Below are 144179 nucleotides of genomic sequence, written 5' to 3' on the forward strand. Positions count from 1 at the left end.
CCCAACCCAGGGATCAAACTTGAGTCTCTTGCATCTCCTACATTAACAGGCAGATTCTTTACCACTGTACCACCTGGGAAGACCAAAGATTTGTCATATATAGCCTTTATCATGTTGAGGTGGACTCCTTCTATGTGCCTACTTTCTGGAGAGTTTTTATCATAAATCGATGTTGAATTTTCTCAAAAGTATTTTTCTACACCTATTGAGATAATCACATGGTTTTTAAATTTGATAAGGTAGTGCATCACATTGATTTGAGTATATTGAAGAATCCTTGCATCCCTGGGATAATTCTCACTTGATCATGGAGTATGATCCTTTAATGTTGGACTAGGATTACCAGTATTTTGCTGAGGATGGCCGCACCTATATTCATCAGTGATATTGACCTGTATTTATTTTTTTTTTTAAATATCCGGGTCTGGTTTTCATATCTGGGTGAGGTAGCCTCATAGAATGAGCTTGGGGGGTGTTCCTTTTTCTGCAATTATTTGGAAGAGTTTCAGAAGGGTTGGAGTTAGTCCTTCTCTAAATGTTTGATAGAATTCACTTGTGAAGCCATCTACTCCTGGACTTTTGTTAGTTGGAAGCTTTTTCTTCACACTTTCAATTTCAGTGCTTGTGAATGGTCTGTTTTATATATTCAATTTTTTCTGGTTCAGTCTTGGAAGTTTGTACCTTTCTAAGAATTTCTCCATTTCTTCTAGGTTGTTTGGCCTATAGTTGCTTGTAGTAGTCTTGTGATCCTTTGATTTCTGTGGTGTCAGCTGTAACTTTTTCATTTTAATTTTACTCATTTGAGTTTTCTCCCTTTTTTTCTTGATGAGTCTGGCTGAAGGTTTATCAATTTTGTTTAACTTCTCACAGAGTCAGCTTTTAGTTTCATCGATCTTAGCTTTTGTTCTGTCTCTGCTTTCTTTGTTTCTGCTCTGATATGTATGTTTTCTTTTCTTCTACTAACTTTGGGTTTGTTTGTTTCTCTATATCCAGTTGCTTTAGGTGTAAAGTTAGCTTTTTTATTTGAGATTTTTCTTTTTTTCCTGAGGTAAGATTGTATTGCTATAAACTTCTCTCTTAAAATTGCTTTTGTTGTTTCCCATGTTTTGGATCATAATGTTTTGGTTGCCATATGTCTCTAAGTATTTTTAGATTTCCTCTTTGATTTCTTCAGTGATCCACTGGTTGTTCAATAACCTATTGTTTAGCCTCCTTGAACTTTTTTTTACCTCTTTTTTTTCCTGTAATTGATTACTAATCCCAGAAGACACCACTCAGAAAAAAATGCTTGATATGATTCCAATTTCCTAACATTTACCAGTGCTTCAACTTCCCTGTTGGTTCAGTGGTTAAGAATCCACCTGCCAATGCAGGGGATACAGGTTTGTTCCCTGGTCCATGAAGATCCCACATGCCATGGAGCAACTAAACCCATGCACCACCAAAATTACTAAGTCTGCTTGCCTAGAACTTGTGCTCTGCGATAAGAGAAGTCACTGCAACGAGAAGCCCGCACACTGAAACTAGAGGACCTGCTGCTTGCCACAACTAGAGCAAACCCATGCACAGCAAAGAAGCCCTAGCACAGCCAAAAGTAAATTAATTAATTAACTTACAAAGGCATGATATGTTACCCAAGATGAGACCTATCCTGGAGAATGTTCCATGTGCACTTTCGTGGAGAAGTGTATTCTGCTGCTTTCAGATGGAATGTCTCTCCAGTCTAATGTGTCATATAAGGCTGTATTTCCTTATTAATTTTCTGTCTGAATGATCTGTTCATTGGTGTCAGTGGGGTGTTAAAATGCCCCATTATTGTTGTATTACTGCCAATTTCCCCTATTATGGCTGCTAGGATTTGCCTTATATAGGTGCTCCTATGTTGGATATATACTTATAATTCTTATGCCTTCTTCTTTTATTGATATCTTGATCACTACATACTTTCTTTGTCTCTTGTAACAGTCTTTATCTTAAAGTCTATTTTGTCTGATATGAATATTGCTACTCCAGCTTTCTTTTGATTTCTATTTGCACAGGATATCTTTTCTCATTCTTTCACTTTCAGAGTGTATGTGTTCCTAGATCTGAAGTGGGTGTCTTGTGGACACCATATATACAGGTCTTGTTTTTTATATATATTCTGCCAGTCTGTGTCTTTTTTGGAGCATGAGATTCATTTAAATTTAGCATAAATATCAATATGTGTGTTAATTTCAAATCAATATCTATTTTCATTTCCTTAACTGTTTAGGGTTTGTTTTTGTAGGTCATTTTTTCTTCTCTTCCTGTTTTGTTCTCTTTTGGCTCATCTTTGGTGTTGTATTTGTGTTACTTTTCTTCTATGCATGTGTATCTATTGTAGTCTTTGGGGAGGTTCCATTTCCTATGAAGTTTTGATATAGCAGTCTCTTTATATATATACACATATATACAGTTTATATATATATTTATATATATATATATATATATATATATATATATATATATATATACAGTTGCTTTGAGTTGCTGGTCTCGTCATTTCAAATGCAGTTCCTATTTCCTGTGTTTGTACTCTCCTCCTCACATGGTTCCTGGTTTTGGTATCATATTCATGTATGGATGCTTTCCATCTTTTACTGTATGCTTGTTTTAATTGGGTTTCATTGAGCTTAAGAGTTAGCAGGACTGTGTTCCTTCTGGAGGTTCTGGGAGGGGGGAGAATCTGCTTCCTTGCCTTTCCCAGTTTTTAGAGGCCACCTGTATTCCTTGGTTTGTGTCCTCTTCATCTGCAAAGCCATCAACATTGCATCTTCAATTGTTTCTCTGACCCTCTTTGACCTTTTAAAGACCCTTGTAATTACATTGGGCCTACCTGGATAATCTAAAATCATCTCCCAAACTTAAACTCCTTAACTTAATCACATCACTATCCCCAAGTCCCTTTTTGCCACATAAGATAATATATTCACCTTTGCAAGGGGCCATTATCTTGCCTGCCACATCCATCTTCCTGGAAGCATAAGACCACTTGTCTCCCACATTTGCACATATACAGCCCGACATACACAGCATACAGAAATGGGCACCCTCTGGTTGAAGCTGGAGGGGACCTAGGACTCCTTAACTCCCTAAGGTAACAACATTTGTGAATATCATTAGCAGTTATACCTAAAGCCCCTTACCACACTGATGTTTTAGGGCCCTAGAATTCTATTTGCTGCCTTAGAACTGAAGCTGTGCAAGTACAGTCATCCCTCAGTATCCACAGGGGATTGGTTACAAGTACCTTGTAGATATCAAAACCAGTTCATGCTCAAGTCCCTCTTATAAAATGGTGCAGTATTTGCATATAATCTACACACATCCTCCTGTATACTTTAAATTATCTCTAGATTATTTGTAATGCTTAATACAGTGTAAATGCTATGTAAATAGTTGCCAGGATGCAGCAAATTCAAGGTTAGCTTTTTGGAACTTTCAGAATTTTTTCAAATATTTTCGATCCATAGTTGATTGAATCAGAGGATGTAGACTCCATAGATACAGAAAATCAAATGTATTTCCTCTTCCCATTGCATGTGTGTCCTCCCTCAGGCCCCTGGTGGAAATAGCAGGGAAAAAATATAGTGCAGTGATTAAGAGCACAGGTTCATGAACTAGATTGCCTATGTTCATATCCTGGCTCTATTACGTCTATCTGCAACCTTGTAGAAATTAACTCATGTTATTGGGCCTCCATTTCTTTATCTGTAAAACAGGATAAAACAGTATATTCTCAGAGCATTGGTTCCCAAATTTGTCTGTATTTTGGAATAATCAAATATATAGATGTCTGTGTTCCATTACTAGAGATTATAATTTGATCTGAGGAAGTGGTCTAGGCTTTGAAATCTTTAAGATTCTAATATGCAAACAAGTATGAGAGCCACTGCCTCAAAGGGTTGTTGTAAGGATTTAAAACTCACAGAATACATAACTTGCTTTTCCTTGTACATGTTGGCTCACCAAGAAGGGAGCTGGTAAGTGAGAGTATGCCAGGTCCAAGACAACCTAGAAGGCATATCTGAGTCTCAGTTTCCTCATCTGTAAAACTGGGACAACCATAGCAAGGCTACAAAATTGACAAGTTTTATAAACCATAAAGTACTGCCCAACAGCTTTTGTACATACATATATTCTCCACTCTCACTTCATACTCCACTTCCCACTATCTTCTGCAACAGGGTTCTACTCAAGGTGATTTCTCTGACCTTCACTGACACTACAAGAAGTAAGGGTAGTAGGAGGTGAGCAAGCTTGGAGGCATTCCTGACAAGGAGACAGGAAACGGCCTGACCATCCCAGGAGGAGTCCAGAGATATAAACCACTCCTTACAAGCAGACCCAGAGCCAAACAAACCCAGGAGCATTACATGGTCAATGCAGGGCCCATCTATATCGGAAAAATTGGCCTAGGACTATGGAAAGGGCACAGGCTACTAATTAATACAGTCCTGTGTCTTTGGGCAGTTATTCTACTCTTCTATTTTTTCAAGTTCATTCCTTCCTCTATAAAACGAGGATGGATAGTCATATCCACTCCCAATAGGACTGAAGTGAGAATGAAGAGACCAGTGATAGAAAAGTGGTTCACAGAGTGGAAATTACATTAAAGTATCTTATAGTCATCCACTGATGCCACGAAGAAAGATTAAGTCATAGTGAAGTCTTCCTAAATTTTATTGGCACTGAAATAGAACATGGGTTAAGCATAAACCCCTCCAAAAACAAATTTAAAAAACCCCCAAAAGATGCACACAAAAAACCTGAATATAAAATCTAATCTTTCTCCCCAGCTTCCCCTGGCGGGGAGTGGGGTGGTGGTGGGGTGGATACTACCTTTAAGGCAGCTGGATTGCCCCATAATTCCAGGTTTGAATTTAGCAAATATAGGGCACATCACCAACAGAGTGTCAATATAATACACAGCAATGCACATAAGACTTCCCAAGGTCAAGCAGAAGGCAAGGGGATGGAGGGATCAAAGCCACGGGCTCTGGGCTAGGGGCACTGCATGGAAGGACAGTAGGGCCCCTCTGTGGAATGAACTTTGAGAATAAGGCAGGAAAAAAAGGGGGAACAATAAAACCAAATACCAAGTACTTTAAAAAAGGACTGTATGACCTACAGTGACAGATGATATCACTAATACTGAAAGCTTCTTACATTAATTTTTCTGGCAAAATATGCTTCCTAGGTGTAGGGGTGGTAAAGGAATGAGGCCAAAATGATCCTGTCCCAAGACTAGTATCTTCTAAGGGTGCATTAGCAAGAAATGCAGAAATCAATGTTGAGTTAGATGCTGCTAAAATATATAACACTGGTAGAAAGAAAAAGAGCACACATGAGACAGAGAGGAAGAGGATGCTGCTCCTGGGTTGAGAGAAAGAGGTGGGGGCGTGAAAGGGACCAGACCAGAACCCCTAAAAGCTCTCTGGTTTACAGCTCCAAGGGATAGCATATTTGGTGGCAAGATCTGGGTTAAAGGTTTATTAAACAGAGGCAGGACCCAATCATCACCTTAGAGAGGGGTGATGGGAAGGGGCTGTTAGGCACCTTGTAGGGTTCAAAGTAAACTGTAGGGTCTGGGCCACGAGCTTCTCTCACCACACTTGGCTTCTTCCACACACTCACCGATTGAGCCAACTGACATCAAGATCCAGGACTCACCAAACCAAGGCCTTAATGACCCTAAAGCAGAAGTTGTGGCCCAACTAGCCCTGAAGGGAGAAGTGGTTTGGGACCCCTAGAGGTGAAAATACTGAAGCCACATGTGAATATTTCCTCCTCTTGGCAAGAGTCCTAGATGTGGCTGGCTGGGTTTGGGAATAACCATCCCTATTCTTCTACCTGAGGGGATTTGTGGATTGGAGTGGGGAAGGGCAGGTCCCAAGAAGGGAAGAGGAACACAGAATAATAAGTAAGAGATATTTCTGCCCATAGAGCTCACCTAATATAAGCCTAGGCTCCCATAAAACATAGAGGCATATTCTCTACCCAATCATGTCTGACAGAAGGGCTAACAGTCTTCCAGGATGTTTGGGAAGCCTCTTGAAGGCATATTCTCCCCCATATCATGCTGAAGAGAAGAATGAGTGTCTGAACTCAGGGACAAGGCTTATTGGGACTGAGTTTGTAACAGGCCCAATCTGGGAGGTAGAGAGAAGAATGACTGCACATCTTTTTAGCCTCCAATCATTAAAAAGCCTAAGTAACTCTAGAAGGAATGGACATTGGGAGGCCTAATCCTAGGGCAGTTGACATTCTAGAGCATGTAGCCAGGGCCCTGCCTTCATCTCTAAACCTGTGATGCTTCAGTTCTGCAAATCACAAGACCATGATGATGAAGGCTGTGGTAGGGCAGGGGTGAGGGCCAGTTTTCAACCTACTCCACACCTGACTCCTGCAGAGCAGCATTAAATGTGAGGGTATTTCCCAAACCAAGCGGGAAGTGCCTCTGAGCTGAGAAAGTGTTCTCTTCTAGCAAGCCAGATCATCCAGGACAGAGGAAAAAGAGGATCTCATTGGCACCATAGTGACCATCTCTCTGCCTAGGGAAGTGAGTAAGGATTGAGGGGCTAGGTTTGGTCCCATGGCTGCACTGAATGCTTGGCGTGACTTCAGGGCTGCTCTAGTTAATGGCTCCAGCACAGTGTGAGTTAGGCAAGAGTATAAGAGTGTGAGAGCAAGGAAGAAGGGAGGAGGGGTCCCTAGGGGCTAGGTGCCCTTTACATAGACTCAAACTCATCAATGCGCTGCTTAGTATTGCCCTGCCGGATCTGGCGCAGGGTCTTGTATTTGTCTCGACCCAGTCGCATGTTCTCAGCATGAATCATGTCATTAGCAGTCTTCTTGGACTCATCACGGGCATTGGCCAGCTCTGAACTGAGGGCCTGTGAAGGTACAAGGGGATAAAGGGTTAATGGCTTCCTCTAATTTTACCTCCCCTTATTAACCAAATGTATTTCCTGATTTATCCCATCCCACCCCTCTCCCTCAGCTTTCTCTCTCCCCTCCCACTCCACTTCTGCTGGCCCCACCCTTTATACACACAAACACACACACACATATTTTTTGAGAGCCATTTCCAGCCCTGTTAGAATTGCAGTGGGGCAAGAATAAAACAAAAGACACCAACTGAGTGGATCAATTGATGACAGGTATTCTCTGTGAGCAGAGCAATACATCAAAAATTCAGATAGGAATTGTGTCAACTAAATATTTTCCGAATATAAGAGGTAAATGGAATATGGATGGAGGACAGAGCAAAAAAAAAAAAAAAGAGGGGGAAGAGGTAGTTCAGAGTCTGATTTATAAGTGAGAGATCCCTCCATTAAAGCCCTCACACAGCACTGAGACAGGTTCTTCTCCTTCTCCCCTACCCCAATGATCTAGTGAAGGCCATGGCTACTAAGTCAATACACATGGTCTCCATGACCCCTTGGGTCTGCCTGGATACCTTCAGGTGCTTCTGCACACGCTCATTCTTTTCCGCCTCAGTGGTGCGTTCCTCTTCACTGCGATCCTTGGCCATGGCATCAGCTCGCAGTTCGGCACTGGCCTCTGCCCCATTCTCATCCTGCTCATCCTGCTCATTTTCAGCAGGCTCTGCCACATGAGGCGTGCTCATGGCAGTCTTCAGCTCTGCACGGGTCTTCTCCAAGTCTTCTTGTACCATCTGAGCCTGTTCAGTAACAGAGGAAGAGAAAGGATGGCAGCCAAACCAGGTTAACCTGCAGCATCCCTACATGTGCCTAGAATGGCCCAGAAGAAAGCAGGCACCAGGTAGTTCAAGCCACTTTGCCTGACTGATCCTGAGTTTCTTCAGCTGTATAACAGGAGTAATTGTACCAAATTCCCTGGGGGTACTGGAGAATTCTGGGAAGTATTTGAGAGAGCCTTGAGTTCCTCCCATGATACACACTGTCAAAGAAGGATGGAAAAGTGAAGAAACCCAAACCTAAGGAATCCAAGAACTTAGGCATGATATCCCATCCCACACCACTTAGTCCTAGGCACTATGTCTTACCTTCTGCTGCCATTCCACAGCCTCGCTCTCCTTCTTTTGTCGGGCCATCTCCAGTTGGGAGATCCGAGCTGTCAGCTCTGCCATTTCCAAGGCCTATGGATCAATTGTAAGCTTATGAGAAGTGGGCCTTTCAGTCCCTAGGGCCCAAGTGTCTTCAACCCCAGATACTCTGAGAACTAACAGGGACCTTCCTGTTTCACTTGCATGCTGCTCTGAAGACTCTTTTTACCACATCTCCTCCAGGAAGCCCAGAGGGAACATTCTCATTCTCAGATCTACTACAGCACCCTATTAACTCCCTGCCTAGACTAGACTATAAACTTGAAGGCAAACAATGTGTCACCTCTGGTTCTTCTTTATGTCACTCTTTTCCCTCTTTTCTCTCTCCCACTGCAGAGTTAGGGCCTCAGTAAAGCTTTGGAAATCACTGTGTCACTGCCTGAACTGGCAGACCCTTTCCTGTTCTCCTACAATGCTCAGGCCTCCACTAAGATCTTCTCAGGACAAGTACAGGAACAACACTCAAGTGTCACAGAGTTATATGACCAAGGAAATAAAGCTTATGCATACCCTCACATCTTGGACAAATCTCCTGGAGGACAGTTTCCCCTGAAAATTAGGTTTTAGTTTCCTGTACTCCAAACAGTACAGGATAAGATCATATGTTAAGGAATTTGGGCCACAGGTTCTTAAATTCTGAGTTATAGAACCCTTGGAAATTGTGATGAAAATATAGATGCTCACCCTCCTCCCCTATAAATAATGTATAGACATACAACTTTACACATGATTTTAGGGAGCAAACCCTTAAAAGAGAAGCAGAAATGACTTCTCATTCTTAGTCACAATTGTGTGACCTATGCAAGTCTCTTCAACCTCTCTGAGCCCTAATTTCATTACCTGTGCATATTATCCCACATGACTTAATCCCATAGGATTATTTGGAAGAGGAAATAAGAAAGTAAGGAAAAGTGAAAAGTTGCTCATATAGTTTGTAACACACATAGCTAGTCAATCAGATGTGAATCCCTTTACTTCTTTCCTCCCTCTCTACTTTGTCAGGTCATCAGCTCAAGCCCCCACTTGCTAAGAAAAGAATAAAAGTAAAGGTTAAGGAAGACTATTTGCAAAGTTAATTCTCAGCTTGCTTCTGAAGGAGCTATCTATTGGAAGCCTGCAGAGAGGTACTCTGCTAAAAAGAGCCAGATGTGCAAACAGAGGTAGCTGTGAATAGGTACGTAGACAGAGAGAAAATTCAGATCCCATAACCCCATTCCATTTTGTAGCTTTACCAATTGTTCCTGGGTCTTCTTCTGGTCCTGGGAGGCCTGCAACAGGGCCTCCTTGGCCTCTTCAGCTTCTTGACGCTCTTTGGCCAGTTTTTCAGCCTCACTCTGGGCACGCTTTCGCTCCTGTTCAAGTTCCAGAGCCCTGCGGGTCTGTTCTTCCAGTTCTGGGAAGAGAAGGAAGGGGAAAGGTGGTAAAGAGTGCAGAGATTAAGAAGGGACACCTAACTTCCTTCCTGGAAATGCTTTACCCCAGGCACAGATGGCAAAAAGCTCTAGGCACTCTACCCTTTGCCTCATCATTCCTCTATTCTTTTAGCCACATCTCGAATATATGTCCCGAGTCTACAGCTCAGACAGAAGGCTTTCCAGCTCACAGAGTCAGACTGTGGGAAAATCCAGTCTCCAAGATGACGCCAAGCCTCACCTTGTTGAGCCTTCTTAGTCTGTTCCTCGATTTGCTTCAGCTTCTCCATCAGTTCCTCCTTTTCCCGTTCAATCTTCTCTTTCTCCTTTTCTGCCATCTCACGTTTCTTCTTTTCATTTTCCAGCAGAGCACTAGAAAAGGAGAAAGAAGGAATGGAACAGGATAGCAAGGCCACATGGAAGCCTTGGGATCCCCAAGACCTTCTGGCCCTGATCCCTCAGTCCCCACCCATCTAACACACTCTGGGCTTGTGAGGCAAGATCACTCTCCCTTCTCCCTATACTCTTGTCCTCACATCATAGCCCCACATGGGCTGGTATGCTCAGAGCCCTGCCAGTTTGTCCCAGTATCAGGAGATCCAACTTGGACTTCAGCTCATCCACTACCCAGTGAGTAACCAGAGGGTGACCTTAGCTGCATCATTTCTTTGCTCTCGTTCTTAGTAATCCTATGTGTAAGATGGCCAAATAAGTCTTGCCCTGTCTACCTTATGGAGTTACAGAGAAAAAAGTTTTGACTCTTTGCTGATACACTGTGCTTCAAGTCTGGTGATCTCTATGGCTAGGGCATTACTCCTCTGCCCTGTGAAGTTCAGCTTTAGGCTCCTTTCTCTCAAAATTTGCTGTAAATCTAAAATAAGTATTGACTTTTTCTTGCCCCAGCACCTCTCCCAGTGGTCCTTCTTTTCTCCCTTTGTTAGATGTCTTTTCTCTCAAAATAGTTGGCCCTATCCTCCATATCCCTCCACCCTGTTATTTTTCTCCATAGTACTTATCATGTCACAGACTATATAATATGCTTATTTGATCTGCCTGTCTTGTCCCACAAGAATGACAGCTTCATGGGAGCAGAGCAGAGATTTTTGTCTTTTGTTCACTGCTCAATAAATATATATTGAGTGAATGAATGACACAGCATTGTGCCCTGAATAGTTATGCATATACTGTTTTTCCCCTTTCTTCTACTAGACTGTGAGCTCCTGGAGGGCAGGTTCCTGCCAAAACCAGTTCTGTAAACTGCCCCTCATACCACCTTTTTTTTTTTTTCAGAATAAATGTGAATCTTGGTGTCTAACCTCTCATACATGGAGTCATTTTCCAGTCTACTAGATTAGAAGTTTCCTGAGGTTCCAAACTCTTTACGATAGAGTATCTATTAGAGCAGTACTATCAAATCTTAATGTGTACAGGAATCACCTGGGGTCTTATTTTTTTAACAAATTACTGAGGTGATAATCATATTAATAACATAAAATTAATCATTTAAAGCAAATAATCCAGTGGCATTTAATACATGCACAATATTTCATCATGCCAAAGTAAAACCTCATACCTGGTGTTAAGAAGTTTCTCCACATCTCCCTTCCCTCCAGCCCTTGACAATCATCAATCTGTCATATGTCTCAGTAGGTTTATCTATTCTGTATATTTCATATAAATGGAATAATACAATATAGGACCTTTTGTGTCTGGTTTCTTTCACTTAGCATAATGTTTTAGAGATTCATCCACATTATAGTATGTATCAGTATTTTGTTCTTCTTAATGACTGAATAATATTTCGTTGGATAGTTGAATAATTTGTTTATCCATTCATTCAGTGATGGACATTTGGGCTGTTTTCACCTTTTGGCTACTATGAATTTCACAGCTACGAACATGTGTGTGCATATACATGTTTGAACATCTGTTTTCAATTTTTGTTTTTCAGTGTATACCTAGGAAGGGAATTGTGGAGTTATACGGTAATTCTACATTTAACTTTTTGAGGAACCATCAATTGTTTTCTACAGCAGTTGAACCATTTTACATTCCCAATAGTGAAGAACATGAGTTTCAATCTCTCCACACCCTTGCCAACAGCTGTTATTTTCTGTTTTCATTTATTATATCCCTATTTGTGAGTATGAAGTAGTACCTCACTGATGTTTCAATTTGCATTTCCCTAATAACTAAGGGTATTTTCATGTGCCTGCTGGCCATTTGCACATCTTCTTTGAAGAAATGGTTAACTAGGATCTTAAAAAGCAGATTTTGAATCAGCACATTTGGGGTAGGTCTCAGATATTGCCTTCCTAAACAGTTTCAAGTTGATGCTGATGCTGCTAAGCCTTGATGCACTTTGAGTAGGAAAGGGGCCATAGTGCAAAAGAGCTTTGGAAGGAAAAATCTGGTAGCTCTAATTCCACTCAAAAGATCCTATAGAGTCCAGGTTTAAATGTGCATGGAGCCTTTTGCTACTACCACTATACTGGTCAGATAGCCCAGAGCAACCCAAAGTCCACCTAGAAGAGCAATGACATGAGGGTCATAGATAATGGGGAACTATAAAATGCCCCTCTCTCCTATGAACCTCTGAAATCCTAGGGTTCTAAATACCTGATTCCTGGGGATGAGGATGTCTGAGACTTAAAGGAAGAGGTGTCATCCCTTTACAGCTCCCTTTCCCCCAGTACCAGGATAACTTCATGTCCTGACTTTAGCAGGCTTGGCACCTTTGAAAAGCTTCCTTGTCATAGCCCCAGCCCCCATTTCAGTGCCACACCACCTACCGCTCCATCTGCTTCTGGTGCTTCTCCTCCCGAGCCTGTGCCTTCATCTGCTGTACTTCAATGGTGTCGGGCTTGCGACGGCGCATGTATAGCTCATGGTTCCCCATGCACAGAGCCAAGATCCGTTTGTTAATCCGCAGCCGGGGAGCATAGAAAACAAAGTCCTGGTAGAAAACCAGCAGTCAGAAAGAGTGTGGAGGGAAAGATGAAGGTGGGCTTCTGCCTTCTGAAAAGCTAAGTTAAAAAGCACTGAAACAATCATATTACAGATGGGAAGACCAATTACCAGAGTGGTGAAGTGACTTGCCCAGGGTCAGATGGCAAGTTAGTGACAGACCCAGGTCTAGAACCCAGGCTTCTTGACTCCAACTAGTGCTCTTCCTACCAAGCCACAATTTCTTTCAACATTTGGTTATGAAAATCATCTTAAGATACCCTCAATCCAGTTGAAAGATAGAAACTGACTTCATCTGCTAATTAAATATCCTGCTGGGTCTCAGGAACCTCTCTTAGAGGTACAATAATCTTTAGATAATACCCTGGTGAGTGTAGTATGAGTGGGCTGGACTTGTTCTATATCTTCTAAAAGCGTATCTTAGAGTCAGTCCCTTCAATCCTATTTGGAATAAGGCAGTGTATTTATAAATACATACATGAATATGTAAGTCTCCTGAACATCAATTATCCTGGTTGTTGTGTTTTAAGTAAGCCCTTGGTCTCAGCTGACTTTGTTACTTACCTTTTTCTGACGAAAGCTGAGCACAACAGCAGTTAAAAAAACACACACATGCAAGAAAACCCAGTGAGCTGGAGTTTGTTGCTACAAATACCACTGGACCAAGGTCACCAGCTAATGGGCTAACCACCAGCTCTTCTGCCAGTGAATGCAAACTGCTACCATCTCATATAGCTTGGGGTACAATAGAAGGAGCACAGGCTCTAGAGGTCAAACAACCTAGGTATAAATCCCAGCTCTACCATTTTAGCTGTATGATCTTGGGCAAATCACTCCATCCCTCTGAAACTCAATTTCATCACTTATAAAATAGGAAGGACATTACCTACCCGACAATACCCTTGAGGGTTTAAGGAGACAACATATATAAAGTTCTTAGCAGGGAAAGTTCAGAAACCTCAAAGCTAGAAGAAGGTTGAGACCTCATGAGAAGGGTCTGGTTCAGCATGGCCACTGGCCCTTGCTGGACATGAGGCACATCAAAGAGGAGACTCTCATCACAGTTTTCTATCTTATTCCCAATGCCCAGTTTTTTAGTCTTGTCAGCCACAGGCAACTGCAGGTGACAGGTATGGCAATCATGTTAGAGGAATGACTGGACTCAAAGCATTCTTTTGTATTTGGATTGCTCTGGAGAGAAGTCTTAAGAAGACAGCAGCAAAGTTATAACAAAAAGAACAACATTTGGATTGGGACTTCTTCTGGCTCTCTCCTTTCTCCACATATTAGAGATAAATCAAATATATGAACAATTTCCACTTTTTAAGCCTAGAGGCTTTAAAAGATAGGATGTACTCTGTTTCTACCCCAGAGCCTTGGGGAAGTAAAAACAAGTGGCTAACAAGCAGAACTTAGACTGCCTGTGGTTCTCCCTAATCCATGCTTCTCCTGAGACACAGTTAGCAGGGTAGCACCAGTTACAGGATGCCTCCTGACCATTTACTGGCATCAGCATCCTTTTTCATTGTCACTTTTTGTGCCTCCTATACCCATCCACATACACAAAAAGACAGAGAAAGGAGAGAAATATGTGATGACATGATTGCTTCTAGCATTACGTAGGCCTTGGCCAGTGTGACCATTACCTAGGTCTTGGCCAATGGGAGGAGTCACTTACCGGGGCTTTTTTGTCAATGGGCTTGATGACAAATTTCTTGTCGTTGAAAGAGATGTTCCTGATTTCACTCCAGGGGAAGCCTATCTTGGGAGTCAGCCTGTAAAAATGAATACCAAGAGCATTAGGACAAATGCAAGGCAAGAAGGACACAGAGGGTTGGTGCCTTGCCTTCCCCACCACCAACTTCTCCCTTAAGGAGATAGATTCATTGCCAGCTCAGCCAGTATCATCACATGCCACCAGGTCAGCTGCCAGCACTGAGAGTTCACAAAGGACTTTCTGATACTACAATCAACATATCCCTTGTCCCAACAACTAAGATTTGCTTTATTTTTTGTTGAGGCATGGACCTTGTAACAATCTCTCAAAGAATCACCAGCCTTACTTCACTGGATCTCTTCTACTCAAGGTTGTAAAATCTGAGAGGACAGTAAATAATGAGTTCCAAGACTCAGAAGTTACACAAAACAATAATATATTGACCTTAATACTCATCAAGAGCAAACTAAGGGAAAAAATAAGCTAGTGAGATAAGGCTGTAGCAAGAGGGATTATAGGTCAAAAAATACTGAATCATCATATGAAGTGAGATTAATTACAAATCCTGACAAGGTGGGTTTTAAACCAGTGCTATACAACAGAAATATAAATTATCACACATGCAATTTAAAATTTTCTAGTAGCCGCATATAAGTAAAAAGAAACAGGGTGGAATTAACTATAACAACAGTTCACTTAACCCAGTATATGCAAAATACTATCATGTATTTTGAACATGTAAATGTTCATGAAGATGCAAATGAATATTTAAAATACATTAATGAGACATTTTATATTGCTTTTCACACAAAGTCTTCAGTGTAGTTTATACTTGTAGCACATCTCAATTCAGACCAGCCACATTTCAAGTGCTCAACAGCAACATGTGGCCAGAAGCTACCACAGTGGACAGTGAAAGTCTAGTCAATGCAAGATTTAGAGGCCTGAGAGAGGTAGTGTGATCATCTGGGCTGGTCTAATCTAGGTAGGAAAAGAATGATACAGGTGGGACCCAGGAAGTATAATCATACTTTGTCAAGTCCTAGGTGTCAAAGTAGCCCCAAAAAGTAAGCAAGCTGAGCAATATCATATGATATCTTTTATATGTGGAATCTAAAGAGAAATGATACAAATGAACTTACTTACAAAACAGAAACAGATTCACAGACTTAGAAAAGGAACTTATGGTTCTTAGAGGGGAAGGACAGGGGGAGGGATAGGGAGTTTGGCATGAACATATACATGCTGCTATGTTTGAAATGGATAACCAACAAGGACCTACTGTATAGAACACGGAACTCTGCTCAATGTTATGTAGCATCCTGGATAGGAAAGGAGTTTGGGGGAGAATAAATATATGTATATATATGGCTGAGTCCCTTCACTGCTCACCTGAAAGTATCACAACATTGTTTGTTAATTGGTTATACCCTAATACAAAATAATAAGTTAAAAAGCGAGCTCTGAACTATACCTGTCATTCTGCTCATAGATGTTGAGACCCAGGGCATCCACCCCCAGCCACAGCTCTGAGCCTTTCTTGTTCTTGATGTTGAAGTAGTTCACACCATACATCTCCAGATCCTGGGCAATCTTCAGATACTCCAGGACAGCATCCTCCCTAAACAACAGAGTGGAGGTCAGTGGTAGGGGGAGGGTGGAAGGGGCAAGTAATAAAGGGGAGGGAGCCTATGAATCAGACCCAGGGAGACAGAAAGCCTACTTGCTCTCCACTTCTGACAAGAATCTTGCCATAATGGGTTGGAAAAAGGATGGAAAGCAAGCAGATGATGGTTAACACAGCAAAACATGACTTTTGCCAAAACATGCTCACAGGAGCCTAAGGTCTGAGATTCCCAAGGGGAATAAAGGTGGGCTGACTCTTGCTGACCTCTGGCATATTAGCTATCACAGAAGCCTCTTACACAGGCACATTATTAGCAGAGCCCAAATGAGATGGTGATGACAAAATGAAAAGATTAGTTCTTCAATTAGACATCTCCTAAATTGTATGCCATGTTCATAAAGATCCTTCCTCATTTCATTCTTGGAGAGGGGCCCCTGGTGGCTCAGAAACTCCCTAGGGGAAGGAATCTCAGGATCCCCTGATCTGGGCTATCAGCTCCCATCATCCACAAAAAGCACAGCTTTATAATGGTGCTGATTTGCCTTCCATTTCTAATTTCCTCTTCTAAACTCTATTTCTGTCTCTCTCCAACATCCTCCAGTGTTCCTAGCCTCTGCCTCTTCTTCCCTGCTGAACCAACTCTCATTCTCCTTGTAAGGGCATAGAGTCCACAGTTCCTAGGGTAGGCTTACCTGAGCATGCCCCGGTGCTCCTCATGCCACACCTGGATCCTTTCCTCCCACTGGTCCTTGTTAAGCTTGTGCTGCTCCAGGACCCTGGAAAGATGATGTGGGGTCAGTTACACCAGAAGCAGACTGAAATTACAGCAGGAAGTAGTAACTAGACACAGGGGCCTGAAGGGTATGAGACATACAGAATGGGTGACCAAGAAAGACAATGGGAACACTTTCCTTTGTACCTTTAACCAGAAAATCTAATAATGTGCTGTGGTCACCAAGCAAAGCAGTAACATATTAACAGTCTGTGATGATTTGTGAGACTAAGAGGAGGAATGGGCCTCATGGAGGCATGCATACTCTCTCCTAGATCTCTGTGGGGCCAATAGTTTGCATTTGTGAGACTACTGCTCAGGGATAAGATTATATAGCCTGTGGCAATGGAAGAGAGAACTGAGTCCAAATGGTTTAGGGAAAAAACTAACAGGTTCAACTGTTATTATCTGTAAAATGGGCCCAGTTGTAATTATATCATAACAATAACTACCAGATCTACTAGATCATAAACAAGGCTTGCTTTAAATATGCTATTTCAGACATTATAGCAGTGACTGACTCATGTAGAGTCCCAGGGCACAACCACTATCCCTAATACCTTCAGGTGAGCTGTACATTTGTCTTAGCTCCACTGGGACTGAGGTTACTAGAATGAAGCATAATTTTCCTTCTAATTTAAAAGCCTGTATAAAATAGTGACTGGATGCAGTGGGGTTAAAAAAAAATCAAGAGACTAGGGTTCCAGGTTGCCACAAATGAGCTGTGGGAGATTCAGCAGGTCAGAGTGAGTACCTCTGCATCTCTATTTCCTTAGCCAGGAAATAAGGATTATGCCTGCCTTATTCATTCTGTGTGTTGTCACGATGCTAAAATAAAAATAATTAGAGTTTGAGAATGTTCAGTTTTGAAGTTTACAAAAGGAGAAATCTCTGTATACTGGGTATCAATATTAAAAGACTGTTTTGAGTTTCCCATGTCCCTGGTTTAAGTATTTCTCACTCCAATGAACCTCTGATATAAGAGGTCTAAATCAGTGAAAAGGATCAAGAAAATGGAACTAGGCCAAGGAGAAGCAATCCATCTCTGGTTCTCAATATAAGCACCTGTTTCCACGGTAATGAAGTTCTGTAATAGGCAAACAGAGGAGGGGAAAAAAGTGTTTTATTTTGAGAACCAGAGAAATAAGAACAGAGTATGGTGCCATACGCAAGTATGTCTGTCTGAGCACCATAACATAGTCTTCAGACAGACCCTAGTGGAGAGGGACAGATCTGGCAACCCCCGTATAACAGGAATCAATCAGCTTTGGGCCACAGCTCACTCTGACCAGGGCAGATCGCCAGGACACCACCTCACCTCTGTGGCAGCAACTTGTCCCCAGCCAAGTAGCCAGACTTGTGGACTTCCTTATTGAAGTCCCCATACTTGGACTGGACAGCATAGGAGGCCAGCAACACAGCAGTCTCAGGTGGGCAGTAAATATCATCATTGAGAATGCCCTCCTTCACTTGCAGGAAGAATAGTCGCTGTGTGATATCCTGGATCAACTCTTCAGATACATCCTCAGGGTAGAACTTGGCCCGGAACTTGAAAAGCAGAGGGCTTTCCTTCCGCACATCCTGGGCAGTCACCTAGGAGGAGCAAGGGGTTATGCGCTCTCAAAAAATAGATTTTAGGGGTAGGGAAGTGGCTGTAGGGTGGGGAGAAGACACTGGAAAGTCATCAATTTGGATAATCCCAAAGAGTTGGGTAACAATTCTGGTAATTCAGAAAAGAGACATATTACTTTCATTGGGGACCCAAGCCCACATCCATAATTGCCTCCTATTGGGAATTTCTTCTTAAAATAACCTATCACCTACTGATAGTCATGAGCCCTTAAGCCATCATCAGACAATATATCCAACTGCCCCTACATGCTGAGGGTAGGTTTAAGAAACTCCTCATTTAAGACTCTCCCCCAACTCCATAAATCAATAAAGTAAAGACTAGGATGTATGACTGAGGTCTGGGAATTGACTAGACAAGAGCACAAATCAGATTGTCTTTTGAAGCCTGAAATTGGCTACTAATGGCTCCACATTTTCCCAGCAAAAGTCTCCACTCTTTGGGAAAAGAAGACTCTGCCAGCAAAAGGTGGGGCACTCACCCCCTAGACACAATCGGGAAAATAAGCCATAGGACTGTATGGAGATCTCCAAGGACAAAGTCAGACAGTTTGAGGATGATGAGATGGAGAACTGCCATGTTCCTGCAGAGATGCTGCTGGGATGTGGAGAGTTTGAATGGACCTATACTTAAACCATCTCACTTGGGGTTCAACTGAGAAAATTAAGAAAGAAGGACACATCTTTATGGAGTGCAGGCATAAGGTGATAGGCAAGAAAATAGACAAGATAAGATTATGAGACTTTCAAGATTCTTTCCAGTTCAACAGTCTGTGACTCTCTGTTTAACAAATGTCCTAAAGCCCTTGAGTTTGGAAAGGAAAAAAGGATACCAATCTCCTCTAGAAGAACTACTAATAGCTATGGTCCATAAGTGGGTCCCATCCTCCTTGGACACTGGCCATTCTTGCTGTTACAAATCCAAATGGAGACAGAGCAAGAGCTCTGCCCTTATTCTGATCTAGTAGTTGAGAGACCACCCAGTGAAAAATGGAGCCCTACATGCCCTAGATTTGCCAGCTTGCACATTTTACACTCCTGAGCAAAGTCTAGTAGAAGAGTGAATTCCAAATGTGGCAGTGGAGCAAGCAATTACCTTCTTATTGAGTTTCAACCAAGTAGAGAAACCTTTAGTGTCCTGGTACTGCAGACCAAAAAACCAAACTTCCCTCAGGCCGATAGTTTTCACCACCTGAAAAGCAAAACAGAAAACAACCATTGATTGAATGCCTACCCTGTGCCAGGCATAGAGGATACAAATGTGGAGCCCATGTGGTCCCTGAACTTAAAGGATATAAGGCACCCAGGTCTGGAAATAAAATACACTTGGGCAGTAGCTAAGAAATAATGTCAACATCTCTCTGCACCAAATACTTCTGCTGAGGTAGGGACTAGATCGATTATAAGCACTACCACACACCAATAACTTGATAACCATTATCTCCTTGAATTTTCACAATAGCCCTATGATATAATTACAACTAGGCCCATTTTACAGATAATAAAAGCAAGGTTCAGTTAGTGAGTAGCAGAGTCAGGACTGTTTGACTCCAAACCCATTCAAATTCAGTGCCTTCTGCCACCACCATCCCACTCAGTTATACCATGCAGCTCCATATTCCCAGGATAGAGTAAAGGCTGAAGGTAGAAACTGTTGGTTTAACTCCTGAATCTTGTTTTCCTGGACTCCTTCTTTATGTTTAGCAACTAGGAATAATGCCCATACCCTTCAGGCTAAGTCCTACTTAAAATGCCCAAATAAAAAATGTACTGTGGTATCTATAGACCCCGAACCTGTGTTGTGCTTAGAGGCTAAGATGCTTATTTTCAGCCCTGATTAGAGCTCAGTCATGATTCTCCTTTACCACTCACACAGGTTGACAGTGGGAATGAGTATAGTAGCTGCAGGGCCCCATGGTGTTCAGCTACTGGGCATTTTGGCTGAGCAGTGGGCAGGAAAGGAAAGACAGCCAGGAAAAGATAGACAGGGTCTGTTTTCCAGTCCCTGATATTAGCATGTAAATAGTTCTGGCTGGTGGCTCAACCCTAGCATGCCCACCACTGGGGATAGAGGTAATAAACCCATATCCTAATGAGGTCATGGTGGCGTCAGGGAGTCTTCTTTATATTTTCTTCTACTGGAGTGGGAGAGGGGATTTGAGGTGAAGAAATTTACCTGGAGTTAGAAACAGGTAGCAGGGACCCAGCATTGCTAATGTCTTTCCCTGTAGATGAATCATTATCTCCCCTTCAAAACACACATACATGTGCATGCACAAACACACTGCACTGTATCCACAAAGTTTCTACTATGCATCCAAGGCCAGGCCAGACCCATAGTCACTCCCAGAGCTTACAATCTAGAGCTTCAGAAGCCTCAAGGAAAAAGTAGACCATGTTTATTAAGTACCTATTATGTGCCAGGTACCAAACACTGAACAATCATGAGATAGTTATAATCTCCATTTTATAAATGAGGAAAATAGGGCTTAGAGAGCAATCTGTCTAAAACCATAGAGTCTAGACTAGAATCCTAATTATATGACTCTAAAACCTATACCCTTTTTCTCATTTGCTATCTCCTAAGGCCAAGGGTTCAAAGGAGCTTAGAAGCTCTGGGGTTCCCAAGTGACTAACTGCCTTGTCTCCTTTTTGGCCCAGATATCCCAGCCAGACAATGAACTTTGACTACCTCTGCATCTACATATAGCTCCTGACTTTCCCACTAGGTTCAGTCAACAATCACTTTGGAGAGAAGCCATATTGCCAAGTCATTAACCTTCATTGCTCACCAGGGCGTTAATGATGATTACCCTCCGCTTTCATAGCTTGAATCAGGTATCAAGAAACCTGACTGGAAGTCTCACTTCTGTCTCCCACTTGCTGTGTGATGTTAAGGCAATACATTTCCTTCTCTGGGCCTCAGTTACCTCATCCATCCAGCTTCCCCATTTACTATGAGTGGTATGGCTTAAATGACTTCTTTATGCTCTCAAGTTTTACCAATCTACTAATGAGGTTATTTGTAAATGACCAAGAAATACAGCCCCATTTCCCACATACCTCTTGATAACTTGGGTAACTAGGAACATGCTTAGAAAAAAATAAATGAGGGAAGGTATACTATATGAGGACAGATCAAGACTTCCAGGATTTGATGGAAAGGTGAGTCTCTGAGTCTAAGTCAATAGGCATTACCATCAAGTTTTAGATGGAGAATGCAAAGTAGTCATATTGAAATGTTATAGTGACTTTTTGTTTTGCAGAGGATAAAGGGAGAGGTTGTGGATAGGAAAGATTTTTTTAAGCTCCTCTTAAATCCTTTATCTAAGATAGGGCCTAATTAATGGTTTTCCACAAGGCTACGGAACATAGTGTGTACAGGTGCAACTGGTGTAAAGAAATAAGTTCCAAGAAACAATGCAGCCCCAGGATAGAAAAAGACCCACTGAAGATGTTGAAAATGGACCATTGGACGATTAGGACAGGATGCTAGGTCATGGCAAGGCAGACTGGGAACAGAACTAGTAGGGTAGCAACTGGCTTTTGCCTGTACCAACGGCCCAGGTGTAGAAACTCAAGAGACACCAGAATTAAAAGGAAGTGAGGCAGGCACAGTCTACACAGTCAGTTCCACAGGTCCCAGGAGTGAGTTCCTTAGCCTCTATTTACATCATGCTGTCTGCTTCACTAGTGGTATGGCTAGGAGTATGATGAGAGGAGGATCATGGGAGCTAAAATAATTCCAGGATCTACAGTATCTCTGAGGATAAAGTAATAGCTAAAGTGATATTAAAAAAAGAAGATATCAGGATCAGCAGAGCATTTTAATCTCTGAGCACTGCCTCTTCCCTATGAACACAAAGAAATCAGATGCATGTAAATGCTCTACTTCCTTAGACTGTAGGCTTGGAGAGAGAGAGCGATGTCTCTTAGCCTCCATTGAAGTACCAAAGTAAGGAAGTGAATGTGTTGGGTGAAGGAAATATGGTCTGAAGTCAGAACTGAGACTGAAAAAGAACAAAGGATAAAACAGATGACTCGTGGACCCCAGGCTGTAAGGAAATCTCCAATTAAGGTCCACAGGGTGCTGGGAATCATTTGACCAGGCAACTCTTGGCCCCATTTTCAAATCCTGAAATATGGAATGAGGCCAAGCTTAGCTTGCTTCAAGCTTTGCCTCCAGCTGAGAACTTACTTTAGAGGAAAGAGAAACCTCATTTTCTAGTGGGAAAGAGTATCTAGGTACCAGTTCCAGGAAAACATCTGTGGCTCCAACAAGCAGGTTCTTTACCATTCCACTCTGAGAAGTGGCTGCCTCTCTAAGAAAAAAAAAAAATTGTTTCTTTGCTCCCTTTGTTTTCAGACAGCAAGTTCATCTGGCCTGAGCTAGTATTTCTCAAAGCTGCCATGGATGACATTTTTAAGCTACAGAAGATAATTGATGCATATCCCCAGGGGATGGGGGTGGGGGTGTGGGGTTGGAAGTGTCAGAATACAAGGAGATGGCTGGCTGTAAGTCATAATTTCTTTGAAGCCTGAAGGTTTAATCTTAACCATTTGTGCAAAATTTACTGTTTACTCCTTAAATATCTATATTTTAATAATAAAATAGATATCTACAAGTACAACTGATGCTCCAAGATACTAAAGCACATCCAGCCCACAGGTCTGTGAACCTCTTGGAACCTGGCACATTCACCTAGAGGGGGCTAGGACTTCAGTTTGCAAAACACTGGCTGTGGATGCTATTCAGCCACATAATACTAACCCCCCAAACAGACTGGAGCATTACAGGATCCAAGCAGCATAAACTAGAAAACTGGGGTCCAGTGAGGGAAAGAGACTTGCCTCTCAGAAAATTGTCACTAATTACCAGGAGCATCGTAAGTAAGAAAGAACTCCTGTTTGCCTCTTTTTGCATGTGAAGGCTATTTATATCTGAGATCTGGGGAGGGCAGAGGAGATTAGGCCAATTCCAGGACCCAAAGCCCCCTCCCCATATCCTCTATGCATCTATCTGAATAAATAAACTAGTGACATAATCAATCACTTCAGAAGCCAAGAGCAGGATTGGGAAGCAAGGCTTGAGCCTTAAGTGCATGAGAAATTATGTGCAAAACTGCACCAATGCCCAAATACTCGAGGCCATTATAGGCTTGGCAGCAGTTGCATCAATCACCTACCTGAAAGCAATCAGTGCACAACTGGAAAGTTCCAGGAGGGGCTGTCACCATCTCTGCTTCTGTTACCCTACACTGACTATGCCCAAGTGGCCACCTACTCTATAACACAGAGCACATTCATCTAGGGTTCTAAGTATAGGGACCAAACTTTGCTTTTAGAATGGAAACAGGCAAAGAAAGGGGAAGTCACAGAGGACACAGCTGACATAAGGTACTGAGAAAACTGCAAATGCTGTGTGCCTTGATTCAAACCACTATACTATGTTCTAGCTATCTGACCTTAAACAGGTCTGTTCCTCTGTCCAAGCCTCAGTTCCTCATCTGTAAGATGGAGCTACAACTATTACAATAACGGATATTAGGTATTTTATAAAATAAAAATGGAAAAAGGAAAAGGATTGCTGTCTTCAATGCAGAGTCTACAAATCCTAAGAACTTCACTGAGCCAGAAAAGCCTCTTGATTTCATGGCTCCATTATCTCAACTCCCAGGGGAAATTCCACCCACTTATTTAGCTCTTAATAAGAACAAGCAACATTAGAATGCCTGCTATGCACCAGGCACTTTATTTACTCAAGGATTAAATGAGACTACAAAATCTTGAAAATTGTGTGATTACTATTTTACTGAGAAAAGTAAATTCCTAAGAGGCTAAATGAGCCATCCAAGGCCACACGGCTAAACAGCCAGAGAGAATTTGAACTCAAGGCTGACTCTAAATCCCATGCTTTATATACCACCTCTATGTACAACTTGAGTCTCAAGGATGTTTTTTCATTCAACGTGAGAGGAGAGTTGCATGTATTTTTCTCTGTTTCCAAAGGTGAGTAACTCCAAGTTCCTTAAGGACAGAGATGGTGTCTGATAGGTCTAGAGATCCTTCTCAAGACACAGTAGACCTTCAGTCAATACTGAATCAGTCAATGAATAGATGAATGAATGGATGGATGCTCTGAGATTTCACCTCTTTTCCACAGCTCAAAACCTTAAGTGGAGGGGACAGAGGGTAGAGCGAGACTAGAGCTAGAGCTTAGAGACCATGGCTGAGGAGGAGACAAGTAGAGGGTTCTTAAAGTGGAACTTATGGCACCTAAGTAATCACAAGACCTTGGAAGAACCTCAGGTTTTAGAAGTGGGGCTAAGTGACAAAAATTGCTATAGAAAAATGTTCTCTCTCTCCTCCCTAGCTGTTCTTACTCCTCCATACTCACAAGAGACAAAGGCAAGTGGGAAGAACTATGGGCCCCATTTCCCTTTACCACCATGCCTTGGGCCTCTTCAAGCTATGGAGTCCCATTGTTGCCTGTTATTTATCGCTGGTACCAAGGAGGGTGCTTCCTCTCCAGTCAGCTTCCTCTCTGGTCATCAGCCAGACAACTGCTGGATTCCAGGATGGCCCCAAAGCTTTTGTCAGTCCCTCCCAAGGAGTCCAGCTCCTTCCTCCTAGGTCCCTGATCTCCCTGAAAGAAGGTCAAACATAATGGACTTCCTCCTTTATGCCTCATCAAGTTGAAGAGAGGGAAAAGATCACACACCCCAGTGGCCTGTGAACATGCACTGGTCTGAGGATTCCCATCCAGACTTGCCTTGGCCCTGAGAGTGCCAGATGCTCAATTCTGTGTCAGAGTTCAAATCTTTTTGTCCTGTACTTTTCACCTATGGGGTCCCAGCTCTGTTCCTTCTTACATCACAGAACATTATTGCCTCTTCCTTCCAATGATAGCCCCTCAGTGACCTCAAGACGGCGAATACATATCCTCTTGAGTCTTCTCTGAGCCAAACAGGCTCATTCACCCCAGAGTAGCACAGCAGGGAAAAGTATTGTTTTATTTACAGTCAGAGCTATAATTTAAACTCCATATCATTATTTACTAACTATATAACCTAGAGTGTGTTCTTTTACTACTTATAGGCAGGGTCACTGCAAGGTTTAAAACACTGAGCCAAAGTTAGTCCATAGTAGGTACTCACTAAATGATTTTTCTCAAAACACTGATCTTCCTGGTTGGGAAATCATGAACTTCACAGTTTCCTCCCTTTCCTCTCTCCAACCATACGAAAGATTCAAGTTTCTCAAGGGCTTTTCTGGGGAAGCAATAGCTTTCAGAACTAGCACACCAATCCAGCCAAGGATCCCTACCATATGGGCTTCCCTCAGAACCACATCCACAGTACGCAAACCAAACAAACACTAACAAAGAATTATCTGGCCTTGTGGCTTTTTGAAGTTAATAAACTTCTTTGTTCAAGGATTTTTCTGCCCTAGTCTCTAAATTATACCTTCTTCACCCTCCACAGTTACCCCATCCAATGCAAATGGACAAAGCCCCCAGTGTTGAAGGCAGGGGATAGTGTCATTTACTTGAGAGAGATTAGGCATAGAACCAGAGCTCTGGGAATGAGTCTAGGCAGAGATCAAGGGAACCTCTGGTTCCCAGCTGGACTATAAAATTCACATTGGCTCATACTCTCCTCTCTACAGCTGCTGCCCAGAATGATATTGCTGTCTGAAGAAAAGGGCCCAACAGCCTACATATGGAATGGACACCTTCTCCTTTTTGTCCCAGGGACAGTAAGAAGCCTATACAGGAAGAGTTGTCCCTGCTGTCAGGTAGCTCTGCCCTCCCCACTCCCTGGTATATGCCAACTGCAAATTATACTCAAGTGAAGCATTTCCCTCCTTTTTACAGAAAGGGGTCATCCAAAATCCAAATAGTGTGGTTAGGAATGGGAAAGAACAAATATGGAGTACAGAAATAAGTGCCATAAATTTCTGAGAGATAACCAGATTTGAGGTATCAGTTAGACACTGTAAAGATGGGGAAACTGAGGCCCAAAGAGGGTAAAGGTTTGTGTAAAGTATCAGGAGAGTTAGTGGTAGAGTCAGCCATAATGCCCAAAATTTCTAACTTTCTATCTAGTGCCCTTTCTAGTTTACTAGGCTATCCCTTTATAGGCTTTCCAACATAAAACCTGCATGCAAAGGAAGAAGGCAAAACCTTAATGTAATCAAAATGCAATGTCACATTCAAGATTAGCATTGTAATCACTTGTGAACTATATGAATGCTAGCACAGTAATTGTAGCAAATGTGTGTTTAAATGTTCCTCTAATTTGTACTTTCTCAAATTAAATATCAGTGACTACCTTTCAACATTAGATACAAAACAAACTCCAGAGAAGAAGGAAATTCCAGCTAAATCCAAAGTTACATACGCTGAGGATCTTCAAGCCGATCTCTCAACTCTATCTGATTAATGAGACAAGAAGTGTCATGGCGTTTGAGAGCTATCATTTATTACATCTTTACTATATGCCATATACTTCACATAACACTCAATTCTCTATATGCATATATATCCTTTTGAATTTTACGTATCCTTACAAGCCACTGGGTAGCCACTGGGTACCATGTGAGATACAAATAATAGACCCTATCATAATCTCACAAAAAGCCTGTGAGGTAGACATTAGATGCACTTTGGGGGCGGGGGCAGTGGCGGGGTGGAAATGAGACTACTAACCCAAAACCGTTCAATAATTTTCCCAAGGCCTAGCTAAGAATATGAAGATTTTTGTTTCCTCATCTGTAAAATGGGGCCAATACTAATCCCCACACTCATAGGGCCTTGTGATAGTCAAGTGATATGGTATACAAAATGCCTGGCATAGTACCTGACATACAGTAAGCCCTGGACAAAATGTTAACTTTCATCTGTATTAGCCATAGACAGCAATTTGCCTACTCTACCACATGACATCAAGGAGACATGCCCAAACTGTCTCACATTTCTAGCCATACTTTCCTTCTTTTTACATAGAGATCTGAATGGAAAACAGCCCTGTACCATCCCCATCTCCATCCTCTCCCCTCACCAGTCAGAAGTATTCATAGTAATAGAATGGTCTTATCTGAATATAATCTCTTTCCTCCTTTCCCTTTCCAAGTATGGATAAACTCTCAGACAGCAGAAGTACACAGAGAGCAAAGGAGAAAGGGAAGCAGGAGGGCATGGAAAATCCATTAAGGGGACATGTGGTCCCAACGTCCAGGACAATGGCAGACTCTCACCTTACCAGAGGCTGGTGTGGAAATAGGAAAATGGCCTGTCTGGAGGGATTCCAGTCTCTGAAAATGAGAGCCCCACTTTTACTCCTGGAAGTCTGGTCACAGAAGGCACATTCCTTTGGCCCCTGGAGAGACTTTGAATGCTGACAGATCCTATGGCCCCCACCTGGCTGCTATATAGCACATACTTTCTAACAATGGTGATTCACAATGAAGGGACATTCTTTGGATTGTAGATGGGGATGACTACTTCAGTATTATCTCCATGTCAGGATTATAGGAGCTGAGGTATCCTCTTATTGCATTCCTCACCCACTGTGGTATCTTAAGTCCCAATATTCCTTGAGGGAAATGTACATAGAGAACACTACTACAGGGAGAATATGTTGCTTTCCTTCTCCTGGGAAGAAAAACCAAGTGACACAGGCCATGTTGTACAGTGGCAAGAATGTGGGGTTCAAATTCCAGCCAGATACCAGCTGAGTGCAATAAAATTATTTCATTTCTGAGCCTCATCATTAAAACAGAGAAGAGATCACTTATATCTTTCAGAGTTGAGAGAAGGGCTCTGCTTGCTGACATTTTTAAAGTATCTAGCACAGTCATACCCCACTCGCTTCTCTTTTCTCCCATATTTAGCTCCAAGGATAGGACTGATCAGGGCCATCCAAGATATAGGCTGCCAGAGTTAAAATTTGCCTACTTCATTAAGGCTGAGGTCAGCCTTTGTTTTGACCTCTCCTGGAGGAGTGAGTAGGAGGAGATTCCTCAAAGGTGGGCATTATAGTGGAAGCCATTGGGAGAAGTGGGAGGCTAAGAAGCAATAAGTCCTCCCTTACCTGGTCAAACAGCTGCTTGCCGGTGGTGTTGGGCTGGATGGCAAACTCCAGCTCAGCGTCCATGGTGGTCACACGCACATTGATCTAGGATGAGATCAAAGGAGATAAGTTAGTTGTTTGGCTCGATGCTCAACAGAGCCTGGGATAAATCTCTGTCCAACTAGAAGAGAAGAAACTAAGGTGCAGGAACCTATGGAATTTAGATACTGGTGTGAAGGAAGGGAGACTGTTGAAACAAACAGTAACCTAGCCCTCTGCTCCCAACCAGTTTACTGAAGACAACCTCCCCCCCACAGCTACAAGGCAGTGATTATAAAGGGGTAAACAAATGAATGCAAATAAACCTACTATCAAAAGGAAACAAATGTTGCCTATACTTCCAGGAAGTCTTCTCCACCTACATCAGCCAGCTCCAAGCCCACAGCATTCTCTCCCCACCTCTGATCTATAGCCTGGATTATCTAAAGCACTGGTCTTCATAGAGGCAAGTTAAGGGCAGGATGAAGAACACTGGATTCCAAACCTAGCACCATAACTAGCTTACTCTACAACCTTGAATAAATCTATCCCGTTATCCCGTTCCTGAGCCTTAGTTCCCTTCACCTGTGCAAGGGCAGGAGTGCGGGAGATGGAGTTTGTCAATTATACTAGACAATCTCCAACAGCTGTTTCAGTGTTGATGTCTATGGTTCTATATACTTGCATCGTTAACACTTCCTGTATTTATGTCTCATTGGTCTCCCAAGGCACAAGAGAGGAAAGGGCCCTCAACAGAGATAGGTGTGAGCAGGACAGAGGTGCTACCAAAGCCAAGTAAGCAGAGGGAAAAGGGACAGGGATAGGCCCAGATGGAAACATAGTATTTCATAGGTACTAGAAAAATTACCCTCTACTCTTAGGAATATATAACCTAGCCAAAGTCAATGATAGCTGATATTTCATCAGTAGAGATAGGATTCTTTGGCTGAAAAGTTGGTAGCAGTGGTAATAGTATTAACAGCATCATTAAGCAGCAGCTTTCATGTATGAAGACTTACTACTCACTAGGCAATTTATATGTACTATCCCAATAATTACAATCATCCTGTGAAGCAGGATTATCTCCACCTTGGGCATGAAGACTTAGATATTTGTCTAAAGTTACATTGCTAGTAAGTGGGGAAGACAGGGTTTGAATTCAGATGTAAGTCCAAGTCTCACAATTTAAGCCAACATGTCAAACCTCTCTTACATCAAAGCGTAAAATGTCTCTATTAAAAGAAACCAAAGATTAAGTTTTTTTATTTATTTATTTTTTAACTGAAGGATAATTGCTTTACAGAATTTTGTTGTTTTCTGTCAAACCTCAACATGAATCAGCCATAGGTATACATATATCCCCTCCCTTTCAAATCTCCAAAGATTAAGTTTTTTATTTGTTGGAAATTTTGCTTAGGTAACCTATATGATATAGCCACATGATGGCTTGTTACATGGTCAAATAAAATATTCATAATGACTATTTCATGTCCACATAAAACATTAATATTAAGAAAGAGTAAGCAACAAGATTTCATGAGCTCAATTTTGTAAAAAGTATTCAAAGAGAGGTTATTGGAACCACACCCAAGTGTTAGTCAGTCTTGGTTTTTGGGTAGTGATCTTATGAGTGCATTCTCCCTTCTTTAAATTAAAAAGAAAACTAATCTACATTTCTAGGATGCTCACATATTACTTATTCTATTTGAGGGGGGGTATAAAAGTTGAATTGTCAAAGATACAAATCCCCATGGAGTAGCTAAAACATTAAGCCTTATCAGTCTTTAATACCTATGGGTTTTTCCTGAGCATAGGGGTCAGCTAGTGGGGAAGAGGGGGCCAGACAGCAATTTTGCCAGCTAAACAATTCTGATGAGGACCAGGCCTGGGGAACAATTTTGTAAATAAATCTCACCAGGGAGCCAAGGAGGAAATCTATTTCAGGAATGACAATGGGACAGGAAAGGCCATGAAGGCAGGAACAAGTAAGCCAAGTACCCCAGTGGGAGACAGCAGGCAAGATTAGCCATTGTGACTCAGTGTTACCTAGGCTCCCTGACAATCCAGTGACCTCCATAGAATGGGCCCTCATAAGGCAGGGAGAATGAGGCCCAATGGACTAGAATTTAGCTTCAGTTCAGTTCAGTTCAGTTCGGTCAGTTGTGTCCAACTCTTTGCATCCCCATAAACCGCAGCACGCCAGGCCTCCCTGTCCATCACCAACTCCTGGAATCTACCCAAACTCATGCCCATTGAGTCGGTGATGCCATCTAACCATCTCATCCTCTGTCGTCCCCTTCTCCTCCTGCCTTCAATCTTTCCCAACATCAGGGTCTTTTCAAATGAGTCAGCTCTTCACATTAGGTGGCCAAAATATTGGAGTTTCAGCTTCAACATCGGTCCTTCCAATGAACACCCAGGATTGATTTCCTTTAGGATGGACTGGTTGGATCTCCTTGCAGTCCAAGGGACTCTCAAGAGTCTTCTCCAACATCACAGTTCAAAAGCATTAATTCTTCTGCGCTCAGCTTTCTTTATAGTCCAACTCTCACATCCATACATCCATACTCTCACATCCATATTGGCTTCAATATCTAGCCTTAAATCACACTTGAGCTGAGTCAGGGAAGCCCTCAAAACACCAATGACTTGGCAGATAAGAAATAGAAAAGGGACAATAGCCCTTTTAGTATATTGAGAAATTTCATTTTCACTTTGAGGCTTCTGTCTTAATTAGAGTTACCTCTCTAGTATCTAAGACTCAGTGGGTACTCACATGATATTGGCTAAATGAACAGTACTAAGCAAGGAGATACAAGAGATAGATATAGCATAGTATACAGACTCAGAGGTAGGAACATTTTACATCTTGACTTTTTTGTGCCACGGACCTTTCTGAGCAGTATGGTGAGGTCTATGGATTGCCTTCTCAGAAATTTGTAAATGCATGAAACAGATATAAAGAGATCAATTATATTGAAATAGTTATCAAAATTTAATATGTACTTCTTCACTATTATATAATTATCTAACACTGGGTCTTATTAGTTATTACTACTGTAATTTCAACTTTGTTTTCAGCATAAATGATATTCTGAAAAATCTATAGTAACTAAACTGTAATGTAAAAGTATCTTAGATTTCCAATGGTGACAAAGTCACAGGTACTGCCTTTTTTTGGCCTAAATTCATAACTGAAAGAAGGCTTAAATTTTAGTGAGAAGTCAGTGAAAACAAATATGTAAATTTTCCTCCATCCATCTTCATAGATCCTTCCCACTTCAAATTACACCCATGGATTTCATGGAGGCCCAAGGACTCCAGGTTAAGGAGCTTTCTATAAATTTATTTCAGTTTACCCAATATTAATGGAATACTATGTTTAGGGAACTATGGTTGCAGTAGAGCTGTAGAGCCAGTACCCCAAGGTACTTACTTAATAACAGGAAAATTATAACATACAAGGGAAACCCTGAGAATTACCATACCAGAACAGAAGAAAGTTTTTTGTGGAAATACAGAATCACAGTTCAAAGCGGTATTTGCAGGGTCTCTAAAGATAGGATTTTGAAAAACGGAGAATATGGGAGTTGGGGGGAAGAGCACCCAAATGTCCCAGGTAAAGGGAGAGACACAATGCGATGGCCCAAAAGGAGACAGAGATGCAAGGATGCAGAGTTCCTCCAGGGTAAATGAGGCCTGCAAGGTGAAGAGTAGGCAAAGAGAACAGGAAGGTAGGTAGAAAGGAGTCATACCAATCTACCATCTTCAGGGGCTGGCCCATAACTCCAAATATTTAACTGAAATATTTGTTTATAAATGTTTCTTAAATAAATCAACTGGTAGAAAAGAACTCAGTCTGGGTTAGGAATAAGTATGTCAGAGAGGCTAGAACTGTTCATGCTTCCTGTATCATATACAGAGCATTGCCCCAGAACAAGAAAGAGCTCTCCTTCAATCTGAAGCTGTCCAGCTGAAACTAAACTGGAACCTATGTCTCCAGAATCCCTGTTCAGAGTTTCTGTCATTCCACTGGGGCTGCATCTCAAGGGAAAGCAGCCTGTGGTTCCCTGAACTTCACTGTGGAGACAAATAATCTTAGGTTTAAAAAATTAGGAAGAAAAGCAAACACAACACAAAGGGACTTCTATTCTTTCCACCACTCAACTCAGAATAAAATGTGAGTCTTGAAGACAGGGTCATGGGTCTGTGTTCTTTTGATTTTCAGTGTGTTGGCGGTAGGGGTAGCAAGGATAATAGCATGACCAAGGCTGAAGATGATAAGTATAGGGCAGGAGTGGTGATCAAAGAAAATCTCTCATTTTCCTTAACAGCAATCTGGGACCCAAAGGTGTACAAGGAGCTGCAGGCCCAGATCCACTGCCACACAGGATGCTCACCCAAGTGGGCACCCACTGCCTTCCTTTTGGGCCTGGCCTCTTCAATGTCAGTGAAGGGATGAGGATAGTCTAGTTTGAAAGGCAAGAACATGAAAATAAAGCCTCCAAAGTCAGCAGACAGTTCCCAGGCAGCCCCACAGCTCAGCGGGAACGAAGGAGCTGGCCTGGGTGAGATAGCATTTCAAGATGTGGTCCCCAGCAAAGAACTAAAGCCCTGTCTAAGCCTGTCCTTGAAAAACGTGTCTCTAGAAAACATCTAGGGTTTAAGGAACAAAAAGAGTTTGGATGTGGTGGGTGGGGGGGGGTGTCACTCATATACACTAGCCCATCCATTCCTAGCCCAAGAACAATAAATCCACTGTTATTTATTGAAAAACGGAATACAGACAATTCCCAAGCAAGCCCTAAATTGGTCTATAGCCCATCTCAGTAGTCTGTCATCCAAAGCCCTCAACAAACTGGATCTCTCCTGTGTCCCCAGTTGGCTGGCCTAAAAAAGAAAATAACTACCTACTTCTGCCTTGACAGCAACAGCTTGGGGAACTTTGCCTTCTAGACCTGGCCAACTTCAAATAAGGGACTCTCTCATTTCCAAGACAGGCCCAGATGAGCAGTAGCTGGTCCACAGAGAGGAGATAGGGGCAAAGTTTCCTCTCATTTGTCCCATGTTACTGAGCTACAATATGGCTCTTTATTGGAGAGGAATTTGGAGGATGGCTTCCCAGGTGGTGCAGTGGTAAAGAATCTGCCTACCAATGCAGGAGATGCAACAGATGTGGGTTCAATTCCTGGGTCGGGAAGATCCTCTGAAGGAGGAAATGGCAACCCACTCCAATATTCTTACCTGGAAAATTCCATGGACAATGGAGCCTGGTGGGCTACAGTCCATGGGGTTGCAATGAGTCAAAACACAACTGAGCATGCACACATGCAGAGGACAAAGCAGAGACAGAGTCAAATAATCACAACTGACTTATCTGAACCATGGACCTATATGCCAGAAGGAACTGGCATTACCAGCCCCACATCATGAATAAGGAAACTGATGAGCAAAGAGGCAGGTAACATAAAGATGGAAATGAACAAACTGTGTTAACAACAATGTGCCAAGCCCCTTCACTCAGTCTCACTTAACATCACTGAAACCACATTTACTCAGCCAGCAAGTGGTGAAGACAGGTCTTCTGGACATTCCAGAGCACCATCCTTGGCTCCACCTACCTCTCTGGTCATGCTGATTTCACTGCTGACTTCAGACAATGCCTTGGCAACTATTTTGGCTAAGGCCCAAACACTCTGGTATAAGGGCACCTGGGCACATCAGGGAAGCATTACTTGGGAAGGCCCCCTTGCCAGGGCAGAGCTTGTGAGTCAGCCCAATTGGGTCTGAGTTCAGTGACATCACCTCTCACCTGCCACCTCCCCATTCTTCAAAGGCCCAAGTCCTCTGGGCTTTCAGTGGCACTGCTGCTATGGAGAAGGCAAAGGTAAGTGCATAAGGGTGGCCAGAGGAAGGATGAGCCCTACTAGGGAAACATCAGAACTTCAGTCTCTTCCAAGGACAGAGGGCAGTCACTACATTGTCACTCAGACTGCCTTTCCCCATTATTTAGGCTCTGCTGCTAAGTGCTGCTAAGTCACTTCAGTCATGTCCGACTGTGTGCGACCCCATAGATGGCAGCCCACCAGGCTCCCCCGTCTCTGGGATTCTCCAGGCAAGAACACTGGAGTGGGTTGCCATTTCCTTCTCCAATATGTGAAAGTGAAAAGTGAAAGTGAAGTCACCCAGTCATGTCCAACTCTTCACAACCCCATGGACTGCAGCCCACCAGGCTCCTCTGCCCATGGGATTTTCCAGGCAAGAGTACTGGATTGGGTGCCATTGCCTTCTCCTATTTAAGTTCTAGCATCCACCATTTCCCACTGCTAGAACTAGAGCCAGAGCAGGGCATGGCCTGGTCTGTCTTGGCTCTTGAGATGACAGCACTGACTCAAGCAGCTGTTTTCCATAAGGGGTAAAACAAGGGTTGCTTTGAATCTCTAGCCTAGGAGGCATTCTCCCCCTCTCCCTTCCCCTCCTCCTTCTCCACTGACTCACTCACTTCCCAGCAACTCAGCCTCTTCCGTGGACTTGTAAGTGGGACCTGGTACAGTTATCTGTTCTGACCTCTTCTTGCCCATTTCCAGACCCTTACTTAACACAGACAACAAGACCTGCCTAGATTTAACCCTTCCTATGTCGTGCTTTTCCCCAGTAGGTTCTAGAAAGGAGACCACCTGGACCCCATGCACACCCATACCTTTAATGGGTCAGCAGTAATTCTTTAGTCACTCCAACTGCTGCAAAGGGCATGGGAGACAATGGTCCCCTTTAACTTGCTTTGACCCAGTAGCCTTCCCTAAGAATCACTTCAACTGGGAGACAAGGGCATATTGGAGCCTGGGTGTTACTTGCCCAGTTATATTTGGGGGAGTAACCTCAAACAAAACTAACCTTTGTTAATAATGAGAAAATAATTACATTGTCACTATGTGAGGAGAGCTCAGGACAGAGACCAAAGCTGAAAAGGAGAGAAACAATCAGAAACCTTAGCAAGCTACAGCTTTCCCATTAATCCAGCCTTAATTGCACAGTTTTTTGCTTAACCTGAGACTGAGGTAGAGTCCCCCTCTGCCTCTCAACACATTACGATCAGGAAGGAAACTAGCTCCTCACCATTTATACCTAACTCCAGGACTTATTTTCAAAATCAGCTCAGCCAAACCATACCCCAGGAGCAAACACCACCCATTCCCCTGCCCCCTACCCTAACTCATCTCTCCTCCTACGCACAGGGTTCTACCCCATAAGCTCCTTAGCATGGCCATTCCTCTTTAAATTTCCTCAAGATTTCAATCTACTCACCCTAGAACCTCATCTGACTCATTCAGAATAAACCCTTCTGAACTTCTCATCCCTATTCTCCAAGAGAATAAATAATCCAGAATCCCCAACTATCAGACCTGAAAGGGAGCTCAGAGATCACTTGATTCAAATTCTATAATATACAGCTGGGGAAACTGAGGTCCAAGGAAGGGGAAGCATTGGCCTAGGGTCACACAGCTGCTGGACAGTGTGAGAGCAAGGATTAAAAGCCTTGCTCTTGATCCACTGGCCATAATAAGCAATAGAAACACCCTAGCACTTAGAAAACAGTAGACAAATCAGGATGTTGAGCTGAAAAGACTATGTGGATAAGGCAAAACCAGCTTGCTTCCATTAAAAACGCTAAGCGGACACTGAATGGAAGTCTAGTTTATGACAGAGGGCAAGCCTAACTTTTAGGCTCTGATACATCCACCATCACTCATTCTAGGGAGACTAAACCTTTTATAACCACAAGGAAGGAAACTAAAAGGTCTCCTGTTTTAGGACAGTTTCTTTTCAAAACTTAAATAGCAACTAATTGGGAAGGTTTCTGGCAGCAGATACAGCCAAGACCCAAGCTGGAGGTGGGGACAGAGCAGGGAGGTAAAGAGGGTGAAGACAGCACAGCAGGAAAAGAGGCAGGGAATTTGAGGAATGGATTTATATCCAGTTAGCCAAGAACAACAGATTCTTCAATTCTCATGAAACTTTGAAGCCACTGAATTAAAAGGAAAGAGGGCCTATCATTAATAAAATAAGTCTCTCACATGGATTAAGCCTCTCTCTGGGGCCACACCCAGCAGGGCTTCAGTCACTAGCATCAGTTTCCTGCTTGACCCAGCTTCCTGCCTACAAGTTTCACAAGAAGTATTTATAGACTGGAAACACAGACCGTTTACAGCTGCCTGGAGACACTAGTTACGCAGAGCACCAGAAGAGGGCTCTATTCTCTCTGCTCAGAAACACACCACAGCAACCTCCAGCATCCCAGCTCTGAAGGGCACTGGAGCTGACCTAAGCATCAGCTTGGATTCCATCCATTACTCATGGGATTTCTGCCCTGTCCTGTGTTAAAACTGCTGAAGCCAGGATCAGTCAACTATGTAGGGGCAAGAGGAGATTTCCAGCTAAATAAAAAAACTCTATTTTCCAAATTCATGGTTATTAGGAAGGGGTAGAGATAAATTGAGAGATTGGAATTAACATATATACATTACTTATATGGGCTTCCCAGGTGGTGCAGTGGTAAAGAATCCACCAGCCAATGCAGGAGATGCAGGAGACTCGGGTTCAATCCCTGGGTTGGGAAGATCCCTTGGAGGAGAGCATGGCAACCTACTCCAGTATTCTTCCCTGAAGAATTCTATGGACAGAGGAGCCTGGCGGGCTACAGTCCATGGGGTCACAAAGCGACACAATTGAGTGCACGTGCACATACTCACACTACTATATTTAAAATAGATAATAAATAAGGACCTACTGTATAGCACTCAATACTCTGTAACAATTTATACGGGGAAATAATCTAAAAGAGTCGATATAAGTGATTCACTTTGCTGTACACCTGAAACTAGCACACTTATCTATTTTATATATAGTAGTCAACTATACTCCAATATTAAAAAAAAAAAAAAAAAAGCTCTGTTTTTGGTCCCAGAGTTAAGCTACAGTTGACTTCCTGTCAACCTTGCTGGCATGCCAAGAGTCAAATCTGGCATCTAGGGCACTCACAAAATTGGAGTCCTCATCCTAGAAATAATGATCTCAGTTCTTTGAGAAATAAATCTTGGTATAGCTGAAAGATGTTTTAGAGTCTCTCTTACCTTCCTGTTTCTAAAACTCAGTTTTCTAATATATAAAATGAACCTAAAAATATCAACCTCACAACAGGGTTATTGGGAGATTTAAGTTAAAATAACAGACAAGAAAGTACTTGGCATATCATAAGTAGAATGTGATGATTACTAGCCCCTCCATTTTTAGCCATGTTATTGCAAATATTCAATCTCTCCAGAATAATTTGAACTAAAACCCGGTCTGACTACACCGAAGGGCTACGGGTTGCCAAGAAGACCTGCAGAGGGCCCTTCTAGCCTAAGGGCCCTTTAATTTTGGGGGAAACTCTAAAATATGATTAGATTTCTACTTGGTTAGACAATTTGAAGCCATGCATATAAGGCAGAAACATATACATCCTTGCATTATTTTAAATGTTTTCTCTCTTGGGAGGGATAGAGATTTCCCCCCAAGAAGCAGAGCCCTGAAGTGAGGCAGAATACAACAGAGCACCTAGGCTACCTTGTCCTTTTAAAGGACACCTGCTCTTCTTTCCTCATCCTAGGCTCTGCCTTGCCATTTTCTCTAGTTGTGTCCCATTAATATACACAGGTTCCCAGCCCTCCAGCACAACCCACCAAAACGTTCCAACTCCTTCAGCTGGTATCCAGAAAAATCACAAACTGGGTCTGTAGATAGGCTAATCAGCAACAATTGGGAAAAAAATTAAAGACAGATTTCCTGGCCTCACCCACAGAGATCATGATTTATTATTACATAAGAAGCAGGGCCCAGGCATCAGAATTTAAGAGCTTCAGATAATTCTAAGGCCCAGCCAAATTTGGGAACCTCTGGCATGGAATACAGCCTCTCAAGGGCTGGTGTCAACAGTCAATATCGGCAGAGGGATGCTCGACTGAAGGGAAACAAAGCCAAGTAGATAGCAGTAACCACAGGGTCATGTAGGCCAGTGGGACTAGTGAATGGTTCTCCAGATTTAAAAGCAGCTTACCTCCACAAAAGATCAGGGGCTAAAGTAATTTTTCTACATACTAAAGCAATTTCTCTATATACTAAAGTAATTCCTCTCTTGTAGAAGGAACATAGCTATGTACTCTAAAAACCTGAGGGCAGGATTGAGCTCTGCCAAAAACAAGCCATGATCTCTTAATCTTCCTACCTGTAAAATGGACAAAATGACACCCACGTGGCAGAGGATTGTGCAGTGGCAATGTGGTATTTCCCAAACTTAACTGTTGGGAATCATTAGGGATACTAGTTTAAAAACCTAGATTCCTGAACCCCACTCCAAGCTTACTGAAAAAGACACTTCAGAGGAGGAGCTTGGAAAGCAGTAGTTTTGTCCCAGGTGATTCTTATCCTCTGGGAAGTTTAAAGAAACATCACTTGGCATAGATGCGATTGAGATAAGATGAGAGGTCAGACCAGGTCTCTGGTCCTCCAAAATACTTTCTAGCCCAGAGATCCTCATAGTTGGGATCTTCAGGTTAGAACCCAGCAAGCAGGCTCTACAAGCAGGAGAGGGAGGAGAGGCTTTGGAATTTCAAACAGAAAGCTAAGTGCTTTCTGGAATGATCAAACCCTCAGGCCATTTTCCAGAGCCTTCCGCTATCTTCCCATCTAGTTAAGAATTAGACAGTGGAAGGAAAAAACAGGTACAAATACCTCAGCAGCCCAACAACACTGATCAAAAATACTTTTAATTAGAGCCTCAATCATAATCTTCTCAAGTTCTATGCCCCTTTAAGCACTCTCTCAGTAGAACTTTCAGGCAAGGAGCAGACCTTAAATGATACTCTCCCTTTCCTAGATGCTCTGGGAACTAGGGAGCAAGCCTTTATTTGCATACAGATGTGAACAGGTTGAAGTTGGGGACAGGCTGGGGACTCTAAGATAGGTGCAGTCAATAACAGTGCACTGGAACCAACTTACACTAGAGCTGATCTCTGTACAACTCCTTCAAGGACCCTGTGTTGGTAGTTTGAAATTGGCCATGGTCAGAGTTGGACATGACTAAGTGACTGAACAACAACAATGGTGAGAGTATTTATACCATTGGGATTGGTAAACAATACAAATCGTGGCTTCACCAGACAGTTTGTTGTGAAACATTTATCAGCACATATAAAGGAAGCATCTTTAGGCACATTTTAAAAATGAGAAAACTGAGTCTCAATGAAGGGAAGCAACTACCATCTTTTAGTTGCATGACCTTGGACAAGAGCCAGTTCTAATTAGCAACACATCCTAGGCCCTTCCTACCAGCTCCCCAGGGGAGTAAGAAGCCCCTCTTGTCAACAAAAAGGTTGCTGACCCAAAGGGCTCCTCCATCAACTAACGGCCAAACAAGGGTGCCTAAGTACACTAAGTGTATCACCAAGGAAAGCAAGGAATACAGAGCCCAGGGCTGTGACATGAAGCCAACAAGAGAGGAGAGACACTGGAGTAGAGCAGGGAATGGGTTGGAAAGTCACAAAGGAAACCACAACACTTTCTTAAGATCTCTTTACAAATATATGACAGACAAGTGTGGGCTCTAGAGGGAGTCCCTTGGTGCACTGCAAGTCCCTCAAACTCTTGAAGCATCAATTTTCCTCCAAGTAAAATGGGAGTAACAATGCCTACCTCACAAGATAGTTGTGAGGAACAGCATTATCTCCTTTTATTTATACAAAACAACCTGGCTTGGCACCTAGCATGTATTAGATATTTGATACATTTTGGTACCTTTCTCCTGCAACCTCATTATCAAATGCAGGACTTCTGACTCACCCTTATACAATAAAAATCCTAACCCCATGTGCATAGTGCTTTACAGTTTAAAAGACACTCATGGCCCAAGATGGCAGCCACCATGAAGAAGGCGGTTGCAGATGTCAGTCTTACAATACACAAATCAGCATGGAATACAAGTAGAATCACAGAACTAAAGGAAGAAATAGAGGTAAAAAAGAAATAACTCCAAAATTTAGAAGATGTTTGTGAGGATATCATGCTTGCAGATGACTGTTTAATGATACCTTATCAGACTGGTAATGTTTTCATTAGCCATGCTCAAGAAGAAATACAAGAAATGTTAGCAGAAGCAAAGAAAAATTTGCAAGAAGAAACTGACACCTTAGAATCCCGAGTGGAATCAATTCAGTAGGCGTTGCTGCTGCTGCTGCTGCTAAGTCACTTCAGTCGTGTCCGACTCTGTGTGACCCCATAGACAGCAGCCCACCAGGCTCCCCCGTCTCTGGGATTCTCCAGGCAAGAACACTGGAGTGGGTTTCAGTAGGTGTTAGCAGATTTGAAAAGTTCAGTTATATGCAAAATTTGGGAGTAACATAAACCTTGAAGGTGATAAAAGTTAAACATTTTATAAAACTTTTAAATGTCTGTTTAATAAACTTGAATATTGTTTAAATAAAATGATAATTTCCCTCTTCAAATGATATGGAAAGCAAAACTTTTTTAAAAATTTTCATTCATTTAATGGAAACTTGCCTATTTTCACGTCTTACTTATTTATTTTGTATTTTTAAAAGAAGACAGTATTCATCTATGTATTTTGCATAACAATTATATCAAGTGTAAGGGCTTTATGTCATGTTATTAAAATCAGTTAAGTAATAAAAAAAAGACATTTGTCCACATGCATTCTCTTGCTGAACTCAAGTCTGTACAAAAGGCAGAGTACAGATCAGCACTATTTTATAGACAGGAGAAATCGAGGTTCAGTGAGGTAAATGGCAGTTTGTCCAAGTGTGAAGGAGACAGAACTAGAACCCAGGTCCCCCGAACTTGGAACTTTGCCCTCCCAATTTTCTCTTATTTTAAGGTTGCAAGAAGGTCCTTCTAAAGGCTTACTTGCTATCATTTATTTCATCCAATAAATTTAATGGCCTCTAGCTCTTGCCTCAGGGTGCTACAAGAGGGGCTCTCTTTGGGATGGGAGAAGATCAAGACAACACAGGGTGGGAACAATCTTTCCTATAGTCAAGGGAACCACACTATTAGCTAGAATTAATCAGCCAAGAACAGTGGACCAGTGACCTTGAGACAGTCCCTTCCTCTTAGGTCAGAGTGTGCCCAATTGTACTGGGTAGGTCTTGATCAGTTGTTTTCAACTTTATTGCTTTTTTCAGCAGCTTCCTGCCTCTTCACTTTCCCAAACAGAATATCACACGAAATTTCAAGATATAATGTACATAAAAGTAGAACTGTTCTGGTCAAAGGAAGGCTACCCCAAGCAGCTTGGCCAAATACAGTTTGCCAACCACTGGACCAGCAGCTTGGGGGAGGGAGGGAGCTTCAGTTCTAACCTTGTAAAATTCTACTCAACTCTGCCACTGATTCCTTAGAGGACTTAAGACTCCCTGGGGCTCAGTTTCCCTATCTGTGGTATGAGATGGTTAGACCAGTTGGTGCCTAAAAGTACTTTTCTGCCTTGTGGTTCTAGGAGAAGGGAGCCCAGCAATCCCTGTTGGTGGAGAACTGTAAAGAGAGACCAAGAAGAACCAAGCCTCATCCTTATGCCCCAGAGAGCCCCCATGCCTCTGATGACTCTGAACTTAACTCTACAGTCAGTTCCTCAAGCACTGGCAGCTGGGAGGGTGGGCAGACAGGCAGGAAGGCGGGCGCCCCACCCTCCCTTGCACAGGAAGCTAGCTACATCCTCTTTTCCCCACCCCAGGCAGCACATCTCCAAAGGTCCCCAGCAGAAGTAGTGGGGGCAGGGAAAAGAAGAGGACGGGGCCAAAAGGAAACTGAACATTCAAATCACCTCAGTGTGCTAGGGAGCCATCTGTAGGGAGGGGACTGACCAGGGCCTGGGAAGAAGCAACAAAGCAACCACATTCTCTACTGGAGCCCAGCTCCCTCGACAAACCCTTGCCCAAATGGCCTATGGCTACAGAGTCACAAGGCATGGGCTGGTACAGCAGGCGCCTGAGCCCACCCACTCCTTGCCACTGGGTTTCTCCAGCCTGAAGAGCTGGTCCTCACTCATAGGTGTTTACAGTTCTTTCTTAGAGTAAGAACACGGACATGTCATGGGTGGGTGGGTGGGTGGGTGTACACATGAATTAACACTTGAGAACAGAAGGGCTCTTCATGCCTCTCAAAGCCAAGGAGGCAGGCATCAACCCACATGGCCACACTACCAGCCCACTTTCCCGCGCCCACCCCCATACCCTGTGACTGGGGCCCAGCCCTCCCCACATCCTGTTCTCAGAGAACATGTGGCTGCCTGGGGAAAGATAATGTCATTACCACACTTCCCCTCCCTGGAGGAGGCTTTGGTTGACTAGGGAGGGAGCTGGAGTAATCTGCTTGATCAAGCTGAAAAATCTGCCATAACCTCCCACTTTCACAGAAAAGGACAGGAAGGGTGACCAGCTAACCATGGGGGCATCTTCCACAATGGAGGATCCATGTGTACAGAAAGATGGTGATGGTCCAAAGTACTTCTGGAAAAATGAATTTTCTGAAGAAACACAAATTGGCAACTTCTATATTTGGAAACAAAGAAAACATGCCAATGTTCTTCCTTGATCAATGAACCAGGAGGTGCAAAACTACAGTAAATTTTTTAAAAGGCTCCCAAATATCACTGAAGTTTCACTACACATGGATTTTAGATGCCAGTATCAACATTTCCGCTAAAGCAACGTGATTTGCACAGGGTCTTAATGGGCCTAGAGTGCTTTGGCCACTGGGTAAAAGAAAATGACTTCAGGCCAATAGTAACAGCTCTCCCAAAAAGATCAGAGGAAGAAATGGAGAGAGGATGCCAGTCTGAGCCCACTCATTGTCCAATTTCCCTTCACTCCTTTCTAACCAGCTGACACCCTGACTCCTCCTTGTCTTCCCTTCCCAGACTATAAGTAGCAAGGAATGTGGCTGAACATTCCATCTGAATGTTCAGGGAGGGCCTCCTCATTCATACAGGGTGAGAAATCAGAAGGCAGATGCCATTCCACAGCAATGCGCCTCACTAAGTGCAGACCTTCAGTGAGTATAATCCTAGACTTAGGTTTATATGGGAGAACTTGGTCAATTACCCCTAAACAAATCATCCCCAGTTGCAACCAACCTGCTGCTTTCTTACACCTAATCTTGCAGCTCAATCTAACTCTAGCACTGATCAAGGAACAAGATTTATCATGTAGGCCTTATGGAAACACCAACTCTTAGCACCCATTTCAAGTGGATGTGTTAAAAGCTGAAAAGTGGCATCTGGTGTCATACCTGCCCTAGGGTACCTCTGTTTGTAGCCACAGTCTTCACTTTTGTTATAGTCACCTTCCTGAAAGCAGAGTTATAGAGAGCCCAAGTAATGTCCTTGAGTTCTGTGCATCTATGACTGTTTTAGAAAAGTTTTAGGGAACAGGGAGGGGAGCAGTCAGTAAGAGAACAGAGACATGACATCCAGCTTATTAGTTATGGTTCCTACACAGTTAACATAACTTCTCTAAAAGGTGGCTTTGTATTTTTTGAGTTGATAAAGCCACATCTTGCCCTCCAAACCACAAACTCAGCTACTAATTTACTAAGACCAGTAGAAACTGTTTAACTTTATCCAACCAACAATACCAGGGTTTTTAGCGCCCCTACCACCAGAAACTTACAAATTTTGTATCCCCTAATGCTAAGGTGAGCATGTATGAAATCACTTACTCCAAACACATACATCCATCAGAGTTCTTCAGGTAGAGTAAGAAGCATCCCTACCCTAACTTTGGTTTACTTTCTTTAGATAGCAGCAAGGAAAAGGTCCACTACAGTCTCTACAGAAATTACCCAGCAGCCTCACAGGCAATAAATGATGTTCCATAATCCAAACTGAGCCCAAAACTTTACCTATGATTCTAATAAGGCCTAGAAAAGCAAACAGGGCCAAACTTTACCTACCTCAGGTGTTTCAGAAAGGACCTCTACTCACATATATACACATGCTTGTTCCACACACCACTAACTTATAAGACACCCAGCATGGACCAGGCCATGAGATGATGATTCTAAAGTTTGCACATGTACATATGTGAAAGTAAATAAGCAAGCATGTGAGAGTATTTCTTGTAGGGGAGGGGTTGCAAGTAAATGTTGGACAGGGCTTCTCAGGTGGCTCAGTGATAAAGAATCCACCTGCCAATGCAGGAGACACAGGAGATGTGGGTTTGATGCCTGGGTTGGGAAGATGGACTAGAGGAGGAAATGGCAACCCACTCCAGTATTCTTGCCTGGAAAATCCCATGGACAGAGAAGCTTGGCGGGCTACACTCCATGGCATCACAAAGAGTCAGACATGACAGTGACTGAGTATGAGTATGTACCACATACTCTTGTACAGCAAGAGCAGTGATAGAGGTAATCAGAGGGAACTGTGGAAACATAAAGGGGACCCAGGCTATAATGGAGAAGGCAGGAAAGCAGTTTTCTAGAGAAAGAGCAGACCTGTCCTGAATGATAAAAATATTTTCACAGGAAAAATATGTTAAAGGGAAAGGGAAGCTCAAGGTATTCCAGGTAGACAAATAGCCTGTACAAAGACACAGAGGAAAGAAACATGATGTTCAAATGCCACAGGAAAACTTACAATTCATGAAATCCCTCCCAAAAGTACAAAGTTAAGGGTCAAGGCCTCCTTGCCCAGCTCCCTGACCTTCTTGCCAGAAACTATCAGAAGAGAATACACTGGAGACCTTTCCACCACCACAGTATTGAACAGCAGTTCATCAGATGTGGGGAGGGGTGTGCCACAAGCAGAGACAGAAACCCCTGAAGACAAAGCCAGCCAAGGTGGCCTAATATACAAGATATATGTTGGAAGCTGGCTTTTTTTCCCGCACAGTCCCACTGAGGTACCAACTTAGCTTAATGAGGACTCCCTACCCTAGCTTCCACAAACCTTGGGGGAACCACTCTCCAGATCTTGAGAGATCCCACTACAACCCACTTTCAGTCCATATAGAAAGCCTGTCTACTCACGGGCATATCTGGAAGGGTGACCAGACTAAGACCCCCCTGTACCTTACCACACACACACACACACACACACACACACACACACACACACACACAATGGAAGTAAAAGCTACCAGCACAGCAAGGGCTACCAGCACAGCCTCAGCTATGGCTGTCTGGCTTCTGCAAAGGGGCAGGGACCCACTGAATTCACAAACTGTTTTGCCTTCTTGAGTAAGGGTTCCTCTAACCATTTTCCCCTCTGCACATTCTATCTTTTACCCATCCCACAACCACCCTATCTAACCTGGGTCTCATAACACCTCTTCTCCTTTACCCTACTCCCTCATATTGGGAGTTTCAAGGCTCCCCAGAGCTGGGGTTCTTTGCAGAGCAAAAGATATACCCACATAAATTCTTATATCGTTTCCCCTCAACAGGCTGCAGTGAAAGATAGTACAGTGCAGGGAGCACATTTACAAATTAGAGGAAAAGCCTAAACTAGGGTCCTAAAATTATTTTATCTCAAATATTTAAAAAGAGCAAAATACAATGAAATAAATTAAGAGAAACAGGGCTTTTATCAAGCACCTTCAATATGCCAGACATGCTGCATGAGCTCTTTTCTCTCTCCTAAATTCCAAGGAAGTAGGTATCATTTTTATCTTCATTTTAAAGATGAAAGACTTCCCTGGTGGTACAGTGGATAAGAATGCAAGGGACACGGGTTTGATCCCAGGTCCAGGAAGATTTCACTTGCCACAGAGCAACTAAGCCCATGGGTCACAACTACTGAGCCTGGGCTCTAGAGCCCACGTGCTGCAACTACTGAAGCCTGCATACCTAGAGCCTGTGCTCCACAACAACAGAAGCCACTGCAATGAGATACCCATGCACTCCATTTGTCCCAACAAGAGAAAACCTCTGAACAGCAATGAAGACCCATCACAACCAAAAATAAATAAATAAATAATAAAATGAATAAAGTTATTTAAAAAATAAAGATGGAAAATTAAAATTCAGAAGACTAACTACCTTACTCAAGGTCATGCAGCTATAAATAATGGTTGAAAATATTTCTACACAATTGGCCCACTTAATTTATCTTATGGCTACCATCCTCCTTTTTCAAGTCACCTTGAACAATACTGACCACACACCCTCCCAAAGAAGTCATGAGAAAAACATGAGGCAACTCTACTTGGAATGCTCACCATTAACTGTCACCTTAAAACCATTTAAGCTAACCTCATTCACTGACTATTCACAAATACGCTTTAGTCCCTAAAGAGTCATATCTTTACACATTCCACAAGTCTTCTATACTGTTGGGTAGAGGTGTAGGGCTTTGGGGACAGAATGGAAGGAGACAGGAGGAGCAGCCCTGGTTACCCTCAGGAAGCTCAATGGTTGAGCTGTCCAGGTCTAAAGGAGCATAGACAGGGGAACTACAATCCTAGGTGTGTTTGGAGAAGGGTGGGGCAGCAAAAGAGAGAAGAGAAAACATTCTAAAGCAGATCTGGTGCAACACCTCTTATAATCCTGACTTTTCCAGGAGAATGACTCAGCCTTGGCACCATACTCTCTCCATTCTCAGGCACTTGGCAAGAATAGGCATGGGTGCCTAAACAGGCATGTACCCACATAAACACACAACAGTTAACAAAATGCAAACCTCCAGGACGCTGGATGTAAGGGCTCCAGATGGAGCTTAGAATGCCTCCCTGTCTGGATAAGAGCTACACTCTGATATCACCCCTACAACAGGTATTCTCAGTAGCTTGCTCTAAAAGTACCCAGGATTCCTTCTGTTCAGGCATAATCTGGAAAGAACACAAAGGAGGCACCTTCTTAAAAAGTTACGCTTGATTGTAGGAGGCTAAATAGCCAGGGATGAAGTGTGGGGGGGAGGAGCAGGAAGAGTTAGCCCCAGCTCCTAATCCCCTGTCGTATTCAACTTTGGACTTTTGTGATTTTGTTTTCAAATCTCTGTAATTACCATCAACAGGAGCTGCTTACTTATAAGATTTAGGGCGATCTGAGATGAAAAGCTAAGTCTTACACAGGAAGAGAGAGGTTGAGGAGAGCATCATGTGTCAGGTTCTTTCTCCTCCAAGAATACAATCCTAATTCTAACCCCTAGTGACTAAGACACCAAGTATACACCAGGAGATACAGTGGTTTTGTTAATTAGCATCCAACACAGAAGGGGCTAGCTACAAACATCTCAGTCATAAATCAAGAGAGCCAAAGGCCTACCATGTGCTTGGCTCAAGAAAGAGAAACTACGAATTTATAAGAAATTGGTGTATGATAAATTGGTAGTATAAAGTACAACAGGTTGGCAAACTGTTTCTATGGGCCACATACGGTCTCTGTTGCATAGTCCTCTTTTTTTCTCTTTAACAATGCTTTTAAAATGTGAAGCCTATTCTTAAAAAATCAGGTCTCACAGACAAGTTTGCTAATTGCTAGACTAGACTAGTAACTCCATTCACTATCTGCAAGACCTCAAACCTGAACCAATAGCTCCTTCACATTCTACTTTCCATAGAAGATGGGCAGCAAGAGTCTTATCTGAAACTTAACCAAAGAAAACTGGACCAGATCATCATACACAGTAGCCCATTCCCTTCCTATGTAAGGATATTGGGGGGAGGGGAGATAATAAGCTTAGACCACTAACCATCTATTTCTGAAAGGCTCATTCACATATCAGAAGGGCCCTGTGCCAAGTTGAACCCCCTCAATAACAGGCCCCAGACCAGGGGCTGAGTCAGTGATAGCTTGATCCCTAGGCCTCTGGCTCAAACATCTGGTCTTGAAGAGCAAGAGGCATGTATGAAGAAGAAAGAAGAAGGAGACCCTCCCAGCCAGCCTATTGAGGGCTCAAGAAACAAAGGGACATATGTGGCTTGCTTCCCTCCCTATCCCCTTAGAAAACATTTGGAGAATAAAAGGAAATCAAGTTGGAGCTGCCAAACTCAGTGGGAGGGAGAGCTAAGAATGAAACTAATGCCAACCACAAAACTGCAAGGATAAAGATCCCTATTAGTGGCCAACATTGCACACAAGCCTTTCTCCTCTGGACGTCTAGGAACTTCAGGGTCCAGTTAGCATTTCTCTCACAAGGAAGTAGTAAAAAGAAACAACCATTCAGGAATGTCCACCTTCTAACCTCCCACTCCATGCCCTGACTCCTCATATTTGCCCTCTAGTAGGAAAACAAACAAACAAACATATATTTGAAAGCATGTGTACCCTAAAAGTCAACTAATACTAAGAACTGTGGGCTTCTGGATACAAGGGATGCCACTGACAGCCAATGTTCAGATACAGCCCTTTCCTCTTCACTAGGTTTCAGATTCTTCCCCCAGGAAATAGAAGGTTTCCAGAGAAACTAGCCTGACTCAAGGGAGGGAACAGGAGAAGGAATGCCTTCAAATCAATTTAGCAGCTATTGAGCACCTGCAAAGTGTGGGGCAGGGTACTACAGAATATGGAGATTAAGAGAATACAGAGATTCCAACAATCTCTGAGAATACACAGAATACAGAGCTTATAACAAGCCCTTATTTCAAAGGGTTCCTCATCTACTAGTGAAAAAATGTAATGAGTAGATCCCACAGAATGCAGTGTGTGCTATATTTACCCAAAAGCTCCCAGTCACCATTCTCTTCAAATCAAAAGTTCCTTTGGAGGCTGGGGCAGGGAGAAAAGAAACCAAGATATCCTCAAAGTGCTGCCTCGTTCTCCACTAAGTACCTTCATGTGCTCCTGGAGAGTCTAGGAACAAAGTCCTTTTCCTATCATAAAAGGAATTTATTCTTTAATTGAGGTACCACATACAAAACAATGGAAAATAATAAAAGACCAGACTGTGATATGGTGCCAGGGCTTATGACAGAGCTTGGTGTACTCTGAAAGTATAGGAGCAGCAGGGACTGGGACCTAGTCAGATGTAAAGGCTATCCACCTTAAGCAGGAAGGAAAGAATCAGCAGTCTTCAGATCCAAAGCACCTTACCGTGGACACAGGGCAGGGTCCCAGCCCAGCGCTTCTATTTGTAACTGAGGAATGAGGTCACCACGTCCTTGGGCTCTTACTCACCAACTCTCTGTAATGTTCCCACTAACTGAATGCCTTGGTGCCCACAGCATTACTCACTTTCCATCCTGCCCTATCTTTTCTCCCACCACCAGTATGCACATGCCCAGACACTGAATTTGAGCTCTAAAGAGAGCTGCTTACTTCCCTGGGGTCCAGTTAGTTTTTTGAACCTCACCCCTTCCTCTAGTACTTGGGACAGGTGACATGGTGCATAACTCCCATCTCATCCAGGCCCCAAAACCAAGTTTAAAGGATTCCTGAATGAGCTGTCTGGGTCACCTTTACTTCCAGCTACAAATGGAGTGGAAAGAGCCCTAGACAGTCTCAGCTCAGCTCAGCTATATTCATGCTGTGTGGGCACCAGTATGGACCTCCATTTCTCAGGCTTAGTTTTCTCAGATGTAACATGGAGAGGCTTCAAAATTAGAATATCCTAGGGGAGCTCTTAAAAAAATACTGGTGCCCAAAGCCCTAAGCCAAGACCTGAGTTTACAACATGCTTCCACAAGCTGGCCAAGACCAACTAACTGTATAGGCAAGCTGGACTTTCCCACTGGATCAGAAGGCTGGTCCCGTGAAGAACTCAACACTCTGCTATAAGGAAGGCAGACCTAACAGTTAAACTCCACCTTCATTCTAGCCCTTAGGGCCACTAGGGTCTTGAGTTCAAATTTCCCACTTTTCCTAACCTTGTTTCAAATCCACAAGGGAAAAAAAAAAAACTAAAATGTGTCAACACTAGTAAATTCAACCTCACATGCTTTGACATTAAGCAAGCATTATAAATTTTCCTTCTTTTGAAGGATCAGGCCTATCTGCCGTTACAAAACGTGTTTTTCTATTTGCCTCCAAGAACCTCACACTACACAATAGGGATGGTGACAAAGGAAAGCTGTTTCCACAGCCTTTGACTGTTCTAGTGACATATTTCCTAGTGACAGTGTCACATTCCTGAGGGCTTACCAACTACTTGTGACCAGGGCTTACACCAAACTGTCTACCTCATGATATCATCCTACTGCCTGTTTCTGGTGGGCTCCCCAAGAACTACCTTTCCAGAGCACCTCTTCCCTCCTTACCCAGATCAGGCCATGTCTGACTCCTGCCACCCTTGCCTGCTTAACCCTCCACCCAATTATACTCCATAACATTTCCAAAGCCTTTCTATGAAGGTTTATCCTCTAAAGCCAGGTAGAGCTGATCACTCTCAACCTCTCAGAGCTAGTAGAATTGCCATTTGGCCCAGTATCACACAGAATGAGAGCATATCTGAGATGTGTGCCACAAACCCCCTACCCAAGGTGGGGCAGACCAGGCACAGTTACTGAGGGAATGCAACATCTCTGAATAAGTTACAGCCTTTCAGAGCAGGAATGGCCCTGACATTAACCAAACCAATTCTTTGTAGAATATACCATAGTCCCAAAAGGGCAAAGGCCTGGCCAAGATTGCTCTGGGAAGCTAGAAGCAGAGCTCAGACTAAACTCCAGTTCTTCAACTCCAGAAGAATGCTTTTTCCACAATTCCCCAATAACTCTTCCACTCAACAAGTTGAACCAATGCTCATATTCCCACCAAGGTCCAAACAAGACCCTATGTTAGCTAGGCCTAAGCAATCCTCAAAGAATTCTCACTTCCTAACAAGCAACATCTATGCGTCCAAGAGCAAAGCAAAGTCATGTAAATTATTGGCCCAATCAGCTGGAAAGCTCGACCAGCCCTGAAGACAGTGGTCTGACATCAGCAAGGTCTGACATTAGCAGCTGACAGAAAGCCAACTGCAAAACAAGTGTCAGGCGAGGCCTCAAGCAGGCAGAACATGAACAATATGGCAGGTGGACATCCACTCAGAGACCCCAACTACTGTAATTCTCTCTAAATTTTTTTCTTCACTCATGATATTTTTTTGTTGTTGTTTAGTCACTAAGTCATGCCTGACTCCTCTGCAACCCCATGGACTGTAGCCCGCCAGGCTCCTCTGTCCATGGGATTCTCCAGACAAGAATACTGGAATGGGTTGCCATTTCCTCCTTCAGGGGATCTTCCTGACTCAGGAATCGAACCCACATCTCTTGTGTCTCCTGCATTAGTAGGCAGATTCTTTACCACTGAGCCACCAAGGAAGCCCCATGATATTTTAGGAGAGACTAAAGGGAAGTTTAGCAACTATTAGAACAGGGAAAGGGCCTAATGTTTAAAGCTGCAACTTCTTTTCTAGCCTCATAACTTTGGCTTAATCATGACTACAGCTTAAGTCCAGGCCTTTATGAAACAATACTCATTTCCCTGTTTTACGCCCTCTACACCATGCAGTCTAAAGTCTAAGACTTCTGTCTCCCACTCAAGTCCTGTTTCCCTTATTCATTAGCTGAGTGCTTTCTGCAGTCACTTAACCTCTCTGAGCCTCAGTTTCCCCATACAAAAAGCAGGGTTAATCATTCCTAACTTGCTAACTGAAGAGAGTTAATGAGTATCAAATGACATAATAATTATAGTGGTAAAAAGGGTTTTGGCAACAACAATGCATATCACAAATATAAAGAATTATCAGTATTTGGGTTAAGGGCTTTCATTCTTTTGGTCCATACATGGACTTAGTATAGCTAGGAACATTGAAAAGTAATTTCAGAACAATGCCAGCCAACCTATAAAGGAATTCCTTCAATTCATATCTGATAAGGCTGTTTTAAACAGGGAACTACTTGGAAAGCAGACAGCTACTCCCTGAAATCAGCAGTAGCGATCTAACCACTTTAAGAATTTTTTTGGAAATATTTACATAACTATGTCTTGTTTGGACTATTACAAGAGCCAAGGGAGTTTGCATTCCCTGGGCTCATATGGCTTAGGTCAGGCAGTCCACACATAGCTAGGAGAAGAATGTTTTTGTTATGGAGAGTTGAGAGGTAGTTATGTGGCAATACATCATTGGTCCCAAAGGGTCTATAAATGATCTATTCTATAGAAGTAAAGTTTTCCTGATAACTGAGGCTTACTCTTTTAAGGATCAGAACCATTCTTAATGGTGAAGTGAAAGTCTTATCCATTGATCACATTTTACTGCCTTTGTCAACAGAGGGTGTAAAAATATGATTTATGCTTCTCTGAACACCTGAATCCTATATGCTTGCTTTTCTATTGAACTAACATTCATCGGCTTTTTAATGTTATCCAAGTTTTCCATCAACACTGAGGATTATCATCTCTACTTTATCAGTGAAGAATGGTAGGTTCAAAGAGGTTAAGGGACTTCCAAAAGGTCACATAACCAATAAATGTTGAAAACACAGATCTTCCTACAAGCCTGGAGTACAATAAATGCCTAAAGATACTTTGGATCCAAGCCTTCTCAAGTAGCCCAAGAAATACTTTAAAATGTCATTTCCTTTCCCTTTTTAGAATATGACCTCAGACCCTTGCTCTCCCTGCCCCATGAGGATTCAGAAAGCTCCAATCACTCAACTTGCAGGCAGCTTCCTGTTTGTCTAAAGGGGAAGACAATAATGCCTGCAGTGGCCTGTAGTAGGCCTGGTCTAGTCAAGGTCAACCTCTAATGGCAGAGCATCCAGGACTGAAAGCTCGGCAAGCATAAGCTCTGCTCGATGCACTGTGAAAGTCTGGGAACTAAGAAGAAAAGAGAAGGGTGGGGCATGTTATGACTGGGCAGAAAAGAGCCTGCAATTCTGGTAATCCTGCTTCTCCTTGCCTGATCTGGCTTCTTCAACATGATCAATACTCTCAAACTAGCAAGCTTCTAAGAACAGGAATGGTTACTAGGCTAGACTTTTTTTTTTTTTAATATACTATGTACAGATCACTCACCTAGAGCCAGACATCCTGGAATGTGAAGTCAAGTGGGCCGTAGGAAGCATCACTACAAACAAAGCTAGTGAAGGTGATGGAAATCCAGTTGAGCTATTTCAAATCATGAAAGATGATGCTGTGAACGTGCTGCACTCAATATGCCAGCAAACTTGGAAAACTCAGCAGTGGCCACGGGACTAGAAAAGGTCAGTTTTCATTCCAATCCCAAAGAAAGGCAACGCCAAAGAATATTCAAACTACCACACAATTGCACTCATCTCACAAGCTAGTAAAGTGATGCTTAAAATTCTCCAAGCCAGGCTTCAGCAATACGTGAACCATGAACTTCCAGATGTTCAAGCTGGTTTTAGAAAAGGCAGAGGAACCAGAGGTAAAATTGGAAACACCTGATGGATCACCGAAAAAGCAAGAGAGTTCCAGAAAAACATCTATTTCTGCTTTATTGATTGACTATGCCAAAGCCTTTGACTGTGTGGATCACAATAAACTGTGGAAAATTCTGAGAGATGGGAATACCAGACCACCTGACCTGCCTCTTGAGAAACCTGTATGCAGGTCAGGAAGCAACAGTTAGAACTGGACATGGAACAATAGACTGGTTCCAAATAGAAAAGGAGTACGTCAAGGCTGTATATTGTCACCCTGCTTATTTAACTTATATGCAGAGTACATCATGAGAAACACTGGGCTGGAGGAAGCACAAGCTGGAATCAACATTGCTGGGAGAAATATCAATAACCTCAGATATGCAGATATGCATACCACCCTTATGGCAGAAAGTGAAGAAGAACTAAAGAGCCTCTTGAGGAAAGTGAAAGAGGAGAGTGAAAAAGTTGGCTTAAACCTCAGCATTCAGAAAACTAAGATCATGGCATCTGGTCCCATCACTTCATGGCAAATGGATAGGGAAACAGTGGAAACAGTGTCAGACTTTAATTTTTCTGGGCTCCAAAATCACTGCAGATGGTGATTGCAGCCATGAAATTAAAAGACGCTTGCTCCTTGGAAGGAAAGTTATGACCAACCTAGACAGCATATTATAAAGCAGAGACATTACTCTGTCAACAAAGGTCCATCTAGTCAATGCTATGGTTTTTCCAGTGGTCATGTATGGATGTGAGGGTTGGACTATAAAGAAAGCTGAGCGCTGAAGAATTGATGCTTTTGAACTGTGGTGTTGGAGAAGACTCTTGAGAGTCCCTTGGACTGCAAGGAGATCCAACCAGTCCATTCTAAAGGAGATCAATCCTGGGTGTTCATTGGAAGGACTGATGCTGAAGCTGAAACTCCAATACTTTGGCCACCTGATGCGAGGAGCTGACTCATTGGAAAACACCCTGATGCTGGGATTGAGGGCAGGAGGAGAAGGGGACGACAGAGCATAAGATGACTGGATGGCATCACTGACTCAATGGACGTGGGTTTGGGTGTACTCTGGGAGTTGGTGATGGACAGGGAGGCCTGGCATGCTGCGGTTCATGGGGTCGCAAAGAGTCAGACACAACTGAGCGACTGAACTGAACTGAACTGAACAGTTGACCCTGAACAACATGGTTTTGAACTGTGCTGGTCCACTTAATAAGCATATTTTTTTCCAATAAATACATATTACAGTACCATACAGTCTGTGGTTGGCTGAACCTGTGGTTGATTGGTTGAATATGCGGGTGTAGAACCAAGGATATTGAGGGCCAACTGTAATACAGAATAGTAACGCATATATATGGAATTTAAAGAGATGGTAACGATAACCCTATATGCAAAACAGAAAAAGAGACACAGATGTACAGAACAGACTTTTAAACTCTGTGGGAGAAGGCGAGGGTGGGATGCTCTGAGAGAACAGCATTGAAACAAGTATACTCTCAAGGGTGAAACAGATCACCAGCCCAGGTTGGATGCATGAGACAAGTGCTCAGGGCTGGTGCACTAGGAAGACCCAGAGGGATGGGATGGAGAGGGAGGTGGGAGGGGGGATAGGGATGGGGAAGACATGTAAATCCATGGCTGATTCATGTCAATGTATGGCAAAAACCACTAAAATAAAATAAAATAAAATAAAGTTATACGGAGAATTTCAACTGGCAGTACATGGGTGGGGGAGTGGGGTGCCTTGAACTCCCTATTGTTCAAAGGTCAACTGTATTTATTTGCATTTCAAAAATCACTCTTTCTCAACTCTTCAATTAGATGCCTCAGCTATAGTGGAACACTCTGCAAAATTCCAATGTGCTGCCACCTGGATAAGATCCCTGGTAAGTATGGGATGAGCAGATTCTAATCCAACTTCACTATTCTTCTCTGGGGAAGGCTGGAAAGGCATGTGCACACCAACAAAGTGCACACACACACATACACACACACAGCTTCTTTCCTCAACCCCAGATAGCTACCGCAGCCCAGAGGTGGTCTGAGGAACAGGGTTCTCAGTCATGTACTATTTGGAATCAAACTACTCCAAATTGGCAAAACCACAGAAAAGGGAGGGGGGCTACTTTAAGCACAGGGAAGTGGTTTACCCTACTATTCCCGGCAAATCTGAGGTTCCTGATATCATATCACAAAAAGAATTCAGTGACAAAGTTATAGATAAGAAGTGGATTTATTTAAAGAAAAACAACTCCACAAAGAATGAGCCATCTCAGAAAGCAAGAGAGCCCTGAAATATGGCAGTTAGTTTTTATGCATTGGGTAATTTCTTAGGCTACTGAGTCAGAGGATTATCCCAATTATTTTGGGGATGGGGTGGGGATTTCCAGGAACTGGGCCACTGCTGACTTTTTGGCCTTTCATGCTTAGCCTCAGAACTGTCAGACTTTATTTTCTTGGGCCCCCAAAAATCAGTGCAGATGGTGACTAGCAGCCATGAAAGTAAAAGGCACTTGCTCCTTGGAAGAAAAGCTATGACAAACATAGATAGCATATTAAAAAGCAGAAACATTACTTTGCCATCAAAGGTCTGTATAGTCAAAGCTATGATTTTCCAATAGTCATGTATGGATGTGAGAGTTGGACCATAAAGAAGGCTGAATGCTGAAGAATTGATGCTTTTGAGCTGTAGTGTTGGAGAAGACTCTTGGACTGCAAGAAGATCAAACCAGTCAATCCTAAAGGAAATCATCCCTGAATATTCATTAGAAAGACTGATACTGAAGCTCCAATACTTTGGCCACCTGATGGGAAGAGCAAACTCATTAGAAAAGAGCCTGATGCTGGGAAAGATTGAGGGCAGGAGGAGAAGGGGACAACAGAGGACAAGATGGTTGGATGGCATCACTAACTCAATGGACATGAGTTTGAGCAAGCTCTGGGAGATGGTGATGGACAGGGAAATCTGGCATGCTGCTGTCCATGGGGTCACAAGAGTTGGACAAAACTGAGACTGAACAACAACAACAGAAATGTCATGTTGTTGGTGGATGTGTCATTTAGCATGCTAATGTATTACAATGAGTAATGATGACACTCAAGATCTACTGGAAAGCAAATCTTCCACCATCCTGGACCTAGTTGGTTCTAACCAGCTTTGGTCCTATCCTATGGCTATATCATTATTTTATAGATTGTGCCCTTCCACCTTCCCTCTTGTTTCACTACCACCAATCACCCCACTAAGATAACTTAAGCATGGGTGAAATCACAGCAACCTCTAAAAGTGGGGCCTACAGAGCTTGAAAAGGGGAACCACTATCATCTTATACTTTATCCCAACAAAAACATCCACAACTCCTACCTTCTCCAGAAATCCTTCTCTCTCAGGTCTCAGGTAGGCAAACCCTTACAGTGCTCTGTTTATTTTTCATTCAATGAAGAATATGAGCCCTTTTCATTTGTGAAAAAACTTTTAAATGCTTTTAAGTGTTCTACTCACTTGATAAACTGATTATTAATGAGCCCACATAGATGATAAAATCTGATTTGATATGAAAAGATGCGTACCACGTGGTAAGTTTAAAAAACAAGTAGTTAAACAGTATGGATTTGTATTATGTTTGTATTTAAAGTTCTATCTGTATAAATGTATTTAAAAAGGAGTCTAAGTTCACATTAACTAACTAGTTCACACAAATGTTCACATCTATTTCTGCTTTATTGACTATGCCAAAGCCTTTGACTGTGTGGATCACAATAAACTGTGGAAAATTCTGAAAGAGATGGGAATACCAGACCACCTGACCTGCCTCTTGAGAAATCTGTATGCAGGTCAGGAAGCAACAATTAGAACTCGACATGGAACAACAGACTGGTTCCAAATAGGAAAAGGAGTATGTCAAGGCTGTATATTGTCACCTTGCTTATTTAACTTATATGCTGAGTACATCATGAGAAATGCTAGGCTGGATGAAGCACAAGCTGGAATCAAGACTGCCAGGAGAAATATCAATATGCAGATGACACCACCCTTATGGCAGAAAGTGAAGAAGAACTAAAGAGTCTCTTGATGAAAGTGAAAGAGGAGAGTGAAAAAGTTGGCTTAAACCTCAACATTCAGAAAACTAAGATCATGGCATCTGGTCCCATCACTTCATTTCAAATAGATTGGGAAACAGTGGAAAAAGTGGCTGACTTTATTTTTCTGGGCTCCAAAATCACTGCAGATGGTGAATGCAGCCATGAAATTAAAAGATGCTTGCTCCTTGGAAGGAAAGTCATGACCAACCTAGATAGCTTGTTAAAAAGCAGAGACATTACTTTGCCAACAAAGGTCCATCTAGTCAAGGCTATGGTTTTTCCAATAGTCATGTATGGCTGTCAGAGTTGGACTATAAAGAAAGCTGAGTGGTGAAGAATTGATGCTTTTGAACTGTGGTGTTGGAGAAGACTCTTGAGAGTCCCTTGGACTGCAAGGAGATCCAAACAGTCCATCCTAAAGGAGATCAGCCCTGGGTGTTCACTGGAGGGACTGATGTTGAAGCTGAAACTCCAATACTTTGGCCACCTGATGCGAAGAGCTCACTCACTGGAAAAGACCCTGATGCTGGGAAAGATTGAGGGCAGGAGGAGAAGGGAACGACAGAGGATGAGATGGGTGGATGGCATCACCAACTCAATGGACATGGGTTTGGGTGTACTCTGGGAGTTGGTGATGGACAGGGAGGCCTGGCATGCTGCAGTTCATGGGGTCACAAAGAGTCGGACACGACTGAGCGACTGAACTGAACTGAATTGCTCCTCAAATTAGCCTACCTTTATTAAAACAGAAAAGCCTACCTTTATCAAATCTGCAAAGATGGGCAGTCTGGAACCTAAGGCAGCCTGGATGATGGTGGCAGTAGTGGTAACAACAGGAACAACAGCAGAATACAGCTGCTAGGTACCCCAACATAATGATCTATAGGATTTCCCTGCTCTCCTCCTGGAACTATGTCTGGCTTTACCCATCTCTTAGCAGAGAAACCAACTCAATCCTTAAACCACAGGAGCACAAACTTCTCAGGATTAGATTACCCAGTGCAGTCCTGCCTGCTGGCCATGCCACAATGAGCAGCTGTTGTTGTTCAGTTGTTCAGTCGTGTCTAACTCTTTGCAATCCCATGGAGTACGGCACAGCAGGTTTCCCTGTCCTTCACCATCTCCCAGAGCTTGCTCAAACTCATGTCCATTGAGTCAGTGATGCCACGCAACCATCTTGCCCTCTGTCGTCCACTTCTGCCTTCAATCTTTCCCAGCATCAGGGTCTTTTCTAATGAGTCAGCTCTTTCCAGAGAGAGAGTGGCCACCACTTTCATCAGGTGGCCAAAATATTGGAGCTTCAGCTTCAGCATCAGTCCTTCCGAAGAACATTCAGGATTGATTTCCTTTAGGATTGACTGGTTTGATCTCCTTGTAGTCCAAGGGACTCTCAAGAGTCTTCTCCAACACCACAGTTCAAAAGCATCAATATTTTGGCACTCAGCCATCTTTATGGTCCAACTCTCACATCCATACATGACTACTGGAAAAACCATAGCTTTGACCATATCAACCACTCCTGGCAAAGTAATGTCTCTGCTTTTTAATATGCTATCTATGCTTGCCATAGCTTTTCTTCCAAGGAGCAAGTGTCTTTTAATTTCATTGCTGCAGTGACCATCTGCAGTGATTTTGGATGCCAAGAAAATAAAGTCTGTCACTGTTGCCATTGTTTCCCCACCTATTTGAAAGAAAGTGATGGGACCAGATGCCATGATCTTAGTTTTTTGAATGCTGAATTTTAATCCAGCTTTTTCACTCTCCTCTTTCACTTTCATCAAGAAGCTCTTTAGTTCCTCTTCGGCTTCTGCTATAAGGGTGGTGTCATGAGCAGTACACATACAAAAAAGCAAAAAATTTAAAAAGCTGGGTAATTCTTGGTGCTCCAGGGCCAAATTCTGGGTTGCTTCACAAAGACATATAAAAATGCTTACATAGCTACCTGTTAGACTCCACTAAAAACTTTGATTTAAATACTCTCCCTTGTTGTGAACACTTCTGTATTGTGTGGAGACATGGCAAAAGGGAATGGAAATTAGTTATGAACAAGCTAGCCACTCACAGGTAAACAGGTTGTTCAAGGTACAAAAAAGGGAAAAATTCCTCCCCATTTCTAGGCACTATTTAACTCCATTCTGCCAGGGCCCAGCTAGGTTTGCATTAGGTAATTTCCAGTGGGTCCCTGAAACTGTTGTTTGTCTTTCTAGTAGACCTAAACATAGGAGTCTGTGCAAGACAATTCCAATTTGACAACAGTAGCTATTAACATATTTATTGAACAAATTAACAGTGAGCTAAGCTGATAGATGGCTGGATAGCATCACTGACTCGATAGACATGAGTTTGAGTAAACTCCGGAAGTTGATGATGGACAGGGAGGCCTGGAGTGCTGTGATTCATGGGGTTGCAAAGAGTCAGACACGACTGAGTGACTGAACTGAACTGAACTGAAGCTGATAGAAGGGGGAGACAGAGGATGAGGCAATTGCATGCATCACTGACTCAATGGACATGAGTTTAAGCAAATTGCAGGAGATAGTGAAGGACAGGGAAGCTGGACATGCTGCAGTTCATGGGATCACAAAGAGTCAGATTCAACTTAGCAACAACAAGCCAATAGAATGAAAAGAATACATTCCTGAGAGTCTTGGCTTAAAGACTGGCTTCTGCCCCTGACTCACTGCATGACCTTGAGCAAGTCTCTTCCCCTTTTTGTGTTTTATAGTTGACCAGCAGATCTTCCATAAGTTCAGGTAACATGCTTCCTTTATAAAACATACAATTCTGCGGCGGATTCGGGGTTTTCAGATGGCCAGGACAGCAGGAAGGAGTTGTGGGTAGTATGTGGAGAAAGCAAAAACCACACTAGGTGGAGGAGAATCTCTATCCAAAGACCTTAAAGCTCTCCATGAGCTGTTTGCACAAGACAGGTGGGACGGGCAGGCCTTTGAAGAACATATGAGGACATGAGTTCTGTCCTTCTAACAGTACTTGGCTGATTTGAGGCCAGAAGGCCTGAAAGGTGACCAGTTTTAGTATAGCTTCTATAAATACTTACACCTCCAGCTGAAGAGATGTTAGAAGACCCTCTACACTAGTACCACTCATTTGTTGCTGAAGAGAAGATGGTACCTCCCTCCCTGGCCACTTGTGGCCATTTTTGAGTAGGGTTGTACTGGGGCGATTTGAAGCCATGTTGTCCAGGTAAGTGGGGAGATGGGACTTCCCTACATATATCCCACTAAAAGCATCAGGCTGTGGGGCACCTATGGGAATGCTTGATCAGGGAAATTATAGCACCAGACATTATGGGCTCAGAAGCTTGTGAATAACTACACAGAGAGAACATACACAGAGGCCAACTGGAACAAAAATTATGGGGTGCCCTAGCTCTACTCTTCCTCCCCTGTGCCCCATACCTCATAGAGCACCTCCAGATGCATTAGTGCCTGAATATTCACCCATAACCCTAAGGAGTAGGGTGCTATCACTCTTTCCATTTTACAGATGGGAAACTGAGAACTGAAATGGTTTGAGAAGTTTGCACTGGTGGGTCAAGGTCAGACAGACTCTCTCTCAGGCCTCTCTTCCCTAAAGGTGCTAATGTACCCTATCCTTCTCCAAGGTGTATTTTCTCTATTATTGGTGCCTATAGTATGTCCTACCAGGTGCTCATCCAACACTGGATCCCTTGCATATATTATTGTTGCATATATTACCCTTCTCCATGTCTGTCACTGACTCTGTGCTCTCCAAAGGCCTGCCCATCCCTAACCATCTCTACCTGAACAACAGCCCTTTCTTGAGGCAAGAAGAGTTAGAAACTTTCAAATCCACAGTTTTGCTAAAGGAGAAAGAATGGGAGCCCAGACGGCTGCAATACCACATGGTAAGTATCATAACAGAAATTCTTACAAAGTACAGTGGGCACACAGAAGATACTGCAACTAATACTACAGGGAGTATTAAAGCATCCAGTGGAGGTGTCACAGAGTAGGTGGAGGTGAGGAAGATACACTTGACATTTCAAGTTGAAAGAAAAAACATATGCTAAAGGTGAAAGATATAAGAGGTATGGCTTACTTGGGGAAATGATCCCACAAAGCTACAGCATAGTTAGTGTACATGTGGGGACAAGTGGGACCTGAGTCTAGAGAGAGAGCTATGATATAGCCAGGTATCAAAGGGCTCTCCATATATACCACACTAAGGGTTTTAGATTTTCTCTTATTCATGTTCACTGCAATGTTATAAATACTGGCAAATGCTGGGAGTAATTTAAATGCCCACCAAAAGCGTAATGGTTAGTACGTTATGACATAGTCATTGGATGAAATTTTGTAAAGGTATTAAAAATGTTCATTTTTAAAAACTAAAGTTCATTTACCTAAGCTTTCAGTGATTGTTTATGTACAATATGATAATACCATAGAAAACTAAGGTACATATGTGAGATGTGATGAGAAAACACATAAATAACAATTGCTATGTTAAAATGGTGGATTTATGGAAGATGTCTCCCTCTATTTGCTAAACTCTGTCATATGCCATGTTGGGTTTTATAAAAACAGGAAGTATAAAAATAACCACTCTTCTTCTATCTGATTCCTCTTGCCTTCTCCCCATCTCTATCCTCTATCAGCTTTCCTGCTCTCCCTCACAAACAGCGTTTCTAATCTACCACCTGAAACTGGAATCCTTAACACATGGAAGGCTCCTAAGAGGGAAAGGCTGCCAGCAAGGTGGCTTCTCCAAGCAGCAAGCTCCTGAATGGGCCAGAGGCCATTCCAGCTTAATGCTGGAGAAGAATCTTCCACCCAAAAGCATTGCCCAGTTTTACCCAACTAAGCCTTCTCTGCCCTAAGAACTTGTTCCCAAAGGAAAGAAGACAGACACAAAGAAGACTTCTATCTTGCCCTCACTTCAGAAGGTTCAGAGCAGGTGAAGAGTACGTTCATGGCCAACTCCTAGGTGGCTGAGATACAGCCTGGGATCCCTGATTTACAAGCAAGTCCTGTACAAAATAGGGCTTCCCCAGTGGCTCAGTGGTAAAGAATCTGCCTGCAATTCAGGAGATGAAGGAGGCATGGGTTCAATCCCTGGGTCAGGAAGATTCCCTGAAGGAGGGCACAGCAACCTACTCCAGTATTCTTGTCTGGAGAATCCCACAGACATAGGAGCCTGATGGGCTACAGTCCATGGGTCGCAAAGACTGAAGTGACTGAGCATGCATGTCCGCACTGTACAAAATGTCAGTAAGGGGAAGAAGGGTAAAAACAGATCCAGCCAAGGGTATACCATCTCCAGTGAACCTCTTATGCCTCATAAGCCCATCATTCCCTCACAAGAAATTCAGAGACCTCTCCCCTTTCATCTATAGATCTAAGACCACCGGGCGCCATATTCACAAAATGCAGGATAAGTTGAAGGCTGAACACTAGGGCTGTGGCAATCTCTCTCACTAGAAATTTCTCCCCTTCACTCCAACCAAGACCACATCACCTAGCTCTCCTGATCCAAGGAAAACACATCAATGACTCAGACAGAAGAAGGGGAAGGGGAGCTTAGCAATTTAAGATGTAGCCAAAAGCAATTTCATAATCCTAAGGAGAGGGATGTTGTAGGGGTAGGGAGTAGGGGAAGTCAAATTTCATTTGCATTTCAGTTTTGGTTTGTTTCTTGGTCTTCCCCTTCCCTACTGGAACAATGACCAATTCAAGGGTCTTCTATTCTTCTTGGAGTCACCAAGGACTCAAAATAGCCAGCGACTATACTTTGCAGGCTGAACTCCAAGGCCCCACACCCATGGCTCTCAGTTAACAGTCATCTCTCCAAGTCAGGATATTCAAGGCAAGCTCTGTCATAGGTTGATCCAATACATTTAAGCAGAGCTCAGTGAAATAGAGAGGACTACTTACACAATGATAGCTGGGAGCAAGGTTGGGGGGAATGACATTCCCAATACCATTCTAAATAAGAAAGAGCAGCTTCACCAAATAGTTTTTGTTCTTTGTCCTATTACACTCTTTCCGTGAACTTCTTATCATCTTCTTAAAGACTAGGCACAAGTAACCAGAATGTCAGAAAAAGTCAATGTTCTCATCCTACAAATGGGAAAACTAAGGCCCGTAAAAGTGACTTGCCCAAGGTCACACAGATTGAGACTAAAAACCATAAATTCTGTTTCAGTCTGTTAGTCTTTTCAATGTACCTTTTCTACTCAAAAGCATTAAAAAAAACAGACAAGTGCTTGAGGCTGTGTCAAAAGCTCAGCTCTTCTAAGCTGGGGTGAGACAGCTCAGGACTGGAGATAAGACTAAGAAGGATGTTGGACCCAGCCCATTCAGAAAAGCCAAGTGAGAAGCCTAGGCATACAAAAGGCACATATAAAGAATTTAGCAACTGGATGGTGTGATCACTCACCTAGAGCCAGACACTCTGGAATGCGAAGTCAAGTGGGCCTTGGGAAGCATCACTACGAACAAAGCTAGTGGAGGTGATAGAATTACAGTTGAGATACTTTAAATCCTAAAAGATGATGTTGTGAAAGTGCTGTACTCAATATGTCAGCAAATTTGGAAGACTCAGCAATGGCCACAAGACTGGAAAAGGTCAGTTTTCATTCAAATCCCAAAGAAAGGCAATGCCAAAGAATGTTCAAACTACCACACAATTGCACTCATCTCACACGCTAGTAAAGTAATGAATGCTCAAAATTCTCCAAGCCAGGCTTCAACAGTACATGAACCATGAACTTCCAGATGTTCAGGCTGGATTTAGAAAAGGCAGAGGAACCAGTGACCAAATTGCCAGCATCCACTGGATCATCGAAAAAGCGAGAGAGTTCCAGAAAAACATCTATTTCTGCTTTATTGACTATGCCAAAGCTATTGACTGTGTGGATCACAACAAACTCTGGAAAATTCTGAAAGAGATGGGAATACCAGACCACCTGACCTGCCTCTTGAGAAACCTGTATGCAGGTCAGGAAGCAACAGTTAAAACTGAGCATGGAACAACAGACTGATTCCAAATCAGGAAAGGAGTACATCAAGGCTGTATATTATCACCCTGCTTATTTAACTTATATGCAGAGTACATCATGAGAAATGCTTGGCTGAATGAAGCACAAGCTGGAATCAACATTGACGGGAGAAATATCAAAAACCTCAGATATGCAGATGACACCACCCTTATGGCAGAGAGTGAAGAGGAACTAAAAAGCCTCTTGAAGAAAGTGAAAGAAGAGAGTGAAAAAGTTGGCTTAAAGCTTAACATTCAGAAAACTAAGATCATGGCATCTGGTCCCATTACCTCATGGGAAATAGATGGGGAGACAGTGGAAACAGTGTCAGACTTTATTTTTTGGGGCTCCAAAATCACTGCAGATGGTGATTGCAGCCACGAAATTAAAAGACATTTGCTCCTTGGAAGAAAAGTTATGACCAACCTAGACAGCTTATTAAAAAGCAGAGATATTACTTTGCCAACAAAGGTCCATCTAGTCAAAGCTATGGTTTTTCCAATAGTCATGTATGGATGTGAGAGTTGGATTATAAAGAAAGCTGAGCACCGAAGAATTGATGCTTTTGAACTGTGGTGTTGGAAAAGACTCTTGTGAGTCCCTTGGACTGCAAGGAGATCCGCCCAGTCCATCCTAAATAATCAGTCCTGAATATTCATTGGAAGGACTGATGCTGAAGCTGAAACTCCAATACTCTGGCCACCTGATGTGAAGAACTGACTCATCTGAAAAGACCCTGACACTGGGAAAGACTGAAGGTGAGAGGAGAAGGGGATGACAGAGGATGAGATGATTGGATGGCATCACCGACTCAATGGACATGAGTTTGAGTAAACTCCGGGAGTTGGTGATGAACAGAGAGAGGCCTGGCATGCTGCAGTCCATGGGGTTGCAAAGAGTCAGTCACAACTGAGCAAGTGAACTGAACTTAACTGAAGGCTTTAGCTACTCCAAAGAAGTAGTTTCAGATGCTAAGAGCCCAACCTGGCCCCACCCTACCCCCACACCCTGAGCCTCTTCAGGCCATGCAAGACTACTCTTAGACTATCAGAGATCTAGGTAAGAAGCTAGAGAGAGGTGATCAAGCAGGCCTGAGGAGGACAAGAAAAGATAAGAAAGCAAGGTGGAGAAATCAGTCATTCCCAGTGTTCTCTCATCTTCCTCTCTCCTTTCTCACTAATCCCCACCCTGGCCCCAACAAAGGGGCCACCTCCTGCTCTAAAAAAGCTCTAAACAAGAAGAAAAGTTTGTAGGTGGCACTATACAAACATGAGGAAGGTATTCCCTGTACCAAAGAAGAACAAGACACTAGTTGAGGTGGCAAAGGCATTTCGGGGGGAAAATATAGCCAAATAAGGCATACTTGACTGGTAGGGAATCATCAGGAAAGATTCCAGAAGCTGACGTCGCAGGGAGGAAGCCTTTAGTCATTGGTTTCCTCTGGCAACTGGCCTAAGGCCAGGCAGCAAACTCCCAACCTTAGGAAAATGCCCGGGTTATGGCAAGAGAAAGGCAACTAAATCTAAATTTTCCCTAGGCCCTCTTCAGGTCCTGCTGGAGCACCTCTCCAAGTATCAGCAAAGAGGTATAGTGTAACCCTGAAGTAAAGTGGCAAATGTTCTCACCAATTATATGCTAGATCCACCACAGACCTGGTGCCAAGAAGAGTAAGGAACCTGAAGAAAAGGGCTATATTTCAGTTATATATTTCTGTTATTGTTGATGCTTTCAAGATAAAGAAAAATTAAAAGGTAAAAATGGCTTTTGCTCTCAACAAGGGAACTTCTGTGGATTAGTCAACCTCCCAGGAATATCTGCAAGTATATTTGGAGAGAAGATTAGCTCACTTAAAACCTTTGAAAATACCAAAGGTTCGTACAGCTTAACTAATCACACCCAAATGGGCTATTACTTTGACTCTCACCCTCCAACTCCATACCACAGATTAATCAACCACAGTCAGAGTTTACAACAGTTTAGAACATCTTTGTATACTTATCTAACCTTCAGGCTGAGATTTCTGAAAAAGAACAGGGAGGTGGGAGGGGTAAGAGGCAGATTACACCAAGACAGTAAGATTAGGAACCTTATCTATACATACTTCACTGGAGGAAAATGAGCCTTAACCTTTCCCAGGTATTTAAGGGAGGCCAAGACTAAAGATAGGAAAGAAATGCTGACCAAGCCTGATATGTATGCCTTATTCCCCCTCCTATCTGCCAAATAAATATCCAGGAAAAGATTTCTCAGGATTATACTTTGTTATTGTTACATTCAATCAAATGTCCACACCTCAATTTTTCACTCATTAGACTCTGATTGATATCCTGGCCATACAAAGTATCTATCAAATTCCCACAAAGTAGAAGGGTCACCAGGCACAGGAACAAACTTCAACCTTTGAAGTCACCAATCACAGTAGCTACCTGGCAAAACATTACTACTAAACTAACACAGTGGTAGGTCACCATACCATTGGCCTAGGAACTATGTCAACACTAACCTTATACCACAACAAGCCCACTGATAGGAGCATCCAATCTGCTTCTATCATCAGGCACAGGCAAAGAGCTATTTTTTGAAAGTCACCCAAAAGATCCTTTCTCCAAGTTTAAAGGCCCAGATACTACAGCTGAGTCCTCGCCAGAAAATGACACACTTTTCAATCAACCACAGTCGCAACACAAGGGAATCCTCCCCTCACTTCTATCCTTTCTCAAATACCTATCTCATAGTAAAGCCACTGAGAGAATTAAAAGCTGTCTTTAGGCTGTTGACCTTAAGAGTAATCACTAAGCTCTATTTCTTGGTTTAGCTCACCTGGAAACATGAACGAAGGAGCCACTCACATACCCACTTAGGCAACAAAGACAACAAAATTTGTCTTAGTTAATTCACCCAATGCTGGAAAACCCAAGGTACAGTCTCCCAGAACAGATCCCTTCAGATGGTGTTTGCCAATTGAAACAGGACTGTTTGTTGTCTCCAGATGACCCTAGAAAGAGCAACTTGGTCTATGCTTACAGGTACTCTGTGGCTCCCCTTGAAACAATCAGCACATCAAGCCTTCCTTCATTTCGGGCAAACTCGTTTTCAAGAGAACAGTGTGGCCTACGGCCACTTGGTTTACACCCACATATGGAAACTGTCACTGTCCCACTCAGAACAGCCACTGCCCCCGAGGGTACACACCCTTCAAGGCCCTGTTTATGTCTCAATAAACTCCCTTCTCAAAATCTATAGAAAATGCCATGTATACATTTTTTTTTTTCAAATTGTGTTTTAGTGAGTTTGCCCTAAATCTCCAGTTAAATAGATCTATGAAGGTAGCAACTGTATCCTCCATTCATTTATTTGTATCCCTTATAGTAAATAGTACGTAGTAACCACTCAATAAATGGTGAGAATTCAAGCTGCCTGCCTTCATTCTTACCTATCTTACCTAGCAGAAGGTTAGTTCCACAAATAATAATAACATTTGCATAGCACTGATTAGATACTAGCCACAGTTCTAAGCCCTTTATAAAAACTTACCCCCATTTAATCCTTAAACAACCCTACTGGATTGGTATCTTCAACTTTACAGTTGAGGAAAATGAAGCACAGAAGCTAAGCAACTTGCCCAAGGCTACAAAACTATTAACAGTTGGTCACAGAGCTGGGATCTGAATCCAAGCAATCTGGTTCCAGAGTTTGTGTTTTTCACCAATACTCTATATTCCCCTATCTATAAAGGCCTGAAAAGTCCTTTTTTGGCTAGCTACCTTCACTGGGGGGCTTCCTAGGTGGTGCAGCAGTAAAGAATTTGCCTGCCAATGTAGGAGATGCAAGAGATAGGGGTTTGATCCCTGGGTCAGGAAGATCTCCTGGAGTAGGAAATGGAAACTCATTCTAGTATTCTTGCCTGGAAAATTCTATGGACAGAGGAGCCTGGCAGGCTACAGTCCACAGGGTCACAAAGAGTTGGACGTGACTGAGCACACACGCACCTTCATTGGGTCTGGCCTACAAAACCTAGAGGTAAGTAGTGAGAGTTGAGGTCTGGAGACCCCAGTTTGTATTCAAATATTGTCATCAAAGTGGAAGAAAGTACCATAATATTCTCCTAACTCAAGGAACATGTCAAGCTGGACCACTGAGTCAGAATACAAAGAGGTCAGATATCAACATTTTAAATGGTGAAGAGAAAGCGGGAAATTTGGGTGAGGGGCAGGCAGGAAGAGGAAAAAGTCATTTTGATGCCCCAGAAGAACTGAGTCACCCACTGACTGAAACCTGCTACAGCAGAAGCTATTTAGGGGAACTCCATTGTGGCATTGTGGCCATACTGTTAATATAATCACCACAGAGCCAATTCTCTGGATGTCGGTGTCCCATGAGTGAAAAGAGTCATCATCCTTTCAAGTCAGGCAAGTCCAGTGAGAGACCACTAACTTGGGAATCAGGAAAGTCAAGTTCTCCTTTCAATACTGTTACAAACTTCATGTGACCCTGAACAAACTGGCTAACCTTTTCAGCTATGAATATGGGAAAGAAATAACTCCATTCAATAAAGACTCTTAGGACAGTGAAGCCTAGTCGCAAGCAGGAAAACATAGCTAGTCTCCTCTCCTTACCTCCTGTGGTATCTACTTTCTACCACACTTCACCATCAAAGCAAAACACTTACCATCCTGGGAAGTGCTACAAAGAATCCCAAAAGCAAGGTCAGAGCCTGAACCATCTGGATTATCTCCATACAAAGTAACCTTTGAGATAAGCACTACATACACAGAAGGACTTGCTCAGGACCATTTTAACACTATAGTCAAGTCACTCCTCACCTGTAGCATAAAAGAAGAAAATGCTGAGTATCTTGCAGTGAGTGCCATTTAAAAGGCAGACATTCAATATTTCCCCCCTATCTGGGGTCAGACAAGTTGAATTTAGTCCACAGCTCTATTACCAATTCATTCAAATCACTTCTCTTTCCTGGGCTTTGGTATCCCCATCTAAAATATAAACTACACTTAAACTAAAAAGTTTTAAGGCCAGCTCATTTACTCTGTGATTCAAAACACTTCTGTGAGAAACCCAGACCACTCAGAACAATTAGCTAAAAGGGAAACAACTTAAGGCTAAGGAAGCTCTGGGTCATCCTAAGTACAGATGCATTTGAAATGCTGCACCTCACAATAGCCAGCCCTCAGTGCACTGGTGGTAGATACCTTAAGAGGTAGGTTTATGCCCACCACCTCCTCACTGTCTACCAGAATAGCTAACTACCACACCCGAGGTTAAAGTAAACTTGAAACATAACTCAGTAGCTTCCTAGCCTCTCAGCAGAACTGGGGGTGTGGGGGCAGGGCAGGAGAGAGGCAGGGAGGAGCTATGCTTCCGGCAGGCAGTGAGAAGAAAAGAGGGGAAATCCATCAAGTTTTCAGTGTTTGAGGCTCCTCGGTCAACCCCAGTCTTTACAATATACTCTCAGTTGGTTTCTTTCTTGTTCCCTACATAGATATAGCCCTTTCCCCTCCATAGAATCAAGAAGAAATGGCACTCATGCTAGTGTTCATGTCAAAGCTACTAATGAGACAAACCAACTCCAATGCTAGAAGCTCTCTATTCTGAAGCCAGTACCCAGGAAGAAACAACACTCCAGAGGTGTAGGGGGACAAGAAGATACCTTTTAGCAACTGCTCTTTAACTGTATTCTCAGAATAGCCTAGCACACTTCCTGGTACAAAGAAGGCACTCAAATTTTAAGGAAAGAATGTCTGAAGGAAGAAGACACAAAAATGGGAGGCCTGAAGGCTGTACCATCAAGGCTTTCAAGAACATCAGTATGGGCTTCCCTGGTGGTTCAGGTGGTAAAGAATGTGTCTGCAATGTCAGAGATCTGGGTTCAATCCCTGGATCAGAAAGATCCCCTGGAGAAGGGAATGGCTACCCACTTCAGTGTTCTTGCCTGGAGAATTCCATGGACAGATGTACTTACAAAAAGAAAGTAAGATCAAACTGAGGGAGTTACTTAATTTATGATAAATATTTCCCTAAAATAAATGACAATACCCAAAGAAAATTCTCAACTTATAAAAGAACATCAGTACTAGAAGGGTCCCTAGAGTGTATCTATTACTATACAGTTCTCTCATGACAAGTTGGAGAGACTGAGGGCCTGAAAGAACTTGCATAAAGGCCCACTTCATTTGGATCACTTAACTAAGGTCAGGGAAGATGTCCTTCTTACATGGAAAAGGAAGGAAAACTATCAAGTCAGTGTTACCTGCCCTTTCCGAACACTCACCTTCCAAATTAATGCAGTCCTAAGCTAATCCTCCAAGTGACTGCTCCTATAACACAAATCAGAACCTAGAACTGAAAACTTTTTCAGCTCTATCAAGTATTAAATAGGAAGAAAATAAATAAATAAATAGGAGGGAGGATGAATAGCAAAACCAGTCAATGATAATAAGACTACCTCTTTCACTTGACCAACAGACTGCCCCAAAAGAAACTACCTTTATACCGTTTTTTCTTTGGGGGCAGAAGAATAGAGTGGGGTAGCAGGGAGAAAATATCCCGAGTTGGGAAAGATACACATGATAAACTCAGTTCTATCTTTGAAAATTCAGAAACAGACTGCTCCCAATCTGCAATGATGCCAACTGTCACCAGCTTAAACAGGAAAGATCCAATCCAAGTAGTGTGGGTAGCCAGATATTCTCCTTTCTAAGGACCTTAAGTCTTGGAATTCCAGTGAGAGGGACTCCCAGAAGACACAAAAGGACCTAGATATACTGTTGCCAGGTAACATTGTTAGAATAATTTCAGAGTAAATCTAGCTGTCAACTGATCCTATCCAGAGAGAATTGGAATTGGAGTCAGAGAAATAGAACAAATGACCTCTAAATGTCCCTTCCATCTCTATCATTCAGTACAGCAATCTCCTGAGAGGAGAAAGAAAGAGAAAAGTGAAAACACCCTTAAAACAAGCTACTGTTACAGGCAGCTAGATAATAATGAAGAGTTAGTAGACCTGTGATCCATACCATCTCTGTCACCCACTCACAGAGCAGCCTTCCCTTCCCCAAGCCTAAGATGATAGAATATAGATTAGTTGATACCTTTGAGGGTCCCACAAAGGCTCTCCTGGCCCACTAGCCCATCTTTGTCCAGAGAGCTATTCAGGAAAAAGCCTAAAGGAAATCTCCAAGATGGTTTCTGCTCTACCACCTAAACTTTCACAGAGGGCTAAGTGAACTGGAGAACCAAAGAAGTGGACAGATAGATGCAGGATCCAAAGAGTCAGTCTCTCACAAAACCTCCATTCCTGATCCCTTGTCTACCCCTGAAGTCTACAGGCAGGGCTGATTCAAGGGTTAAAAGACTGATATTCTGCCTTCTATTCACCAAGTACCACTTTAGTGCCACTCGAGTGGCTCAAGCAATGCCAGGAATGGCCGGAGAATAAACAGTCCACATGCCCCTGTTAAAGTTTAGCTGAATGCAGACCCTGAAGCTCTCAAATACTTTAAGGAGGTGGTTTCTTTGCATCTGCTCACATGGATGGTCCCATCAATGACCATTTGATCACCTTTCCCTTGACCTGTTGAGCAAGAGCTAAAAACTCAACAAACTGAAGAAGTTTTACCAAGAATGATCCTGTAACTAAGTCACAGATTTAAATCTTAACCTCTCTACTGCATCATTCTAGGTCAGTCTGTCCTATTTGTGGGTCTCACTTTTGCCATGAGAACAATAAATCAAAAACTAAGGAACACCTTGAAAATTCAAAACAATCACTTTTTAGGGAATACAGAGTCCCAAAGACTTTGTGATCTAAGAAAAAGTTAAAGAGAGTAGAGAGGGGAGAAAACTTTTTTTTTTTCTTTTTACAACTGTCTTATCATCACCAAAGTATAGATGGCAGTTAATAAGCTTCTGTATTCTGGCTACTTAAAGTAGACTCAGGAAACTGGCGAGTAGAGGCACAGAATACAAGAGTTGGTTGGGGGCAGGGATGCAGAAAGGCATGTTTTAACAGATTTAGAGGGAGCTTGGTGACTAAGGGAGAAAATGGGCTGTAAAAGTGAAACCAAGCCTGGACAGACTGTAGACATGGTTCATATGAATGAATGAATGGATTTTTCCACTATCTTCCTTATCTGTCATGCTCCAGAAGTAGCCTAAAGCACACTAGTGAAGTAGGCTTCCCAGATGGCTCAGTGGCAAAAGAAGCTTCCTGCCAATGAGGGAGACGGAGGAGATGTGGGTTTGATCTCTGGGTTGGGAAGATCCCCTAGAGGAGGAAATGGCAACCTACTCCAGTATCCTTGCCTGAAAAACTCCATGGACAGAGGAGTCTCGAAGGCTATAGTCCATGGGGTTGCAAAGAGTCGGACATGACTTAGTGACCAAGTATGCACACACACACTAGTGAAGAAGGAATAGAAAATAAGGAATTTTCTCCCTTCATTAAAGTTACTAACTGTCCCAAAGTCTGTTCTGTTGGGACTCTGTGGGAGAAGGCGAGGGTGGGATGTTCTGAGAGAATAGCATTGAAACAAGTATACTATCAAGGGTGAAACAGATCACCAGTCCAGGTTGGATGCATGAGACAAGTGCTCAGGGCTGGTGCACTGGGAAGACCCAGAGGGATCGGATAGGGAGGGAGGCAGGAGGGGGGATCGGGATGTGGAACACATGTAAATCCATGGTTGATTCATGTCAATGTATGGCAAAAACCACTACAATATTGTAAAGTAATTAGCCTCCAACTAATAAAAATAAATGGAAAAAAATTTTTTTTAAATAAATAAAGTTACTAACTGGTATGCAGTGAACTAGAAGTGTGCCCCTAGACACCTCAACAATGGGATAAGGAATGAGAAAAGTAACAGGAGGCACCCTGTGACACCTGGAACTCTCACCAAGAGACCACACAAATGCCAACGTTAGTTACTCTACCCAGATCATCCACTTCCTTTTATCTAAGGACCAGAAAGTCCTGAAAATAAAGGTCAATTTGCTTGGAGCAAGAGAAGGGGCTCAACTTCAAGAATACTTCATTGAGTGAGAATAGAGGGTCAATGGGATGAGCATCAAGAAGCATGGACCCATCTTGGCTCTGTCATCATGTGCCCTTAGGTGGTAGGTCCTTTCCTGTTAGGCCTAAATATCCTCATTAGTTGAGAGAGAGAGAGAGAGAGAGAGAGAGAGAGATCTACTACATAGTGTGTGAGATCCCTTTCAGGTTAAGATTCCATGGTCTTAACAGGCATAATATAGTTGCTTCTCCTAAGTTTACCTTTCTTTGAAGCAAAAAGCATGGAAAATTCTCCAAAGCTTCCAGTCTATCAAATTTAGCCCTCTCTTTCCATCATGATTCAAGTTTCAGTCAGTCTGCATAAAAATACTTTCACTACCCTAGGCCTGACCTGCAACAGCTCATACTCCAATCTCACTCCACAACAGGAAAAAGATCACCATGCTGTCTTCTTTGCCACTTTTCAGTGAGATATGGTGGTTTAGATAACTTTGAAATCATTTCCAGGCCCATTAAAGTTGCATTTAAATGAGAGATATTTCAGAACTGAGGGTGAGAGATGCCACATGTGTTGCAGGTCATAGTCAATTCCCAGAGATCCACATACCTATTTAGGCAAAGACACACCTGAAGAAGAGTCAAGGAGTCAACCACAGAGATAAAACCAAAGAGAGGGTCCTGGAAGGATTTTTACAATCCTCTGTGAGGCAGAGACTGTTCCCCAACTCCCTCTTTTTTTCAAAACCATTCTCTCTTACTTTGTGTGTATGTGGGATAGGGGTGGGGAGTGTGTGGAAAAGCCCCATGTCATAAAACCATGAGCAATGAAAATATAAAAATGGTGGGAGTACACACTTGTTGAAAACTTGCTGTTTCTGAAGGACAGGGTTCTGGAAAGGAAAGAATCACTCGGCAGTAAAGCTGGAACACAGCAACGTGGCAACCAAAGCTCAGCACACACCCAAAGTACTGCCCCCCACCCCTTTCTTTCAGGGACCCTCAGTCCTTCCCACTGCTGCTAGTCACTATCTCAGTTCTACAAGGCTCAGGCTGTCCTCAGAAGAAGGGTTGGGCAGAACTGCATAGCCTAATCCAGTGCAACAAGCTGCTTGGCCTAAGAGACTCAAGCCAGGGTGGTCACCCAGCCTTCCAGAGCAAGGGAAGGGCCTCAGCAGCCATTTGGCATGACTTGCACAAAAGCAAGCAGGGCTCATTATTCAGGCACATCCCTCCCCCCTCCCTCCTGGGCATCCGGCCCCCCTAGGCCCCACTCCCAGGAGGCTTCTTCTCTTCTCAAAACAGTGGGGTGGAGACCAGATCCTAGAAGCTACCACCACTCTAGAAAGGTGTGGCCCCACAGAAGAGTCCACACCTCACAGAACAGTCTGGAGTAGACAGGAAGAAATAGCCAGTGAGTAATGAGAAAGGCAGGGATTTGGCGAGTGAAGTGAAGGAAAAAACTAGTCTTCTTCTCAAAGTCTTCTTCCCTCCCTTCAGACTGGTGTCGAGTGAAGTGTTAGTGCTTCTGGGCAAGAGTAAGCGGCCTCAATGAGTCCGTTCACAACTCTCCTCTTCTAGTGGGAAACAGCTGAAGCTGCCTGGGGAGGCTGTGGGAAAGGTGAGTGGGGGTGCGGGATCCGCCCAGAGCAGCTCCCACCCTCCTACTTGCTTCTGGGTTCCCATGGCCCATCCTGGTCTGAGGCAGCCTGGCCCCATAAAATCGCCAATTCCTGGACTGAGGTAACTGTTTTCCTCCGGATCAGAATTCTCTCCCCTGCGCCCAGGGCCCATCGGGGGTAAAAAGAGACCTTGGGCCCTTAAGGAAACCTTCCCTACTGTGGCATTCCAGACACAAGGAACTAGACTCTGAGAAAGAGGCCGGCCCCGCCCGGCCCACACTTCTACCCCGGGACCCCTCTACACTCCAGGACGCGCCAGAGCCGGACTCCGCCCCTAGCCCTCCCTGCTCCAGGCCTCGGCCGAGGGCGCGGCGGCGCGACCCGACGCGTGGCTGGCCAAGTCCCCGGCCATCAGCGAAGCGCTCCGAGGGTCAGCAAGAGCCCCCACGGCCGGCAGCGCCCACCCCAGACACTCACCGTCTTGGGCATGGTGGCGACAAAGGCAGCAGAGTTGGCGAAGTTTGGCCAGGAGCTGTCGGACGGCGCTGAGCACGCAGTACACACGGCTGACTCCGGGGACTGGGGGCTCGGATTGGGTCTCTCTCTAGCGTCGGGACGACTGCTCGGCTTCCTGCTAACGGGCCACGACTTCACAAACCCCACCCAGGAAAGAGCCGCCCCCGTCGCACCGCCCGCTCCTTTATGTGGCCTGGCTTCCGCGCCGCTTCCCGCCCTCGCGCCCGCCTTCTAGCCGGCCGCCAGCCTCGCCCCGCCCAGACCAGCCCAGCCCGGCCACACCAGCTACTTGGGGGGGCCTGGCTGGGCCTGGGCGCCTCAGATCCCAGTCCTCACCCAGGCCTGCCTGCCCCCTCTCCCACTCCCTTCACAGACCTTGGCCCTTTGCGTCCGGGCCATCCGGCCCCACCCCCCAAGTAGGGCTGGGCCCTAGGCCGCACCCTGGAAAGAGGCTTACAGCCCCGACTGCAACTTTACACTAATGGGAGTTCACTACCTGTCAAAACGGCTCTGACTCTCTGAAAGTTCTTCCTCGCGTATCTGAACTCTTCTGTGGTTCCGCCTATGAATCTCAACTGAGGCCACACAAATCTACTACTCTCCCAAACAACTCCTGAGAGATCTGAAGATCCCATGTCCCCCGGAAACTTCTCTTTTTTTGGCTAATCTGCCTCAGCTTCTCCAATGCTTCATCAGTTCTCTTCTGTAGAATTCTGTATCACTTTTCCCATCATAGTTTGTCCCCATCTTGCTCAATCCTCATTTTTATCAAAAATGGGCTCCTTTTCCCTATATCTGTCCTCTATTCACTTTCCTTCCTTCAAATCCCAGTCTCCAACTTTTTGAAATCCTGATCCTGTAACCCCACTGCAACACATTTACTCATATCTGATTCACTTTCTGATAATTCCACCAGGTTAGATGCACCCCAGTCCATTGCTTTGAGATATGTCTGCCAGAACCCTTCCTGCTTCTTGTCAAGGTCACAGAATCCCAGCATAGAGGTGTTCTAGACTGTAACAGTCATCTAGTTAAGTCTGAGCTTTAGTTTGAAAGTGACGGGCCATAGTTATCTTTTCTCATATCCACTGGTAATTCTGTGGAGGCATGGTCTGAGTATTTTTTGTGAGGTAGGCCAATGTATACCTCAGGGATGATGAGCCAGCTTGGGGCAGTGAAAAAGATATTTGGGAGGGATGGTCACAACCCCTGGATTTTTGTCATAGCTTTGCCATTAACTCCCTCTCTGACCACTATGTAGCCTTGGGTAAGCCCCCTCCCCTCTCTGGGCTTGAGGTTCCCCTTCTGTAACAAGAAAGGGCTGAACTCTTGGGCTTCCAAGGTCCTTTCCCAGTCTGACGTTATAAAAAGATGAGAAAGGAAGTAAACTTCCTAGGACAATAGATGAGTCTAGCAGTGTTGCATAAGGACTGGTTTTGCATTGCTCTCAGGAGTCAACAGCCCTATTCTCTACTCCTCTGCTTTCCCAGCTCAGCGGGGTCGTGTGTCAATGTGCCTCAGCTTCTCCCACTGCTGTCAAGACTCATTGATAAGTGTTAGGGTAAGCAAAGTTCCCTGCCCAAACCATTTTCTGGAGCTGAGCAGTTGACCCAAGGAAGAGCAGCACACCCCAGAAAGCCTCAGCAGCATGGGTAGCAATGACATCAATCACATTCCTTGACATTGCAGTGACCCTTTTCCTCCAGGAGTTCAAGGAACTCACTGATTCCTTCATTCATATTCTAGAGCCTGCAGGGGCCTAGGCTAAGTGCTTAAAAGGGAAGGGGAAGTTGATTGGAAACTCCAACTTTCATTATCCATCCTGGAAAGTGGAAAGTCCCTGTGTGTCATTCCCCACATGCCATGCCCCAAACACACACACACACACACACACACACACACACACACACACACACACGAGAGAGAGAGAGAAAGAGAGAGAGAGAGAGAGAGAGAGAGAGAGAGAGAGAGAGAGACCTGGTTAGGGAATGTCAAGCATCTGAACACAGTATTAAAAGGGAAAAAGAGACTCAGGAGTTCAAGTGAGGGGAAAGAAGTCAAAGGATTCGGACGTTAAGGAGGTTGATGGAAAGAGAGGCTGAGAGAGGAGGAGGTGGTTGTCCCCCTGGGGAGGAGAAGGGTGGGGAATGGGAGGAAAACAGGCTATCAGTGAGTGTTTAGTCTAGCCCCCATTCAGGTCAAGGGAACTGAGGATTCAAAAGAGGAAAGAACTTGCTCAAGATCTGGCAACCAGTGTGGAGAATGGATTCAGAAGTAATAGAGAAGACAAAGAACTCAGTTAAGCTGTTTCCGTAATACAAGCAAGAATTCTTGAAGACTAGAACCAGAAGAGTAGTGCTGCCCCTACTTTATCAGATAGAAACTTGGTATGGTGATTACAGTCAAGCAACTGAACATTGTTTGAAGGTTAGACTTGAAACCTCCTGGCTAGGAGAGACCTATATTTGATATCTCCATGTCTCCAAAGCAGAGCAGAGGAAGCTGAGGCGCTCTCTTGTTCTTCAGGATGGCCATCGAAACACACCTTTGTTTTTACCTCTTTGTAAAATATGTCATGCCTGTATGGCCAGAACTTCTGATCCCTCCCACCCACCCTGCACCCTACCGTGATCCCATGTGAATTGAGTTAGCTCAATCTTCTTGGGGCCAAAGTAATCTCAACAATTAGGTTCAGATATGATGAGGTTTATGCCAGTGTTTGTAGAGAGGAGACATGAAAATAAGGGCTAAACATCCCCTCATATGTTGGCTGGCTAAGGGAAGTAAGAGGTATGAAGACACCTGGGTTTTTAGAAGAGCTAAATTCAAAGTTCAAGGAGGAACAGGCAATTTTTTTCAAGCAGTAAAACTAGATGAAAGGCAGTACAGGGACATTCTGAAAGTGGAATCCAATGAAGCTGGGTGGAGGTGTCTGAATCAGGAGTAGGAGATACAAAAGGAGAAATTTGACCTGAGCTCTAGGTCCGTACATGGAGTCTAGTGGAAAGGCTTGGTATTCCTAGGGGACTGGGACTGTTCCAGAGCTGCAGCAAGTCTGGATGCGAGAGTTAAGAAACGGCAAGCAGGAACTGCATAAGGCTGATTTATGTGAAAGCCTATGTCAAGCTCAAGAGAGAAATGAGATTGAACTTGTAATCACCTCCCACTCAAGATATAAGCTCACTGCAGTAAACAAGCTTCTGCATTCTAAATTGCATTCCTCTTTCAGAGGACACAATAGTGCAGGAGAGGCAATATCAGAGAGTCACTAGGTAGGGAGCAGTCCTGAATGCCAGGAGTACCTTGAATAAAGAAGCCCTCCCCCTCCTCCACCCAGTCCATTGGATGGTAAACAGTTGAAAATTTCCCATCATTCAGAGGGTTGCTTTTCATTTTCATCACTGTTAGAAAGTCCTCTTTACATCTAAATTTAATTTCTTCAGCTTAACGCTACACAATTGCTCTTGGCTGATGCTTGAGTAAGGAATTAACTGAGCCTCTGAGTTGCTCTTCTCCTTCATTCATAGAAGAGATATGTATCAGAGAGATGAGGACAAACATAAGCTTGAGGCTACACATTCCAAGTCCTTCTCTCTTAATTCCCTTGGATCAGCAGCCCAAGCATTAGGCTAGCTGTGCCCTTTACACAAACCAGAAAATAACAGAAAAATATACTCTTGTCTCCCCAAAGGGAAGAAGTCCTCTTGGTATAATATGGCTGAGATTAAAAACTGAGCAGTAGAGAAATCTTGCTTTTAACCATCTTACACCTACTTCTTGGAAACAAAAACTAGAGTTTGGGCTGAATATTTATTATTAATCATACTAATGGACCACAATGAGAGGGAAAAAAATTTCTCTCTGGCTCTGCTTCTTAGTAGTAAGGCTGGAAACTTTTTTGAGAGCTTTCCCTCCCCTCCTCCAGCCAGCCAATATCAATTCAATTTGAGCCAGTGCCATCTTAGAATATGAAATTACCCCTGCAGAGAGGGTCTCCCAGTTTCCCAGTGGAGTCATTAGCTCTCAGCCCTGTCCCCAGCAGCCAGTGACCAGCAACCACACCTATGTGGCCGGTCTGCCTATGGGCCCCAGAGAGAAAACAGCCCACTGAGCACATGGCCTTCCTTCCATGAACAACCTACAATTCAAACGTGATACACTTAGAAGGAAACTATCCATCTGTGCATCCTTCCCATGCCTCCAGCAGTGATCAGGTGTCTGCTAGGTGCCTGGTCCTCTGTGAGGCTCTGCAAGGGATACTCACCCTCTTCCTCCCCAGGAACTCTCCTTCCCAGTGGCTCTATATCTGTTGGTGGTTTTGCTGTTAGCACTGTCTTTTGTGTGCACGATGTCATCATCTTTAACTTTCCTCTTCCTGCCCCCTACCATCTGGTCACCAAGCCCTGCTATCTGTCTGTTCTTCATAGCTTCTCTCTCCCCATCTACACTGCCAGTGTAGTCCTGTGTCAGTCCTCACTGACTCCCTGACTTCAGGCTGCAGTACCAGGCTATCCTCCACATGGTCACTCTGGCAATCTTCAGAAAGGCAGCCTTCACCTGTGCTCAGAAATATCCGATGACCCCTCCACCCAATATACACACACGCTAACCTTTGCAGGCTTCTCTTGCTCCCACAGCTCCTCAGCAAAGCTCTACTCCTCGAGCCAGGCTAGTCTCACTGCATACACACAGCCCTGTGTGCTTGCTCTTGTCTCTGCACAAAGCTCTCCATTGATCTTTCCTGCCCACCTTGTGCTCTCTGCCTCTCCCCAGCTCTTGTAGTGCCTGAGTCTGCAGTGCTTATGTGACCTCCATCCCACACCAAGCTTTGTCTTGTCAGCTTCTGCTTTTTCTCTTTTTTTCCTCCATTCCAGGCTTGGCTGTAGTTGTCCCCAGAAAGGGATCACACTTTGTGTTCCATGAGGAAGGAGCACAGCATATTTCCAAGATATCTTTAAAGCTCAGCATAGATTGCCCAGCTAAAGAGAGAGATCTGCTAGTCTATTTCCAGTCCTACCGGCCTATCAACTGCTCTTATGCTCAGATTCTCTAAAGGCCCAAGTTTTCCCTTACATTACCTCAAGTTCTCCTGTTAGGAGACAAGACCAATGAACAGAGCCTCCTATTCCTATCTTGTTACTCCTTCTCCACTCATTCACAGCTCTGTGTGTGTGGAGGAGGTGTGCATGCTTTACTATCACTCTATCTTAGGGAAACACTATTGTTCACAAAAAGGCATCTATAAGGACATTTACTGTAATACTATAATAATCCATCACTATGGGGCTGATTATAGACATGGTACATCTGTACAACAAGATGTTATTCAGCATTTAAAAGCAGGAACTACTCTGAAAAGAGGTTTTATTATTATTAGTAGTAGTAGTATTTACTCTGAAATCACAGGAAGATATGAATAGTATGATACCATTTATGAATTAAAATACCTGTATATTTCTAGATATGTCACCCTGCTTAGTTAACATATGCAGAGTACATCATGCAAAATGCCAGGCTGGATGGAGCACAAGCTGGAATCAAGATTGCCGGGAGAAATATCAATAACCTCAGATAGGCAGATGACACCACCCTTATGGCAGAAAGCAAAGAGGAACTAAAGAGCCTCTTAATGAAAGTGAAAGAGGAGAGTGAAAAAGCTGACTTAAAACTCAACATTCAAAAACACTAAGATCACGGCACCTGGTCCTATCACTTCATTTCAAATAGATGGGGAAACAATGGAAACAGTGACAGACTTTATTTTCTTGGGATCCAAAATCACTGCAGATGGGGACTGCAGTCAAGAAGTTAAAAAGACACTTGCTCCTTGGAAGAAAAGCTATAACAAACCTAGATAGCATATTAAAAAGCAGAGACATCACTTTACCGACAAAGGTCCATATAGTCAAAGCTATGGATGGATGTGAGAGCTGGATATAAGGAAGGCTGAGTACCGAAAAACTGATGCTTTTGAATTGTGGTGTTGGAGAAGACTCTTGAGAGTCCCTTGGACAGCAAGGAGATCCAACCAGTCCATCCTGAAGAAAATCAATCCTGAATATTCATTGGAAGGACTGATGCTGAAGCTCCAATACTTTGGTTACCTGATACAAAGAGCTGACTGGTTGGAAAAGACCCTGATGCTGGGAAAGATTGAAGGCAGGAGGAGAAGGGGATGACGGGATGAGATGGTTGGATGGCATCACCAACTCAATGGACATGAGTTTGATCAAGCTCCGGGAGATGGTGAAGGACAGGGAAGCCTGGCGTGCTGCAGTCCATGGGGTCACAAAGAGTCTGATACAACTGAGCAACTGAAAAACAACAACAAATATGTTTATATTTGTAAGTTCCCAGAAAGGAGGAAAGATGTATAGCAAATTTATACTGGTTGCTACCTCTGGAACAGGGACTGGGATTAGAGTGGAGAGCAAAAGAAGAATTTTTACTTCTTAATGTATATATTACTATATTAGGAATTCCCTTGTAGCTCAGCTGGTAAAGAATCTGCCTGCAATGCAGGAGACCCCAGTTCAATTCCTGGGGCAGGAAGATCCCCTGGAGAAGGGATGGGCTACCCACTACAGTATTCTTGGGCTTTCCTGGTGGCTCAGACAGTAAAGAATCCACCTGCATTGCGGGAGACCTGAAGAGCCTGACAGGCTACAGTCCATGGGGTCACAAGGAGTTGGACATGACTGAGTGACTTTCACTTTTTCTATATTATTTGATTTTCTCAATGAGCATGAATCAAATGGCAGAAAAGAAAGAAAGATGAGTAGGAGGAGGAAGAGTAGAAGGAACAGAAAAATCTGGGAGAAAATGTGGATAGCTTGGATAGTCAGGATGCAAAAAGTTTATGACAAGCCCGACTGATGGTAAAGATTAAAAGGAAAACAGATATAAAGGTTGTGTGTGTGTGTGTGTTAGTCACTCAGTCTTGTCTGACTCTATGCAAACCCATTGACTGCAGCCTGCTAGGCTCCTCTGTTCATGGGATTCTCCAGGCAAGAATACTGGAGTAGGTAGCCATTCCCTTCTCCAGGGGATGTTAACGACCCAGGGGTTGAACCTGGGTCCCCTGCATTGCAGGCAGATTCTTTTACCATCTGAGCCATCAGGGAAGCCCTGTAAAAGTTGCCAGTTCAGTTCAGTCCCTCAGTCTTGTCTGACTCTTTACAACCCCATGGACTGTAGCACACCAGGCTTCCCTGTCCATCACCAACTCCCAGAGTTTACCCAAACTCATGTCCTTTGAGTCAGTGATGCCATTCAACCATCTCATCCTTTGTCATCCCCTTCTCCTCCCTCCTTCAATCTTTCCCAGCATCAGAGTCTTTTCAAATGAGTCAATTCTTCGCATCAGGTAGCCAAAGTATTGGAGTTTCAGCTTCAGCATCAGTCCTTCCAATGAATATTCAGGACTGATTTCCTTTAGGATGGACTGGTTGGATCTCCTTGCTGTCCAAGGGACTCTCAAGAGTCTTCTGCAACACCACAATTCAAAAGCATCATTTTTTTTTTCCAGTGGGTTTTGTCATACATTGATATGAATCAGCCATGGATTTACATGTATTCCCAATCCCGATCCCCCCTCCCACCTCCCTCTCCACCCGATTCCTCTGGGTCTTCCCAGTGCACCAGGCCGGAGCACTTGTCTCGTGCATCCCACCTGGGCTGGTGATCTGTTTCACCATAGATAGTATACATGCTGTTCTTTTGAAATATCCCACCCTCACATTCTCCCACAAAGTTCAAAAGTCTGTTCTGTATTTCTGTGTCTCTTTTTCTGTTCTGCATATAGGGTTATCGTTATCACCTTTCTAAATTCCATATACATGTGTCAGTATGCTGTAATGTTCTTTATCTTTCTGGCTTACTTCACTCTGTATAAGGGGCTCCAGCTTCATCCATCTCACTAGGACTGGTTCAAATGAATTCTTTTTAATGGCTGAGTAATATTCCATGGTGTATATGTACCACAGCTTCCTTATCCATTCATCTGCTGATGGGCATCTAGGTAAAAGCATCATTTCTTCAGCGCTCAGCTTTCTTTATAGTCCGACTCTCACAATCTACATGACTACTGGAAAAACCTATGCTTTGACTAGACAGAGCTTTGTTGGCAAAGTAACTTATCTGCTTTTTAATAAGCTGTCTAGGTTGGTCATAACTTTTCTTACAAGGGATAAGCATCTTTTAATTTCATGGCTGCAGTGACCATCTGCAATGATTTTGGAGCCCCAAGAAATAAAGTCTGACACTGTTTCCACTGTTTCCCTATCCATTTGCCATGAAGTGATGGGACCAGATGCCATGATCTTAGTTTTCTGAATGTTAAGCTTTAAGCCAACTTTTTCACTCTTCTCTTTCACTTTCATCAAGAAGCTCTTTAGTTCTTCTTCACTTTCTGCCATAAGGGTGGTGTCATCTGCATATCTGAGGTTTTTGATATTTCTCCTGGCAATCTTGATTCCAGCTTGTGCTTCATCCAGCCCAGTGTTTCTCATGATGTACTCTGCATATAAGTTAAATAAGCAGGGTGACAATATACAACCTTGATGTACTCCTTTCCTGATTTGGAACCAGTCTGTTGTTCCATGCTCAGTTCTAACTGTTGCTCTTGACCTGCATACGGATTTCTCGGGAGGCAGGTCAGTTGGTTTGGTATTCCCATCTCTTTAAGAATTTTCCACAGTTTGTTGTGCTTGGGTCCAAATAATCAACCTCATGAGGAAAAGATGGTAAAGATATGACTTAGCAACAGTGTGGCTAAAAAGACCTCTGAGGTTTTACTTTTAATAAATTACATGAATGTTAGCAGTGAGCAGTAGTTACCAGGAGACTTAATTCAAACTTATAAGGCTAATGTTTAGGGGGAAAGGGACAGTCCTGCCTTTTGCTTCTCTGGCCAGAACCCATCTGAGGAGAGTATGCTTCCATGCACCCCTGTTTAAGGGGGAGACACACACACACTCGGTTATGTATATCCATGTGAACTAGCTGGGGAGGGAGCTGGGACCAGGACACATGAAGAATAGTTGGAGGATGTGAGGTTGATGGACCTTGGGAAGATTCAAGAGGATGTTTTCTATGTCTTTGGACTGCTAAATGCCCACCTTAAGAAATAAGGAACAGATGGACCCCTTATGGCCCCAAAGGGCAGAACTTGGAGAAAGCTATGATGTGATGCAATGAAGAAGGTTCTTATGGTTATGTCTATCTAAAACTGTTGAGGGCCACTCAGTGAGTACTGAAGTCATATTTGGGAATGTATGAGCAAAGGTTGGATGACCTCACACTCCGCGAGGTTAAAAAGGAGATTCATATACTCTGAAAGTCTATGAAACCAGTATGTTAAGGTGGCTCAGATGGTAAAGAATCCACCTGTGATGTGGGAGACCTGGGTTTGATCCCTGGGTTGGGAAGATCCCCTGGAGGAGTACATGACAACCCACTCCAGTGTTCTAGCCTAGAGAATCCCCATGGACAGAGGACCCTGGTGGGCTACAGTCAATGAGGTTGTGAAAAGAGTCGGACACAACTGACCAACTAAGCACAGCACAGAACACACACACAAAAAAAAAACTCAAGTGAAAATTTTCAAATCATTTTATTCATGCCTAAGAAAAACTTATGTAGACTTAGGTAGACAAAGTAGATATCAATCATTATTTGACAGAAAAGGTAACTGAAATTCAAAGAAATTTACAGCACTTGACCATGATCACATTACAAATAAAGACTTGAAATTAAGTCATTTAATTTTATTATTCATCTAATCCATTTTTTAAAATTCATTCATTAAACATGTGTGTGTGTGTGCTTACTACACACAAGGCACTGTACTAGGCCCCAGGGATGTAGCCATGAAAAGATGGAAGAAGTCCCCACTCTCACAGAGCTCATTGCCTGGTGGGAGAGACAGAGAAGAAATCTATTATAGAAATAATGTGTTCTTTCCACTAGTCCCCACATCCTAAGTGTTGAGTTATGAGAATCAAAGTTTTCATCTCAGCCGGGCCAATTGAAATCACTGGCCCATCATGGAAAGCTTCTTTGCCCTGAAAAAGGACCCCATAGATGAATGAAAAAGGAACAGAGGGAAAGATGACTCAAGGATTTGAACAGACTCTTCCCCTCATTACTGACTGAGACATCCATAACAGTGCTGCTCAACACCTTCTGCTGATGGCTTTATGCATTTATATATGCATTAAGCCATTTAATATTATTATTCATCCATTCATTTTATTCATTCAGAAAATGTGAATGCATATCTGCAGCATATAGAGATATGTACATGTACAGCAACATAGCAGCATGATTTTTTTGTATGTATATAGAAGAGAGAAAGAAAGTGCCACTTGGAATGCAGCATGAGATAGTGTAAAAGAGCACTGAATCTGAAGTTAGAAGACCTGGTTTTAGCCTCAGTTTTGTCATTTACTAGTTTGATAAATTTAGGCAAATTAATTGGTTAACCCTAAGCCTCAGTTTCCTCATCTGTAAAAACTGAGATAATAGCAATTGATACCATCCAGGATTGTTGTCAAGAAGCTATATAATGTTGAATATAAGAAGTGTTTTTGCAAACCATAAGGTGCTTGCATATGGAAAAAAGATTATCATAGCTATGTATATTTGGGGTAGAGATGTAGGTTCCAGGGTTTTCCTGGGCCCAGATGTTCCTCTGTTTGGTCATATGTGTATTGTCTATATGTTCCCATACTTGCCTGTTTATATGTCTATTTGCATGTATGTGTGTATATTTCCAAGTCAGTGACATGTAGATTCACTTTTTCTTATTCCTTAATCCATAGTCTCAGACCAGAAAACATTCTAACCTTCTTTTATCTGAGAAATGCGTCTCAAACATCCCTAACTATATTTTGAGAGTGCTTCCCCTTCTTCCCACTCCTCCCCACAAGGCACTTTACTTTTGTTCAACCCAGCCATGTGTATACATGCAGATGAGAGCCTTATGCAGATATTTCTAAGTGAAGAAAATGCAGGGCCTGCCTTCCACTGGGTTGAACATGCCTCTCAGAATCAGACATGTCATATGTTCCTGGACACCCCCCCTCAAGTGGCACCAGAGGATGTGCTGCTGTTGGGTGTAATGCCTCAGGGGAAAAGGAGGAGCTATTTTCCACTTCCCCTCACATACATATCACTCACCAACCCTTTCAGCCTCTCCTCTCCAAAGTTTTGGAATTAGGGGCTTGAAATGTCTGGCTCTACTTTCCTCAGATCTGCAAAGCCTCAAATGTGCTGCCAGATGTCCCAAGACCTCCAGTCAATTATTCTGAGTTTCAGAGTGTTTGGGAGAAGCGAGAGAACCCTGTGTTTAGCTCACAGAAATACTAAATCTTAGAACTGGCTTGATCCTTCATCACTGCCTAATGCCACCTCTCTTAGATCCCGTGAAAGGATGAAAGCAAATCAGAATCCTGAAATATCACACTTTTAACATCATCTAGGCTACATGTCCCCATTTTATATGTGAGAACATAAAGCTCAAGAGAAGTGAATGAACTTGCTCAAGGAAAAATCTAGCTCTCCTGACTCTCAGGCCAGTGTTCTTTCTGCTGGATCTCCAAACTCAAGAGCAATAAGGGTCAAACAAGTCAGTAAAAAAGAGAAAAGATCCTATGGTTCTGTTGCTTTGGGGACATCTCCTGGAAATAGAAGCTGAGTGGTTCTTGGGGAGGGGAGTAAAGGTACAGAAGCAGGCTTATGAGTCTCTCTGCAGAGAGTAAACCTGGACAAAGTACCTACTATGGCTCAGGGCAGTATCTGAAACCCAGGAAAAATGTGGGCTCTCTTGTCTAGCAGCTGATCTGGAAACTGAGTAGGTCTTATTCCTCCCAGTATATGAATTCCAGATCTACATCCAAAATTCCTGAAGTCAAAGATTATGACTTGGATTCTCTCCTGATCTCCCAGAAACTTGCCCAGCTCTAGGCCTTCTGATTGATAATGTTTGCCGTAGAGATGAGATCATCCTGGCTTCCCGGGCAAAGACCTTTGTCTGGATCCATCCTTGAGCTGCAAGTACATTGGCCCTTGGGTGCTCCACATTCTCATTGTCCCCACCTTCAAGGGAGTTGAATCAGCAGGGCTCATGGGGTGGCCTGCTAGACTAGGGGGTCTGCTTCTCATCCCTGTGACTCTTACCTCATAGACCACATGGAGAATGGAGATGGAGGTAATGAAACCCCTTCATCTCATTGCTTTTATTTGATTACTTCTATGAGGTTCTCTGCTCCTACTTGAGCTCTCCCACTCTCTAGAAAAGGCTGGACTTGGGCTACTTCCACTTACCATTCAGGGTCATACTTTTTCCACTTTGGGGCCTTTACACACGCTGTTCCTTCTGCCTTGTAAACTCTTCTTGGAACACTCTTCCTCTAGCTCATAGCTGGCTCCTTCCTTTACTTTAGGTCTCAGCTTAAATATAATTTCTTCCTTTTGTCCATTATTTCTAAAATAGAATGACCTCTGCCCTCGTCTGCCCCCAAATCCTTTCTTCTTAATCTCAGAGATTTGTTTCCTTAGCACTTATTATAGTCTGCAATAATACATTTTATCTATATATTTATTTGTTAAATGTCTACCTCTCTCTGCAGTAGGAAGAATAACAGAATATTGCCCCCCAAAGATGTCCACATCCTAATCACCTGTGAATATTTTATGTTTGTGCTAAGTTGCTTCAGTCGTGTCTGACTCTTTGCTACCCAATGGACCATATCCCACCAGGCTCCTCTGTTCATGGGATTCTCCAGGCAAGAATACTGGAGTGGGTTGCCATGCTCGCCTCCAGGAGATCTTCCCAACCCAGGGATTGAACCTGTGTCTCTTACATCTCCTGCATTGGCAGGTGGGTTCTTTTTCACTAGCACCACCTGGGAAACCCATGAATATGTTATATTTTATGAGAAAGAGGAATTAAGGTTGCAGATAGAATTAAAGTTGCTAATCAGCTGACACTGAGATGAGGAGATTACCCTGGATTATTCAAGTGAGCCCAGTGTCATCACAAGGGTCCTTGTAAATGGAAGAGTGAAAGAGGAAGGCATGAGAGATATCATGAATGATTTGATAATGATTCAACCTGCCATTACTGACTTTGGAGACAGAGGAAGGGATCACAACTCAAGGAATGCAGGCAATCTCAAGAAATTGGAGAAGGCAAGGAAATGGATTCTCCTCCAGAGTCTCAAAAGGAATGTAGTCTTGCTGACCCATTTTAGATTTCTGACCTCCAGAATTGCAAGAGAATAAACTAGTGTTGTTTTAAGTAATTAATTTTGTACTAATTTGTTATAGTAGCCACAGAAAACTCTTACACTCCCCATTAGACCATAATTTTGATGAGGACAGAAACTAGGTTCTGTTTACCATCATAGCCCCAGCATGCAGTATAGTGCCTGGCACAGAGTAGGATCTCAATTAATATTGGTTGGTTTAGATAAATGAATGGAGCCTGAGCATGCCTTATGCTCTACACACCCTCCCTGTCTAATGGCCCTCAGTGTGGGGTGGCATTCCATCCAAGGGGCTGAACCGAAAAGAGGCCAATAACTTCCCAGCCAGTGTTTAGTAGGAAAAAGAAGCTAGAAGCCTGGGAACACTTACATCTTTTAGTTCTCAGAAAAGGAGCCCTGTATATCAGCCACCTGTCTATCCACACATGAATATACAGATGTTCTTTTTCATTGTTTCATATATACAGATATTGATTTTCTTTTAAGAACCTCTTCTGGAGCACCTGCTCTGTGCCATGTTCAGTGTTAGCAATGTTGCTCATTGCTATTTGTGGATGGTGGTGGTGATGGTCTGTTTTTCCACATGCCAATCTTATTATCTCATTTACTCCTTGTTTGGACAAGAGATTCCCAGCCCTACTGTGAAAAGGCTCAGAAGATATGAGCCCTGCACAAAACCACACAACCAGTGAGTATGAGCTGAAACTAGAATCCAGCTCAACAGACACTATACTGCCTACCTCCACCATCCCTTTATATGCTGCACCTATATATGCTGCACATATATCCTATATGCTGCACCTGTCTTATTTCTTCCCTTAGACCACATCCTGAACATTCCACCATCTCCCTGCTGAAATGATATACCCTGACTTTTAGCAACCACTTTTTTTCCCCATTTTCCTTCTAGTGAAAGAAAGCATTAGATTGAGTAGAAAGGTCATAGAATTTGGGATCCTGGCCTAGGTGTGAGTACTCACTTGGCAACTTATAAAGAGTGTGATTATTGGCACCTTCTGCTTGTCCATAGCGAGACCCTGTACCTTTCATTTCCAAACTCATCTCTTCCTTTAAATGCAGCTGTATTTCTATATCAGGCTGGTGTTTTCTTTTCCCATGCCCACCCCAACACCCCACCACACACAAACAGACATCCAACAACAACAAATAAGATCAACCTTAATTTCTTATTATTTATCAGATGCCTTTCTAAGTGATAGATATGCATTAATATCTCATTTAATTATCACAACAACTACAAATAATGTTTTATTATCTTTGGGTTATAGACAAGGAAGCTGAAGAGATTTAAGTACTTGCCCAATGTCATTGACACCTGAAGATGACAAGATACAAACCCAGATGCTCTGACATAGAACACACACTTTTAACTACTGCACTCACTTGGTTATTCTATATTCACACACACCCTGCATATTCACACCTTAGAGACATTGTTCTAGCCACCCCTCCCTCCTGGAAAGTGGGGGTGAGGATGAGGAAGTAATTAAAATGGTGCATCAGACAGAAGGAACAGGATCTATAAAGTCAAGAAAGCAAGAGAGATCACAAAATTTAGAGATCTGCAAGCAGACTGATAAGGCTGGAGCACTGGGTCATGTGGCAGAGACTCCACCTCATATATTCCTCTAATGCAACATTTCTAAAAGGTGTATCCTCCAAAGCAATCTATAGATTCAATGCAATCCCTATCAAGCTACCAACGGTATTTTTTTAACAGAACTAGAACAAATAATTTCACAATTTGTATGGAAATACAAAAAACCTCGAATAGCAAAAGTAATCTTGAGAAAGAATAATGCAACTTGAGGAATAACCTGCCTGACTTCAGGCTCTACTACAAAGCCACAGCCATCAAGACAGTATGGTACTGGCACAAAGACAGAAATATGGATCAATGGAACAGAATAGAAAGCCCAGAGATAAATCCACGAACCTATGGACACCTTATCTTTGACAAAGGAGGCAAGGATATACAATGGAAAAAAGACAACCTCTTTAACAAGTGGTGCTTGGAAAACTGGTCAACCACTTGTAAAAGAATGAAACTAGAACACTTTCTCATGCCATACAAAAAAATAAACTCAAAATGGATTAAAGATCTAAATGTAAGACCAGAAACTATAAAACTCCTAGAGGAGAACATAGGCAAAACACTCTCTGACATAAATCACAGCCGGATCCTCTATGACCCACCTCCCAGAATATTGGAAATAAAAGCAAAACTAAACAAATGGGACCTAATGAAACTTAAAAGCTTTTGCACAACAAAGGAAACTATAAGTAAGGTGAAAAGACAGCCCTCAGATTGGGAGAAAATAATAGCAAATGAAGCAACAGACAAAGGATTAATCTCAAAAATATACAAGCAACTCTTGAAGCTCAATTCCAGAAAAATAAATGACCCAATCAAAAAATGGGCCAAAGATCTAAACAGACATTTATTCAAAGAAGACATACAGATGGCTAACAAACACATGAAAAGATGCTCAACATCACTCATTATCAGAGAAATGCAAATCAAAACCACAATGAGGTACCATTACATGCCAGTCAGGATGGCTGCTATCCAAAAGTCTACAAGCAATAAATGCTGGAGAGGGTGTGGAGAAAAGGGAACCCTCTTACACTGTTGGTGGGAATGCAAACTAGTACAGCCACTATGGAGAACAGTGTGGAGATTTCTTAAAAAACTGGAAATAGAACTTCCATGTGACCCAGGAATACCACTTCTGGGCATACACACCAAGGAAACCAGATCTGAATGAGACATGTGCACCCCAATGTTCATTGCAGCACTGTTTATAATAGCCAGGACATGGAAGCAACCTAGATGCCCATCAGCAGATGAATGGATAAGGAAGCTGTGGTACATATACACCATGGAATATTACTCAGCCATTAAAAAGAATTCATTTGAATCAGTTCTAATGAGATGGATGAACCTGGAGCCCATTATACAGAGTGAAGTAAGCCAGAAAGATAAAGAACATTACAGCATACTAACACATATATATGGAATTTAGAAAGATGGTAATGATAACCCTATATGCAAAACAGAAAAAGAGACACAGATGTACAGAACAGACTTTTGGACTCTGTGGGAGAAGGCAAGGGTGGGATGTTTCGAGAGAACAGCATGTATATTATCTATAGTGAAACAGATCACCAGCCCAGGTGGGATGCATGAGACAAGTGCTCGGGCCTGGTGCACTGGGAAGACCCAGAGGAATCGGGTGGAGAGGGAGGTGGGTGGGGGGATTGGGATGGGGAATACATGTAACTGCATGGCTGATTCATGTCAATGTATGACAAAACCCACTGCAATGTTGTGAAGTAATTAGCCTCCAACTAATAAAAATAAATGAAAAAATAAAATAAATGTCTATTGACTGATGGATGGGTAAATAAAATGAACTACATATACACACAATGTAATACTGTTGAGCCTTAAAAAAAAATAAAATAAAAGGTGTATCCTTTCTGACCTTCCCTCTCAAATCTGTCCTCCTCCAGAAACCTGAGTCATTTTTAACATCTCTTTCTTCTTTACCCCTACCATTTCAGCCCATTACCAATTTCTATCAATGGGTCTAATAAATAGCTCTCAAATCTGCTCACTTCTCCCCATCTCCACTCTTACTACCCTGGTCCCACTTGAGTCAAATGGACAACTGCAGCAGGTTCCTGACTGACCTCCCTACATCCTTTCTGGCTCTCCTCCAATCTATTCTCCACAAAGCAGTCAGGGGAATCTTTTCAGTATGCAAATCTGATCCTATCCTCTGTAGTTTAAAAAACTTCAGTGCCTTCTTACCTTAGTTCGTGTGATGAAGAACAGAATATTAGTCTTGGCTTTTAAAAGTCCTTTTGGTCTAGCTCATGTCTACCACTATAACCTCTCAAACAACTTTTTCTGTTGCTATTTACGCTCCAGTTACATTAGCCTTCTTTCTGTTTCTAAAATGTATCACACTTCCTCCAATCCATCCCCTACAAAGGTCTTTGCATACTATTTATTCTGCATGGGCTACATACTCCCCTCCAAACACACACATACAATTCACCTAGTTAATACCAACATATTTCTTCTTTTAGATCAAATACTACTTCTTGTGAAAGTTTCTAAAATTTAGGACCCCTGTCATATATCCTCAGAGAACTATCCACCTTCTTCCAGAGAATTAACTGCAGTTTGTAAGCATACATTCATTGGAATCTTGTGCTGGTTGATGTCTGTCTCCCCAAATAGATTGTAAGTTCTATGAGGGCAGGAACAGTACATATTTTTTATTATTTTTAATCAGAGGATAATTGCTTTACAATGTTGTGTTGGTTTCTGCCATACAACAACATGAATCAGCCAGAAGTATACATATGTTCCCTTCCTCCTGAAACTCCGTCCCACCCCCAACTCCACCCCCCTCCTCTAGGTTGTCACAGAATTGGAGTTGAACTGTGTTGTTCAGAAACTTCTTACTAGCAATCTGTTTTACATATGGTGATGTATATGTTTCAATGCTGTCTCAATTTGTCCCACCCTCTCCTTACCCCACTGTGTCCACAAGTTTATTCTCTATGTCTGTATCTCTATTCCTACTCTGAAAATAGGTTCATCAGTACCATCTTTTTATATTCCATATATATGCTTTAATATACAATTATTTTTCTGACTTACTTTGCTCTGTATAAAAAGCTTAGGTTCATCCACCTCACTAGAGCTGACTCAAATTCATTCCTTTTTGTGTCTAAGTAATATTCCATTGTATATATGTACCACAACTTCTTTATCCATTCATCTGTTGATGGACATCTAGGTTGCTTCCATGCCTTGGTTATTATATATAGTACTGCAATAACATTGGGATACATGTGTCTTTTAGAATTGTGGTTTTCTCAGGGTATGTGCCCAGTAATGGAATTGCTCAGTCATATGGTAGTTTTGGGCTTGCCTGGTGGCTCAGACAGTAAAGAATCTGCCTGCAATGTGGGAGACCAGGATTTGATCCCTTGGTTGGGAAGATCTCCTGGAGAAAGGAATGGCTACCCACTCCAGTATTCTTGCCTGGAGAATTCCAGGGACAGAGGTGTCTGGTGGGCTACAGTCCAGGGGGTCGCAGAGCCGGATATGACTGAGTGACTAACACACACACACACACACACACACACACACACACACACACAAGGTAGTTTTATTCCTAGTTTTTTTTAGAAGAAATCTCCATACTGTTCTCGATACTGACTGTATCAATTTACATTCTTACCAGCTGTGCAAGGCAGTTCTCTTTTCTCACATCCTTTCCAGCATTTATTGTTTGTAGATTTTTTGATGATGGCCATTCTGACTGGTGTGAGGTGATACCTCACTGTAGTTTTGATTTGTATTTCTCTAATAATGAGCAGTGGTGAACATTGTTTTTTTCATGTGTTTATTGAATATCTTCTTTAGAGAAATGTCTTGTTAGGTCTTCTGCCAATTTTTTGATTGGGTTGTTTGTTTTTCTGGTATTGAGCTACATGAGCTACTTGTATATTTTGGAGATCGATCCTCTGTCAGTTGCTTCATTTGCAATTCTTGTCTCTCATTCTGAGGGTTGTCTTTTAATCTTGTTTATGGTTTCCTTTGTTGTGAAAAGCTTTTAGGCTTAATTAGGTCCCATTTGTTTATTTTTGTTTTTATTTCCATTACTCTAGGAGGTGGGTCATAGAGAATCACTGCAATTTATATCACAGCGTGTCCTGCCTATCTTTTCCACTGAGTCTTGTAGTTTTGGTCTTAAATTTAGGTCTTTAATCCATTTTGAGTTTATATATAGCGTTAGGAAGTGTTCTAATTTCATTATTTTACACGTAGCTGTCCAGTTTTCCCAGCACCACTTATTTGAGAGAGTGTCTTTTCTCCATTATATATTCTTGCTTCCTTTGTCAAAGATAAGGTGCCCATAGGTGCATGGATTTATCTCTGTACTTTCTATCTTGTTCCTTTGGTCTGTATTTCTGTTTTTGTGCCAGTACCATATGGAACAGTGCATTATTTTTTATCACTATTGAATGTCAGTGCCCAGCACAGTATTTAGCCCATAATATAACTGGTACTCAATAAGTACAATAAATGAGAGGTGATAAGTTTGCAAAGTGGTTTGCAATTCACATTAAGGGTTTTTAATGTTATTCTCAGCGCAATGAGGAACTGCTGTTGATTTTAAAGCAAGTGGATGTCTTGATCAGGATTTGTTTCTAGAAAGAATAATGTTGCAGGCCAGAAGAAGACAAATTGGAGGGGATGAGATAGAGGTGTAAGATATATAACCCAGTTTTGAAGCCATTGTAATAGTGCAGGTGAAAATAACGAGGATCTGGCATATTTTATCTCCTGTGGGCCAATCATCTGTCAATTCTTCCAGCTCTCAACTCATTCCATAAATGATCTGAGGTAATTTACCACAGAAAACTTATAAATAAATGCAATTTTAAAATCATGGTGACAGACATTAGAATCAGAAAGACAAAATTAAGGAATTAACTAACTGTTGATGGTGAGAGAAAGATAAGTTAGTAAGAAGAGAGGACAGGTTTGGAAGCCACTAGGGCTGACACAGTTGAGCTGAGAATTTGGTTCTGAGCATCCTGTAGTCCAGGAAGGTCCCTTGGAGAAGGAAATGACAACCTGCTCCAGTATTCTTGCCTGGAAAATTTCCCATAGACAGGGGAGCCTGGAGGGCTACAGTCCATGGAGTCGCAAAGAATTAGCAACTTAACAACAATTACAAGAATCCTGTGGTCCATATGAAAAGAAAGACATGATCAGTCACATAATTTTCTTTGTAGAAAGGGAAAAGTTATATTAATTCTTCAGTACTGAACTAGGTCTGCTTTTGATATGCTTTTCCCACTGCCTAAAATGCCCTTTCCCTGCTGGCTTCCCTCACGCCCTATATCCCTGTTTACCTGAAGAGCTGTTACGTTCCTTCTAGCCTCAGTTCATCTTATCTGAGAGGATTCCCCTGTCTTGAACTTCCATAGTCCCTTGAACTTCCTTTTCTCTTTGTACTCAGCGTTTGTGGTGGTATTAGAAACAGAGAGAAGAGGATAAGTTATAGAGAGATTGAAGAGGTAGAATTACTAGGACTCACTGATTAGAAACTTTAGAAGAGGACCAGTTTATGGGGCAAAAGATGAAGATTTTGGACACAGTGAGTTTGAGGTACCCATGAACCATTGGATGGAAAGGTCTAGGCAGCTGAGCAATCTTATCTCGACATTTCCTCCTGCATTCCTTGCTCTCTCCAGCACCATCATGCATTTCCTCTATGCTGGAACCACACCTAATCATCCCCAGGTAAATTCCTTTAAGCCTATTTATTGCTCCCTCATTTTTATAATCCTTTTCTCCCTGACCAACCCCTATCAAACTTAACATGTCAAGCCAAATGTCATTTTTCCCTAGAAAGCTGCCTCCCCCACCATAGAAATTCCCTTCCTTCCCTGTGTTACAACTATTCTTTGGACCCCCAACTCTCCCACTGTTCTATAATTATTTTTGTCTGCCTTGCTCATTAGACTGTCAGTGAATGAACATGCTTCAGGGAAACTCCATGGGGGAGAAAGAAAGAACCTTGTGCTATAGGGAACTGAATTGAAGAGGTCATTACATGAAGCCCAGAATACAGATAGGAACACTCCACCAATGCAGCCTGAAACAATCAGAGCAGAGATCTTGGGTGATGTATTTATTGCCAGGGGGTAGAACTGCTAGGGGTAAAGGGGCCCAAGGCCCCTAGTCCTTTTGTCCCAGAGCAACCTGGAAAGCATACTCTTTGAGGGACAGCCTGAAGACCAGCCAGCCTGGGCCCAGAGTCTACCTGGCTCAGCCTAAACTCAGCCCAGACAGGGGAGGGTGGGGCTAAGGGGCTGAACCTCCACAGAGGAGCTGGGCCTCCTCCCAGCCTGGTATTCCAGGGGTGAGTAGGGGTTAGGTGTCATTCCATTACTCAGCAACTTGGGCCAGGAAAGTGAGTGTCTTGTTCTGAGATTGAGGATAATGCTAACTCTCACATTGTTTTTATTAATCCCTCTTTATTCATCCTGGAGTTACAATTGGTCAGAGAGAGTTAAATACCTGACCCAAGTTTGAAACTGAAGAGTGGTGTTCTGACATCTACAGCTAAAGTTAAAACCCCTTAGCAGGGTATATATATATGACCAGTCTCATCTGTCTAGCTACTGATAACCATGCTTTCTAGTCATACGAACTACTGGACAATTTTGACTCCTCTTGGCCATTGGGTCTCCTTTTCCCATTGCCTAAAATGCCTTTTCCCTGCTGGCTTCCCTCACCCCCTACACCCCTGTTTACCTGAAGAGCTATTACTTTTCTTCTAGTCTCAGCTCATCTTATCTGAAGGGTTCCCCTGTCTTGAACTCCCACAGTCTCTTGAGCTTCCTTTTCTCTTTGTACTCAGTGTTTGTGGGGAAAATTAAGCATAGTGCCCTCAAAAGAGACACATGGACTTAGGGGGGTCCGGGAAGTTGTTGGGCAATGTCACATAACTCTGGAATAAAGGGGCTGGGCATCATGGTGTTCTTAGTTTGAATCCCAGTTCTGGCATTGGATGATGATCTAGGATGTCATTTTACCTCCTAGGTCTCTGTCTTCCCAGCTGTTTAATGGTGGGATAGGACTGAAAGGTGTCTGAAGTACTTTCCACCTCTGATATCCTAGACTTTTTTAAATGTTGAAGGAAGAGGTAAAGAAACCCATGGGGGAGAAGGAAAGGATAAATGAGAGCCAGCCCATCATCACAATGTACATAAAAGATTTAACTGGCAAGAATCTTATGACCTTTACAACCTGGCAGGTAGTGCTTATTATTTATAACATTCTACCCAGTAGTGTGTGGAGTGCTCTACAGATCACTGGGCCCTTTCACTAATGTTATTTCATTGTACAACAGCCAGTGAGAGAGTCAGTATAAGCATTCAAAGGCTATCCCTGTTTCATAGAAAAGAAAATTGAGGGACAGAAAGTAATAGTTGTCCCAGTCTGTGCTCAAATAAGTGACTTAAGGTTTAAATACTTTCATTCAGCCTGTGTAGGGTAACCAGCCTTTCCAATTCGCTGGGGAAATGGGACTTTCAGTTTTAAAACCAAAAAAGTCCCAGGAAAACCAGAAAGTTTGGTCACCTACACAAGTAACTAACCCACCTGCCTCTAATCACCCTTGAGGCAAGGGGCATAGCTGGGGGAGCAGAGAGCTAGTACTTTCTCTTCCTCATGGTTTTGTACTACTGAGAACCAGGAGGCAGATCTAACCTTGTTTGTTCTCTCCCACACTAGATTATATCTGACAGGGCTCTTCTTAACTTGGTTCACAGTCCTGGCTGCTTATTAGAATCACTTGGGAAGATTTGCAAAAATAAATATGCTTGTACTCCACCCTAGACCAATTAAGTCAGAATCTTCTGTGCTTGAGTGAAATCTGAGCATCAGTATTTTTAAAAGTTCTCTGGGTGATTCTAATGTGCAGCCAGGCCTAGGAACTACTGAGTCTAGCTCTTCTAAGCTTTAACTGCATAGTAGATTGGGTCCATGGATAGAAATATTTCTCTTCAAAGTCCTCTTCCCCTCTTCTGCTTTGCTTAGCTTCGCAGTGTACAAAACTTCTTTAGACACTCAGAAGAGGCTCTCTGCAGAATGCAGAAGCCCTTCCCCCTCCTCCCCTTTTCCTGGCAGCTTGAGGTGATCCCCTTCCTGGAATTACTGGCATTTTTGCAAAGGAACTTTGGAAAACATTCAAGATTCAAAGGGCAAAGCACTAATGGTGAAAACTCAGACATTGGGGATGTCTCTTAAAACAAGAGGATCTGCCTAGTGCCCTTGGGATCATACCACCTAGATAACAGCCTACCTATTCAGCCTGACAATGGAGCCAATTAAACTCTCTGACCCCAAGGTCTCGATGGACATGAGTGTGAGTGAGCTCTGGGAGTTGGTGATGGACAGGGAAGTCTGGTGCACTGCAGTCCATGGGGTCACAAAGAGTCAGACATGGCTGAGTGACTGAACTGAACTGAACTGACCCCAAGGAGGGAAGAGCTGTAGGAGTTCCAGTCTCCTTGTGGGAAGCCCTGCAGTTCCCACTGGTCAGATGCTGTAGAAAAAAAGATGGGCTGATGGGGAGGAGAGGCCTGGAGAGGTAAGGGGAGATCTCTCCAAGGGTCAGGGGGTGGGAAGCCAGGCTGATCATGGCCTTTGTTCTAACTCACTGCAAATCCCATTAGGCTTAATTCTCAGGGACTCCTGCCCTTGCCTTTCCCATCAGTCTCAGGCAGGTAATGCAGGTCCAAAATATTTGTCAGGTCTGAGATTCTCAAAAACTAGAAGAGAACTGACTTGGAAGCCACCTGACTCCCTAGCCCTCTTCTCACATACCTCCAGTGGTGAGAAGCTCACTTCCCGTCCCTAGCTAGACATCCTGCTCAATCACAAGAGAACTAAGGCATTTGAAAAGTTTCTTTTATTTAAACCACAATCAGTTTCCCTGGAATTTTTGTCCTCTCTGTTTCTAGCACCTTCACCTAATTTCCCTGAGTTGTGTCCCTTCTAACCTACTTACGTCCTTCTGGATAGACTCTAATTTATTATTTGTCTGTGTGCCTGTTAACATACCATGCCCGAAGCTGGACCCTAGAGGACTCTGCCCAAGTACAGATAAATTTGTTCTAAAAATAATATTTCTCTCAATATAGTCCAGTATATATATATATATATATATATGTATATGTATGTATATATGTATATATATATATGTATGTATATATGTATATATATACACACACACACACATATACTCTTATGTACATATATAAACATATATATATATATATATATATATATAATAAATTTGTAGTGTCTTGTACAATGGTCAGAAGGCTCACGTGTCTGTGTCGAAGGAAATAGACAAAAGTCCATTTAGTCAAAGCTATGGTTTTTCCAGTAGTCATGTATGGATGTTATAGTTGGACCATAAAGAAGGCTGAGTGCCAAAGAACTGATGCTTTTGAACTGTGGTGTTAGATAAGGCTCTTGAGAGTCCCTTGTACTGCAAGGAGATCAAATCGGTCAATCTTAAAGGAAATCAACCCTGAATATGCATTGGAAGGACTGATGCTTAAGCTGAAACTCCTATACTTTGGCCACCTGATGGGAAGAGCTAACTCATTAGAAAAGGCCCTGATGCTGGGAAAGATTGAAGGCAGGAGAAGGTGACAACAGAGGACAAGATGGTTGGATGGCATCGCTAACACAATGGACATGAGTTTGAACAAACTCTGGGAGATGGTGAAGGACAGAGAAGCCTGGCATGCTGCAGACCATGGGGTCGTAAAGAGTTGGACACGACTGAAAAATAACAGAAGGCAGTGGTACCCCACTCCAGTACTTTTGGAAGGAGGAGCCTGGTGGACTGCAGTCCATGGGGTCGCGAAGAGTCGGACACGACTGAGCAACTTCACTTTCACTTTTCACTTTCATGCATTGGAGAAGGAAATGGCAACCCACTCCATTGTTCTTGCCTGGAGAATCCCAGGGACGGCGGAGCCTGGTGGGCTGCTGTCTATGGGGTCACATAGAGTCGGACACGACTGAAGTGACTTAGCAGCAGCAGAACAATAACAACCACAAAGCTAGAGAGAGAGAGAGAGGCATGTACACACACCTGTTTCCTGCTAGGTGACTGCTACATTGAAGCTCATAAATTGAGAAGTGCTATGTGTTCTCAGGCTTCTAGGTATGCTGTCTTGACACTTTAATAGGGGATTCTTGGAAGCAAATGATACTGCACAAGAGTACTTTTCTAATGGGGTAATAATTTTGAGAGCTAAGATAGGTAGGTGAAGGAAATGATTTGGAGGCAGCAGGATCAGGTAGGTAGGTAGTTGAAATAGTGGAAATAGTACCAAAGTTAAAGTTAGTATTTGAGATCAAATTTGCATTTGGGATCTCAGCACTAGCTGGATGTAGTGGCCAAATCATATTCTCTCTCTGAGACCCAGTTTTCTCATCCATAAAATGAGAGGACTACCATGTGTTCTTTATGTTCATTACCTATTTGTCGCCTATGTCCTCCCTCTCTGGTCTCATTCACTGTACACTCCCAGCACCCAGCACAGTGCCTGACAGAAAGTAGGTATTCGATAAGCTATTTTAATTTCTACCTGTAGAAATGTGCTAACTTTTTGGGGGGAGAGAGGCAGATGTCGGCAGAGGGGAAATAGAGAATGTCAAGTTAGGAGAATATGGAAAGTGGCAGGGAGTTTGAACATTCCAAGGGGAAGCATGACAAGTAAGAGAATAATTTAGAAAGGTAAGTGGGGGCTAACAAACAGGGTTAGGCTTATACATCTAGCTAAGGAATTTTGGATTTTATCCAATAGGTACTGGGGAGCTGGTGAAGGCTTTAAGCAGGTGTGACACACTCCTGCAATCCCACCTCAACCCCAAATTATGATAAGCTTTTCTGGCAAATAAGGAGGCTAGATTGCCCAGAGAGAGTCTAGAAGCAGAAAAACTAGGCTATTGCAACAATCTATGACAAAGATAGTAAGCTAGGGCAGAGGTGACAGAAATGGATCTAAGAGATTTCTTTTTTCTCCCTTCTTTTAAGAGAAATATTAATAGTGCCCCTTCCAGTCTTCCTCATGTATACATATTGAGGGAGCAAGACCAGCAGATCTCTAGGATACCTTCCAGATGGGATGCTTTGGCATCTTGGGGTTTGAGGTGCTGTATCACCTCCATCATGCTTCCTGGCTATCTCATCATGAGTTGCCACTACTCCCCACTCTCTCCATGACACCCCACTCTGGGGCAGTGATCTTACTGTTTTCTCAGGGCTAGTCAGAGTTCAGGAAAGACAGAAGGCAGGCCTCAGTTCTTCTATCATCAATGAATCCTCTGACAGCCCAGGCTGACTGGAAAGGGTAGGAGTCTTCAGGGAGATTTTGAAAGCTTCCAAAAATAGCCTCAAGGCCTCAGTCAGAGAGCACAGGGCCAGGACACTGACTGAACACTGGAACTCACAGTCTTTGCCAAGTTCCCACCCCAGCCTCCATTCCATTACTGAGTAAGCCAGTTTTCCCTCCTGCTTTAGTTTTCTCCTTGGAGGGCCCAATCCATGCCTGAAAAGTTCAAATTTAGCCCTGAGTCTCCATCCCTAACTCCTCTAGAGAGAAAGCCCAGGCTATAGCAACTTATCCTCTTTAAAAGTCCCTGTGGGCTCTGGGATGGGAAAGAAAATAAGAGAAAGATGGAGATGATGAGACCAAGACACACATACACAGAGATCAAAAAGCAAAGGAAGAAAGATTGGGATATGAGGAAAATAGAGAAAGACAGAATGACAAGGAAGGAGACAGAAAGGATAAAAGAAAAGGATAAAGAATCTGAGAGACTAGGGCAAAGAAGGAGAAAGACTCAGAGATATGAATAAATAGGGAGGATAAGAAAAAAGTAAAGAGAAAGAATGAAAAGGAGATATATATAGTCAGAAACAGAGAAAAAAAGAGTGGGAGCCAGGGAAAAGAGTGAACCTCAGTCCCTGGACCTGTCCTAAACTCCTTCATCAAGCCAACAGTTTGTGGCTAGCAGCCTGAACTGAGTCCTGGAGGCAGTTCTTACAAAATCCAGTTCTTCAGGGTGGGAACTGACAGGGCCTCTCAGAGGCCGTGACAGACAGAAGGACCAAGTCAAGTTTGGCAGTCAGCCCAAACAGACCTTATATTTGCACACTACTGTCATCAGGAACCTACCATGTAGTGCAGATGGGCCAATAAATAGTCACCCTCAAAGCCAGTGCACAAAAAAATGGCCTCTAAAATGAGAACACTTTTCTATTTGATATTTAAAAACACTCCAGATATTAATGAACTTCTGTACAGTGATTTCAATACCTTATTGTTTTTATTTTGAATTACATATTGGCAAGGGGACCAGAATCTGTTCAACATTTGAGGCCTTTAAAGGTTTTCCCCTGATGTGCCACCATGGATCTAGGGGCTAGTGTACAGTGATGAAATGACACTCTTTCCTTCTGGACCTGTTTGGATGCCCCTCTGACTGCCCATTTTCAATAATTTTGTCAGAGTCCTTAGACAAGAAGTAGAAACTTTCAAGCCAAAACCTGTCCTTTAGGGGTTTCAAGGACCAGTAGGGAGAGAACAAAGAGATTTGGCCAAGAAGGTGAAGAAGGGGTGTCTAATCTACTAGTAAAGCATTGGACCACATAGGCTTAAGGCCCAACTCTGCCCTAAAAACAGTGTGAGCTTCAGTATATGAATTTATCCTTCTGAAATTCAGCATCCTTTTTAATAAAATAGAGCTAATATCCATCTTGCCAGAGTACTCATGATGTTGACAAGAGAATAAACCATTAGAAACTACAAGTGTTTCTAATACCCAGGTGGTTCAGTGGTCAAGACTGTTGTTGCTCAGTTGCTAAGTTGTGTCCGACTCTTTGTGACTCCATAGACTTCAGTACACCAGGCTGCTCTGTCCTTCACTGTCTCCCGGAGTTTGTTCAAATTCATGTCCATTGAGTTGGTGATGTTATCTAACCTTATCTCATCTTCTGTTGCCCCCCTTCTCCTTTTGCCTTCAATCTTTCCCAGCATCACAGTCTTTTTCATTGAGTCGGCTCTTCATATCTGGTGGCCAAAGTATTGGAGTTTCAGCTTCAGCAACAGTGGTTAAGAATCTGCCTGCCAAAGCCTGGATTTGATCCCTGGTCTTAGAAGATTCCACATGCTGTGAGGCAGCTAAGCCCATTTACCACAACCACTGAAGCCTGCGTGCCCTAGAGCACATACTCTACAACAAGTGAAGCCACCACAAGGAGAAGCCTTGAGAGCAGCCCCTGCTCATCACAACTAGAAAAAGCCTGTGTGCAGCAACGAAGACCCAGAACAGTCAATAAATTAAAAAATTAAAAGAAAATAAAGACTCTACAAGTGTGAGAAGAGTTCCAATTATTACAAATAGCTTTGGGGAATGCCAGACCATTTAAGCAAACACACTTCCTGGTACAGATGAGGTGACACAGGTTTTCTGAATTTTACTAGGGCAGGAACAGGAGGAGAAAGAAGAAATCCTGAAAGAAGCCTGGGGGAAAATGGGAAACTGGAGCAGGGGGTTAAAAATGGAAACCTACATTTATTGTCTTAATAAGAACTGAGATGTGATTAATGATGTGTTTATGGCCATGTTTGGGCTTTGTTTGGTGATGGGTTGGGGAGGAATTATAAATATGTCTAATATGTAGGGAGCTTTTTGTAAGAAACCATTGAATCATCTGGACTGATATTGTTTATTTGACATTATGTGTTCCCATGTCTTTTTCTCCCATAAGATAATGACTATTTTGAGGGTGGGGACGATATCACTGACATTTTTGTGATAATTATAGGTGGCATTACCTAGCTATGCTATACACTTTACACACATGAACTCTCACATGAATTCCATTGAGGTGGACACTATGAAAAAAATCTCGGGTCATACAATGAGATGTCACTATAAACCCACCAAAATGTCTAAAATAAAAAAAGTGACAGCACTAAATGCTGATCATGATGGAGAAACTGAATCACTCATACATTCCTGGTATGAATTCAAAATGGCATAATTCTGAAAGACAGTTTGGCAGTTTCTTATACAATTAAAAATGCAACTACCATGTGACCCAGCAATTACACTTGGGCATTTATCTCAGATAAGTGAAAATTTCTGTTCACACAAAAACCTGTGCATGAAAGTTCATAATGGCTTTGTTCATAGTAGCCCCAAATTGGAAACCAACCAAATGTCCTTCAGTGGGTGAATGGCTGAACAAACTATGGTGCATCCATAACATGGAATACAACTCAGCAATAAAAAGAGAATGGACTATTAAGACACACAACAACAATGTATGAACCTCAAAAACAGAAGAATTATGCTGAGAGAAAAGTCAGTCTACCAAGCTACAATTGTAAAATTATATTCACTTAACATTCCTGAAATGACAAAATTATATATATGGAAAATAGATAAGAGGCTACAAGAGATTAAGAATGGAGTGGAATAGGAGAGTGGTGAGTGTGGCTATAATATAACAGGACAACATGAGGGGTCCTTGTTGTAACGGAAACATTCTGTACTTTAACTGTGTCAATGTCAACATCCTGGTTGTGATATTGAACTATAGTTGTAGGTAACTAGGAAAATACCGCAGAGGATACACCTGTCTTATTTCCTATAACTGCATGTGAATCTACCACTATCTCAAAATCAAGAGTTAATTTTTTTTTAAAGAGTAGAGCACTGATACATATTATGGCATGGATGAGCCATGTAAAAATTATACTAAGTGAAAGAAGTCAGGAACAAAAGATCACATAATGCATGGTTCTATTTACATTGAATATTCAGAAAAGACAAATCAATAGAGACAAAGATTGGACTAGTTGTTGCCTGGAGATGGAGGAGGGGTGGAATGGAAAGTGACTGATAAAGTCACTTTTTATGGTGATGAAAATGTTTGAAATTAAGATAATGATGATGATTGCAAAATTCTGTGATATACTAACGCCCACTGAATTTTACATTTTAAAAGGCAAAGTTGATAGTATTTGAATATATCTCAACAAAACTATTGTTTAAAAAATTATAGATCACGTACAAAATGACAGAGCAGACAATTCCAAGCTCTCATTTCTCCACAGAACCATCAAAAAATAAGCAGAAACTGTAAGAAACAACTTTGTCAGAGCTCTGAAAATCAGTCAAATATTTTTGGCAATCAGTTCAGTCCAGTTCAGTCGCTCAGTAGGGTCCAACTCGTTGCGACCCCATGAACCGCAGCACGCCAGGCCTCCCTGTCCGTGACAAACCCCCGGAGTCTACACAAAATCATGCCCATCGAGGCAGTGATGCCATCCAGCCATCTCATCCTCTGTCGTCCCCTTCTCCTCCTGCCCCCAATCCCTCCCAGCATCAGGGTCTTTTCCAATGAGTCAACTCTTCTCATGAGGTGGCCAAAGTATTGGAGTTTAAGCTTCAGCATCAGTCCTTCCAATGAACACCCAGGACTGATCTCCTTCAGGATGGACTGGTTGGATCTCCTTGCAGTCCAAGGGACTCTCAAGAGTCTTTTCCAACACCACAGTTCAAAAGCATCAATTTTTCGGCGCTCAGCTTTCTTCACAGTCCAACTCTCTCATCCATACATGACCACTGGAAAAACCGTAGCCTTGACCAGATGGACCTTTGTTGGCAAGTAATGTCTCTGCTTTTTAATATGCTATCTAGGTTGGTCATAACTTTCCTTCCAAGGAGTAAGTGTCTTTTAATTTCATGGCTGCAGTCACCATCTGCAGTGATTTTGGAGCCCCAAAAAATAAAGTCTGACACTGTTTCCACTGTCTCCCGATCTATTTCCCATGAGGTGATGGGACCAGATGCCATGATCTTAGTTTTCTGAATGTTAAACTTTAAGCCAACTTTTTCACTCTCCTCTTTCACTTTCATCAAGAGGCTCTTTAGATCTTCTTCACTTTCTGCCATAAAGGTGGTGTCATCTGCATATCTGAGGTTATTGATATTTCTCCCGGCAATCTTGATTCCAGCTTGTGCTTCTTCCAGCCCAGCATTTCTCATGATGTACTCTGCATATAAGTTAAATAACCAGGGGGACAATATACAGCCTTGATGTACTCCTTTTCCTATTTGGAACCAGTCTGTTGTCCCATGTCCAGTTCTAATTGTTGCTTCCTGACCTGCATACAGGTTTCTCAAGAGGCAGGTCAAGTGGTCTGGTATTCCCATCTCTTTCAGAATTTTCCACAGTTTACTGTGATCCACACAGTTGAAGGCTTTGGCGTAGTCAATAAAGCAAAAATAGATGTTTTCCTGGAACTCTTGCTTTTTCAATGATCCAGCAGATATTGGCAATTTGATCTCTGGTTCCTCTGCCTTTTCTAAAACCAGCTGGAACATCTGGAAGTTCTCAGTTTACGTCTTGCTGAAGCCTGGCTTGGAGAATTTTGAGCATTTCTTTACTAGCGTGTGAGATGAGTGCAATTGTACGGTAGTTTGAACATTCTTTGGCATTGCCTTTCTTAGGGATTGGAATGAAAACTGACCTTTTCCAGTCTTGTGGCCACTGCTGTGTTTTCCAAATTTGCTGGCATATTGAGTGCAGCACTTTCACAGCATCATCTTTTAGGATTTGAAATAGCTCAACTGGAATTCCATCACATCCACTAACTTTGTTCATAGTGATGCTTTCTAGGGCCCACTTGACTTCACATTCCAGGATTTCTGGCTCTAGGTGAGTGATCACACCATTGTGATTATCTGGGTCGTGAAGATCTTTTTTGTACAATTCTTCTGTGTATTCTTGCCACCTCTTCTTAATATCTTCTGCTTCTGTTAGGTCCATACCATTTCTATCCTTTATTGAGCCCATTTTTGCATGAAATATTTCCTTGGTATCTCTAATTTTCCTGAAGAGATCTCTAGTCTTTTCCATTCTGTTGTTTTCCTCTATTTCTTTGCATTGATCACTGAGGAAGGCTGTCTTATCTCTCCCAACTATTCTTTGGAAGTCTGCATTCAAATGGGAATATCTTTCCTTTTCTCCCTTGCTTTTCACTTCTCTTCATTTCACAGCTGTTTGTAAGGCCTCCTCAGACAACCATTTTGCCTTTTTGCATTTCTTTTCCATGGGGATGGTCTTGATCCCTGTCTCCTGCACAATGTCATGAACCTCCGTTGGTAGTTCATCAGGCTCTCTATCAGATCTATTCCCTTAAATCTATTTCTCACTTCCACTGTATATTCATAAGGGATTTGATTTAGGTCATACCTGAATGGTCTAGTGGTTTTCCCTACTTTCTTCAATTTAAGTCTGAATTTGGCAATAAAGCGTTCATGATCTGAGCCACAGTCAGCTCCCAGTCTTGTTTTTGCTTACTGTATAGAGCTTCTCCATCTTTGGCTGCAAAGAATATAATCAATCTGATTTCAATATTGACTATCTGGTGATGTCCATGTGTAGAGTCTTCTCTTGTGTTGTTGGAAGAGGGTGTTTGGTATGACCAGTGCATTCTCTTCGCAAAACTCTACGAGCCTTTTCCCTTCTTCATTTTGTACTCCAAGGCCAAATTTGCCTGTTACTCCAGGTGTTTCTTGACTTCCTACCTTTGCATTCCAGTCCCCTATAATGAAAAGGACATCTTTTTGGGGGGTTAGTTCTAAAAGGTCTTGTAGGTCTTCATAGAACCGTTCAGCTTCAGCTTCTTCAGCATTAGTGGTTGGGGCATAGGCTTGGATTACCGTGATATTGGATGGTTTGCCTTGGAAATGAACAGAGATCATTCTGTCATTTTTGAGATTGCACCCAAGTACTGCATTTCAGACTCTTTTGTTGACTATGATGGCTACCCCATTTCTTCTAAGGGATTCCTGCCCACAGTAGTAGATATAATGGTCATCTGAGTTAATTCACCCATTCCAGTCCATTTTAGTTCACTGATTCCTAGAATGTTGACATTCACTCTTGTCATCTCCTGCTTGACCACTTTCAATTTGCCTTGATTCATGGACCTAGCATTCCAGGTTCCTATGCAATATTGCTCTTTACAACATCGGACCTTGCTTCTATCACCAGTCCCATCCACAACTGGGTATTGTTTTTGCTTTGGCTCCATCCCTTCATTCTTTCTGGACTTATTTCTCCACTGATCTCCATTAGCATATTGGGCACCTACCGACCTGAGAAGTTCCTCTTTCAGTATCCTATCGTTTTGCCTTCTCATACTGTTCATGGGGTTCTCAAGGCAAGAATACTGAAGTGGTTTGCCATTCCCTTCTCCAGTGGACCACATTCTGTCAGACCTCTCCACCATGACCCAACCGTCTTGGGTGGCCCCACATGGCATGGCTTAGTTTCATTGAGTTAGACAAGACTGTGGTCCTGTGATCAGATTGGCTAGTTTTCTGTGATTATGGTTTTAGTGTGTCTGCCCTCTGATGCCCTCTCACAACACCTACCGTACTTACTCAAGTGGATACTAAATCAAGAAAAAGACAACTGCAAATAGGAGAGTTTTGTGGTGCATTTGCATGCCCTTGCCCCACCCCCTTCCTGGGTATTGTGGCAGCTTTTTCCTTTCTTTGACCTCTGTGTTTTTATTTTTTTTCCTTTATAGTCTAGGGCTCTTGCTTTCAACTTAAACAGAAATTCAAGTCTGTAACAGGTTGCAGCTCAAGTAAAATACCATGCACAACATTTGATTACTTCAAAACAGTAAGAACACACAGGGTGAAGTGAATGGTCAAATAGGGCTTACTGTTTTCAAAAATTAGGTATAACAGCAAAAACATTACCATCCATAGCTAAAGTTATTCTTCCAGCCCTAGCTTGTGAGGCAGACAATAAAAGCATCAATTACTGGTAGATGAAGTAGGGTTTCTTAAAACTTACCAGTTTAATCAATAAACAAGTTTATTTTTAAGTTACTTTTTTGTGTCAGTTCCACCAATGAAAATCATTTGACTTGGACTTTAAAATCTATTATTCCACTTAAAGAGTATGAAAATATGCTTATGAAGGAAAATGATGGACTTCAGATCAGACTGCACCTCTTTAAATTCTTCCAACATGTGTGTCATACAAAAGTGTCTTGATAGTATACTTGTTTCAATGCTATTCTCTCTGAACATCCCACCCTCACCTTCTCCCACAGAATCTAAAAGGCTGTTCTGTACATCTGAGTCTCTTTTTCTGTTTTGCATATAGGGTTATTGTTACCATCTTTTTAAATTCCATATATATGTGTTAGTACACTGTATTGGTCTTTATCTTTCTGATTTACTTCACTCTGTATAATGGGCTCCAGTTTCATCCATCTCATTAGAACTGATTCAAATGAATTCTTTTTAACGGCTGAGTAATATTCCATGGTGTATATGTACCACGGCTTCCTTATCCATTCATCTGCTGATGGGCATCTAGGCATCTAGAAACAAATATACTATCAAGGGTGAAACAGATCACCAGCCCAGGTTTGATGCATGAGACAAGTGCCCAGGGCTGGCATACTGGGAAGACCCAGAGGGATGGGATGGAGAAGGAGGCTGAAGGGGCATCAAGATGGGGAACACATGTAAACCCATGGCTGATTTATGTCAATGTGTAGCAAAAACCACTACAATATTGTAAACTAATTAACCTCCAACGAATAAAAATACATGGAAAAAAAAAAGTGTCTTGATCCACAGCACACCATTTCCCAAAGGAATATCCAGTGGGCAACTGACATGCCACCACCTCACTTCAGTTCAGTTCAGTCGCTCAGTCGTGTCTGACTCTTTGTGAACCCATGGACTGCAGCACACCAGACTTATCTGTCCCTCACCAAATTCCCAAGCTTACTCAAGCTCACGTCCATTGAGTCAGTGATGCTACCCAACCGTCTCATCCTCTGTCATCCCCTTCTCCTCCCGCCTTCAATTATTCCCAACATCAGGGTCTTTTCAAATGAGTCAGTTCTTTGCACCAGGTGGCCAAAGTATTGTAGTTTCATCTTCAGCATCAGTCCTTCCAATGAATATTCAGGACTGATTTCCTTTAGGATGGACTGGTTGGATCTCCTTGCTGTCCAAGGGCCTCTCAACAGTCTTCTCCAACACCACAGTTCAAAAGCATCAATTCTTCCATGCTTAGCTTTCTTTATAGTCCAACTCTCACATCCATACATGACTATTGGAAAAACCAAATCTTTGGCTATACGAACCTTTGTTGGCAAAGTAATGTCTCTGCTTCTATTTATTTTTTCATTTATTTTTATTTCTTGGAGGCTAATTACTTTAAAAAGCAGAGACATTACTTTGCCAACAAAGGTCCATCTGGTCAAGGCTATGGTTTTTCCAGTGGTCATGTATGGATGTGAGAGTTGGACTATGAGGAAAGCTAAGCACTGAAAAATTGATGCTTTTGAACTGTGGTGTTGGAAAAGACTCTTGAGAGTCCCTTGGATTGCAAGGAGAGTCAACCAGTCCATCCTGAAGATCAGTCCTGGCTGTTCATTGGAAGGACTGATGTCCAGTACTTTGGCCACCTCATGAGAAGAGTTGACTCATTGGAAAAGACCCTGATGCTGGGAGGGATTGGGGGCAAGAGGAGAAGGGGACGACAGAGGATGAGATGGCTGGATGGCATCACCGACTCGATGAGCATGAGTTTGGGTGAACTCCGGGAGTTGGTGATGGATAGGGAGGCCTGGCGTGGTGTGATTTGTAGGGTCACAAAGAGTCGGACACGACTGAGTGACTGAACTGAACTGACTGAATTACTTAACAATATTGTAGTGGTTTTTGCCATACATTGACATAAATCAGCCATGGATTTACATATGTTCCCCATCCTGATCCCCCCTCCCACCTCCCTCCCTATTCCATCCCTCTGGGTCTTCCTAGTGCACCAGCCCTGAGCACTTGTCTCATGCATCAAACCTGGGCTGGCGATCTGTTTCACACTTGATAATACACATGTTTCAATGCTGTTCTCTCAGATCATCCCACCCTCGCCTCCTACAGAGTCCAAAAGTCTGTTCTATACATCTGTGTCTCTTTTTTTGTCCTGCATATAAGGTTATCATTACCATCTTTTTAAATTCCATATATATGCGTGAGTATACTGTATTGGTGTTTATCTTTCTGGCTTACTTCACTCTGTTTAATGGGCTCCAGGTTCATCCACCTCATTAGAACTGATTCAAATGTATTATTTTTAATGTCTGAGTAATATTCCATTATATATATGTACCATAGCTTTCTTATCCATTTGTCTGCTAATGGGCATCTAGGTTGCTTCCATGTCCTGGCTATTATAAACACTGCTGTGATGTACATTGGGGTACACGTATTTCTTTCAGTTCTGGTTTCCTCAGTGTGTATGCCCAGAAGTGGGATTGCTGGGTCATATGGCAGTTTTATTTCCAGTTTTTTAAGGAATCTCCACACTGTTCTCCATAGTGGCTGTGCTAGTTTGCATTCCCACCAACAGTGTAAGAGGGTTCCCTTTTCTCCACACCCTCTCCAGCATTTACTGCTTGTAGACTTTTGGATAGCAGCCATTCTGACTGGTGTGTGGTGGTACCTCATTGTGGTTTTGATTTGCATTTCTCTGATAATGAGTGATGTTGAGCATCTTTTCATGTGTTTGTTAGCCATCTGTATGTCTTCTTTGGAGAAATGTCTGTTTAGATCTTTGGCCCATTCTTTTTTGATTGGGTCATTTATTTTTCTGGAATTGAGCTGCAGGAGTTGCTTGTATATTTTTGAGATTAATCCTTTGTCTGTTGCTTCGTTTGCTATTATTTTCTCCCATTCTGAAGGCTGTCTTTTCACCTTACTTATAGTTTCCTTTGTTGTGCAAAAGCTTTTAAGTTTCATTAGGTCCCATTTGTTTAGTTTTGCTTTTATTTCCAATATTCTGGGAGGTGGGTCATAGAGGATCCTGCTGTGATTTATGTCGGAGAGTGTTTTGCCTATGTTCTCCTCTAGGAGTTTTATAGTTTCTGGTCTTATATTTGGATCTTTAATCCATTTTGAGTTTATTTTTGTGTATGGTGTTAGAAGGTGTTCTAGTGTCATTCTTTTACAAGTGGTTGACCAGTTTTCCCAGCACCACTTGTTAAAGAGATTGTCTTTTTTCCATTGTATATCCTTGCTTCCTTTGTCAAAGATAAGGTGTCCCTAGGTTCGTGGATTTATCTCTTGGCTTTCTATTCTGTTCCATTGATCTATATTTCTGTCTTTGTGGCAGTACCATACTGTCTTGATGACTGTGGCTTTGTAGTAGAGCCTGAAGTCAGGCAGGTTATTCCTCCAGTTGCATTATTCTTTCTCGAGATCTCTTTGGCTATTCGAGGTTTTAAATATGCTGTAAAGGTTGGTCATAGCTTTTTTTCCAAGGCATAAACATCTTTTAATTTCATAGCTACAGTCACCATCTACAGTGATTTTTGGAGCCCCCCAAAATAAAGTCTGTCACTGTTTCCATTGTTTCCCTTTCTATTTGTCATGAAGTGATGGGATCAGATGCCATGATTTTAGTTTTCTGAATGTTGAGTTTTAAGCCAACTTTTTCCACTCTTGTCTTTCACTTTCATTAAGAGGCTCTTTAGTTTTTCTTAACTTTCTGCCATAAGGGTGGTGTCACTTGCACACCTGAGGTTATTGATATTTCTCCTAACAATCTTGATTCCAGCTTGTGTTTCATCCAGCCCAGCATTTCTCATGATGTATCCTGCATATAAGTTAAATAAGCCAGGTGACCATAGACAGCCTTGATGTACTCCTTTCCTGATTTGGAACCAGTCTGTTGTTCCATGTCCAGTTCTAACTGTTGCTTCCTGACCTGCATACAGGTTTCTCAAGAGGCAGGTCAGGTGGTCTGGTATTCCCATATCTTGAAGAGTTTTCCACAGTTTGTTGTGATCCACACAGTCAATAGCTTTGGCATAGTCAATAAAGCAGAAATAGATGTTTTTCTGGAACTCTCTCGCTTTTTCAATGATCCAACAGATGTTGGCAATTTGACCTCTGGTTGCTCTTCCTTTTCTAAATCCAGTTTGAACATCTGGAAGTTCATGGTTCACATACTGTTGAAGCTTGGCTTGGAGTATTTTGGGCATTATTTTGCTAGCATGTGAGATGAGTGCAATTGTGTAGTAGTTTCAGCATTCTTTGGCATTGCCTTTCTTAGGGATTTGAATGAAAACTGACCTTTTCCAGTCCTGTGGCCACTGCTGTGTTTTCCAAATTTGCTGGCATATTGAGTGCAGCACTTTTACACCATCATCTTTTAGGATTTGAAATAGGTCAACTGTAATTCTATCACCTCCGCTAGCTTTTTTTCATAGTGATATTTCCTAAGGCCCACTTGACTTCTCATTCCAGGATGTCTGGTTCTAGGTGAGTGATCACACCATCATGGTTATCTGGGTCATAAAGATCTTTTTTGTATAGTTCTGTCTGTGTAGTTTTGCCACCTCTTCTTAATATCTTCAGCTTCTGTTAGGCCCATACCTTTTCTCTCCTGTATTGTGCCCATCTTTACATGAAATGTTCCCTTGATATCTTTAATTTTCTTGAAGTTATCTCTAGTCTTTCCCATTCTATTGTTTCCCTCTATGTCTTTGCATTGATCACCGAGGAAGACTTTTTTAAAATCTCTCCTTGCTATTCTTATCATAGCAAAGCCACCACCTCAGAATATTCTAAACTGGATACTGCATTTGTCAGCATGTGGCACCAGGGACAAGGAAAATAGAGTAGTTAAGGTTGTTAAAGGAGAATTCTAAAACAGTTTAGGCAATCATATGCCTTTATAGTCCATTTGCTTAGTGACTTCTGGCATTTGCAGAATGATTAAGACATGGCTTGCTTTAGAAGCATCAAAACAAGGGGGCATACATGTTTTGGAGTCTTTTGAAGTTGTCATTCTTGTCATTTGGTAGCCATCTGGTGGTGCTTCATATTGAATGTGGGAAAGATGCTGCACTCAATTGAACTCAAAAATAAATTGTTTGTTTGAAGGTTGGCTGTTGGATCAAAGTTGTAAGTAACTCCTTCTATTGCTTCAGGAATGAGGCCTGGATTTTCATCAATATCGTTGCCAGAGAAATACTGATCTATGATTTCAAATGCTAAATACATGTCTTCAACTTCATACAACTGTAAAACTTCTCCAAACCACTGCATTCTTTATATTATTTCAGCTATTGTGCTTGCTTCATCACTAGCCATTATATACCGTCTAAAACCACCTGAAAAACTTGAGAATCTTTTACTGAAAATAAATTAGAGAATGGTGGTATTGTGCTGTACAAGATACTCAACTTGATATTTTTTACCACTTATCATTAAGTTGCTAATTGTCCCAAAAGCTTCATTTTGTATTCCAAAGTCCCCCTTAGCAAGATGATAAATAATCATAGGATTAATCCAGCATCTATTACATCCTGTACTTGCTGCTGGTTGCCTGCTGTAATGTTGGAAAGGAAGGAATCACACTGCTTTCTTATTTATCTTCTCCTTTGGATGTGATAAGAGATTTGGGAAGCATGACTGGACATTGCAGTTGAGAACAACCTGGGTCTGCTCACTGGTACCTGTCACTATGTTACCAACTGCTCTGAGTGCTACTGTTTGAACTTTCATTTCCTGATGGCTCAGAAGGGGCACAAGAAATTGCACAGCCCCTGAATCAATAACCATCTGTATCTGCTCTTTACCTCCATCTATCAGATGTGACAGCACCCAAACAGTATCCACAAGAGTGTTTATGTCCATATGGTATATTAAGACACACAATGCTGGCAAAATCTCCAGACTGTCTCCATAGGTGATGGGGTTGGTCCTTATTTCTGCAGAGACTGAAAATAATCCATGAGACGTTCCAAAAGAAGGCAATAAGAATGGAGGGACTGATGAAGAACAGAAGAGTTTTGACAACTCTCAGTGAACATGACATAATCTCTACACTGAGGATCATCACCTACAATGCTTCCCAAAGCCCATACTGCTTGCTCACAAACATTCTGATGTGGCTGAAAGGAGAAGCCTTAGAAAAAGAGGTACAGCATTAAACTGTATGATAGTTTGAGTCTGTACAGAAGTTTCTGATGCTATATTAGTTAACACTTACACAGCTTCAAACTGTAATAAAGGATTATGATCCCTTTCTAGACACTTCACTAGAATTGGTAAATCCAAGATTTTATTAGGTCATCACCTGGTGGATTTCTGTCACCGGATAAAAGTTTTCTCGCAGCCTGTATAGCACTCAACTGAGCCACTGGGTATTTATCACTTGTGGCATTCTGCATTATAGCTTCTAGTATTACAGTGTGTGCTTTAAAATCAGCATCAACATCTGAATCTCCTAAATTTTCTTCTTGGGGAACATTTCTTTTTTTTCAGTAATTGTTCATCTTTTTTTTTTTTTTGCAGTTGAACAGTCATTTCATTTCTGTATTTTCACATTGTCTCCACATCGTGGCCCTTATTCTTAAAGCACTTGATGAGGTGGTTCTCCAACCTGGGGTTCTCGGTCATGGCTGTGTGCTGGCTCCAGCTACAGCTGTAGCACAGCAGTAGTGGAGGCAATGAGTCTCGGTAAGGGAAGGGGAGGTGGAGGGCGAGAAGGGAAGAGAAGGAAAGCCAGAGAGGAGCGCATATTACTCCATGCCGCCAAGCACTGGTAGCAGTCTTAGAGTGGTAAAAGCTCATGCTCCCACTGTGGGATCCTGGTCCCTGGTTCTACAGAGAGCAGAGAAGACCTTATTTGCAAAGTATTGCATGTGTCTGTTCTAAGTTTTCTGAGGTCTACTTGAAGGACTAATGCAAGGAACTTGTCTCTATTTTGCCTAACTAGAATTCAGATCGGAGAAGGAAGTGGCAACCCAGTCCAGTGTTCTTGCCTGGAAAATCCCAGGGACGGGGGAGCCTGATGGGCTGCTGTCTATGGGGTCTCACAGAGTCGGACACTACTGAAGTGCCTTAGCAGCAGCAGCAGAATTCAGATCACACTGTTTCACCACAGGCTTAGCATAAACCTGACTAAGTGAGTTAGTCAGTTAGTGGGTTAGGTTGCCCCAGCACAAAACCAATCTGTAAGGACCTCGAGAGGTGTTTAGGGTTTTGTTTTGTTTTGAGAGAGGCTGCTTTTCTTTTTTCTTCTTCTTTTTGAAAATATTTATTTAGCTGCATTAGGTCTTAGTTGCAGCACACGGGATCTTCCTTGTGTCATGCGGGAACTTTTGGTGTGGCATATGGACTCTGTAGTTGTGCTATGCACAGGCTCAGTATTTGTGAAATGCAAGCTTAGTTTCTTTGTGGCATGTGGGATTTTAGTTCCCTGACCAGTGATTGAACCCATGTCTCCTGCATTGTAAGGCAGACACTTTTTAAAAACATATTTATTTATTTATTGGCTGTGCTGGCTCTTTGTTGTTGCTCGTGGGCTTTCTTTAGTTGCAGCAAGCATGGGCTTCTCATTGCGGTGACTTCTTTTGTTGCAGAGCACAAACTCTAGGCACACAGGCTTCAGTAGTTGTGGCACACAGGCTTAGTTTACTGAGGCATGTAGGATCTCCTTGGACCAGGGTTTGAACCAGTATCTCCTGCATTGGAAGGTGGATTCTTAACCACTGGACCACCAGGAGAGTCCTGAGGGTGCTTTTCTTTTATTATTGGTATTTAATTTTGTTTTTAGCTCCTAACACTCAAGGAAATATCTGTCAAAACACTAGTCAAACAAGAGCTAAAGGAATAGAGACTGCAGAGACCATTCATGACAAGGAATACAATCTTTTCAAAAACAGCTTTGAGTACTCACTGAACTTACAGATTACTCCAGCCTTACAACAAAGGCTGTAAGAACACAGCAAACCCTGAGAAATATTTCCAGAGTTACCATATTAAAACAATCAAATGTTCATGTTCAGTTTTTAACAACAACAAAATCACAGGATATACAAAGCAATGGGAAAGTATGGCCTATTCAAAAGAATAAAATTGATGGACAGAAATGAAGTTAAGATATGAGACTTACTAAACAAAGACTTCAACACAACTGTATTAAATATGCTCAAAATGCTAAAGGAAAACATGGAGAAAAAACTAAAGAAAATTAGGAAGAAAATGTAATCAAAATGTTTTGAACATCAATAAACAGAAATTATTAAAAAGAACTAAACAAATTCTGGAGCTAAAAAGCAGAGTAACTGAAAAACAATTCAACTGAGGGGTTCCATAGCATACTTAATCAGGGAGAAATAAGAGTCAGTGAATTAAAGGTAGGCCAATTGAAACTTATAAAGTGGAAAGAAAAAATGATAATGAAAAGAGAACAGAACTGAAGGGACCTGAAGTAAATCAAGTGACCAACACACACACTATGGGAATCTTAGAGGGAGAAATGAGAGACAAAGGGGAAGAAAGAATACTGGAAGAAGTAGTCTTCAAAAACTTCCCAAATCTATTGAAAGACATGAGTTTACAAATCAAGAACCTTGACAAATTCCAACTATAGTAAATTCAAAGATATTCACATTTTTCCCCCCATGTTGGGCTACTTCTTTTAGGGCACAAAGGAACAGCTTCAAAAGGGGGAATTTGCCCAGTGAAGAATTGGGAATATTCCTCCAGCACATGCACGTGACACCCATTGCACTGCAGCCTGCAAAAACACAGGTTTGATTCCTGGTCCAGGAAGATCCAACCTGCCACAAAGCAACTAAGCCTGTGTGCCACAACTGTTGAGCCTGTGCTCTAGAACCTGGGAGCCACAACTGACTGAAGCCTGTACACTGGAGAGTTCATTCTCCACAACAAGATAAGCCACCACAAGGAGAAGCCCATACACTGCAAGGAGAGTACCCTCCACTTGCTGCAACTAGAGAAAAACCCACACAGCAAAAAGGACCCAGCACAGCCAAAAAAAAAAAAAAGGACAATCCTTCATATACAGACTGTGTCACTTCCACTCTTCCTTTTTTATTCCATTCAGCCAGCTTAGCAGGGTTTCAAGAACAGTATTTATAAATTTCCAGAGATGAAGCCCTGAGCTTTTGGAGTGGGAGCACTGACTTCAAGATCTTAGACTACCAGAGAACTAACCCTGCTGCTGCTGCTGCTGCTAAGTCGTTTCAGTCGTGTCCGACTCTGTGCGACCCCATAGACAGCAGCCCACCAGGCTCCCACATCCCTGGGATTCCCCAGGCAAGAACACTGGAGTGGATTGCTATTTCCTTCTCCAATGCATGAAAGTGAAAAGTGAAAGTGAAGTTGCTCAGTCGTGTCCGACTCTTAGCGACCCTATGGATTGCAGCCTACCAGGCTCCTCAGTCCATGGGATTTTCCAAGCAAGAGTACTGGAGTGGGTTGCCATTGCCTTCTCCAGAACTAACCCTAGGAAGTATCAAATAGTGAGAAATTACACAAAAGAAATCACTTGAACAAGACCTGGCATCGTCTGAACACCAGTAGCAATCTGTTAAGCCTCATCTAAACAACAAACAAAACAAAAATACAAACCCAGTCATCAGCAGACAGGATTACCACCTCACTCAGCCTTGCCCATCAGAAGAAAAACGCACACAAACAAACAAACAAACAAAAAAACTCTGCACAAATCTCACCCTATACAAAGCTTACACAAACCACTGGACCAAACTTAGGAGGGCAGAAACAAAAAGGAAGAAAGAATTCAACCTTGAAGCCTGGGGAAAGGAGATCTCAAACACAATAAGTTAAAAAAAAATACAGAAAAGGCAGAGAAACACTAAACAAATGAAAGAACAAACTAGAAACACAGAAGTCCAAATAAATGAAAAGGAAGTAGGCAAATTATCTGAAAAAGAATTAAGAATAATGATAGCAAAGATGATCAAAAACCTTGAAAACAAAATGGAGAAAATGCAAGAATCAGTTAACAAAGACCTAGAATGATTAAAGAACAGATATACAGAGATAAACAACACAATTACTGAAGCTAAAAACACTCTAGAAGGAATCAATAGCAGACTATCTGAAGCAGAAGAACGAATCAGTGACCTGGAAGATGAAATGCTGGAAATGACTTCTGAAAAGAAGAATAAAGTAAAAAGAATGAAAGAACTGAGGATAGCCTCAGAGACTTCTGGGACAATATCAAACACAACAACATTTGAATTACAGAAGCCCCATAGAAGAAGAGAAAAAGAAAGGGCATGAAAAATTTTTTGAGGGGATTATAGTTAAAAATTTCCCCAACATGAAATAGTCAATCAAGTCCAAGAGGCACAAAGAGCCCCATACAGGATAAACCCAAGGAGAAACATGCCAAGACATACTAATCAAACTAACAAAGACTAGACACAAAGAAAGAATATTAAAAGCAGCAAGGGAAAAGCAAAAAGTAACATACAAGGGAAACCCCTATGCTTAACAGTTGGTCTTTCAACAGAAGCTCTGCAGGTTAGAAGGGAATGGCAGGATATATTTACAGAACTGAAAAGGAAAAATCTACAACCAAGATTACTTTACCCAGCAAAGACATCATTCAAAATTGATGAAGAAATAAAAAGCTTTTCAGACAAGCAAAAGTAAAGAGAATTCAGTACCACCAAACCAGCTTTACAACAAATGTTAAAGGGACTTATATAGTCAAGAAATACAACAGAAGAAAAAAGATCTACAAAATCAACCCCAAACAAGTAAGAAAATGGCAATAGGAACATATATATCAATAATTACTTTAAATATTTAAATGTAAATGCGTTAAATGCTCCAACCAAAAGAAACAGACTGCCTGAATGGATATAAAAACAAGACCCATGTATTGCTTTCTACAAGAAACCCACTTCAGACCTCAAGACACATATAGACTGAAAGAGAGAGGATGGAAATATATATTCCATGCAAATGAGAAGTAAAAGAAAGTTGGAACAGCAATCCTCATATCAGATAAAATAAACCTTAAAATAAAGAAGATTACAAGAGATAAGGAAGAACACTACATAATAATCAAGGGATCAATCCAAGAGGAAGACATAACAATCGTAAATATCTATGCACCCAATATAGGAGCACCTTAATATATAAGACAAACACTAACAGATATAAAAGGGGAAATTGACAGCAACACAATCATAGTAGGAGACTTTAGCACCCCACTCACACCAATGGACAGATCATCAAAATAAAATTAATAAGGAAACATAAGTCTTAAATGATACATTAGACGAGATGGATCTCATTGATATCTTCAGGACATTCCATCCAAATGCAAAACACTACACCTTCCTTTCAAGTGCACATAGAGCATTCTCTAGGATAGACCACATCTTGGGTCACAAACCAAACCTCAGTAAATTTAAGAAAATTGAAATCATACCAAGAATCTTCTCTGACTACAATGCTATGAGACTAGATATCAATCACAACAACAAAAAAAAAATTGTAAGAAACACAAACACATGGAGATTAAACAACACATTTCTAAATAAACAACAGGTTATTGATGAAATCAAAAGGGAATAAAAAAAATTCTAGAAACAAATGACAATGGAAACATGACAACTCAAAACATATGGGAAGCACCAAAAGCAGTTCTAAGAGGGAAATTTATAGCAATACAATCCTACCTCAAGAAACAAGAAAAACATCGAAGAGACAACCTAACTTTACACCTAAAGCAACTGGAAAAAGAAGAACAAACAAACAACAACAAAATTAGTTGAAGGAAAGAAATCATAAAGATTCAAGCAGAAATAAAAAAAAAAGAAAGAAAGAAACAATAGTAAAGATTAATAAAACTGAAAGTTGGTTCTTTGAGAAGATAAACAAAATTGACAAAACTTTAGCCAGACTTGTCAACAAAAAAAGAGAAGAATCAAATCAACAAAATTAGAAATGAAAAAGGAGTTGTTACAACAGACAATGCAGAGATACAAAGGATTATAAGAGACTATTATGAACAACTATATGGCAATAAAATGGATAACCTGGAAGAAACAGGCAGGTTCTTAGAAAAGTTCAATCTTCCAAGACTGAACCAAGAAGAAATAGAAGTTATGAAAAACCTAACTACAAATACTGAAATTGAAGCTGTGATAAAAAAAATCCTCCCCCCAAAAAAAGTCCAGGACCAGAGGGGTTCACAGAAGAATTCCATCAAGCATTTAGAGAAGAGCTAATGACTATCTTTCTAAAACTCTTTCAAAAAATTACAAAGGAAAGAACACTTTGAAACTTATTCTATGAGGCCGCCATCACCCTGATACCAAAACCAGTCAAAGACAACACAAAAAGAGAAAACTACAGGCCAATGTCACTGATGAACATAGAGGCAAAAATCCTCAACAAAATTTTAGCAAACAGAATTCAGCAACACATCAAAAAGCTCATACACCATGATCAAGTTGGGTTTATTCCAAGGATGAAAGTATTCTTCAATATATGCAAATCAATCAATGTGATACACCATATTAACAAATTGAAAGATAAAAACCATATGATCTTCTCAATAGATGCAGAAAAAGCCTTTGACAAAATTCAGCACCCATTTATTATTAAAACTCTTAAAAAATGGGCATAGAAGGAACCTACCTCAACATAGTAAAGGCCACATATGATAAGCCTACAGCAAACATTATTCTCAATGGTGAAAAACTGAAAGCATTCTCCCTAAGGTCAGGAACAAGACAAGTATGTCCACTCTCACCACTATTATTCAACATAGTTCTGGAAGTCCTAGCTACATTAATCAGAGAAGAAAAAGAAATAAAGGGCATCCAAATCAGCAAAAAAGAAGTAAAGCTCTCACTGTTTGTAGATGACACGACACTGTACATAGAAAACCCTAAAGATAGCATCAGACAATTACTAGAGCTAATCAGTGAACTTAGCAAAGTTATAGGATACAAAATCAATACACAGAAATCACTTGCATTTCTATATACTAACAATGAAAAATCAGAAATACATACTAAGGCATCAATCCCATTCACTACTGCAACAAAAAGAATGACATATCTAGAAATAAACTTACCTAAGTAAACAAAAGAACTGTATACAGAAAATTATAAGATACTGATGAAAGAAATCATAGATGGCATAAACAGATGGAGAGATATTCCATGTTCCTGTGTAGGAAGAATCAATATTGTGAAAATGACTATACTACCAAACACAATCTACAGATTCAATGTGATCCCTATAAAATCACCACTGACATTTTTCACAAAACTAGAACAAAAAATTTCACAATTCATATGGAAACACAAGAGACACTGAATGGCCAAAGCAGTCTTGAGAAAGAAGAATGGAGCTGGAAGAATCAACTTTCCTGACTTCAGGTTATACTACAAAGCTACAGTCATCAAGATAGTAGCTAGAACTTGAAAGCAACCTAGACGTCCATCAATAGATGAATGGATGAAGAAGTTGAGGTACATATAAACAATGGAATATTACTCAGCCATAAAAAGGAGCACCTTTGAGTCAGTCCTAAAGAGGTGGATGAACCTAGAATCTATTATACTTAATGAAGTAAGTCAGAACAAGAAAGATAAATGTATTCTAATGCATATATACAGAATCTAGAAAAATGGTAGAATAATTTATTTACAGGGAAACAATGGAGAAGCAGACGTATTGAATAAACTTATGGACGTGGGGAGAGGGTGAGAGAAATTGAAAGAGTAACATTGAAGCTTACATTACAATATGTAAAATAGATAGTCAACCAGGAATTTGCTGTATGGCTCAGGAAACTCAAACAGGGGCTCTGTATCAACCTAGGAGGGTGGGATGGGGAGGGAAATGGGGAGGAGTTTCAAACAGGAGGAGATATATGTATACCTAAGGCTGATTCATGTTGAAGTTTGACAGAAAACAACAAAATTCTGTAAATCAATTATCCTTCAATAAAAAATTATTGATAAAAAAATATACACATAAAAGCACATGATTGAACTGTTGAAGGCGAAGAATCTTAAAAACAGTAGAAGAGAAAAGTGATTCATCATATACATGGTATTCTGAAGAAGATTAGCAGCTTATTTGTCATCACAAACCACTGGGGACAGAACATATTGAGATGATATATCTAGAGTGCTGAAAGTAAAAGACAAAAAAAAAAAAAAAAAGAAAGAAAGAAAGAAAGAAAGAAAAGAAACCTCTCAGCCAAGAATTCTGTATCTGGTAAAGCTCTTCTTCAAAAACAAGGGTGAAATTGAAGCATTTCTAGATAAACAATAGATGAAGGAATTTAACACTGGATCTGCCCTACAAGAATGCTAAAGTGTGTCTTTTTGGTTGAAATGAAAAGACACTAGACAGTAACTAGAAGCCATATGAAGAAATATAGATCTCTGATAAAGGTCCATAGATAAGTAAGCATGAAAGCCAATACTATTGCATTTTTAGTTTTCAAGTTTTATTTCCTGCATTATTTAGAAGATATATGAGTAAAAACAATTATAAAATGTTATTGGGCACACAACATACAAAGTTATAATTTGTGAAACAATAACATAAAAAGAACTGGGCTGTACAGTAGCAGAGTTTTTGCATGTTAGTGAAGTTAAGTTTTTAATAATCCAAATTAGATTTTTATAAACATTATATGCTATTAACATATAAATATGTTAAACATAATCCCTATGGTAACCATAAAAAAATCTAAATAATATGCACATAAAGAAAAGATAAGGGACTCAAAAAGTTTCCCTTGGGGAAAAAAAACACAAGAGTAGTCAGTAATGGAGAACATGAGGGACAAAAAGACTACAAAATAAAAATAGCAAAAGGGTAAAGTAAGTCTTTACTTGTCAGTGATCTTTTAAAATGTAAATGGATTAAACTGATTAATCAAAAGTCAGAGACCGATGAAGTGGTTAAAAAATATGTCCTAACTACTTCACTCTGTATAATGGGCTCCAGTTTCATCCATCTCATTAGAACTGATTCAAATGAATTCTTTTTAATGGCTGAGTAATATTCCATGGTGTATATATACTACAGCTTCCTTATCCATTCATCTGCTGATGGGCGTCTAGGTTGCTTCCATGTCCTGGCTATTATAAACAGTGCTGCGATGAACATTGGGGTGCACGTGTCTCTTTCAGATCTGGTTTCCTCAGTGTGTATGCCCAGAAGTGGTATTGCTGGCTCAGATCACCAGCCCAGGTGGGATGCATGAGACAAGTGCTCGGGCCTGGTGCACTGGGAAGACCCAGAGGAATCAGGTGGAGAGGGAGGTGGGAGGGGGATCGGGATGGGGAATACAAGTAACTCTATGGCTCATTCATATCAATGTATGACAAAACCCACTGAAATGTTGTGAAGTAATTAGCCTCCAACTAATAAAAAATAATAATAAAAAAATATGTCCTAACTACATACTGTCTACAAGAGATACGCTTTGTATCTAAAAAATACAAATAGATTGAAAAATTAAAAGATGGAAAAAGATTACCTATGGAAATGGTAACCAAAAGTAGCTGGGTGGCTATATATATATATCAGATAAAATAAACTTTAAGTCAAAATGTTACAAGAAACAAAAAAGGAAATTATGTACTGGTAAAGTGTCAATGCAACCAGAATATATAATCATCAGAAATATATATTCACCAAACAAGTGAGTACCCCAAAAACGATGTAAGTATTGACAAAATTGAAGGAGAAATAGATAATTGCAAAAAAATAGTGGAAAATTCAGTATTCCACTTTCAATAATAAATAAAATATCTATACAGAAGATAAATAAGAAAGTAGAGAACTTAAATAGGACTGTAAGCCAGCTAGACCTAACAAATACATGTAGAACACTTTACCCAACAACTGAATGCATTCTTCTCAAGTGCATGTGGTGCATTCTCCAGGATAGATCATATGTTAAGTCACAAAACAAGTCTTTAATAATTCATTTTTTTTAAAAAATGAAAGCATACAAAATGTCTTCTTCAACCACAGTGGAATGAAGATAGAAGTCACCAACAAAAAGAAAATGAAAATAATGCAAATATGTGGAAATTAAACATCATACTCTTTAAAAGACCAATGGGTCAAAAAATAAATCACAGGGGAAATTAGAACATACTTAAATGTAAATTAAAATAAAAATGCAACATATCAAAGTTTTTGAGATGAAGTGAAAACAGTTACCAGGAGGAAATTTATAGCTGTCAATACCTACATTTAAAAAGAGAAATCCCTAATGAGTACCCTAAATTTACACCTTGAGGAACTATACAAAGATGAACAGATAAACATGCTAAACCCAAAGGTGGCATAATAAAAGAAGAAAAATTAGATTAAAAACAAGAAAAACAGAGAAAAGAAAACCAATAGAGAAAATTGCTGAAACCAAAAGTTGATTCTTTGAAAAGATCAATCAAACTGATAAATCTTTAGCTAAAATGACAAAGAAAAAGAGAGAAGCCACATGAAACTAAAGACAGAAATGACAGCAGGGACATTACTATCAACCTTACAGAAATAGAAAAGATTATAAGAGAATATTATGAAAAATTATACACCAACAAATTAGATAACTTAGATGAAATGGAAAATTCCTAGAAACAAGCAAATTGTGTGACCCAAGAAGAAATAAAAAATCCTTAACAGACTTATAATAAGTAAAGATATTAAATCAGTAGTCAAAAACCTCCCAACAAAGGAAAATCTAGAACCAGGTAGTTTCACTGATGAATTTGACTAAATAGTTAATGAAGAATTGCCATTATTGGCATTATTAGACATGACACCAAAAAGCAAAGAAAGAAAAACCTGGATAATTTGGACTTCATGAAAATTAAAAAAAACAAAAACTTCTGTGTATCAAAAGACATTATCAATAAACTGAAAAGACGACCTACACCATGAGAGAAAACATTTGAAGATTATATATATATATATATATATATATATATGTTAAGGGTTTAATATCTAGACTATGTAAAAAAAACTCATACAAGTCAACAACAAAAATGCAGAAAATCCAATTTTTAAAATGAGCAAATGATTTGAATAGAGACAAAGGAAATTGACATCATGATGAAGGGGTCAACAGAAGAAGATATAATAATTGTATACATGTATGCACCCAACATAGGGCCACTTAAATATATAAAGCACATATGAAGAGACATGAAAGGGAAATTGACACTAACACAATAATTGTAGGAGACTTTAACATCGCCACTTAAATCAATGGGTAGATCATCCAGACAGAAATTCAGTAAGGAAAAACTGGCTTTAAATGACATATTAGACCAAATGGACTTTATATATATATATAATATATATTTATATATTTATTATATTTATATAATATATAAATATATTATATTATAATATATTATTATATTTATATAATATATTAATATATAATAATATATAATATAATATATATATATAAAACAGTCCATCAAAAAGCAATAGAACACACATTCTTTACAAGCATGGAACATTCTCCAGGACAGATCACATGCTAGGCCACAAAACAAGCCTTGACTATTAAGAAAATTGAATGCAGTCAAGCATCTTTTCTGACTACAACAGTATGAGACTAGAAATCAACTACAAGGAAAAAAATGCAAACAACAACAACAAAAACAAACACACGGATACTAAACAAGATACCGCTAAGCAACCAATGGATCACTAAAGTAATCAAAGAAGAAATAAAAAAAATACTTGGAAACAAATGAAAAAGAAATCACAATGATCCAAAATCTATGGGATGCAGGAAAAACAGTTCTAAGAGGGAAGATTAAGTGATACAAACTTACCTCAGGAAATAAGAAAAATCTCAAATAAGCAATCTAACCTTATAGCTAAAGGAACTAGACAAACACACAAAACCTAAAGTTAGTAGAAGGAAAGAAATCATAAAGATCAGAGCAGAAATAAATGAAATAGAAGATATTAAAACATTTAAAAAATCACTGAAACACAAAATTAATTGAAGACTTAAGTGTAAGACCAGAAACCATAAAACTCCTAGAAGAAAACATGGACAGAACATTCTTTGACAAAAATTGTAGCAATATTATTTGAATCTATCTCTTAAGGCAAAGAAAACAAACACAAAAATAAACAAATGGAATTGAATTAAACTTAAATGCTTTTGCATAACAAAGGAAACCATTGACAAAGTGAAAAGACAGCTCGTTGAATGGGAGAAAATATATGCAAATGATATGACCAACAAGGGACTGATATACAAAATAAATTTATAGCTAATACAACTCAATGTCAAAAAAAATTCAGCTGTGAACAAGAAGCATTAGAACACATGCTGCAGGGTTAATAAATTGCTTCATTCATTTAAAAAAAGAAAAAAGAAAGAAATGGGCAGAAGACCAGAATAGACATTTTTCTTTTCTTAATCTTTATTAAAATATAGTTGATTTATAATGTATTAGTTTCAGGTGTACTGCAAAATTACTCAATCATGTGTGTGTGTGTGTGTGTGTGTGTGTGTATAAAATATTCCTTCTCACATTCTCTTCTCTGGTAGCTTATTTTAAGATATTGAGTGTATTTCCCTGTGCTATACAATAGGTCCTTACTGGTTATTTATTTTATATATAGTAGTATGAATATTTTAATTCCAAACTCGCAATGTATCCCTCCCATGATCCCTTTTGGTAACCATATTTCTTTTCTATGTCTGTAAGTCTATTTCTATTTTGTATATAAGTTTGTTTTTACAATTTTTTAAAGATTTCACATTTAAGCAATATCATATCATATGATATTTGTTTTTCTCAATCTTGTTTAATTCATTGTAAATGGCATTTTTCCTTCTTTTTTATGGCTAAGTAATATTTCATTATATATACTTATACTTGCACCGCATCTTCTTTATCCACTCATCTGTTGGTGGACATGTAGTTTCTTTCCATGTCTAAGCTACTGCATGCAAATAGTGGTGCTATGAATATTGGAGAGCATGTATCTTTTCAAATTATGGTTTTCTCCAGATATATGCCTAGGAGTTGGATTGCAGGATCATATGTTAGCTCTATTTTTAGTTTTTTAAGGAATCTTCATACTGTCCTCCATAGTGGCTGTACCAATTTACGTTTCCACCAACAGTGTAGAAGGGTTTTTCCTCCACATCTTCTCCAGCATTTATTTTTTGTAGACGTTTTGATATTGATCACTTTGGCTGCTGGGAGGTGATACCTCTTTGTAGTTTTGACCTGCATTTCACTAATAGTGACACTGAGCATCTTTTCATGTGCTTTTTAGCCATCTGTATGTCATCTTTGGAGAAATGTCTATTTACATCTTCTACCAATTTTTTGACTGGATTGCTTGTTTTTTGTGATATTGCTCTGTATGACCTGTTTTTATACTTTGCATAATAATCCCTTATGAGTCATTTTGTTTGTGAATATTTTCTCCCACAGACAGATTGTTATTCAGTGACTGTTATTCAGTCACTAAGTCATGTCCAATTCTTTGTGACTTTGTGGACTGTAGTGCATCAGACTTCCTTGTCTTTCACTATCTCCTGAAGTTTGCTTAAACTTATGTCCAACATTTAGAATGGGAGAAAATATTTCCAAATGAAACAACCAAAAATAGAAATCTCCAAACTATACAAACAGCTCATGCATCTCAATATAAAAAAATTCAACAACACAATAAAATAAATGGGTAGAAAATCTAAACAGACATTTCTCCAAAGAGAACATATAGATGGCTAAAAAGCACATGAAAAGATGCTCAACATCTTTCATTATTAGAGGAATGCAAATCAAAACTATGATGAGGTATCATCTCATACTGGTCAAAATGGCCATCATCTAAAAAAAAATCTACAAACAATGCTGGAGAAGGTGTGGAGAAAAGGGCACTTTTCTGCATTATTGGTGGGAATGTATATTGGTACAGCCATTATATAGTTTCTTTTAAAAAATAAAAATAGAACTAACATATGATCTTGCAATCCCATTCCTAGGCATATATCTAAAGAAAACCATAATTTGAAAAGATATATGCACCTCAATGTTCAATGCAACTATATTTACAATAACCAGGATACGGAAGCAGCAACCGAAGTGTCCATCAACAGATGAATGGATAAACAAGATGTGAGATATATATATATATATATATAATATGCATATATAATGGAATATTCAGTTCAGTCAGTTCAGTCGCTCAGCCGTGTCTGACTTTTTGCGACCCCATGAATCACAGCACGCCAGGCTTCCCTGTCCATGACCAACTCCCGGAGTTTACTCAAACTCATGTCCATCGAGTCGGTGATGCCATCTAGCCATCTCATCCTCTGTCGTGCTGAAGTATTGATGCTGAGTGCTGAAGAATTGATGCTTCTGAACTGTGGTGTCGGAGAAGACTGTTAAAAGAGTCCCTTGGATTGCAGGGAGATCCAACCAGTCCATCCTAAAGGAGACCAGTTCTGGGTGTTCATTGGAAGAACTGATGCTGAAGCTGAAACTCCAGTACTTAGGCCACCTCATGTGAAGAGTTAACTCCTTGGAAAAGACCCTGATGCTGGGCGGTATTGGGGGCAGGAGAAGGGGACGACAGAGGATGAGATGGCTGGATGGCATCATCCACTCAATGGATATGAGTTTGAGTATACTCTGCGAGTTGCTAATGGACAGGGAAGCCTGGCATGCTGCAATTCATGGGGTCGCAAAGAGTTGGACACGGCTGAGCGACTGAACTGAATTGAATTGATATTACTGTGGGAATGTTAAATAGCACAGTCACTACAGAAAACAATTTGTTAGTTCCTCTAAAAGCTAAACATTGAATTACATATGACCCAGCAATTCTTTTCTTATTGTTCATGGAGTTTTCAAGGCAAGAATGCTGAAGTGGTTTGCCATTTCCTTCTCCAGTGGACCACGTTTTGTCAGAACTCTCCTCTGTGACCCATCTGTCTTGGGTGGCCCTACATGGCATGGCTCATAGATTCATTAAGTTACACAAAGCTGTGATTCATTTGATCATTTTGGTTAGATTTCTGTGACTGTGGAAGACTCTGATGCTGAGAAACATTGAGGGCAGGAGAAGAAGGGGGTGAAAGAGAATGAGATAGTTGGATGGCATCATCAACTCAATGGACATGAGTCTGAGCAAACTCTGGGAGATAGTGAAGGACAAGGAAGCCTGGTGTACAGCAGTCCATGGGGTTGCAAAAAGTCAGATACGACTAAGGCACTGAATAACAACAGTAGCAATTCTACTTCTATGTATATACCCAAAAGAATTGAAAACAGACTCAAATATACATTTGTATGCTAATGTTAATTGTATTCTTCACAATAGCCAAATGTGGAAACAACCCAAGTAATCATGAATGAATGAATAAATAAATAAAGTGGGCACATACATACAATAGAATCTTATTCAGTCATTAAAAGGAACGGAATTTGATACAAGCCAGTGATACATGGATGAACCTTGAAAACATGCTAAGTGAAACAAGTCAGAAACTAAAGGCCAAGTATTGATTGTATGCTTCCACATACATGAAATATCCAGAATAAGAAAATTCACAAACAGAAAGTAGATTGTGGGCCATCAGGGGCTAGAGGTGGTAGGAGAGTAAAGAATTATTAATTAATGGTTACAGTTTCTATTTGTGATAATGGAAAAGTTTCAGAAATGTTAATAGATAAGTGGCAATTGTTGTACAACACTGAATATAATAATGCCATTGAAGTGCACACTTCAAAATGGTTAAATTGACAAGTGTTATATTATACATATTTTATCATGGTAAAATATGTCCAAAAAAGAGGGGGGAGTGAAAATAACTCTTACTGCTGTGATCTCGTGTAACCATTTGTTTTACCTCCTCTATGCCAGGTACTATTTTAGGTCCTAGGGAAACAGTTGTGAAGAACTGTGAGAAAAAAAGAAAACAGATGACATATAAACAAATAAGGAGTCAGGAAACCTAATTTATAGCCCAACACTGTTATGACTCTGGCACTATGTGGTTTCTGTTTTCCATGACCGCTTCATGAGCTCCTGCCTTGGGCCAGACTGTGGAGACCTAGGTTGTAGAACTATGCTTGGCATATGGTCAAGTTCATGGCAATGAGTAGCTACTCTGCAAGTGGTTTTGCCCCTCTGCTTTCTAGGTGGCCAATTTTACCTTGTATGGGAAGGAACTGAGCTTCAAACTCAAGAGCTGCTTTGGAATAACAGAACTCAGGCCAGACCTGGAGAATTTAGATTTTTCTAACCCTTCACAATATTCCCTTGAGTCTTGGCACCTCACTGCCTTCACCTCTCTTTGAATCAGTTCCTTAAGCCCCTGGACAGCTCCTGACACTGTCCCTTTCCCTGTTTTGTTGTCAAGGCCTGGCTGATTGACTTCAATCATCTCCTAACTTCTTCATCTCATCCATCATGGACTTTGAAAGTCCGGGGCTCCAGCTCCAGGGCTCTGAACACAGACAAAATAATAGTCCAATTCAAGACCCAAATATCAATTGAGTGCTTGGTGTCAAACAAGTAAAACCAAACCAAAGTCACTCATTCCTCAATTTTACAAATATTTAAAGAGCCCCTGCTCTGACCCAGATGTTAGCAGCTTCACTTTGCAACCAGAATAATGGTAATAACCATTTTTTGAGCATGTATTATGTGCTGGACATGTCCCATGGATTAACTCACTGACTTTTCATACAACCCTGTGTATGGGTGGGGGTTATCCCCGTTTTTCAGTAGAGAAGCTGAAGTTCAAAAAGACCTGGCTAAGGTCACTGAGGGGCCTGATGCACCTAAACCATTCCACAAATCATGTATTATCCACACAGCCAGTGCACCATGCATTCTCCAATACCTTATTTTTCAATGTACCTCTACAATCCACAGCACACACTGTTCACTTCACCCACGTTTCTCTTGCATTGTTGTTTTTCAGTTGCTAAGTCCTGTCCAACTCTGTGATCCCATGGACCGAAGTACACCAGGCTTCCCTGTCTTTCACTATTTCCCTCAGCTTGCACAAACACATGTCCATTGAGTTGATGATGCCATCCAACCATTTCATCCTCTGTTGCCCCTTTCTCCTTGTTAGATAAATTAAATAGATAATTTTATTTAGGCTTCGGAAACAAAGCAGAACAGGCCTCTGACCTTACTTCTAACCTGCCTGGACATGGTCCTGACTGTGAGTGCCCTGACTGCCTGCTTTGAGTGCAAGACTTGCAACACCATAGATAAGATAGGGGACAAATCTTGAGATTGTTGAGCTCCTCGAAGGGGTCTGGCACAGCATGCCCTGGACTTCACAACATTCCAAGTTTTACAAGACAAAACAAACAACATTAACATGAATCCAGAGCTGCAACTTGTTCATAGACTGATGACATATTAATTTATGTCCTGGGATTAAAATTATAAGCAGAACACAAACTGCAATTTTTGAAGTCTCACCCACAAAGCGGATGCCCTCCCTGGGACCTTTTCCCAATTGGACTCCAGATGTGCAGTGTCAAGGGACTTCCCAACACTGTTTAAGTCTGGATGTTAGTCAAAACCCATTTTGGTGAGGTATCCTTTGTTATTTCTATTTCTCTTTTCTTTTAATGTTAGTATATTGAAAATAAAACTAGATAATTCTCTAATATTGGCATTATTTATTTGCATATAAATCATGGCATCTGGTCCCATCAATTCATGGGAAATAGATGGGTAAACAGTGGAAACAGTGTCAGACTTTAATTTTTTGGGCTCCAAAATCACTGCAGATGGTGACTGCAGCCATGAAATTAAAAGACGCTTACTCCTTGGAAGGAAAGTTATGGCCAACCTAGATAGCATATTAAAAAGCAGAGACATTACTTTGTCAACAAAGGTCCGTCTAGTCAAGGCTATGGTTTTCCCAGTGGTCATATATGGATGTGAGAGTTGGATTGTGAAGAAAGCGGAGCGCCGAAAAATTGATGCTTTTGAACTGCGGTGTTGGAGAAGACTCTTGAGAGTCCCTTGGACTGCAAGGAGATCCAACCAGTCCATCCTAGAGGAGATCAGTCCTGGGTGTTCATTGGAAGGACTGATGCTGAAGCTGAAACTCCAGTACTTTGACCACCTCATGCGAAGAAATGACTCATTGGAAAAGACCCTGATGCTGGGAAAGATTGGGGGCAGGAGGAGAAGGAGACGACAGAGGATGAGATGGTTGGATGGCATCACCAACTCAATGGACATGAGTTTGAGTAGACTCCGGGAGTTGGTGATGGACAGGGAAGCCTAGCGTGCTGCGATTCATAAGGTCACAAGTAGTCGGACACGGCTGAGCGACTGAACTGAACTGAACTGAATGAGTGGCTTACTTTGTTAACAAATCTTCAACCCGAGGGGCTTCCCTGGTAGCTCAGCTGGTAAAGAATCTGCCTGCAATGCAGGAGACCTGAGTTCAATTCCAGGGTCAGGAAGATCTGCTGGAGAAGGGATAGGCTACCCACACCAGTATTCTGTCCTGGAGAATTCCATGGATTGTGTAGTCCATGGGGTTGCAAAGAGTTGGACATGACTGAGCGACTTTCACTTCACTTCAACCTGAGATAAAAGTGAAAACTTTCTGTAAAACACTCCTCTTGTTCTCAATCTTTCCCAGCTTTAGGGTCCTTCCAGTGAATATTCATGGTTGATTTCCTTTAGGATTGACTGGTTTGATCCTCTTGCAGTCCAGGGGACTCTCAATAGTCTTCCCCCAGCATCACAATTCAAAAGCACCAATTCTTCAGTGCTCAGGCTTCTTTATGGTCCAACTCTCACATCCATACATGAATACTGGAAAAGCCATAGCTTTGACTATATGGACCTTTGTCAGCAAAGTGATGTCTCTGCTTTTTAATACATTGTCTAGGTTTGCTATAGCTTTTCTTCCAAGGAGCAAGCATCTTTTAATTTCATGGCTGCAGTCACTGTCTGCAGTGATTTTGGAGCCCAAGAAAATAGTCTGTCACTGTTCTCATTTCTTCCCTTTCTATTTGACATGAAGTGATGGAACCAGATGCCATGATCTTAGTTTTTTGAATGTTGAGTGTTAAGCCAGCTTTTTTACTCTCCTCTTTCACTTTCATCAAGAGGCTATTTAGTTCCTCTTTGCTTTTTGCCATTAGAGTGGTGTCATTCATATATCTGAGGTTGTTGATATTCCTCCTGGCAATCTTGATATCAGCTTCTGATTCATACAGCCTAACCATTTTCATGATGCACTCTGCATATAATAAGCAGGGTGACAATATACAGCCTCAAAATGGTAATTTCCCAATTTTGAACCAGTCTGTGGTTCCATGTCTGGTTCTAACTTGCTTCTTGATCTGCATACAGGTTTCTTAGGAGATAGGTAAGGTGAACTAGTATACCCATCCTTTAAGAATTGTTACAGTTTGTTATGATCCATACAAAGTCTTTAGCACAGTTAATGAAGTAGAAGTAGATGTCTTTCTGGACTTTCCTTGCTTTCTCTCTCTCAGACATATTGTCTATACCTAGTGTTTGTTGAACACCACACAGAAACTGACATGTAATCCATACACACAAACTTTACAAAGACACTGGTACAACTCTTCTTTTCTGGCACTTTACACATACACATATGCTTGCATAGGCCATGCAAATGATAAGTCCTGCCTCCTTCCAACCCACCCAAGTATGAATGTGTCTCTCAGAAATAGACAATCACTCTGTGTTCTGGCAATAAAACTAGGCAGAGATTCTTCACTTACTCTCCCACACCACCCTCTGAATCGCCTCCCTTCCCAGACCTGGTCTATCTCCATGCCAAGTTGCCTTTATTTTACCCACAAACAGACTCCACTCACAGGCTTATACTGATAGGCCCTGCCCAGGTCACACCCAGGGGCTGCCAACTCCTCTCCTATTTCCTTTGTTTGTCTCCCTGACACTGTGGATTGGGAATCACTTAGCAGAAGGTGAATATGCAGACAAAGCTCTGTCCTAGACCTCAGGGAAGACCAGTCTGGTAGGGTTATGCCCCCTTCTACCTGTTCTTGCATCTTACCCCCACTTTCAGTGTTGGAGTCCTTTCCTTACATCTGCCTTTATAATAGTAGAAGATGAACCACTGAACCGTTTCCTCTGGCTCTTATCTTCCAGATACTTGGCCCAAGGTAAGGAGGAATTAGAGATCAGTGCTCAGATAAAGGAATGGAAGTGAAGTCTTCCCTAGGAGTTGAGGTTTTAGAGTGACAATAAGTCATTGTTCTATAACTACCACTGCCTTCTCCTTTCCTGGAGTTAACCCTCAGTGTCCTATTCTATGGGCTTTAAATAAAAGAATACCAGAGTCTTTCTTCTCAGTTAATATGCCTTTAGGTGACTCTTTCCCTGACTCTCTCTATTTCCCCCATCTGCCCAATAGAAACAAATTGTGAGGTCTACCTTATCACTCTGAGAGGTGGAGAATGCAAAAAGAGCCATATCAGGCCTGGTCTAGACTGGTAGCTTTCTGTGTACTTACATTTTCTCAAGGTTTCCTTTTGAGTCAGCAACCCTGGGGGGTTCTTGTGAATCATTTTAGGCCCAGAACTGACATGTCAAAAGTAGCCTGCTATGTTGTGGTGAGTAAGCTAGCAGACCTTGTGGCCAAATTGCTTTCATTTGACTCCTTACTAGTTATTTGATCTAAGATGTGTTGCTAAATCATTCTGACTTCAGTTACTCTGTCCTAGAAATGGGATTCATGATGGTATCTCTTTCATAGGAGTGTTTTGAGGATTAAATGAAAGGATGCAAAAGTCCCTGATCAGAAGATATTTGTTGAATACATGAATAAACTAAGTGATACAATTTCTATTCTGGCTCAGGATCACAGATCCAATAAATACCAAATATAATACCTGCCACTTACTGTGTGTCCCTCTGTAATGCAAGCTTCATGAGGGCAGAAGCTTTATGTTTGTTTTGTTCCACAATCTTCTAGAGCAGGGCTTGAGAAATACTAAGGGCTTGATAAATATAATATTTCTTGAATGAAAAAAATGAGAAAATGAATGAATACTATATTCCAAGTACTATGTTAGGCATGTGGGACAGAGTTCTAAGACAGACAATACCTATCCTCACAGTTTGCAATCTGGTCATTAAATTGATATGTGCTTAGTCACTCAGTCATGTCAAATTATTTGTGACCCCATAGACTGTAGCCTGCTAGGCTCCTTTTTCCATGGGGATTCTCCAGGCAGGAATACTGGAGTGGATTGCCATGTCCTCCTCCAGGGGATCTTCCCAGCTCAGGGATCGAACCCAAGTCTCTCGCATTGCAGGCACATTCTTTACCAGCTGAGCCACCAAGGAATCACAATAATTGAATCTGGGATAAAGACTGTGAAAGAATAGGGTAGGATTCTGTGACAGTGATACACAAAAGGAATTTCCTAGTATGGGAGGTTAGAGGGAGTCTCCCAGGGCCAGTACCATCTGAACCTGAAGAAGGAGTGAATCAGATGACATGTAAAGAGGAGAATGTGACAATGAGCTTGGATCACTTAAAGATCAGAAAATGGTCAGCATGGCTGCATTGTGGTAAGAAAGGGAGTGAGTAACAGGAAGTAGGATTGGAGAGCCTGGAAGAGGCCAGATTATGTAGGACTTTGTGGCCCATGGTAAAAATTTGTCTTGTGGTCCTCATGTGATGGGAAAACTCTGGAGACTTTTGAGCAGGGTAAAGGCATAATATATGTTTTACAAATATTTTTCTGGATTCCTTGTGGAGAATGAGTTGTAGGGGGCAAGGATGGAAACAAGGAGACCTGTTAGGATTCTAGGGCAGCTGTCCAGGTGAGAGGTGATTGGGACTAAGGTCCGACAGTTGGAAGTAAATGAGGAGAGAGGTAGGTATATTAGGGATATATTCTGACTATATCAAGACTTGCTGATAGACTGGATAATGAGGGATGATAGAGAAAGAGGAGAGAAAAATAACTGAAGTTTCTGACTTGTCACATGGGTATATAGTGATGCCATCTTTCTTTGATAGGAACAGGGTTTGAGGTGGAAGGAAGCAGTTCTGGTTCAGTTGTCTTTGGTTTACGAGCAAGACATCCAAATGGAGATATTAAACATGAGCCTGGAGCCCAAGAGAGAGGCTGGACATCTTTTTTTTTTTTTTTAATCTATTTTAATTGGAGGATAATTACTTTACAATACTGTGATAGTTTTTGCCATACATCAACATGAATAAACCATAGGTATACATGTGCCCCCCCCCTCCTGAACCCCCTCCCATATCCCTTCCCACCGTATCCCTCTAGGTTGTTCCAGAGCACTGGCTTTGAGTGCCTTGCTTCAAGCATGGAACTTGCACTGGTCATCTATTTTACATATGATAATACATATGTTTCAATGCTATTCTCTCAAATCATCTGACCCTCGCCTTCTCCCACTGAGTTCAAAAGTCTGTTCTTTACATCTGTATCTCCTTTGCTGCCCTGCATGTAGGATCGTCAGTATTATGTTTCTAAATTCCATATATATATGTGTGTGTGTGTGTGTGTGTGTGTGTGTGTGTGTGCGTGTGTGTGTTAATATACAGTACTTATCTTTCTCTTTCTGACTTACTTCACTCTGTATAATAGGCTTGAGGTTAACCCATCTCATTAGGACTAACTCAAATGCATTCTGTTTTATAGTTGAGTAATATTCCATTGTGTATATGTACTACAATTTCATTATCCATTCAACTGTCAGTGGACATCTAGGTTGCTTACATATTCTAGCTATTGTAAACAATGCTTTAATGAACATTGGGATACATAGGTCTCTTTCTATTCTGGTTTCTTTGCAGTATATGCCCAGCAGTGGGTTTCCTGTGTCATATGGCATTCTATTCCCAGTTTTTTAAGGAATCTCCACACTGTTCTCCATAGTGGCTGTACCAGTTTGCATTCCCACCAGCAGTGCACCCTCTCCAGCATTTATTACTTGTAGATCTTTTTTTAATTCAACAGTGACAATTTATTTTCTGAAGATTATCATTTTTACAAAACAGAACAAAAAACGGGTATCAAAAACAGCAAAGAGTTTACAGAATTTCTGCCTCAGTTTTCACACAGGCCAGTGCTTATGAAATTGGCATTGAATGTAAACACTAGATATAGTTTGATTTCCCACTTGGTCATAAGCATTCAGGTGGTTTGTTTCAGAGATATTGAATAATAGCTTTTCATAGCACTGGTCAAATTTTTGAGAAACCATTTGGTTTGTCCAACAAAGTAAACACTTTTTGATGTGTGGAATTTTCTTTAAAAAATGCTGAAATAAAATACAGAATATGTATGTGTTTGGATCTGGACCAAATCTTTTGAGGTCCCGTTTACCCTGAAGAACACTGAAGGCATTTATCAGTTCAGTTCAGTTCGGTTGCTCAGCTGTGTCCAACTCTTTGTGACCCCATGAACCGCAGGACAGCAGGCCTCCTTGTCCATCACCAACTCCCAGAGTCCACCCAAACCCATGTCCATTGAGTCGGTGATGCCATCCAACCATCTCATCCTCTGTCATTCCCTTCTCCTCCTGCCCTCAGTCTTTCCCAGCATCAGGGTCTTTTTAAATAAGTCAACTCTTTGCATCAGGTGGCCAAAGTATTGGAGTTCCAGCTTCACATCGGTCCTTCCAATGAACACCCAGGACTGATCTTTAGGATGGACTGGTTGGATCTCCTTGCAGTCCAAGGGACTCTCAAGAGTCTTCTCCAACACCACAGTTCAAAAGCATCAATTCTTTGGTGTTCAGTTTTCTTTATAGTCCAACTCTCACAGCCATACACGATCACTGGAAAAACCATAGCCTTGACTAGATGGACCTTTGTTGGCAAAGTAATGCCTCTGTTTTTCAATACACTGTCTAGTTTGGTCATAACTTTCCTTCCAAGGAGCAAGCATCTTTTAATTTCATGGCTGCAGTCACCATCTGCAGTGATTCTGGAGCCCAGAAAAATAAAGTCAGCCACTGTTTCCACTGTTTTCCCATCTATTTGCCATGAAGTGATGGGGCCAGATGCCATGATTATAGTTTTCTGAATGTTGAGTTTTAAGCCAACTTTTTCACCCTCCTCTTTACTTTCATCAAGAGGCTCTTTAGTTCTTCTTCACTTTCTGCCATAAAGGTGGTGTCATTTGCATATCTGAGGTTATTGATATTTCTCCTGGCAATATTGATTCCAGTTTGTGCTTCATCCAGCCCAGTGTTTCTCATGATGTACTCTGCATCTAAGTTAAATAAGCAGGGTGACAATATACAACCTTGATGTACTCCTTTCCTGATTTGGAACCAGTCTGTTGTTCCATATCCAGTTCTAACTGCTGCTTCCTGACCTGCATACAGGTTTCTCAAGAGGCAGGTCAGGTGGTCTGGTATTCCCATCTCTTTCAGAATTTTCCACAATTTATTGTGATCCACACAGTCAAAGGCTTTGGCATAGTCAATAAAGCAGAAATAGATGTTTTTCTGGAACTTTCTTGCTTTTTCAATGATCCAGCATATGTTGGCAATTTGATCTCTGGTTCCTTTGCCTTTTCTAAAACCAGCTTGAACATCTGGAAGTTTACTGTTCACATATTGCTGAAGCCTGGCTTGGAGAATTTTAAGCATTACTTTACTAGTGTGTGAGATGAGTGCAACTGTGTGATAGTTTGAGCATTCTTTGGCATTGCCTTTCTTTGGGATTGGAATGAAAACTGACATTTTCCAGTCCTGTGGCCGCTTTGTTTTCCAAGTTTGCTGGCATAGTGTGTGCAGCACTTTCACAGGCATAATCTTTCAGGATTTGAAGTAGCTTAACTGGAATTCCATCACCTCCACTAGCCTTGTTCATAGTGATGCTTCCTAAGCCCCACTTGGCTTCGCATTCCAGGATGTCTGGCTCTAGGTGAGTGATCACTCCCTTGTGATTATCTGGGTCGTGAAGATCTTTTTTGTACAGTTCTTCTGTGTATTCTTGCCACCTCTTCTTAATATCTTCTGCTTTTGTTAGGTCCCTACCATTTCTGTCCTTTGTCAAGCTCTATATAGTCAGCAAAAACAAGACCAGGAGCTGACTGTGGCTCAGATCATGAACTCCTTATTGCCAAATTCAGACTGAAATTGAGGAAAGTGGAGAAAACCTCTAGACCATTCAGGTATGACCTAAATCAAATCCCTTATGACTATACAGTGGAAGTGAGAAATAGATTTAAGGGACTAGATCTGATAGACAGAGTGCCTGATGAACTATGGACAGAGGTTCGTGCCATTGTACAGGAAACAGGAATCAAGACCATCCCCAAGAAAAAGAAATGCAAAAAAGCAAAATGGCTGTCTGAGGTGGCCTTACAAATAGCTGTGAAAAGAAGGGAAGTGAAAAGCAAAGGAGAAAAGGAAAGATATAACCATTTCAATACAGAGTTCCAAAGAATAGCAAGGAGGGATAAGCAAGGCTTCCTCAATGATCAGTGCAAAGAAATAGAGGAAAATAATAGAATAGGAAAGACTAGAGATCTCTTCAAGAAAATTAGAGATACCAAGGGAACATTTCTTGCAAAGATGGGCTCAATAAAGAAGGCATTTATAGGATATACTGAATACTAATTATATACCTCATAAAGTCAAAGGCAGCTACTACAATTCTAAAGAAAATATTTCTTCATTCGGAGGCTGCCCAGAGTTTGAACTACATCATAGTTTCTACATCTTTCCTGATTTGGAGTAGTTTCCCAAAAAAGGTCATATTATTGGAAAACAAAATTTGTGCTTATGCCAAATAAGATCTGGCATTTTATAGATACATTTGGGTACAGCAAGAATCCTTGCTCTTTACCCTGGGTGACCACAGAGAAATCAAGAGGCCATGATTAGTGGTGTTGAGAGGAAGACGCATACTTAAAACTCACATAATCTGGAGACAAGCAGAAACAGAGGTGGACTTGGTTGTGGTTTTCAGCCACCATTTGTTCCAGAAACACATTTCATTTAAATAAGGGAAGTTTGATCCAGTATTGCAATGTTAATAGCTACTAGTCTGTCAAACTTTTTTTTTTTTTTTGTAAAGATGTTTTCCTGGCTAGCAATAAGTTAAGAAGCTGGCCTCCGATTCTAATCAAATTTCTCACCATTAGTCAAAAACAAAACAAATAAACAAAAAACCTCCCCCAAACAAACAATAAACAAAAACACCCCACACAAGCCAATAGAAGTTAGCAATTGCACAATTAAAGTTGAGTGAAAATTATGCTATGTACACACTGGTATACCCATCATTGAAATCATTCTGAGATTGTGATACACTTCTGTTGAAACATTTCCTCTGTTTTATGCCAATTTTTATTAAAGGAAAACTGATATGTAATTTTCTTCTTTATAGACATGAAAAGGAAACAAGAAGACAAAGATGAGAGAAACAGATGCTACCCGAATAGCAGCGGCGCCATTTGCTTGTTTTGGTCTTTGTACAAGCAACTCCTACACCATGGGGGAAATTCAGTTTCCACCAGACTACACGGTTTTCCTTGCAGTCAAGACTCACACAGTGGACCCCACTCTTTTTCATGCCACTGCAATAACATAGACTGCTATTGTCAGGGGAGCTTTCAAAGCCTCTATAATTATACTTCATTAAGAGATCCATACCATTCTTATCCAAGGGTTGGGCTGCCTTTTCAATATCATTAGCTTTAAATGAGAGGAGCACCTTCAAGACAATGCTGCCTGCTGGATCCTTCACTGCCTGACTCTTGGTGTTGATGTGGTTGTGGGGAGTGGGTTTCAGAGCTGCCTGTGAGGAAGCTGTCATTTTTCTTTGCTGCAGGAAGGAATCTACCTCGCCCTGGTTGGGCTTGGCCTGCCCATTACCCCTGTCTTCCTCATCTGGGAACTTCTTCTCATCATGCTCATCCAAGTCCACCTATTGGAAGCAGGCTGAGGACACTGTTCTTTGACACCCCATCCGGACCAGTGGTGAAGGCCTCCTCTCGATTCTGCCTCTACCTTAGCAAGCCCAGCCCAGCTGGAATCCACAGATTTGGGCCTCCCTGTTTGTAGACTTCTTGATGATGTCCATTCTGACAGGCATGAGATGATTCCTTACTGCGGTTTTGATTTGCATTTCTCTAGTAATGAGTGATATTGAGCATCTTTTCATGTGTTTATTAGCCATCTGTATGTCTTTGGAGAAAAGTCTGTTTAGGTCTTTTGACCACTTTTTGATTGGGTTGTTTGTTTTTCTGGTATTGAACTTCATGAGCTGCTGTATATTTTGGAGATTAATCCTTTGTCAGTTGTTTCATTTGCTATTACTTTCTCCCATTCTGAGGGTTGTATTTTTACCTTGATTAGAGTTTCCTTCATTGTACTAAAGCTTTTAAGTTTAATTAGATCCCATTTGTTTATTTTTGTTTTTATTTCCATTACTCTGGGAGGTGGGTCATAGAGGATCTTGCTGTGATTTATGTCAGAGAGTGTTCTGTCTGTTTTCCTCTAAGAGTTTTATAGTTTCTGGTCTTACATGTAAGTTTTTAATCCATTTTGAGTTTATTTTTGTGGATGGTGTTAGAAAGTGTTCTAGTTTCATTCTTTTACATGTAGTTGACCAGTTTTCCCAGCACCACTTGTTGAAGGGACTGTCTTTTCTCCATTGTATATTTTTGTCTCCTTTGTCAAAGATAAGGTGTCCATAGGTGTGTGGATTTATCTCTGGACATTTTATTTTGTTCAATTGATCTATATTTCTGCCTTTGTGCCAGCACCATACTGCCTTGATAATTATAGCTTTGTACTGTAGTCTGAAGTCAGGCAGGTTGATTCCTCCAGTTCCATTCTTCTTTCTCAAGATTGCTTTGGCTATTTGGGGTCTTCTGTGTGCTGGGCATCTTTAACAGAATTATAAATCCTGGGTGTGAGGGGGAGCCACGGGGCAGTTGTGAGCAGAGGAGCAATATGAACTAACTTTTGCTTTAACATTATCATTTTGGATCCTGGGTTGAGAACTGATTTTAAGGGCTGACTGTAGGAACCAACTATTGAGAACTGATTGTAAGGGCTGACTGTAAGAACAAACTATAAGTAAGATCAAGAAGGAGGCTATTTCAGTTTTATGGGAAGAAAAGTAATGGTAGCTTAGACAAGGGGAATGGAGGTGAAGACAAGTAGTCAAGTTCAGAATATGTTTTGGAACAAATCAACAGACCTTGATAATAGATTGGATATGATAGGTGAGGGAGATGGAAAAGTTGAAGATGATCCCCAGGTTTTGGATTTGCATGATTTGCAAAAAGTTGTGTTCAATATGGAGCCATAGTCTG

The 144179-nt window shown here is 41.7% G+C and overlaps 1 protein-coding gene and 3 pseudogenes across 1 annotated transcript; 1 reads left to right on the top strand and 3 right to left on the bottom strand.

Annotated features, from left to right (window-relative positions):
• Positions 1-4686: 4686 nt before the first annotated feature.
• MSN (moesin) lies at positions 4687-76142 on the bottom strand. The gene is made up of 13 exons (XM_061137151.1): positions 75940-76142; positions 28332-28415; positions 19334-19429; positions 17927-18201; positions 16529-16612; positions 15684-15830; positions 14171-14267; positions 12318-12481; positions 9767-9897; positions 9346-9506; positions 8054-8146; positions 7484-7708; positions 4687-6917 (listed from the first exon to the last, which is right to left on the bottom strand). The coding sequence occupies exons 1-13, from the start codon at positions 75949-75951 to the stop codon at positions 6753-6755; spliced, it is 1734 nt and encodes a 577-aa protein (XP_060993134.1). The 5' UTR covers positions 75952-76142; the 3' UTR covers positions 4687-6752.
• LOC133052243 (prefoldin subunit 4-like) lies at positions 40297-41928 on the top strand (annotated as a pseudogene).
• A 38680-nt stretch (positions 76143-114822) lies between the features above and the next one.
• LOC133052795 (importin subunit alpha-4-like) lies at positions 114823-116433 on the bottom strand (annotated as a pseudogene).
• A 25941-nt stretch (positions 116434-142374) lies between these two features.
• Positions 142375-142825, bottom strand: LOC133052796 (actin-related protein 2/3 complex subunit 5-like; annotated as a pseudogene).
• Between the last annotated feature and the right edge of the window lie 1354 nt (positions 142826-144179).

The sequence above is a fragment of the Dama dama genome, chromosome X, assembly GCF_033118175.1.
Source record: "Dama dama isolate Ldn47 chromosome X, ASM3311817v1, whole genome shotgun sequence".
Lineage (NCBI taxonomy): Eukaryota > Metazoa > Chordata > Mammalia > Artiodactyla > Cervidae > Dama > Dama dama.

Coding starts and splice junctions, on each gene's coding strand:
- MSN (XM_061137151.1), bottom strand. Junction 14,268..15,683: donor ATCTATGAGCAGAATGACAG/GTATAGTTCAGA, acceptor TCATTTTTACAG/GCTGACTCCCAAGATAGGCT. Junction 7,709..8,053: donor CTGTGGAATGGCAGCAGAAG/GTAAGACATAGT, acceptor GTTACTGAACAG/GCTCAGATGGTACAAGAAGA.